Source organism: Tamandua tetradactyla, chromosome X, assembly GCF_023851605.1.
Source record: "Tamandua tetradactyla isolate mTamTet1 chromosome X, mTamTet1.pri, whole genome shotgun sequence".
In the NCBI taxonomy this organism is placed as follows: domain Eukaryota; kingdom Metazoa; phylum Chordata; class Mammalia; order Pilosa; family Myrmecophagidae; genus Tamandua; species Tamandua tetradactyla.
In genome coordinates this window covers 33,311,227-33,455,405 of record NC_135353.1, presented here as the reverse complement: position 1 = coordinate 33,455,405, position 144,179 = coordinate 33,311,227, and the positions used below count along the sequence as shown (strand labels likewise).

At 37.4% G+C, this 144,179-nt stretch overlaps 2 protein-coding genes across 5 annotated transcripts in view; one reads left to right on the top strand and one right to left on the bottom strand.

The window, feature by feature from the left end:
* The window catches only part of RAB33A (RAB33A, member RAS oncogene family), an 11,967-nt gene extending 5,741 nt beyond the window's left edge, over positions 1 to 6,226 (top strand). Inside the window, exon 2 of the mRNA XM_077145278.1 lies at positions 5,682 to 6,226. Coding sequence (XP_077001393.1) covers positions 5,682 to 6,137 — 456 coding nt within the window. The 3' untranslated portion in view covers positions 6,138 to 6,226. The remainder of the gene's footprint in view (positions 1 to 5,681) is intronic.
* A 72,700-nt stretch (positions 6,227 to 78,926) lies between these two features.
* On the bottom strand, positions 78,927 to 142,793 carry ZNF280C (zinc finger protein 280C). Of its 4 annotated transcripts, none has more exons than XM_077145522.1 (20): positions 142,637 to 142,748; positions 138,603 to 138,644; positions 138,419 to 138,480; positions 120,338 to 120,487; positions 119,860 to 119,925; positions 119,622 to 119,758; positions 112,742 to 112,859; positions 110,805 to 110,930; positions 110,555 to 110,664; positions 108,708 to 108,925; positions 104,127 to 104,284; positions 103,388 to 103,488; positions 102,481 to 102,627; positions 93,497 to 93,628; positions 89,243 to 89,808; positions 88,488 to 88,628; positions 83,809 to 83,871; positions 80,853 to 80,971; positions 80,675 to 80,708; positions 78,927 to 80,551 (listed from the first exon to the last, which is right to left on the bottom strand). In XM_077145522.1, exons 3-20 carry the CDS (start codon positions 138,444 to 138,446, stop codon positions 80,536 to 80,538), a joined length of 2,430 nt encoding a protein of 809 aa, XP_077001637.1. In that variant the 5' UTR covers positions 138,447 to 138,480; positions 138,603 to 138,644; positions 142,637 to 142,748; the 3' UTR covers positions 78,927 to 80,535. The 4 variants fall into 4 exon arrangements, with proteins under 4 accessions (XP_077001637.1, XP_077001639.1, XP_077001638.1 ...); XM_077145524.1 differs by having other exon boundaries at positions 120,338 to 120,484; XM_077145523.1 differs by lacking the exon at positions 142,637 to 142,748 and adding an exon at positions 140,635 to 140,655.
* Positions 142,794 to 144,179: the final 1,386 nt, after the last annotated feature.

Here is a 144,179-nt window from a genome sequence, read left to right as displayed (position 1 = left end):
GGCGATGCTTTCGCTCTCTGGCAGGAGCCAGGGCTTTATGAGGATGCTGAGAATAGGAACACAGAACCCCCAGGGAAAATAAGATCGTTTCATGTGTCTGTAGCTTTCTGATGGCTCTGAGACCATGCCACTGCTTCCCCGCTCAGCTCTCACCACAGACAGGAGAGCAAAGAATTTGAGGTGAGGTTTCTAAAGAGCTGGATAGGAGCAGTGACTACAAATTAAATTCTGAGCCTCTAAATAAAAGTTTCAAGGCTTCCTGTACTATTGGAAAGGCAAAGTAGGTCTCCTGCAAAGAGGGCCTTCCCCACAGTTCCGACAACTTGGATGGTACACACAATTAGGAAACCAAAGAAAAGCCAAACAGCCAACCTCCCCAGCCCCCAACACCTCACACACTCCCACCCGTGTTCCTGCTAGTGGCAGGTATTTTTAGAGTCCTGAGCTCATGGTGTTAAAGCATCTGCCACATGCCTGAGGGCTGGTAGGGATTCAGCATCACTCAGAGGCAAGAGGCGAGTTATCCATCACTGTGGGGTGGGGGGCAGCGGATCAGAAGCTGGGTGGTAACAATATTCTTGTGATATACCTGCCTGCTTTTCCGCTGACCTCCATTCATTTCCTGGCCTGCTCGTCTTTTCTTCCTGCTCACAGATAGAAAATGTTTTCTGCCTCAGCTCACAGAAGCAAGTCAGCCTTCTCCTTTTAAAGGATGGGTCGACTCGTGTTTTTCTGTGTAACCAAAGTCAGATGTTTGCTCTGAAATAGCCTTGGCAACTACCTAGGATGTCAGGCTGTTTATATTCTTGGCAGCTCAGTCCAATAACGCCTTGCGATGATGACAGTCGGGATGATGAGTGATCTGATGCAGAAGACAGCTTACAGTTTAGCTAAGGAGATGCAGAGAGCCCTGGTGGAACAAGCAGAGAACAAATAAGCATCTTCTAAGTGGTGCGGTACAAAGTGCAATAGAAATTCCTAAGTAAAGAGAATGGCAGAGAAGCTGGAGAAGGTTGAAGGAAGAAGGTGGAAGCATGAACCAAGCCTTGAACAATGAGTGAGGTTTAGATGGGGCAGTAAGGGGGTAGCCAAGTCGGTAGGGGAAGGGCTGACTAGCATGACCTAGATAACTAGTACAGAGGAGGGAATGAACCAGGTGTAGCCGAGTAGTTTGAAACTAGGTTGGGTGGGGTCAAATCACGGCAAACAAAATTTTCCATTTGATGCCACATGCAGTGGAAGGCGATGGTAATTTCCTGAAGAGGAGGATGACATGCTGATATAAGTAGGAATTTAGGAAGGCTAGTCTAAAAAGCAGTATGTGGGAGGTAGTGGAGTGCAGGCATCCAGGATCCAGGAGACTTTGCTACAAAGCAGGAATGAGGAGAAGAGGGTGTGGCCTACAGACACGAAGATAGATATATGAGAAGGGGCAAATCTAAAGGTCGTGCCAAAGGAACTTGGCAATCATGTCGATAGAGGAGATCAAGGGGAGCCTGGACAATGAAAATTGATGTTCAGAATGATGACTCTGGGGCCCAGTAAGATTTTCACTCTGCAAAGAGATTCAATTATATTTACTAGATTATACTTACTGACTGCTAACTCCAAACAAAGGCTATACTCCGTTTTAAGAGCCATAGTAGTCAATTAGTGGCCCTAATCAAATTTTCTTTGATAACTGAGAATTGTAAAGGGCCTTGGGACCATCATTCTGAGCAGGAATTTCCCTCATCCAAGGCTTTGGCTGTATAAAGGGAAATAGACTGGGTTGAATGTATTGACCCCAGGGTATCCCCCTGGGACTTGTTTCTTTGCATACATTACCGATATCAGCTTCCCCCACCCCGACCTCATAATTTGGCCTCCCTTCCAAATGCTGAGATGCAGAAGAAAAATCCACTGAGCTAAATGAGTTTTTACATATCAATGAGGTAAATATATGGCAATGAGATAGAAATAAATGAAGACTTTGGGCAGTGCAACGGTGGCTCAGTGGCAAAATTCCTGCCTGCCATGCCAGAGACCTGGGTTTGATTTCCAGAAGAAAATAAAAAATGGAGACCTTAAGAATAACTTTGTCTTCTTTGAAAAGTAATGCAGGGCCGGCCATGGTGGCTCAGCAGGCAGAGTTCTTACCTGCCATGCCGGAGACCTGGCTTCAATTCCAGGTGCGTGCCCAAGCAAAAAGTAATGCAAAATAAACAAAACAAAATAATGCATGCTTGCGGTAAAAAATTTGGAAAATATAGAAAGTTATACAAGAAAATAAATATCACCTGCAGTCGCATTGCCTGTAAATAACCATTAATGGCATGGTGTACACATTTCTAGGCTGTTTCGATACATATGTCTGTTCATATTTTTTTTAAATTGGGAACATGGCGTTTGAAAAATTTTGTATCCTGCCTTTTTCATTGATTTGTATTTTGTGAGAATTTTCCTTTATTCTTTGGAAAGATTCATTTTAACAGCTGCATAATATCCCATTGGACGGATACATGCACTTTAGCTACTCCTCTCCTAAATGAACATTTAGGTTGTTTCCTGTTTTTAGCAAAGTATAAATAACACTATGATGAAGATATCTTTACAAAGTTTTTTACTTTTTTTTTTCTTGCATGGGCTGTCTCCACGAATTGAACCCGAGTCTCCAGCATAGGCAGGCTGCCTGCTGAGCCACCATTGCACTGCCCTCTTTACACAGGGTTACCACCTTTCTGCGACTTCTTTCATTTAAAACAATTTTTTTTAATTATTAGAACAGTTGTAGATTTTCAGAGACATCATGCAGAAAGTACAAAATTCCCACCTCTCTCCCCACCCCCCCAACCCTATCCCAGCTGTTTCTTTTGTGCAGATTTCTGGAAGTGGGAGGAGTCAGGCTCTAAAGAGTTTTGAACATTTGTAAGGTTGTGGATGAGATTGCCACATTGCTCTCCAAAAAGGTTGACCAAGGTACATCCCAGTTTTTCTTTTCTTTCTTCTTTTTTTGAATGTAAGATAGCTTTATTAACTACTTAACTATAGCTCATTTTATCATCAACCCGGGCATTAAGAAAATTAGACCAAATTAGATCTTTCCATAATGGGTAGACAAGTTGACTTAACAAAACTTAGCAGTCCCGTAGCCAGTTTACAAGACATCATTTTGGAGGTCTTTCTGTTTAGACATAGATGGAAAATATCTTTTTCAACAGAATTTTGTTGTTCGTACAAAATATTTTTTTAAATACTGTAAATTGTAGTTATGGGGTTTTAGTCAAACAAATTCATGTAGATTCTAGCTGAGAAAATGAAGAAACAAATATCAGTAAATTTAGCTTTGAATGTTACATGTATTATCAGTTGATCCCTTTTCAAATCATATTAATACCACAGCCCAAATATGTAAATATTAACCCAGTAAAAAGAAAAAGGGATAAAATTTATTTGTCCTGGAAGTTCTGAGTCAGGGCAATTTACAGGTATCTGAGAAATTCTTACATTTCTGGGTTGACAGGGTGACCAACAGAGAGAAGGCAGGATTGGAAACGGTCTGCAAATGGAAAATGAACTGTTTGATTATGCCACCCAGCAGGCAAACTGAAAATGTATGGATCAGGTGTATGACATTATCCTTTGTTCAATTTAGCCAGCACTTACTATTTTTAAATTTTTCTCATGTATTTTATTAGTAGCAGCAATAACCAAATATAATTTTTAAGATGTATTCCTTTTCCTTTATTGTGTAACACAATGATCATATAATTATTACTGAATAGCTCTATCATTTTTTTAATTTTATTTTTTTAATACCAAAAAACACAAAGCAAATGTAAACATTACTATTTTGATCATTCCATTCTACATATATAATCAGTAATTCATAGTATCATCACATAGTTGCATATTCATCATCATAATCATTTTTTGGAATATTTACATCTATTCAGAAAAAGAAATAAAATGAAAACAGAACAAAAATTTATACATAGCATACCCCTTACCCCTTCCTTTCATTGATCACTACCATTTCACTCTAAATTTATTTTAACATTTGTTCCCCCTATTATTTATTTTTATTACATATGTTCTATTCATCTGTTGACGAGGTAGATATAAGGAGCATCAGACACAAGGTTTTCACAATCACATAGTCACATTGTGAAAGCTGTATCATTATACAATCATCTTCAGGAAACATGGCTACTGGAGCACATCTCTACATTTTCAGGCAGTTCCCTCCAGCCTCTCTATTACATCTTGAATAGCAAGGTGATATCTACTTAATGTGTAAGAATAACCTCCAGGATAGCCTCTTGACTCTGTTTGAAATCTCTCAGCCATTGACACTTTGTCTCATTTCACTCTTCCCCCTTTTGGTCGAGAAGGTTTTCTCAATCCCTTGATGCTGAGTCTCAGCTCATTCTAGGATTACTGTCCCACGTTGCCCAGAAGGGCTGCACCCCTGGGAGTCATGTCCCATGTAGACTGGGGGAGGGTGGTGAGTTTGCTTGTTGTGTTGGCTGGAGAGGGAGGCCACATCTGGAATAGCTCTATCATTTAAAAAAAATTTTTATTCAAAAAACCAATCAACATGCCCTCACAAAAGCTCTAGAATTAGCAAAAGAAAAACGAGTAAAAAAATAAATAAATAAATAAATAAATAAATAAAAAAAATAAAAAACCAATCAACATACAACACTAACATTCTCAACATACAAACATTCCATACTTGGTATGCAATCAATGGCTCACAGTATCATCACATAGTTGTATATTCATCAGCATGATCATTTCTCAGAACATTTACATCACTCCAGAAAAAGAAATTAAAAGGAAAAAGAAAAACTCATACATACCATACGCCTTACCCTTCCCTCTCATTGACCACTAGTATTTCCCCCTTCCCAATTTATTTTAACATTTGTTCTCCCTATTATTTATTTATTTTTAATCCATAGTTTTTCTCATCTGTCCATACTGTAGATAAAAGAAGCATCAGACCCAATGTCTTCAGAATCACACAGACACATTATAAAAGCTCTATCATTATAGAAATCACCTTCCAGAAACAGGGCTTCTGGAACACAGCTCTATAGTTCCAGGCACTTCCCTCTAGCCTCTCAAATATACCTTAAACTGAAAAGGGGATATCTATATAAAGCATAATGATAACTTCCAAGATAACCTCTCGACTCTGTTTGGACCCTCTCAGCCACTGACACTTTATTTTGTCTCATTCCTCTCTTTCTCCTTTTGGTTGAGAAGGTTTTCTCAATCCCTTGATGCTGAGTCTCAGCTCATTCTAAGATCTCTGTCCCACATTGCCAGGAAGGTCCACACCCCTGGAAGTCATGTCCCACGTAGGGATGGGGAGGGTGGTGAGTTTGCTTCCCATGTTTAGCCAGCACTTATTGAACTTTTAATGTTCCGGGTACTGTTCTCAACCCTGGAAAACATAAAGGTGAGAAAGCCATGGACCCTGTCCTCAGAGAAGCAAGGGCAGAGACAAACCGTTTTTTCCACTAAACACTTTAAAAGAAAAAGTTTGATAAGCCCTGAAACATACTTCTCAGAGATCTATTGCCTGCATCGATGTGGTAGTGTCGTCTTTTGTCAATGCCAGCACAGCACATTTCCTCCTATCCGTTCAGCTTCCTTGGCTGACTCCAGCTACGGGTGTTTGTATCTTCCAGGTCCAGGTGTGGGACACAGCGGGCCAGGAGCGCTTCCGGAAGAGTATGGTGGAACACTACTACCGCAACGTGCACGCGGTGGTCTTTGTGTATGACGTCACCAAGATGACATCCTTCACCAACCTGAAAATGTGGATCCAAGAATGCAATGGGCATGCTGTACCCCCACTAGTCCCGAAAGTGCTTGTGGGCAACAAGTGTGACTTGAGGGAACAGATTCAGGTACCCTCCAACTTAGCCCTGAAATTTGCTGATGCCCACAACATGCTCTTGTTTGAAACATCAGCCAAGGACCCCAGAGAGAGCCAGAACGTGGAGTCAATTTTCATGTGCCTGGCTTGCCGATTGAAGGCCCAGAAATCCCTGCTGTATCGTGATGCAGAGAGGCAGCAAGGGAAGGTACAGAAACTGGAGTTCCCACAGGAAGCCAACAGTAAAACTTCCTGTCCCTGTTGAAACCAAATGGTGTAAATACAACATAAATTATCACTGGAGTTTTTTCTTTCCCTCTTTTTTTTTTTTTCCGTGCCTGCATAAAGCTGACACCTGCTTGTTTCCATACAAATTGATATGAAAATAAAATTTGTATAGATTACCACATGCCCTCATGTCGTGCTTTCCTCCAAGAACACAATTCTGATTGTGATGAGTAGAAGCGGCAACTTGCCCTGCTAGGGTGACATACTCGTGCCCCTACGAGCCTTTCTCTGTCACCTGGGATTTTCATGGCTTGAGTCTCTTCTTCAGGACTAATTCATTTTGTCACTCCGCATCATCAAATGGGCAGAAACACCAGGAGGGCATGAGACACAGGCCAGATATGTTTTTCTAGAGGGGCCAATGCAGTTGATGGGATAGAGAAGCCTTGAGAGGCGATTTTGACTCATCAATGTTTCTGATGGTCCCTAGATATATGTCTTGGATGTCAAGAGTAGACTGCTTTCTCCTTATTTCCAAAAGTTTAAAAATAAAAAGTCTTTTTTTTTTCCACTGCCCTTCCTCAGATGGGGCGGAGTTCAAGCTAAGGAATACCTATTATGCCCCAGATCTTGGCCGGGTGCTATGGAAGATACTTAACAAGTAGAGGAAAGATCTGCTATCTTCAAAGACCTTATATCTAGTTGACGGGAAATAAAAGTTAGATGGCGATATCGTCAAGTATGAGGCCGACAGCACCATGTATTCAATAGCTGGGAAAGTTCGCAGAAAAAAAAAAAAGAACTTATTCTGTACGTCAAACAGATTAAAAGGCTGGGATTGTTAAAGAGGAGGGGAATGGGCAGAAGTGAGGAGGCAGGAATGAATTTGGTGGTTGGGCTGGAGGACGAAGGCGAGTCTGACCCAATGACAGCTCAGCAGCCAGAGCAGGGAGCATTTTCCTCTGGCAGGCATATGCAGGTCTGCCCCCAGACAGCACAGGGCAACCCGCACCAGATGTGCTTCTAACCTAAACAAATAACAGCCTGTCGGGTCCTGCTGGCTTGTGTCAGCAGCACTCTTCCTCCCGCATTGGCCAATACCCTCCTCCCCACTCCACTCTCACCTGACCTGCAGGCTCAGCCCAGCCCCAGTCGGGTTCTCATTATGTGGCTTCTGCCTGGATCCTCATCTTTGGAACCTGCCTAGTACTGCAGTTTGGGCTACGTTTTCTTGCCAGTTGTCCCCATACAATGCTCTGCCCCTGTATCTCACCCCCAAAGGGCTAGGGTCCTGTTGTCAGTTGATGAACGACCTGCTGGAACCCCTATTGCTATACTTCTCTCCTGATGGAATGCCCCAGCAACTTGTGTGGGACTCCAGATGCTGGCTCCTGACTTGCTGTTGAAGCATCTTTTGGCCCCTATGATCCGACTGCAGGGCTGGCCGCCTCTGCATTGATGCAGGTGCCCTTGTCCATCCTCCTGAGTGGATTTCAGTCCAGGTCCTGGCCCTTCTTGGTGTGCCTCTTTCTGCTGTACCACGGCCAAGATATGACAACACGCTGAATCCTCTAACCAGAATTGCCTCTTCTTACACCTGGATTGCTTCTGACACCTCTTAGATGTTCGACAAACATTTCCTGAGCATCTCCTATGCATCACTTTTCTAAGCTCCAGGGATACATAGGGAAGAAAAATAAAATCCAGCTCTCATAAAATTTCAATGTGGGGACACAGACTCTAAATAAGAAATGAAATAAAATCATATGAGATGGTGATAATGACTCTAAAGGCAATGAAACAGGGTGAAGGATAGAAAGTTAAAGAGGGGAGAGGATGACAACGTACTAGATAGAGTGGTTTGAAGAGATAATGTTTGAGCTGAGACCTTAATGAAGAAGGTCTTAATGAAGAAGAGCGATTGAGATCAGTGGGAAGAGAGTCTCAAGCACAGGCAACTAAGAACAACTGAATGAAGGCTAGCTGTGCTGAGAAAAGTGAGCAAAGGAGAGAGTAGTGGGAAATGAGGTAGAGAAGTAGGTAAGGCCAGGTCAAACTTCCCTCTAGGCCAATGCAGTGGGAAACCAGTGGAAGCTTCTACCATCATCTAGATTTGGTAACCTTTGGAAAGATTCAGCAGGCTTGTTGACTTATGTGTTGGTTTGAAAGGATGTATGTCCCCTAGAAAAGCTGTGTTTTAATCAAAATCCCATTTCATAAAGGCTGAATAATCCCTATTCAACACTATGTTTGAAACTGTAATCAGGTCATCTCTCTGGAGATGTGATTTAATCAAGAGTGGTTGTTAAAGTGGATTAGGTGATGACATGTCTCCACCCATTTGGGTGGGTCCTGATAAGTTTCTGGAGTCCTATACAAGAGGAAACATTTTGGAGAATGAAGGAGATTCAGAGAGAGCAAAGCAGAATGACATAGCCACGAGAAGCAGAGTCCACCAGCCCACCACCTTTGGAGATGAAGAAGGAAAATGCCTCCCAGGGAGCTTCATGAAACAGGAAGCCAGGAGAAGAAGCTAGCAGATGACGCCGTGTTTGCCATGTGCCCTTCCAGATGAGAGAGGAACCCTGACTGCGTTCATCATGTGCGTTCCCAGATGAGAGAGAAACTCGAACTGCATTCACCATGTGCCCTTCCACTTGAGAGAGAAACCCTGAACTTCATCAGCCTTCTTGAATCAAGGTTTCTTTTCCTGGATGCCTTAGATTGAACATTTCTATAGACTGGCTTTAACTGGGACATTTTCTCAGCCTTAGAACTGTAAACTAGCAACCTATTAATTCCCCCTTTTTAAAGCATATATATTGCTTTCCAATATATATTGCATTCCAGCAACTAGCAAACTAGAACAACCTGTAAAAGGGAAAATCCTTTACTTTTTCTTAGCTCCTCTGACAGGGATAGATATCTCCTCCTGGGTGGTTGCTGAGTATAGACCGCCTCAGGGCTGCCACTTCCATGCTGGCAGGGGTGTACTTCCAAAACCAGATCTAAAACCTTTCCCCAGACTAGCACCTTTTGGTCCTCCCAAGGCTGTGGCCATTTTGCTGTGAATCGGAGGCATTCACCAATCCCACCCTACCAATCCTGTGCCTCAGCTACGGGATCCTGACTCCCCCCCACAGTGTAAGATTATTCTCCCTGGGGACAGTCAAGGAGTCCTGGGGGGAACAAATGCTAAAATAAATTTAGTTCGAAATGCTAGTGATCAATGAAAGCGAGGGGTAAGGGGTGTGGTAGGTATAATCTTTTTTTCTTTTCTGTGTTCATTTTTTTCTGTTGTCTTTTTATTTCTTTTTCTGAATTGATGCAAGTGTTCTAAGAAATGATGAATATGCAACTATGTGATGATATTGTGAATTACTGATTATATACGTTGATGTTTTATTTGGTTTGTTAAATTTTTTAATTAATAAATAAATTGAAAAAAAAAAAAAGGAACATGGCCACCGGAGCACAGCTCCACATTTGCAGGCAGTTCCCTCCAGCCTCTCCACTACATCTTGACTAAAAAGCTGATATCTATTTAACACATAAGAATAACCTCCAGGATAACCTCTCAACTCTGTTTGGAATCTCTCAGCCATTGACACTTTATTTTGTCTCATTTCTCTCTTCCCCCTTTTGGGTGAGAAGATTTTCTCAATCCCTTGATGCTGAGTTCCAGCGCATTCTAGGATTTCTGTCCCATATTGCCAGGAAGGTCCGCATCCCTGGGAGTCATGTCCCACGTAGACAGGGGAAGGGCAGTGAGTTTGCTTGTCGTGTTGGCTGAGAGAGGCCACATCTGAGCAACAGAAGAGGTTCTCTGGGGGTGACTCTTAGGCCTAATTTTAAGTAGGCTTAGCCTGTCCTTTGTGGGGTTAAGTTTCATTTGAACAAACTCCAAGATTGGAGGCTCGGCCTATAGCTTTGGCTGTCCCCACTCCCTGTGAGAATATCAAGAATTCTCCACTTGGGGAAGTTGAATTTCCCCCTTTCTCACCATTCCCCCAAGGGGACTCTGCAAATACTTTTTTATTCACTGTTCAAATCGCCGTGGGATTTATCGAGGCATCACTCTGGACAAACCTACAAAATCTCATGCCCTACACAGGGTTCCAGGTACTATGGTGTTCGATTAAGCTGTCCTCATAAGTTATATTAGGAAATGCACTAGTCAAAATATAAATTGGCAAGCGCCTCTTAACCACAGACAGCCAAGTGATGGCTGAACCTTAATCTAAACACCTTCACGCTGTGAATGCCACTCTGGACTCAAGACTCGGAGCTTGCTAGGCTAAAAAAAACACATTACGCGGCTGCTGATCGCCCCCTGCTGGTAGAATTCATGAAGTTAGGAACGTGTTTAGCGGTAGGCATTTTCTCCCAGGTACTATTCCCCCGGTTGGAAGCCCGTAACAGAAGGAGCTAAGCCTGGTCCCAGCTTGGGCCACAAGACACCTGGAACTAGAAGGGTTACCCTTATACAATGAAATGGGCTGAGGGTGCACTGAAGCTACCTTCACCAAAACCCTGGGGACTTAATTCTCTTAAGGGAAATCCATGGGCCCTGGAACAACTAGGCTGGCGGCAGGGAGGGAAGGGAGTCATAGACAAGCACCTCACCTTTCTAGGGCGATAGATTTGAATCTGGGTGGGTAAATAGCTCTGGTAGTCCAAGCCACATCATTGGAGGCACAGAGAGATTCCCCTAACTCATGATGCAGTTAAAATTGAATGAGATCCTAGAATGAGCTGGGATTGAGAAAACCTTCTTCTTTTTTTAAAATTAATTAATTAATTAATTTTTTAATTTTTAATTTTTATTTATTTATTTTGTTTATAGAGAAAACCTGCTTGACCGAAAGGGGGAAGAGAGAAATGAGGCAAAATAAAGTGTTAGTGGCTGAGAGATTCCAAACAGAGTCGAGAGGTTATCCTGGAGGTTATTCTTATGCATTAAATAGATATCACCTTTTTAGTTAAGGCTTAACAAGAGAGGCTGGAGGGAACTGCCTGAAAATGTAGAGCTGTGTTCCAGTAGCCATGTTTCTTGAACATGATTGTATAATGATATAGCTTTCGCAATGTGACTGTGTGATTGTGAAAACCTTGTGTCTGATGCTCCTTTTATCTACCTGATGGACAGACGAGTAAAACATATGGATTAAAAATAAATAAATAATAGGGGGAACAAATGTTAAAATAAATTTAGTAGATTGAAATGCTAGTGATCAATGAAAGGGAGGGGTAAGGGGTATGGTATGTATGAATTTTTTCTGTTTTCTTTTTCTGAATTGATGTAAATGTTCTGTGAAATGATCATGATGAATATACAACTATGTGATATTGTGAATTACTGATTATATATGTAAAATGGAATAATCATATGGCAAGAATGTTTGTTTGAATGTTGGTATGTTTAATAAATAAAATAAATTTTTTAAAAAATTTAATGAGAAATGGACCTCATGTCTTGACATGACCCTGTGGTTGGTCCTTAATCCTTTTCCCAGCAAGAAAGTAAGAATTGTGGCCCCCACACTTAACGTACTAGAAGAACTTCAGGTAAAACATAGAAGTAAACCTGGACCTACCTGACCCTTACCCACTGTGCTGGTTTGAAAGGAAGTATGCCCTCTAGAAAAGCCATGTTTTGATCAAAATCCCATTTCCTAAAGGTGGAGTAGTCCCTATTCAATACTGTATGTTTGAAATTGTAATCAGATCATTTCTCTAGATGATGTGATTTGGTCAAGAGTGGTTGTTAGACTGGATAAAGTGACGACATGTCTCCACCCATTTGGGTGGGTCTTGATTGGTTTACTGGAGTCCTATAAAAGAGGAAACATTTTGGAGAATGGGAGATTCAGAGAGAGCAGAGAATGCTGCAGCACCACAAAGGAGAGAGTCCACCAGCCAGCGACCTTTGGAGATGAAGAAGGGAATCGCCTCCCGGGGAGCTTCATGAAACAGGAAGCCAGGAGAGAAGGCTAGCAGATGATGCCATGTTCCAGCTGAGAGAGAAGCCCTGACTGTGTTCGCCATGTGCCTTCTCACTTGAGAGAGAAACCCTGAACTTCATCGGCCTTCTTGAACCAAGGTATCTTTCCCTGGATGCCTTTGATTGGACATTTTTATAGACTTGTAATTGGGACATTTTCTCAGCCTTAGAACTGTGAACTAGCAACTTACTAAATTCCCCTTGTTAAAAGCCATTCCGTTTCTGGTATATTGCATCCTGGCAGCTAGCAAACTAGAACACCCACCAACCGCTGGTTGAAATCCTTGATGCATCAGATAGAGAGGAAGTACCTCAGGTGCTGCCCCACCTACCCTTCCAGGGAGATCATTATATGGGAAAGATAATATCAGACCTAGTCCAGTTTTTGGTCTCTGTACCTCCAACTGAAACACCCACAGTTATTAAAGGCAGCAAACATTTATTCTTTACTATGCATTAAGTACTATATTATGCGCTTAACATGGATTGTCATGCTTAATCTTTTTTTGATATATAAATTCTTTATTTTATTTTATTTATTAAACATACCAACATGCAAATGCAAACATTCTTACCATTCTAAGATCATTCCATTCTACACACATAATGAGTATGTTTTACTCATCTGTTGACAAGGTAGATAAAAGGAGCATCAGACCCAAGGTTTTCACAATCACACAGTCACATTGTGAAAGCTATATCATTATACAATCATCTTCAAGAAATATGGCTACTGGAACACAGCTCTAAATTTTCAGGCAGTTCCTTCCAGTCTCTCTTGTTAAGCCTTAACTACAAAGGTGATATCTATTTAATGCGTAAGAATAACCTCCAGGATAACCTCTTGACTCTGTTTGGAATCTCTCAGCCATTGACACTTTATTTTGTCTCATTTCTCACTTCCCCCTTTCGGTCAAGAAGTTTTTCTCAATCCCTTGATGCTGAGTCCCAGCTCATTCTGGGATTTCTGTCCCACATTGCCAGGAGGGTCCACACCCCTGGGAGTCATGTCCCATGTAGAGAGGGGGAGGGCAGAGCGTTTGCTGGTCCTGTTGGCTGAGAGAGATGCCACATCTGAGCAACAAAAGGGGTTCTCTTGGGGGTGACTCTTAGGCCTAATTTTAAGTAGGCTTAGCCTATCCTTTGCAGGGTTAAGTTTCCTATGAACAAACCCCAAGATTGGGGGCTCAGCCAATTGCTTTGGTTGTCCCCACTGCTTGTGAGAATATCAAGAATTCTCCACTTGGGGAAGTTGAATTTTCCCCCTTTCTCACCATTCCCCCAAGGGGACTTTGCAAATATTTTTTTATTCACTGTTCAAATCACTCTGGGATTTATTGGAGCATCACTCTGGACAAACCTACAAAATCTCATGCCCTACACAGGGTTCCAGGTACTATGGTGTTCAATTAAGCTGTCTACGTAAGTTATATTAGGAAATGCATTAGCCAAAATATAAATCTTGTACCAAATAAACATTTTTTTGCTTTAGTCTCTCATATAAGTTAAAGTTTTAAAATGTTAATTACCATCTATTTTCAACATCCTGCAGTATTGACATTCCTTTGTTCTTCCTCATGCAAAAACATTTTTAAATTTGTACCTTTAGTCACTATCGTTATACACTCTAGGCATTCCTAGATAATACCGTCTCAGTCTTTATCATATATCTTTCCTTCTGATTTCATTTGTGCCCACAGCCCTCCTCCATCTATCATTTTCACATTCAGCTTCATCCAGTGTTCTAAAATCATTGTATTACAGTTAGGACAGTTAGGTAGTATTGTGCTATCCATTTCAAATTTTTTACAATCAGTCCCGTGGCACCGTCTGTATCCCTTCAGTTCCAATTACCCAATATCTACCCTATTCCTATCTCCTGATGGTCTCTGTTACCAAATGAAGTTTTCCAATCGTTCACCAATGTCAGTTTATATCAGTGACCATACGGTATTTGTCCTTTTGTTTTTGGCTAATCTCACTCAGCATAATGTCCTTAAGGTCCATCCATGTTGTTACAAACTTCATAATTTTATTCTGTCTTACAGCTGCATAATATTCCATTGTATGTATATACCACAGCTTGTTTAGCCACTCGTCTGTTGATGGACATTTAGGCTGTTTCCATCTCTTGGCAATTATAAATAATGCTGCTATAAACATTGGTGTGCAAATGTCCGTTTGTGTCCTTGCTCTCATGTCCTCTGAGTAGATACCTAGCAATGGTATTGCTGGGTCATATGGCAATTGTATACTTAGCTTCCTGAGGAACCGCCAAACTGCCTTCCACAGCGGTTGTACCATTTGTCATGCTTAATCTTCACAGTAATCTCTGAGGCATAGAATGATCAAAGCATTGCACCCAGGGTCACACAGCTGCCAAGTGTGAGAGAAAGGTGTAAACCCAGGTCTTTCTAACTGCAGATCTTCAACCACAATGCTGACTTCTCTAGTTCTTCTCTACTTCTCTTAAACCTGAGGAGGAAGTGCTCCTGGGTCTGAGGCTAAGGCCTCCACCTCAGCTTCATTCAGGACCAGGTGGCATTAGTTGATGGGAGCTGGTGTTGGATGCCAGGTTTTGAGCTGTTAAACTAACCCTTTCAAAAAAAATTTTTTTATTGACAAATCTTCACAAATATACAGTCCATATGGCGTACAATCAGTGGCTCACAATATCATCACATAGTTGTGTATTCATCACCATGATAATTTTTTGAACATTTGCATCACTCTGGAAAAAAGAAATAAAAAGAGAAGAGAAAAAACTCATTCATCCCATATCTCTTACCCCTCCCTCTCATTGACAACCAGTACTTCAATCTACCCACTTTCTTTTTTACCCTTTACGCTCCCCCATTATTTATTTTTTATCCTTATCTTTTTTTTTTACACATCTGTCCATACCCTGAATGAAAGGAGCATCAGACACAAGGTTTTCACAATCACACAGTCACACTATAAAAGCTATATCACTATACAATCATCTTCAAGAATCAAGGCTACTGGAACACAGTTCAACAATTTCAGGTATTTCCCTCCAGCCACTCCAATACACCATAAACTAAAAAGGGATATCTATCTAATGCATAAGAATAACGTCCAGGAAAACTCTCATCTCTGTTTGAAATCTCTCAGCCACTGAAACTTTAGTTTGTCCCATTTCTCTCTTGCCCCTTTTGGTCAAGAAGGCTTTCTCAATCCCATGATGCCAGGTCCTGGCCCATCCCCAGCAGCCAAGTCCCATGTTGCCAGGGAGATTTACACCCCTGGGAGTCATGTCCCACATAGCGGGGAGGGCAGTGGGTTCACTGCTGAATTGGCTTAGAGAGAGAGGCCACATCTGAGTAACAAAAGAACTTCTTAGTTTATTGAATTTGAGGTGCTTCTGAGACATCTACATGGGGAGGTCAAAAGGTTACTGGATATAATAATCTAGAGCTCAGGGTTAGCGATATAAATTTGATATAGTTCCTGGTTTTACATAATTGAAACCATGAGTGCAGATAAAACAGTCTAAGAAAAAATGGGAAGAGAAGGGGCATTGGATAAGTAAAATTATGCACACACACAAAATGATATTAATAAAAATTCCTATTTCATTGAATTGTAATTGGGATTAACTAACATCACACATATGAAAGCACATGGCAAACTGTAAGCACCAAATCTGTTAGCTATTACTATTGCAATTGTGTATCTTATAAAAAATGCTCCTAGGGGATCTGTGTACAATTGTTTACCTTCTTGTTTAAAACCATTTAACATGATATAATGGGTATTACTTATTACTTTCAGAATACAAAATCTCTGACAGTTATAACAAAGGATGAACAGCTGCTAATGATATTTTTAAAAAGAGTATTTTAAGAGAACTTTTTGCACCAATTGACAGATGGGAAAAAATGACCTCTAACATCCTTTGCAGTTCTCAATTCCTATGAACAACAACAAAAATAGAGTGAATGTGCACTAGTTGTTTTATTTTTTTTATAGCTCTATGTATTTCAGAACATCTACGGAGATAATGATGTTGCAGGCTTCTGGGTAAGGGCTGCTTATTTGCCTGTGGATCACAAGGCAGCTTTGAATAGTGCAGATTTTCCATTAAAGAATATGCTCAGATTTGACTAAAACTGAGACAGGGAAAACAATGCTTCTGTAATGTGAACCATAGTACCTGATACTTTTCAGAATAACAAGTTATCTCAGTTTTCTCATCTATAAAATGGGGTTGAAAGTCACCTTTATGGATTTTTTAAAGACTTCAATGAGATGGCATGTGTAAAATGTAGTTTGGAGATAATCAATTATATAGCATACCTTATTAAATTCCCCTGATTTAAGGGGCACTAGGAAGCAATGAAAATGGAAGATCAATTAAATTCTTTCCAATTTCCAATTTCCTTTAAAATAATATTTGTTTAATATATCCATGTATGTAGTACTTTTCTTCTTTTATATTATTCAGAACTGAGGTGGCTTGGCAATAAAGTTAGTAAGTGAAGGGCCGGGTTTTCAATTCTGGGATTTTTTTTTGTTGTTGTTATTTTTAAATTTAATTTTTTTATTAATTAAAATTTTTTTTAAATACCAAAAAACACCAAGCAAACGCAAACATTCATAACTTTTGATCATTCCATTCTACATATATAATCAGCAATTCACAATATAATCACATAGTTGCATATTCATCATCATCATGATTTCTTAGAACATTTGCATCTATTCAGAAAAAGAAATAAAAAGAAAACAGAAAAAAATTCATACATACTGTACCCCCACCCCTCCCCCTCACTGATCACCAGCATCTCACTCCAAATTTATCTTAACATTTTCAACTCTGGGATTTTGACTTGACAATTCTCTTTTCAATGTACTTTGCTTAAGACAAACTTGGAAGTCCTAAAAACATTACATAAACTTTTAAAATCATTTCAAATTGTGGCCTTAAGGATGTCTTATTTAATCAATAAAAGACAGGCAACTGGTTTAAATAGTCTGGGTTTTCCAAGCTGATGGTGTATACTGATTCACCAAGGATACTTACGCGCTAAGCATCTGAAGATTTGCTAGATAGAAATATTCCATTCTATTCCCAAACTTTTATCAAGAAGAAGAAATTTGCAGAATTTAAAACTTTACTTCTATGTTAAAATGAATCTCTTCAGGTAGATATATTGGAGAAGACAGAAGAGGGAGAAGATGGAGAAAAGGGGCAAACAGAGAGAAAAGCGCAATTCCATGACTGTCTCTAACTTCTGAGAAAAATAGGCATTTTCTATTCATTTCAACATCTACAAAAGAAAAGGCCACCTTTCTACATCTAAGGACAATTACACATTTTTGAAAAATTAATAGCATTTGGAAGAGGAGTCAAGAGTTAATTCCTGTAAGCATTAATAAAAATGTTTCCTTTAGGAAAAGGGGGAACAGTGAAATGAGATAAAGTGTCAATGACTGAGAGATTCCAAACAGAGTCGAGAGGTTATCCTGGAGGTTATTCTTACGCATTAAATAGATATCACCTTGTTATTCAAGATGTAATGGAGAGGCTGGAGGGAAGTGCCTGAAAATGTAGAGCTGTGTTCCAGTAGCCATGTTTCTTGAACATGATTGTATAATGATATAGCTTTCACAATGTGACTGTGTGATTGTGAAAACCTTGGGTCTGATGCTCCTTTTATCTACCTTATCAACAGATGAGTAAAACATATGGAATAAAAATAAATAATAGGGGGAACAAATGTTAAAATAAATTTAGATTGAAATGCTGGTGATCAATGAAAGGGAGGGGTAAGGGACATGGTATGCATGATATTTTTTCTGTTGTCTTTTTATTTCTTTTTCTGAATTGATGCAAATGTTCTAAGAAATGATCATGATGATGAATATGCAACTATGTAATGATATTGTGAATTACTGATTATATATGTAGAACGGAATGATCAAAATAGGAATGCTTGCGTTTGTTAGGTGTTTTTTGGTATTGGAAAAATAAAATTAAAAAATTAAAAAAAAATTTTCCTTTAAAGGAGGAGTTCTTTGAACTCAAAAGGAATGTTTTCTTCCAAAATAGATAGGATTCTGCTCTCACTTTTGAACAAGGAAGCATTGTTTCATAGTCGTTACACAGGATAAGCCAGAACTACATTCATTTCTGACATTAGAGAATTATCCTATGTGATATTTAGGTCCAAGCATCAGCTTGGCCAGGTGATGGTGCCTAGTTCTGTGGCTGTGGACTCAAATCATTAGCATGTGAAACTCATCTATGGCCAATCACATCTGCAGTCCGCTAATGGGAGTGCGTTCCACAATGAGTTTTATTTAAGTTAATTAGCTGGAGGTTTAAAAGAGAGAGCTCAAAGCAGCACAGCCTAGCAGTTCAGTATACCTCATCTCGGCACTCGCAGCTCAGCCCAGGCATTTGGAGGTGCAGAAAGGAATCGCCCTGGGGAAAGTTGTTGGAACCCAGAAGCTGGGAGAGGAGGCCAGCAGAGACCACCATGTGCCTTCCTGCTGTGAACAAGAAACCCTAAGATGAAAGTTAGCTCTGTCTTGCTCTGAAGAACTGTAAGTTTTTAACTAAATAAATCCCCTTTTATTAAAAGCCATTCCATCTCTGGCATGTTATATTTTGGCAGCTCTGGCAGACTAAAATGTACTATGTGTAATTAAAGCACTGTGATAGAATATCATCCAACCAGAAGTTTGGAGGAATATATTACAAGACCTGGGAGCTATAAGCTAAAGTTACAAATAACCACAGTGCTGATGGAGTTCCCCTAAAACTTTTACCTTACAAATGATCTCAACCCCTCTCAAGCCTATCATTCAGGGGGATTAATCACATTCACAATATTGTGTTACCCTAAACACCATCCATTACTAAAGCTCTCCCATGTCCCCAAAGGGAAACTCTACACCTATTATGTATTAACTCTCCATTCCCTCTGATCTCTATTCCTGGTAACCTGTATTCTACTTTCTATCAGTTTGCACATTCTCTGATATTTTCCTTGCATTTACCATTGCGTTTAAATTAAATATCCTAAATCTATAACGATCTTGTTTGCTTTGCTATCAACTTAATTTCAATAGTATTCATAAACTATGTTCCTCTACCCCTCTGTCCCCACAGCTTTATGTAGTTCTTGTCACAAATTACATATTTTTATACATTGAGTCCCAAGCCAGTGATTTATTATTACGTTTTATGCATTTGACTTTTAGATCCCATAAGAAGTAAAAGGGGCAGTTACAAACCAAAAATATAATAGTACTGGAATTTATATTTCCCCATGTCATTACCCTCATAATATATCTTTATTTCTTCAGATGGCTTCAATATATTTTCTATTGTCCTTTCCTTACCACCTGCAGAACACTATTGGTCTTTTTAAAAAAACATTTTTATTGTGAAATATAACATATATAAAAAAGCAATAAATTTCAAAGTACATTTAACAAGTAGTTATAGAATCGATTTCAATGTTTGGTATGGGTTACAGTTCCACAATTTCAGGTTTTACTTGTGTGTTAGTTAGATTCAATTGTCAGCTTGGCCAGGTGAGCATACCTAGCTTTGTTGCTGCGGACATAAGCCAATGGTACGTGAACCTCATCTGTTGCTAATTGTATCTGCAGTCAGCTAGGAGGCGTGTCTGCTGCAATGAGTGACATTTGACTTAATTGGCTGCTTAAATGAGAGAACGCAGGGTAGCACGGCATAAGCAGCTCGGCATTCCTCATCTCAGCACTTGCAGCTCAGCCCAGGCCTTTGGAGATGCAGAAAGAAGTCACCCCGGGGAAAGTTGTTGGAACCCAGGGGCCTGGAGAGAAGACCAGCAGAGACCGTCCTGTGCCTTCCACGTAAGAAGGAGCCTCAGAGGAAAGTTAGCTGCCTTTCCTCTGAAGAACAAAACAAATCCCCTTTTATTAAAAGCCAATCCGTCTCTGGTGTGTTGCATTCCAGCAGCTAGCAAACTAGAACAACTTGTTAGCTGCTTCAAGACACTGGAGACCAACAGAAATAGCAATATAATGATTCAGCAGTCATACTCATTTGTTAAATCCTGTCTTCTCTGTTATGCTCCTCCTTCTCCATTGATCCTTCTCCCAATCTTTAGAAATAAAATGGTTGTCAACATTATGGAATAGGGGAATACAACTTGTCGATGTTCTTGGGGAGACTGGCACCTCTGGGTTTCAAGACTTATCTGGCTTAGGAACCATCTGAAGGTTTTAGATTTCTGAAAAGTAAACTTAGTGTGTGCCACCTTTGTACTATTTCAGACAGAGCCCTGGCTGTTCTCTAGGGTTAATAGGAATGATGGTGGTTTGGATTTGGCAAACTGTGGCAATTAGCAATATCTAGTTGAAGCGTACATAAGAGTAGCCTCCAGAATAGGTTCTTGACTCTATTTAAACTCGCTTAGCCACTGATACCGTATTCTGTTACATTTCTTTTCCCCCTTTTGGTCAAGAAGCCATTGTTGATACCATAGTGCCAGGGCCAGGCTCATCCCTGGGCATCATGCCCCATGTTGCCAGGGAGACTCACACCTCTGCACCCCTTGCTCCACATACAGGGGAGAGTAAGATTTTCCTTGCAGAGTTGGGCTGAGAGAGAGAGAGAGAGAGAGGCCACATATGAGAAACAAAAGAGGTTCTCTGGAAGTAACTCTTAGGCATAATTACTGGTAGGCTTAGCTTTTCTGCTACAGACGTGAGCTTCATAAGAGCAAGTCTCAAAATCAAGGCCTTGGCCTATTAACTTGTTAGTCCCTAATGTTTGAGAGAGTATTGGGAGTTTCCCCAGTGGGAAAGTTTAATAGTTCCATATTTTTTTATTCAATTCCTCAAGGGTCTTTGCCAATACTTTTTAATTATCTGCTGAACATACTCTGGGATGTATCTGGGTATTACATTAAGCTATACAGGATTACAAGCGCTCATTTCCATTCTGGCTTCCATGTATTTGGGTTGTTTAAATGCTCTATCCACACAGGTTGAGTTAAATTGTGTGCTGTACGAGCCCTTGATCTTGGAATTCACCCCTATGAAACTTATTCCTGTAAGGATAGGCTATGCCTACTTAAAATTATGCCTAAGAGCCACTCCCAGAGAACCTCTTTTGTTGCTCAGATGTGGCCTCTCCTCTAAGCCGAGACATGACTTCTAGGGGTGTAAACTTCCCTGGCAATGTGGGACAGAAATCTCGGGATGAGACGGGACCTGGCATTAAGGGATCGAGAAAACCTTCTTGACCAAAATGGGGAAGAGAGAAATGAGAAAAAGTAAAATGTCAGTGGCTGAGAGATTTTAAACACACTGGAGAGGTTATCCTGGAGGTTATTCTTACGCATTATATAGATATCCCTTTTTAGTGTATGGTGAATTGGAGTGGCTAAAGGGAAGTACCAGAAACACTTGAGCTGTGTTCCAGTCGCCTTGTTTCTTGAAGATGATGGTATATGATATAGCTTTTACAATGTGACTGTGTGATTGTGAAAACCTTATAGCTAATGCTCCTTTTTTCTAGAGTATGGACAGATGAGTAAAAAATGTGGATAAAAAAATAAATAATAGGGTGAACAAAGGTTAAAATAAATTGGGTAGATGGAAATACTAGAGGTCGATGAGAGGGAAGGGTAAGGGGTATGGTATGTATGAGATTTTTCTTTATTTCTTTTTCTGAAGTGATGTAAATGTTCAAAAAAATGATCATGATGATGAATACACAATTATATGATATTGTGAGCCACTGATTATATACCATGTATGGAATGTTTGTTTAGAATGTATGTTGCTTTATCAATAAAAATATATTTTAAAAAAATTGTGTGCTACAGAAAATGTAGGTTTTGAACAAATTAAAGCTCCCTTCCTTTGCTTTCATGCAGAAGGTAAAGGTCTAAAATACAGACACATCATCCTATACCCTATATTCTGATTTACCTTTAATCCCAACCAGATCAGCTTCGTTCATATCTCTACTGAAGCTTGATCTCTTTTTCAGTTTCATTAACAGTTTTTGGGTATAGTAATACTGACTTTCAGAGCTGCAGAACTCCAAATCTGAGCCTTAAGTGTCACACAGGTACCCAAAATTTCATGGAAGTACCAAGTTATACATATATAGCACAGACTCTTAAAATCTAGAAGTAACACTAAAAGCTCAGAAATAACTGTGACTGCTATAAGAGCTTATAATCTAACCCCCAATTTTCTTGTAAGTATTTTCTAAAAGAGACCATACAACATTTGCTGCAGAGCACTCTTTTTTAGCATCTCTTGTAGAGCTGGTCTACTGGTGATGAAAATCTCAGCTTTTTTTTTTTTCCCCGAGAAGATATGGGTTTATATCACAATTATGCATAAAATACGGGATTCCCATACACCACACCAACCCTTAGACCATGCTTTGCTGTGGAACATATAACTGATGACAGCACTTAAAAAAAACATACTATTTTTAACAGTAGTTACCATTGTTACAACTGATGAAAGATGATTAAAATCATACAATTATCTATCATCCATAATTTACATTAGATGAATTTTTCCATATATAATCCTATTATCACCTTGTATTACTATCATACATTCATTATAGTTCGTGAAAGAACATTCTTGTATTTTTAAGTATAGTCCATCATCTACAATAGAGTTTACTCTGTTATTCAGTCCTGTGTTTTATCTTTTAATCTTTATTCTAGTGATACATATGACCTAAAATTTCCCCTTTTAATGACATTCGCCTCCTTAGTTCAGTGCTGTTGATCACACTCACAATAATGTGCTACCATCACCACCATCCATTTTCACAACTTTATCATCAGCCTAAATAGAAATTTGTACAAGTTAAGCATCAATTCCCCATTCTCTAACCCCAATACATCTCCTGTTGACTTAAATGTTGGATTCTGCCTCTATGAGTTTGCTTATTCTAATTATTTCATATCAGTGAGATCATACAATATCTGTCCTTTGGCATTTGGCTTACTTTGCTCAATATAATGTCTTTAAGGTTCATCCACGTAGTCACATGCATTGTCAGGACTTTATTTTTTTATGACTGACTAACATTCTAGTGTGTGTATATACCACATTTTTAATCCATTCATTGGTTGATGTACAGTTGAGTTGCTTCCATCTTTTGGCAATTGTGAGTAACACCTGTGTGAACATCAGTGTGAAAACATCTGTTCAAGTCTCTGCTTTTAATTCTTTTGAGTATACCTAGTGGTGGGATTGCACGGTCATTTGGTAATTCTAAACTTAGCTTCCTGAGGAGAGGCCAAACTGTCTTCCACACTGGCTGCTCCATTTTACGTTCCCACCAGGAATGAGTGTTTCTGTTTCTCCACATCCTCTCCAACGCTTGAAATGTTCTGCTTTTTTAAATGGTAGCCATTCTAGTGGTTGTGAAGTGATATCTCACTGTGGTTCTTGTTTGCTCTTCCTTAATCAGTAGTGATGTCGAGCATCTTCTCATGTGCTTTTTAGTGATTTGTATTTCCTCTTTGGAAAAGTGTCTATTCAAGTCTTTTGCCAATTTTAAAGTTGTTTTTTTTTTGTCTTTTTATTGTTGAGTTGTAGGCTTTTAAAAATAAATGCTGGATACTAAACCCGTATCTGATATGTGGTTTCCAAATATTCTCTCCCATTGAGTAGGTTGTCTTGGAGCTTTTGTGACAAATTCCTTTGATACACAAAAGTTTTCAATTTTGAGGAGGTCCAATGTATTTAATTTTTCTTTCATAGTTTGTGCTTTGGCTATAAAGTCTAAGAAAACATTGCCTACCAAAAACTCTTTAAGATGCTTACCTACATTTCCTTCTAGAAGTTTTATGGTCCTGGTTCTTATATTTAGGCCTTTGATCCATTCTGAGCTGATCTTTATATATGGTATGAGATAGGACCCTCTTTCATTTTTTTTCATATGGATATCTAGTTCTCCCAACTCCTCAATTATTGAGGAGAATATTCTTACATAGTTAAGTAGACTTGGCAGTTCTGTCAAAAATCAATTGGCCTCCCAAATCCACTGAATTGGAACAGAATAGTCTTTTCAATAAATAGGCATGGGAGAACTGGATTTCTTTTCTTTTTTTAAAAATTTTTATTGATGCAATGTACAAGCACATACATTCTTAACATACAAACATTCCTTTTATGGTACACAATCAGTGGCTCACAATATCATCACATAGTTGTATATTCATCACCATGATCATTTTTTATTAATAAAACCAATCAACATACAATATGAACATTCCTTTTTTATCACATAGTTGTATATTCATCATGATCATTTCTTAGAACATTTGCATCAATTCAGAAAAAGAAATAAAAGAAAACAAAAAAATTCCTACATATCACACCCCTTACCCCTCCCTTTCATTGATCACTAGCATTTCAATCTACTAAATTTATTTTAACATTTGTTTCCCCTACTTATTTATTTTTAATCCATACGTTTTACTCATCTGTCCATAAGGTAGATAAAAGGAGCATCAGACACAAGGTTTTCACAACCACACAGTCACACTGAGACAGCCATATCATCATACAACCATCTTCAAGAAACATGGCTATTGGAACACAGCTCTATATTTTCAGGCAGTTCCCTCCAGCCTCTCCAATATACCTTAACTAAAAAGGTGATATCTATTTAATGCATAAGAATAACCTCCAGGATACCTCTTGACTCTGTTTGGAATCTCTCAGCCATTGACACTTTATTTTGTCTCATTTCTCTCTACCCCCTTTCAGTCAAGAAGGTTTTCTCAATCCCTTGATGGTGAGTCCCAGCTCATTCTAGGATTTCTGTCCCACATTGCCAGGAAGGTCCACACCCCGGGAGTCATGTACTACATAAAGAGGGGGAGGGCAGTGAGTTTGCTTGTCACATTGGCTGAAAGAGAGAGGCCACATCTGAGCAACAAAAGAGGTTCTCTTGGGGGTGACTCTTAGGCCTAATTCTAAGCAGACTTAGCCTATCCTTTGCGGGGTTAAGTCTCATATGAACAACCCCCAAGATTGGGGGCCCAGCCTATTGCTTTGGTTGTACCCACTGCTTGTGAGAATATCAAGAATTTTCCACTTGAGAAAGTTGAATTTTCCCCCTTTCTCAACTTTCCCCCAAGGGGACTTTGCAAATACTTTTTTATTCACTGTTCAAATACTTCTAGGATTTATTGAGGCATCACTCTGGACAAACCTACAAAATCTCATGCCCTACTCAAGGTTCCATGTACTTGTGGTGAGAACTGATTTCAATAGCCAAAAGAATGAAAGAGGACCCTTACCTTATACCCTATACAAAAATTAATTCAAAATGTATCAAAGACCTAAATGTAAAAGCCAGTACCATAAAACTTCTAGGGAAAAAAATGTAAGGAAACGTCTTCAAGATCCAGTCATAGGAGACAGCTTCTTAAACTTTACACTGAAAGCACAAGCTGTGAAAGAAAAATAGACAAATGGGAACTCCTTAAGATCAAGAGCTTCTGTGCCTCAAAGGACTTTGTTAAAAACGTGAAGATGCAGCCAACTCAATGCCAGAAAATATTTGGAAACCACACATCGGCTAAAGGCTTGATATGCTGTGTACATAAAGAAATTATACAGCTCAACAACAAAAGAACAAACAACCCAGTTATGAAATGGGCAGAGTAAATGAATAGACACTTTTCTGAAGAGCAAATACAGATGGCTAAAAAGCACATGAAGAGCTGCTTATCTTCATTGGCTACAAGGGAAAGGCAAATTAAGATGACAATGAGATAACACCTTACACCTATAATTTGGTATATACATATGATGGGATATTATGCAGTATTTAGACAAAATGATGTCCCAAAACATATGACAACGTGGATGAAACTTGAGGACATAATGCTGAGTTAAATAAGTCAGACAAAAAAGGACAGATGCTGTATGATTCCATTATTATGACTCTGATAAAGTCACCAGTGTTTTGGAGCAGCTGAGGAAAAATCTGAGATGAGGGCATGGTAGCCCATAACAAACTCTGGGAACTGTTCTGTAGCTGCTTATTGAAGAGTGCTTTGAAAATTATTGCTTTTTTTCTTTCTTTTCTTTGTGCATATACGTTATATTTTACGACAAAAAGAAAATGGTTAAAAAAAAACTATAGGCAGTTATAGTAATATTAGATAAAAATAAATCCTGAAATTAAAAATTTAGAAATATTTACTAACAGAGCTCACTACTATAGCAGAGTTGATATTTGTAACAGCTTTTTACTTGATATTTTGAAAACACACACAGTTTTGATAGTCAATCAACTGGTATTTAAGATAGCATTTATATTTAGAATTTAAGAAACTCTGATATCTGTACCTATAGACTTTTTTTCCTTTCTTGTTTTAATTTTAAACTGGTCTATGAAACATACTGTGCCAACAGGCTTTACGATGACTACTTAGATTTTTTTTAATATGCCTATGGATAAGCTAGCCAAGATATCCATTTTAGGTGGTTAAGATATCCATATGCTAATTGTAAAAATATTTTATCTTCATATTTTCCTGAAATCAGGAAAATATTTAGTAACAGGTCATTACTATAGCAGTGCAGATATTTGTAAGAATTTTCTACTTGATATTTTGAGAGCATTTACAGTCTTGACAGCTGATCAAATGGTATCTAAATATTTAATACTTAGAATTTAAGAACTTTGGTATCTGAATTTGTAGAATTTTTCCTTGTTGCTTTTTTTTTTTTTTTTATTAACGGAAAGGAAAAAAAAAAAAGAAATTAACACAACATTTAGAAATCATACCATTCTACATATGCACTCAGTAATTCTTAACATCATCACATAGATGCATGATCATTGTTTCTTAGTACATTTGCATCGGTTTAGAGGAACTAGCAACACAACAGAAAAAGATATAAAATGTTAATATAAAGAAAAGAAATAAAAGTAGTAATAATAGTAAAAAACAACAACAACAAACAAACCAACAAGCAAACAAAAACAAAAAAACCCTATAGCTCAGATGCAGCTTCATTCAGTATTTTAACATGATTACTTTACAATTAGGTATTATTGTGCTGTCCATTTTTGAGTTTTTGTATCTAGTCCTGTTGCACAGTCTGTATCCCTTCAGCTTCAATTACCCATTGTCTTACCCTGTTTCTAACTCCTGCTGAACTCTGTTACCAATGACATATTTCAAGTTTATTCTCGAATGTCCGTTCACATCAGTGGGACCATACAGTATTTGTCCTTTAGTTTTTGGCTGGATTCACTCAGCATAATATTCTCTAGGTCCATCCATGTTATTACATGGTTCATAAGTTTATCTTGTCTTAAAGCTGCATAATATTCCATCGTATGTATATACCACAGTTTGTTCAGCCACTCTTCCGTTGATGGAGATTTCGGCTGTTTCCATCTCTTTGCAATTGTAAATAACGCTGCTATAAACATCGGTGTGCAAATGTCCGTTTGTGTCTTTGCCCTTAAGTCCTTTGAGTAGATACCTAGCAATGGTATTGCTGGGTCGTATGGCAATTCTATATTCAGCTTTTTGAGGAACCGCCAAACTGTCTTCCACAGTGGTTGCACCCTTTGACATTCCCACCAACAGTGGATAAGTGTGCCTCTTTCTCCGCATCCTCTCCAGCACTTGTCATTTTCTGTTTTGTTGATAATGGCCATTCTGGTGGGTGTGAGATGATATCTCATTGTGGTTTTGATTTGCATTTCTCTAATGGCCAGGGACATTGAGCATCTCTTCATGTGCCTCTTGGCCATCCGTATTTCTTCTTCTGGTAGGTGTCTGTTTAAGTCTTTTTCCCATTTTGTAATTGGGTTGGCTGTCTTTTTGTTGTTGAGTTGAACAATCTCTTTATAAATTCTGGATATTAGACCTTTATCTGATATGTCGTTTCCAAATATTGTCTCCCATTGTGTAGGCTGTCTTTCTACTTTCTTGATGAAGTTCTTTGATGCACAAAAGTGTTTAATTTTGAGGAGCTCCCATTTATTTATTTCCTTCTTCAGTGCTCTTGCTTTAGGTTTAAGGTCCATAAAACCACCTCCAGTTGTAAGATCCATAAGATATCTCCCAACATTTTCCTCTAACTGTTTTATGGTCTTAGACCTAATGTTTAGATCTTTGATCCATTTTGAGTTAACTTTTGTGTAGGGTGTGAGAGATGGGTCTTCTTTCATTCTTTTGCATATGGATATCCAGTTCTCTAGGCACCATTTATTGAAGAGACTGTTCTGTCCCAGGTGAGTTGGCTTGACTGCCTTATCAAAGATCAAATGTCCATAGATGAGAGGGTCTATATCTGAGCACTCTATTCGATTCCATTGGTCAATATATCTATCTTTATGCCAATACCATGCTGTTTTGACCACTGTGGCTTCATAATATGCCTTAAAGTCAGGCAGCGCGAGACCTCCAGCTTCGTTTTTTTTCCTCAAGATGTTTTTAGCAATTCGGGGCACTCTGCCCTTCCAGATAAATTTGCTTATTGGTTTTTCTATTTCTGAAAAATAAGTTGTTGGGATTTTGATTGGTATTGCATTGAATCTGTAAATCAATTTAGGTAGGATTGACATCTTAACTATATTTAGTCTTCCAATCCATGAACACGGTATGCCCTTCCATCTATTTAGGTCTTCTGTGATTTCTTTTAACAGTTTTTTGTAGTTTTCTTTATATAGGTTTTTTGTCTCTTTAGTTAAATTTATTCCTAGGTATTTTATTCTTTTAGTTGCGATTGTAAATGGGATTCGTTTCTTAATTTCCACCTCAGCTTGTTCATTACTAGTGTATAGAAAAGCTACAGATTTTTGAATGTTGATCTTGTAGCCTGCTACTTTGCTGTACTCATTTATTAGCTATAGTAATTTTGTTGTGGATTTTTCTGGGTTTTCTACATATAGTATCATATCGTCTGCAAACAGTGATAGTTTTACTTCTTCCTTTCCAATTTTGATGCCTTGTATTTCTTTTTCTTGCCTAATTGCTCTGGCTAGAACTTCCAACACAATGTTGAATAATAGTGGTGATAGTGGACATCCTTGTCTTGTTCCTGATCTTAGGGGGAAAGTTTTCAATTTTTCCCCATTGAGGATGATATTAGCTGTGGGTTTTTCATATATTCCCTCTATCATTTTAAGGAAGTTCCCTTGTATTCCTATTTTTTGAAGTGTTTTCAGCAGGAAAGGATGTTGAATCTTGTCAAATGCCTTCTCTGCATCAATTGAGATGATCATGTGATTTTTCTGCTTTGATTTGTTGATATGGTGTATTACATTAACTGATTTTCTTATGTTGAACCATCCTTGCATACCTGGGATGAATCCTACTTGGTCATGATGTATAATTCTTTTAATGTGTTGTTGGATACGATTTGCTAGAATTTTATTGAGAATTTTTGCATCTGTATTCATTAGAGAGATTGGTCTGTAGTTTTCTTTTTTTGTAATATCTTTGCCTGGTTTTGGTATGAGGGTGATGTTGGCTTCATAGAATGAATTATGTAGATTTCCCTCCACTTCGATTATGTTGAACAGTTTGAGGAGAGTAGGTACTAATTCTTTCTGGAATGTTTGATAGAATTCACATGTGAAGCCGTCTGGTCCTGGACTTTTCTTTTTAGGGAGCTTTTGAATAACTAATTCAATCTCTTTACTTGTGATTGGTTTGTTGAGGTCGTCTATTTCTTCTTGAGTCAAAGTTGGTTGTTCATGTCTTTCCAGGAACCTGTCCATTTCTTCTAAATTGTTGTATTTATTAGCGTAAAGTTGTTCATAGTATCCTGTTATTACCTCCTTTATTTCTGTGAGGTCAGTAGTTATGTCTCCTCTTTCATTTCTAATCTTATTTATTTGCATCCTCTCTCTTCTTCTTTTTGTCAGTCTTGCTAAGGGCCCATCAATCTTGTTGATTTTCTCATAGAACCAACTTCTGGTCTTATTGATTTTCTCTATTGTTTTCATGTTTTCAATTTCATTTATTTCTGCTCTAATCTTTGTTATTTCTTTCCTTTTGCTTGCTTTGGGATTAGTTTGCTGTTCTTTCTCCAGTTCTTCCAAGTGGACAGTTAATTCCTGCATTTTTTGCCTTTTCTTCTTTTCTGATAAAGGCATTTAGGGCAATAAATTTCCCTCTTAGCACTGCCTTTGCTGCGTCCCATAAGTTTTGATATGTTGTGTCTTCATTTTCATTTGCCTCTAGGTATTTACTAATTTCTCTTGCAATTTCTTCCTTGACCCACTTGTTGTTTAAGAGTGTGTTGTTGAGCCTCCATGTATTTATGAATTTTCTGGCACTCCGCCTATTATTGATTTCCAACTTCATTCCTTTATGATCCGAGAAAGTGTTGTGTATGATTTCAATATTTTTAAATTTGTTAATATTTGCTTTGTGACCCAGCATATGGTCTATCTTTGAGAATGATCCATGAGCACTTGAAAAAAAGGTGTATCCTGCTGTTGTGGGATGTAATGTCCTATAAATGTCTGTTAAGTCAAGCTCATTTATAGTAATATTCAGGTTCTCTATTTCTTTATTGATCCTCTGTGTAGATGTTCTGTCCATTGATGAGAGTGGTGAATTGAAGTCTCCAACTATTATGGTACATGTGTCTATTTCCCTTTTCAGTGTTTGCAGTGTATTCCTCACGTATTTTGGGGCATTCTGGTTCGGTGCGTAAATATTTATGATTGTTATGTCTTCTTGCTTAATTGTTCCTTTTAATAGTATATAGTGTCCTTCTTTGTCTCTTTTAACTGTTTTACATTTGAAGTCTAACTTGTTGGATATTAGTATCGCCACTCCTGCTCTTTTCTGGTTGTTATTTGCATGAAATATCTTTTCCCAACCTTTCACTTTCAACCTATATTTATCTTTGGGTCTAAGATGTGTTTCCTGTAGACAGCATATAGAAGGATCCTGTTTTTTAATCCATTCTGCCAGTCTATGTCTTTTAATTGGGGAATTCAGTCCATTGACATTTAGAGTGATTACTGTTTGGATAATATTTTCCTCTACCATTTTGCCTTTTGTATTATATATATCATATCTGACTTTCCTTCTTTCTACACTTTTCTCCATGTCTCTCTCTTCTGTCTTTTTGTATCTGACTCTAGTGCTTCCTTTAGTATTTCTTGCAGAGCTGGTCTCTTGGTCACAAATTCTCTTAGTGACTTTTTGTCTGAGAATGTTTTAATTTCTCCCTCATTTTTGAAGGACAATTTTGCTGGATATAGGAGTCTTGGCTGGCAGTTTTTCTCTTTTAGTAACTTAACTATATCATCCCACTGTCTTCTAGCTTCCATGGTTTCTGATGAGAAATCTACACATAGTCTTATTGGGTTTCCCTTGTATGTGATGGATTGTTTTTCTCTCGCTGCTTTCAAGATCCTCTCTTTCTCTTTGACCTCTGACATTCTAACTAGTAAGTGTCTTGGGGAACGCCTATTTGTGTCTAATGTCTTTGGGGTGCGCTGCACTTCTTGGATCTGTAATTTTAGGTCTTTCATAAGAGTTGGGAAATTTTCAGTGATAATTTCTTCCATTAGTTTTTCTCCTCCTTTTCCCTTCTCTTCTCCTTCTGGGATACCCACTACACGTATATTTGTGCGGTTCATATTGTCCTTGAGTTCCCTGATACCTTGTTCAAATTTTTCCATTCTTTTCTGGATCCTTATTGCTTTAATTTTAAATTGGTTTATGAAACTTACTGCACAAACACAGGCTTTACAATGATTATATGGATGCTTTATTTGAATATGCTTATGGTTAAGCTAACTAAGATATTCATTTTTGGTGGTTCTAAGTGTATTGTTTTTTCTTTTAAAAAAAATGAAAAAAATCAATTGCCCATAGATATGAAGTTCTACTTCTGAACTGTCAGTTTTATTTCCTTGGTCAGTATATCTATCTTTATGCCAGTACCATTCTGTTTTTTTTTAATTAATTCATTTTTATTTATGTTACATAACCACATACAAACACAAACATTCTTTTTTTATTAATAAAAAAATTAACTAACACAACATTTAGAAATCATTCCATTCTACATATATAATCAGTAATTCTTAATATCATCACATAGTTGCATATTCATCATTTCTTAGAACATTTGCATCGATTTAGAAAAAGAAATAAAAAGACAACAGAAAAAGAAATAAAACGATAATAGAGAAAAAAATGTTATACATACCACACCCCTTACCCCTCGCTTTCATTTACCACTAGCATTTCAAACTAAATTTATTTTAACATTTGTTCCCCCTATTGTTTATTTTTATTCCATATGTTCTACTCTTCTGTTGACAAGATAGATAAAAGGAGCATCAGACACAAGGTTTTCCATTCACAGAGTCACATTGTGACAGCTATATCATTGTTCAATCATCATCAAGAAACATGGCTACTGGAACACAGCTCTACATTTTCAGGCAGTTCCCTCCTGCCTCTCCACTACATCTTGAACAACAAGGTGATATCTACTTAATGCGTAAGAATAACCTCCAGGATAACCTCTCCATTCTGTTTGGAATATCTTAGCCATTGACACTTAGTCTCATTTCACTCTTCCCCCTTTTGGTCGAGAAGGTTCTCTCAATCCCTTGATGTTAATTCTCAGCTCATTCTAGGGTTTTTCTCAGTCCCTTGATGCTGAGTCTCAGCTCATTCCAGGATCTCTATCCCACGTTGCCAGGAGATCATTCTGTTCTTGTTATATAATCAATTATTCACACTATCATCACATAGTTGTATATTCATCATCATGACCATTTCTTAGAACTTCTGCATCTTTCAGAAAAAGCAATAAAGAAAAAAACAGAAAAAAATTCATACATACCATACCCCTTACCCCTCCCCTTCACCAATCACCAGCATTTCTATCTACTAAGTTTATTTTAACATTTGTTCCTCGTATTATTTATTTATTTTTAACCCATAGGTTTTACTTGTCCATCGATAAGGTAGACAAAAGGAGCCTCAGACACAAGGCTCTCACAACCACACAGTCACACTGCGACAGCCATATCATCATACAATCATCTTCAAGAAATATGGCCACTAGAGCACAGCTCCACATTTGTAGGCAGTTCCCTCCAGCCTCTCCACTACATCTTGACTAAAAAGTTGATATCTATTTAATGCGTAAGAATAACCTCCAGGATAACCTCTCAACTCTGTTTGGAATCTCTCAGCCATTGACACTTCATTTTGTCTCATTTCTCTCTTCTCCCTTTTGGGTGAGAAGATTTTCTCAATCCCTTGATGCTGAGTTCCAGCTCATTCTAGGATTTCTGTCCCACATTGCCAGGAAGGTCCACACCCTTGGGAGTCATGTCCTACGTAGAGAGGGGGCAGGCAGTGAGTTTGCTTGCTGTGTGGCTGAGAGACAGAGGCCACATCTGAGCAACAAAAGAGGTTGTCTTGGGGGTGACTCTTAGGCCTAATTTTAAGTGGTTTGACCTATCCTTTGTGTGGTTAAGTTTCATATGAACAAACCCCAAGATTGGAGGCTCGGCCTATTGCTTTGGTTGTCCCACTGCCTGTGAGAATATCAAGAATTCTCTACTTGGGGAAGTTGAATTTTCCTCCTTTCTCACCATTCCCCCAGGGGACTCTGGAAATACTTCCCTATTCACTGTTCAAATTGCTGGTTTATCTGGGCATCACTCTGGGAAAACCTACAAAATATCATGCCCTATGCAAGGTTCCAAGCATTATGGTGTTTGATTAAGCTGTCCACATAAGTTATATTAGGAAATACATGACCACTACAGCCTTGTAATATGCTTTACAGTCAGGAAGTGTGAATCTTCCAACTTTATTTTTCTCCTTTGAGACAGTTTTGGTTATTCAGGGCCCCTTACCCTTCCAAACAAAGTTGACAATTGGCTTTTCTATTTCTGCAAGGTAGAATGTATGAATTTTAATTGGAATTGCATTGAATCTATAAATCAGTTTGGGTAGAATTAACATCTTAATGATATTACTCTTTCAATCCATGAACATGGAATGTCCTTGCATTTATTTAGGTCTTCTTTGATTTCTTTTAGCAATGTTTTGTAGTTTTCTTTGTACAAGTCTTTTATATACTTGGTAAAATTTATTCCTAGGTATTTGATTCTTCTAGTTGCTATTGTACATGGAATTTTGTTCCTCATTTCCTCCTCAGATTGCTCAATACTAGTGTATAGAAACATATTTGTGTGCTTATCTTGTATCCTGCCAGCTTGCTGCACTTGTTTATTAGTTCTAGTGTCTTTGTTGTAGATTTTTCGGGATGTTTTCTATATAGGATTATGTCATCTGCAAATAGCAAAAGTTTTACCTAAATCTTTTCAATGTGGATGCGTTTTAAATTTATGATTATTTTGATTGTGAAATATAACATATACAAAAAAAGCAAAGCAATAAATTTCAAAGTAACAAATAACAAGTAGTTATATAACAGATTTCAAAGTTTGGTATGGGTTACAGTTCCACAATTTTAGGCTTTTCCTTCTAGCTGCTCCAAGACATTGGAGACTAAAAAGAAATATCAATATAATGATTCAATAGTCATACTCATTTGTTGAATCCTATCTTCTCTCATAACCCCTCCTTCTTCTTTGATCTTTCTCCCAATCTTAAGAGGTATTTTGGGCTATGCCCATTCTAACTTCATCATATTGGAAAAGGCTGTCAATAATATGGGATAGGGGGATGGAACAAGTTGATATTCTGGAGAGGCTGGCCCCTCTGGTTTTCAGGACTTATCTGGCCTAGGAACTCATCTAGAGGTTGTAGGTTTCTGGAAAGTAATCAAAGTACGTGGAACTTTTGTAGAATCTCAGATAGAGCCCTGGATGTTCTTTAGGCTTGACAGGAATGTTGTTGGTTGGGGTTTGGCAAACCATGTAGCAATATCAAGCTGAAGCTTGCATAACAGTAGCCTCCAGAGTGGCCTCTTGATTCTATTTGAACTCTCTTAGGCACTAATACCTCATTTTGTTAAATTCTTTTCCCTCATTTGGTCAGGCAGGCATTGTTGATCCCATGGTGCCAGAGCCAGGCACATCTCTGGGAGTCATATCTGAGGTTGCCAGGAAGAATTTCACCCTTGGATGTCATGTCCCATGTTGGGGGGGGGGGTGAGGGTAATGATTTTACTTACTGAGTTGGGCTTAGAGAAAGAGAGGCCAGTGTGGATGCCTTTTATTTCTTTTTCTTAGTTTAATTGCTCTGGCCAGAACTTACAGTACAGTGCTGAATAACAGTGGTGATAGTGGACATCTTTGTCTTCTTCTAGAGCTAAGAGGGAAAGCTTTCAATCTTTTACCATTGAGTGCAAAACAGCTGTGAATTTTTCATATATGCCCTTTATCATGTTGAGGAAGTTTCTTTCTATTCCTATTTTTGAAGTACTTTTATCAAGAAAGATTGCTAGATTTTGTAAAATACTTTTTCTGCATCCATCGAGAACACCAAAGTTTTTCCCCTTTGTTGTATTAATATGGTACATTACATTAATTGATTTTTTTATGTTGAAACACCCTTGCATACCCTGAATAAAACCCACATGCTCATAGTGTATAATTCTTTTGATGTGCTGTTGATATGATTTGAAAATATTTTGTTGAGAATTTTTATATCTATGTTCATAAGAGAAATTGGTCTGTAATTTTCTTGTATCTTTATCTGGCTTTGATATTAGGGTGATGTTGGCCTCATAGAATAAATTAGGTAGTGTTCCCATCTCTTCAATTTTTTGGAAGAGTTTAAGAAATATTGGTATTAATTTTTGGAATGATTGGGAGAATTCACCTGTGAAGTCATCTGCTCCTAAGTTTTTATTTTCTTGGAGGTTTTTGATGACTGATTCAATCTCTTTACTTGTGATTGGTCTGTTTAGCTCTTCTACTTCTTCTTGAGTCAGTGTAGGTTGTTTGTGCGTTACCAGGAATTTGCCTATTTCATCTAGGTTGCTAATTTGTTGGCATGTACTTGTTCATAGTATCTTCTTAGGATCCTTTTTATTTCTGTGGGATCAGTCATAATGTCCCCATTTTTCTGTCTGATTTTTATTTATTTGCATCTTTTCACTCTCTCTCTCTCTTTTTAAATCAGTCTATCTATGGGTTTGTCAATTTTATTGATCTTGTCAAGGAATCAACTTTTGATTTAGTTAATTCTCCATACTGCTTTTATATATATATATTTTTTGCTTTTATATTCTTAATTTCATTTATTTCTGCTCTAGCCTTTGCTATTTCTTTCCTTCTTCTTGCTTTCAGATTTGTTTGCCTTTTCTTTTTTCTAGTTCCTCCAGGTGTGCAGTTAGATCTTTGACCACTGCAGCTTCATAATAAGGCTTAAAGTCAGGTAGCGTGAGACCTCAAACTTCATTTTTTTTCTCAAGATACTTTTAGCTATTCGGGGCACCCTGCCCTTCCAGATGTATTTGGTTATTGGTTTTTCTATTTCTGAAAAGTAAGTTTTTGGGATTTTAATTGGCATTGCATTGAATCTATAAATCAATTTAGGTAGAATTGACATCTTAACTATATTTAATCTTCTAATCCATGAACACAGTATGCCTTTCCACCTATTTAGGTCTTCTGTGATTTCTTTGAACACTTTCTTGTAGTTTTATCTGCATGGGTCTTTTGTCTCTTTAGTTAAATTTATTCCTAAATGTATTATTCTTTTGGCTGCAATTGTAAATGGAATTCTTTTCTTGATATCCCCCTCAGATTGTTCATTACTAGTGTATAGAAACACTACAGATTTTTGAGTGTTGATCTTGTAACCTGACACTTTGCTCTACTCATTTATTAGCTCTAGTAGGTTTGTTGTGGATTTTTCAGGATTTTCAACATACAGTATCATATCATCTGCAAACAGTGAGAGTTTTACTTCTTCCTTTCCAATTTTGATGCCTTGTATCTCTTTTTCTTGTCTAATTGCTCTGGCTAGAACTTCCAACACAATATTGAATAACAGTGGTGATAGTGGAGATCCTTGTCTTGTTCCTGATCTTAGGGGGAAAGTTTTCAGTTTTTCCCCATTGAAGATGATGTTAGCTGTGGGTTTTTCATATATTCCGTTTATCATGTTGAGGAAGTGCCTTCTATTTCTATCCTTTTAAGTGTTTTCAACAGGAAAGGATGTTAAATTTTGTCAAATGCCTTTTCTGCATCAATCGAGATAATCTTGTGGTTTTTCTGCTTTGATTTGTTGATATGGTGTATTACCTTAATTGATTTTCTTATGTTGAACCATCCTTGCATACCTGGGATGAATCCTACTTGGTCATGGTGTATAATTCTTTTAACATGCTGCTGGATTAGATTTGCAAGAATTTTGTTGAGGATTTTTGCATCTATATTCATTAGAGAGATTGGTCTGTAGTTTTCTTTTTTTTTTAATATCTTTGTCTGGCTTTGGTATGAGGGTGAAGTTGGCTTTGTAGGATGAGTTAGGTAGCTTTCCCTCCTCTTCAATTTTTTTGAAGAGTTTGAGCCAGATTGGTGCGAATTCTTTCTTGAATGTTTGGTAGAATTCACATGTGAAGCCATCTGGTCCTGGATTTTTCTTTATGGGGAGCTTCTTAATGACTGATTCAATTTTTTTACTTGTGATTGGTGTGTTGAGGTTGTCTGATTCTTCTCGAGTTAGAGTTGGTTGTTCATGCCTTTCTAGAAAGTTGTCCATTTCATCTACATTGTCAAGATTATTAGCATAAAGTTGTTCATAGTTTCCTGTCATTACTTCCTTTATTTCCATGGGGTCAGTGGTTATGTCTCTTCTTCCATTTCTGATCTTATTTATTTGCATCCCCTCTCTTCTTCTTTTTGTCAATCTTGCTAAGGATCCATCAATCTTATTGATTTTCTAATAGAACCAGCTCTGGTTTTGTTGATTTTTCTCAATTGTTTTCATCTTCTCAATTTCATTTATTTCAGCTCTAATCTTCATTATTTCTTTCTTTTTGCTTGCCTTGAGGTTAGTTTGCTGTTCTTTCTCCACTTCTTCCAAGTGGACAGTTAATTCCTCAATTTTTGCCCTTTCTTCTGTTTTGATATAGGCATTTAGGGCAATAAATTTCCCTCTTAGCACTGCCTTTGCTGCATCCCATAAGTTTTTTGTTTGTTTGTTTTTTATTTTTTTAAATTTATTTATTAATTAAAAAATAAAGAAACAAAATAAAACAATATACATAATCAGTAATTCACAATATCATCATTTAGTTGCATATTCATCATTTCTTAGAACATTTGCATTAATTCAGAAAAATAAATGAAATGAACACAAGAAAGAAAAAAAAAGATTATACCTACCATACCCCTTAACCCTCGCTTTCATTGATCACTACCATTTCTAACTAAATTTATTTTAGCATTTGTTCCCCCTATTATTTATTTTTATTCCATATGTTCTACTTCTTTGTTGACAAGGTAGATAAAAGGAGCATCAGACCCAGGTTTTCACAATCACACAGTCACATTGTGGCAGCTGTATCATTGTTCAATCATCCTCAAGAAACATGGCTACTGGAACACAGCTCTACATTTTCAGGCAGTTCCCTCCAGCCTCTCCATTACATCTTGAATAACAAGGTGGTATCTACTTGATGCATAAGAATAACCTCCAGGATAACCTCTTGACTCTGTTTGGAATCTCTCAATCATTGACACTTTGTCTCATTTCTCCCTTCCCCCTTTTGGTCTGGAAGGTTTTCTCAATCCCTTGATGCTAAGTTAGCACATTCTAGGGTTTTTCTCAATCCCTTGATGCTGAGTCTCTGCTCATTCCAAGATCTCTGTCCCACGTTGCCAGGAAGGTCCACACCCCTGGGAGTCATGTCCCATGTAGACAGGGGGAGGGTGGTGAATTTGCTTGTTGTGTTGGCTGGAGAGAGAGGCCACATCAGAGCAACAGAAGAGGTTCTCTTGGGGATGACTCTTAGGCCTAATTTTAAGAAGGTTTGACCTATCCTTTGCGGGGTTAAGTTTCATATGAACAAACCCCAAGACTGAGGGCTCAGCCTATAGCTTTGGTTGTCCACACTGCTTGTGAGAATATCAAGAATTCAACTTGGGGAAGTTGCATTTCTCCCTGTTCTCACCACTCCCCGAAGGGGGTTTGCAGATACTTTTCCACTCACTGATCATATCACTCTGGGATTCATTGGGGCATCACTCTGGACAAACCAGCAAAATCTCACGTCCTACCTGAGATTCTAAGTACTTATGGCGTTCAGTCAAACTATCTACATAAGTTATATTAGGAAATGCACTAGTCAAAATATAAATTTTGTAACAAATATTTTTTTGCTTTAGTCTCACACAGAACGTGACATTTTAAAATATTAATTACCATCTATTTTCAGTACCCTGCAATAATGACATTCCTTTGTTCTTCCTCATGCAAGAACATTTTTAAAATTGTACCTTGTACATTTCACTATTATTATACACTCGAGGCATTCCTAGATTACACCATCTCAAGCTTTAACATCTATCTTTCTTTCTGATTTCATTTATGTCCCCAGCCCTCCTCCCTCTATCATTCTCACATGCAGCTTCATTCAGTGTTTTAACATAATTATATTACAGTTAGGTAGTATTGTGCTGTCCATTTTTGAGTTTTTGTATCTAGTCCTGTTGCACAGTCTGTATCCCTTCAGCTCCAATTACCCATTATCTTACCCTGTTTCTAACTCCAGATGGTCTCTGTTACCAATGACATATTCCAAGTTTATTCTCGAATGTCGGTTCACATCAGTGGGACCATACAGTATTTGTCCTTTAGTTTTTGGCTAGTCTCACTCAGCATAATGTTCTCTAGGTCCATCCATGTTATTACATGCTTCATAAGTTTATCCTGTCTTAAAGCTGCATAATATTCCATCGTATGTATATACCACAGTTTGTTTAGCCACTCGTCTGTTGTGCACATTTTGGCTGTTTCCATCTACTTGCAATTGTAAATAATGCTGCTATAAACATTGGTGTGCAAATGTCCATATGTGTCTTTGTCCTTAAGTCCTCTGAGTAGATACCTAGCAATGGTATTGCTGGGTCATATGGTAATTCTATATTCAGCTTTTTTTTTTTTTTTTTTTTTTTTAAAGGAAAGACAGAGAGAAGGAAGGAAGGATAGAAGGAAGGAAGGAAGGAAGAAAGGGAAACATCTTTAAACATTTTCTTGTTTTATTGTATTCTGTTTCTCCGTTTTTGTTACATGGGCTGGGGCCGGGAATCGAACCGAGGTCCTCCGGCATAGCAGGCAAGCACTTTGCCCGCTGAGCCACCGCGGCCCGCCCAGTATATTCAGCTTTTTGAGGAATGGCCAAACTGTCTTCCACAGTGGTTGCACCATTTGACATTCCCACCAACAGTGGATAAGTGTGCCTCTTTCTCCACATCTTCTCCAGCACTTGTCATGTTCTGTTTTGTTTTTTTTTTTAGTGGTTTTTTTTTTATTAATTAACGGAAAAAAAGAAATTAACCCAACATTTAGAAATCATATCATTCTACATATGCAATCAGTAATTCTTAACATCATCACATACATTCATGATCATCGTTTCTTAGTACATTTGCATCGGTTTAGAAGAACTAGAAACACAACAGAAAAAGGTATAGAATGTTAATATAGAGAAAAGAAATAAAAGTAATAATAATAGTAAAAAACAAAACAAAACAAAACAAAAAAACCTATAGCTCAGATGCAGCTTCATTCAGTGTTTTAACATGATTACTATACACTTAGGTATTATTGTGCTGTCCATTTTTGAGTTTTTGTATCTAGTCCTGTTGCACAGTCTGTATCCCTTCAGCTCCAATTACCCATTATCTTACCCTGTTTCTAACTCCTGCTGGACTCTGTTACCAATGACATATTTCAAGTTTATTCTCGAATGTCCGTTCACATCAGTGGGACCATACAGTATTTGTCCTTTAGTTTTTGGCTGGACTCACTCAGCATAATGTTCTCTAGATCCATCCATGTTATTACATGCTTCATAAGTTTATCCTGTCTTAAAGCTGTATAATATTCCATTGTATGTATATACCACAGTTTGTTTAGCCATTCTTCTGTTGATGGACATTTTGGCTGTTTCCATCTCTTTGCAATTGTAAATAACGCTGCTATAAACATTAGTGTGCAAATGTCCGTTTGTGTCTTTGCCCTTAAGTCCTTTGAGTAGATACCTAGCAATGGTATTGCTGGGTCGTATGGCAATTCTATATTCAGCTTTTTGAGGAACCACCAAACTGCCTTCCACAGTGGTTGCACCCTTTGACATTCCCACCAACAGTGGATAAGTGTGCCTCTTTCTCCGCATCCTCTCCAGCACTTGTCATTTTCTGTTTTGTTGATAATGGCCATTCTGGTGGGTGTGAGATGATATCTCATTGTGGTTTTGATTTGCATTTCTCTAATGGCCAGGGACATTGAACATCTCTTCATGTGCCTTTTGGCCATTTGTATTTCCTCTTCTGAGAGGTGTTTGTTCAAGTCTTTTGCCCATTTTGTAATTGGGTTGGCTGTCTTTTTGTTGTTGAGTTGAACAATCTCTTTATAAATTCTGGATATTAGACCTTTATCTGATATGTCGTTTCCAAATATTGTCTCCCATTGTTTAGGCTGTCTTTCTACTTTCTTGATGAAGTTCTTTGATGCACAAAAGTGTTTAATTTTGAGGAGCTCCCATTTATTTATTTCTTTCTTCAGTGCTCTTGCTTTAGGTTTAAGGTCCATAAAACCGCCTCCAATTGTAAGTTTCATAAGATATCTCCCTACATTTTCCTCTAACTGTTCTATGGTCTTAGACCTAATGTATAGATCTTTGATCCATTTTGAGTTAACTTTTGTATAGGGTGTGAGATACGGGTCTTCTTTCATTCTTTTGCATATGGATATCCAGTTCTCTAGGCACCATTTATTGAAGAGATTGTTCTGTCCCAGGTGAGTTGGCTTGACTGCCTTATCAAAGATCAAATGTCCATGGATGAGAGGGTCTATATCTGAGCATTCTATTTGATTCCATTGGTCGATATATCTATCTTTATGCCAATACCATGCTGTTTTGACCACTGTGGCTTCATAATATGCCTTAAAGTCCGGCAGCTTGAGACCTCCAGCTTCGTTTTTTTTTCCTCAAGATACTTTTAGCATTTCGGGGCACCCTGCCCTTCCAGATAAATTTGCTTATTGGTTTTTCTATTTCCGAAAAATAAGTCGTTGGGATTTTGATTGGTATTGCGTTGAATCTGTAAATCAGTTTAGGTAGGATTGACATCTTAACTATATTTAGTCTTCCAATCCATGAACACGGTATACCCTTCCATCTGTTTAGGTGTTCTGTGATTTCTTTTAACAGTTTTTTGTAGTTTTAATTGTATAGGTCTTTTGTCTCTTTAGTTAAATTTATTCCTAAGTACTTTATTGTTTTAGTTGCAGTTGTAAATGGAATTTGTTTCTTGATTTCCCCCTCAGCTTGTTCATTGCTAGTGCATAGAAACGCTACAGATATTTGAATGTTGATCTTGTAACCTGCTACTTTACTGTACACATTTATTAGCTCTAATAGTTTTGTTGTGGATTTTTCTGGGTTTTCGACATATAGTATCATATCGTCTGCAAACAGTGATAGTTTTATATCTTCCTTTCCAATTTTGATGCCTTGTATTTCTTTTTCTTGTCTAATTGCTCTGGCTAGAACCTCCAACACGATGTTGAATAATAGTGGTGATAATGGACATTCTTATCTTGTTCCTGATCTTAGGGGGAAAGTTTTCAATTTTTCCCCATTGAGGATGATATTAGCTGTGGGTTTTTCATATATTCCCTTTATCATTTTAAGAAAGTTCCCTTGTATTCCTATCCTTTGAAGTGTTTTCAACAGGAAAGGATGTTGAATCTTGTCAAATGCCTTCTCTGCATCAATTCAGATGATCATATGATTTTTCTGCTTTGATTTGTTGATATGGTGTATTACATTAATTGATTTTCTTATGTTGAACCATCCTTGCATACCTGGGATGAATCCTACTTGGTCATGGTGTATAATTCTTTTAATGTGTTGCTGGATACGATTTGCTAGAATTTTGTTGAGGATTTTTGCATCTATATTCATTAGAGAGATTGGTCTGTAGTTTTCTCTTTTTGTAATTTCTTTGCCTGGTTTTGGTATGAGGGTGATGTTGGCTTCATAGAATGAATTAGGTAGCTTTCCCTCCACTTCGATTTTTTTGAAGAGTTTGAAGAGAGTAGGTACTAATTCTTTCTGGAGTGTTTGGTAGAATTCACATGTGAAGCCGTCTGGTCCTGGACTTTTCTTTTTGGGAAGCTTTTGAATGACTGATTCAATTTCTTTACTTGTGATTGGTTTGTTGAGTTCATCTATTTCTTCTTGAGTCAAAGTTGTTTGTTCATGCCTTTCTAGGAACTTGTCCATTTCATCTACATTGTTGTATTTATTAGCATAAAGTTGTTCATAGTATCCTGTTATTACCTCCTTTATTTCTGTGAGGTCACTGGTTATGTCTCCTCTTCCATTTCTGATCTTATTTATTTGCGTCTTCTCTCTTCTTCTTTTTGTCAATCTTGCTAATCGCCCATCAATCTTTATTGATTTTCTTATAGAACCAACTTCTGGTCTTACTGATTTTCTCTATTGTTTTCATGTTCTCAATTTCATTTATTTCTGCTCTAATCTTTGTTATGTCTTTCCTTTTGCTTGCTTTGGGGACAGTTTGCTCTTCTTTCTCCAGTTCTTCCAAGTGGACAGTTAATTCCTGAATTTTTGCCTTTTCTTCTTTTCTGATATAGGCATTTAAGGCAATAAATTTCCCTCTTAGCATTGCCTTTTCTGCGTCCCATAGGTTTTGATATGTTGTGTTTTCATTTTCATTCGCCTCGAGGTATTTACTAATTTCTCTTGTAATTTCTTCCTTGACCCACTCGTTGTTTAAGAGTGTGTTGTTGAGCCTCCACGTATTTGTGAATTTTCTGGCACTCTGCCTATTATTGATTTCCAGCTTCATTCCTTTATGATCCGAGAAAGTGTTGTGTATGATTTCAATCTTTTTAAATTTGTTGAGACTTGCTTTGTGACCCAGCATATGGTCTATCTTTGAGAATGATCCATGAGCACTTGAGAAAAAGGTGTATCCTGCTGTTGTGGGATGTAATGTCCTATAAATGTCTGTTAAGTCTAGCTCATTTATTGTAATATTCAAATTCTCTGTTTCTTTATTGATCCTCTGTCTAGATGTTCTGTCCATTGATGAGAGTGGTGAATTGAAGTCTCCAACTATTTTGGTAGATGTGTCTATTTCCATTTTCAGTGATTGCAGTGTATTCCTCACGTATTTTGGGGCATTTTGATTCGGTGCATAAATATTTATGATTGTTATGTCTTCTTGTTTAATTGTTCCTTTTATTAGTAGATAGTATCCTTCTTTGTCTCTTTTAACTGTTTTACATTTGAAGTCTAATTTGTTGGATATTAGTATAGCTACTCCTGATCTTTTCTGGTTGTTATTTGCATGAAATATCTTTTCCAAACCTTTCACTTTCAACCTATATTTATCTTTGAGTCTAAGATTTGTTTCCTGTAGACAGCATATAGAAGGATCCTGTTTTTTAATCCATTCTGCCAGTCTATGTCTTTTGATTGTGGAATTCAGTCCATTGACATTTAGTGTTATTACTGTTTGGGTAATACTTTCCTCTACCATTTTGCCTTTTGTATTATATATATCATATCTGATTTTCCTTCTTTATACACTCTTCTCCATACCTCTCTCTTCTGTCTTTTCGTATCTGACTCTAGTGCTCCCTTTAGTATTTCTTGCAGAGCTGGTCTCTTGGTCACAAATTCTCTCAGTGACTTTTTGTCTGAAAATGTTTTAATTTCTCCCTCATTTTTGAAGGACAATTTTGCTGGATATAGAAGTCTTGGTTGGCAGTTTTTCTCTTTTAGTAATTTAAATATATCATCCCACTGTCTTCTAGCTTCCATGGTTTCTGTTGAGAAATCTACACATAGTCTTATTGGGTTTCCCTTGTATGTGATGGATTGTTTTTCTCTTGCTGCTTTCAAGATCCTCTCTTTCTCTTTGACCTCTGACATTCTAACTAGTAAGTGTCTTGGAGAACGTCTACTTGGGTCTATTCTCTTTGGGGTGCGCTGCTCTTCTTGGATCTGTAATTTTAGGTCTTTCATAAGAGTTGGGAAATTTTCAGTGATAATTTCTTCCATTAGTTTTTCTCCTCCTTTTCCCTTCTCTTCTCCTTCTGGGACACCCACAACACATATATGTGTGTGCTTCATACTATCATTCAATTCCCTGAGCCCCTGCTCAAATTTTTACATTCTTTTCCCTATAGTTTCTGTTTCTTTTTGGATTTCAGATGTTCCATCCTCCAGTTCACTTATTCTATCCTCTGTCTCTTTAAATCTACCATTGTAGGTTTCCATTGTTTTTTTCATCTCTTCTACTGTGTTTTTCAATCACATAAGTTCTGTGATTTGTTTTTTCAGGCTTTCCATTTCTTCTTTTTGTTGATCCCATTCCTTCCTCATGTCCTCCCTCAATTTATTGATTTGGTTTTTGAAGAGGTTTTCCATTTCTGTTCGTATATTCAGAATTAGTTGTCTCAGCTCCTGTATCTCATTTGAGCTATTGGTTTGTTCCTTTGACTGGGCCATATCTTCAATTTTCCTGGTGTGATTTGTTATTTTTTGCTGGCGTCTGGGCATTTAATCAGATTTCCCTGAGTGTGGGACCCAGCAGGTTGAAAGACTTTCCTGTGAAGTCTCTGGGCTCTGTTTTTCTTATCCTGCCCAGTATGTGGTGCTTGTCTATCTGCGGGTCCCACCAGCAAAAGATGTTATGGCTCCTTTAACTTTGGAAGACTCTAACTGCTGGGTGTGTGGTGGAGACAGAGGAAAGGTTGTAGGTTGGTTTAAATGGCTTCAAATTGTGAAGTCCTGGGATCTGAATTCCTTGAGAGAGGGATTCCACCTGAGTTGCATTTCACCCATCTTGCGGGGAAGGTTCAGGTGGTAGAGAGCCCTAAAAGCAGCCTGTTTCTGCGTTCCGGGCAGTTGTAACCTATGTAATCCCAGCGCTGAGCCCAGAGGCAACAAAGCCTCCATAGAAACAGCCACAGAAGGCTCTGTTTCGCCCCCTTTCCTCTTTTTCAGTTAGCCCAATCAGCGACTTCCGCCTTGATCAGTTTCACCTGAGCTGAGGGCCTATTTTTAGTAGTCAGAAGTTGTTCCTTAACACCACTATTGGTGTTAGGTTGGGCTCAGTCTCTACTACTGTTGGAGACTCTTTCCTTTCCCTCCAGGAAGTCGCCTGTGGGGGAGGGTCGCCAGCTGCCACGGCTTGGGGAACCACCGCTCCAATGCTCCCAGCTGGCCCGGGAAGCCATGCGTGTGGAAGGGGCTGTGGTCGCCAGCCACTGCGGGTTGGGGGCCCGCTGTTCCGAGGCTACCAGCCGGCCCGGGAAGCTGTGCGTGGGGGAGGGTCGCCGGCCGCCACGGCTTGGGGAACCGCCGATCCAAAGTTCCCAGCCAGCCCAGGCAGCCGCGTGTGTGGAAGGAGCTCTGGTCACCGCGGCTTGGGGAACCCAATCCAAAGCTCCCAGCCGGCCTGGGAAGGAAGGAGGGAGGGGCTCCGGCTGCCAGCCACCGCGGCCCGGGGAAGCGCGCGCCTCTCGGGGACCTCACCACAGTGGAGTCTCTTAGCCAGTCCAGCCGTTCCGGAATGGGGTACGCTGTGTGTCTGGTCTCTGTCGTGGCTTTGGGAGCTGTTCTGTACTGTTTCTAGTTCTTTAGTAGTTGTTCTGGAGGAGGAACTGCTAGATGAGGTGACAGCATCAGTGCTGTCTCCACGACTTGGCCAAGCTGCAGACCTGGTGCCCAGCAGTGTGCTCCGGCCTGGCAGCATCTGTCTAACCCTCCTTTTAACTCTTGTCCCTCACCCCATTATTTACCTCTGCTGTTGCTGTGATAGTGCTGATGGTTTCCTTTTCTTTTCTTATAATTAAAATTACAAAAAGAAATGCAAACATCCTTAATATATGCTCATTCCATTCTACATATATAATCAGTAATTCACAATATCGTCACATAGTTGCATATTAATTATCATGATCATTTCTTAGAACATTTGCATCAGTTCAGAAAAAGAAATAAAAAGACATCAGAAACAGAAACAAAATGATAACAGAGAGAAAAAAGATTATACATACCATACCCCTTACTTGTCGCCTTCATCTATCACTAGAATTTCAAACTAAATTTATTTTAATGTTTGTTCCCCCTATTATTTATTTTTTTAAATTAATTTAAAAAATTAACAAACAAAACAAGATATCATTCCATTCTACATATATAATCAATAATTCTTAATATCATCGCATAGTTGCATATTCATCATTTCTTAGAACATTTACATCGATTTAGAAAAAGAAATAAAAAAACAACAGAAAAAGAAATAAAACGATAATAGAGAAAAAAAAGTTATACATACCATACCCCCTACCCCTCGCTTTCATTTACACTAGCATTTCAAACTAAATTTATTTTAACATTTGTTCCCCCTATTATTTATTTTTATTCCATATGTTCTACTACTCTGTTGATAAGGTAGATAAAAGGAGCACCAGACACCAGGTTTTCACAATCACACAGTCACACTGTGAAAGCTATAACATTATTCAATCATCAAGAAACATGGCTACTGGAGCACAGCCCTATATTTTCAGACAGTTCCCTCCAGCCTCTCCATTACATTTTAGTTAACAAGGTTATATCTACTTAATGCATAAGAATAACCTCCAGGATAACCTCTCCATTCTGTTTGGAATCTCTCAGCCATTGACACTTTGTATCATTTCACTCTTCCCCCTTTGGTCGAGAAAGTTTTCTCAATCCCTTGATGCTGAATCTCAGCTCATTCTGGGATTTCTGTCCCATGTTGCCAGGAAGATCCATACCCCTGGGAGTCATGTCCGATGTAGAGAGGGGGTGGGCAGTGAGTTTGCTTGCTGTGTTGGCTGGAGAGAGAGCCACATCTGAGCAACAAAAGAGGTTCTCCTGGGGGTGACTCTTAGGCATAATTTTAAGTAGGCTTGACCTATCCCCTGTGGGGCTAAGTTTCATATGAACAAACCCCAAGACTGGGGGCTCAGCCTATACCTCTGGTTGCCCACACTGTTTGTGAGAATATCAAGAATTCAAGTTGGGTAAGTTGAGTTTTCCCCATTTCTCACCATCCCCCGAAGGGGACTTTGCAAGTACTTTTTTATTCACTGTTCAAATCACTCTGGGATTTATTGGGGAATCAATCTGGAGAAACCAACAAAATCTCATGTCCTACTCAAGGTTCCATGTACTTATGGTGTTCAATTAAGCTGTCTACATAAGTTATATTAGGAATTGCACTAGTCAAAGTATAAATTTGTACCAAATAAACATTTTTGCTTTAGTCTCACACATAACTTAGAATTTAAAAATATTAATTGCCATCTATTTTCAGCACACTGCAGTAATGACATTCTTTTGTTCTTCCTTATGCAAAACCGTTTTTTAAATTTGTACATTTAGTCACTATGGTTATACACTCTAGGCATTCCTAGATGACACCATCTCAATCTTTATCATCTATCTTTCTTTGTAATTTCATTTATGCCCCAGCCCTCCTCCCTCTATCATTTTCATATGCAGCTTCATTCAGTGTTTTAGCATAATTGTATTACAGTTAGGTAATATTGTGCTGTCCATTTCTGAGTTTTTATATTCAGTCCTGTGGCACAATCTGTATTCCTTCAGCTCCAATTACCCAATATCTTACCCTATTTCTAGCTCCTGATGGTCTCTGTTACCAATGAAATATTCCAAGTTTATTCACTAATGTCAGTTCATATCAGTGAGACCATACAGTATTTGTCCTTTTGTTTCTGGCTAATCACACTCAGCATAATGTCCTTAAGGTCCATTCATGTTGTTACAGACTTCATAACCTTATTCTGTCTTACAGCTGCATAATATTCCATCGTATGTATATGCCACAGTTTGTTTAGCCACCCGTCCATTGATGTACATTTTGGCTGTTTCCATCTCTTGGTAATTGTAAATAATGCTGCTATAAACATTGATGTGCAAATGTCCATTTGTGTCCTTGCTGTCATATCCTTTGAGTAGAGACAACATATAGATGGGTCTTGTTTTTAATCCATTCTGCCAATCTATGCCTTTTGATTGGGGAGTTTAATCCATTAACATTTAGTGTTATTACTGCACAGGTAGTACTTTCTTCTACTATTTTGCCTTCTGGATTTTATATGTCATATCTAATTTTCCTTCTTTTTACCTTTACTCATAGTGTTCATTTCTACATTCTTCTCCACACCTCTCTCTTCTGTCTTTTAGTATCTATCTCTAGTGCCCCCTTTAGTATTTCTTGCAGAACTGGTCTCTTGATCACAAATTCTCTCAGTGATGTTTTGTCTGAAAATGTTTTGTCTGAAAATGTTTTAATTTCTCCCTCATTTTCGAAGGACAATTTTGCTGGATATAGAATTCTTGGTTGGCAGTTTTTCTCTTTTAGTAATTTAAATATATCATCCCATTGTCTTCTTGCCTCCATGGTTTCTGCTGAGAGATCTACACATAGTCTTATTGGGCTTCCCTTGTACATGATGGTTTTCTTTTCTCTTGCTGCTTTCAAGATTCTCTCTTTCTGTTTGACATCTGATATTCTGATTATTAAATGTCTTGGAGTACGTCTATTTGGATCTATTCTCTTTGGGGTACGCTGCACTTCTTGGATCTGTAATTTTAAGTCTTTCATAAGAGTTGGGAAATTTTCAGTGATAATTTCCTCCATTAGTTTTTCTCCTCCTTTTCCCTTCTCCTTCTGGGACACCCACAACACGTATATTCTTGCACTTCATATTGTCTTTCAATTCCCTGAGTCCCTGCTCATATTTTTCCATTTTTTTCCCTATAGTTTCTGTTTCTTGTCGGATTTCAGAAGTTCCACCCTCCAGTTCAGAAATCCTATGTTCTGTCTCTTGAAATCTAGCATTGTAGGTTTCCATTGTTTTTTTCATCTCTTCTACTGTGTCTTTCATTCCCATAAGTTCTGTGATTTGTTTTTTTCAAACATTTGATTTCTTCTTTTTGTTCATTCCTTGTCTTCTTTATATCCTCCCTCAATTCATTGATTTGGTTTTTGATGAGGCTTTCCATGTCTGTTCGTATATTCTGAATTAAATGTTTCAGCTCCTGTATGTCATTTGAATTGTTGGTTTGGTCCTTTGACTAGGCCATATCTTCAATTTTCCTACTGTGATTTGTTATTTTTTGCTGGCATCTGGGCATTTAATTACCTTAATTAGTTTATTCTGGAGATTGCATGCACTTCTTTAACTTAGAGTTTTCTTGCTGGATGAATTTGTTGTCTATCTGTTCTTTGACATTCAATTCAGCTTTTTCTGGACCTCTAGCTTAGGTTTTGTTTAACAGAGGAGAATTTTTCAGTTCTTGTTTTCTTGTTTCTTGCCCTGCTTGAATGGTGCCTCCCCCCCCCCCTTAGAAGGGTCTACTTAGGTATTATAGACCCCAGCCAGATTTTCCCAGACCAAACTGGCCTCTTATCAGGATGAAAGAGTCATCTGTGTTGGTTTTCCCTAAGGGTGAGACCCAACGGGTTGATAGACTTTCCTGTGTAGTCTCTGGACTCTGTTTTTCTTATCCTGCCCAGTATGTGGTGCTTGTCTGCCTGCAGGTCCCACCAGCGTAAGATGATGCGGTACCTTTAACTTTGGCAGACTCTCCCTGCTGCGGGCGTGGTGGAGACAGAGTAGAGGTTGGAGGCTGGTTTTAATGGCTTCAAATTACCAAGCCCTGGTGTCTGAATTCCTTGAGAGAGGGATTCTTCCTGAGTTGGGCTTCACCCCTCTCCTGGGGAAGGCACAGTCTCCAGACAAGGCCCCAAAAGAGCTCATTTCTGTCTATGCCTGGGCCCCTGTTTTATTATAAGCATTTTCTAAAGGTGACCATACCATTATTTTGTTTGTTTCTGCTTATTTTGTCTCACCAAATGTCCCACATGTTCATTCACATTGTTGCATGCCTCACGATGTTGTTCCCTTTTGTAGCAGCACAACCTTCATTCATAAGTGTACACCATTGCTCATCAATCTATTTCTCCATCAGTGCATTTTTCAGCCACCTGCATTCATTGTTCATCATATAGAGGGCCTGAAGTCCACAGTCCATCAACATTCTCAATTTTAGATAATTTCATTGTTCCCAAGAGACAAAAAAATAAAACAACCAATAAACACATCCACACCAAATAGGAAATCTAAACCTCCTCTTTATTCTTGTTCCTCACCCCATTATTTGCCTCTGCTGTTGCTGTGGTAGTGCTCATGGTTTCCTTTTTAACATAGCTCATACCATGCAATACCAGTTTCAGTTTTCCCCCAGTACCCTGGACTTAAACACTCTTTATACAAGAATCATATCTTTGAAGTAATTCTCGTGAGAACTAACTCATATATCTAGTGTGAATCAGTGGGACATGTAGTTCTATATAACCCCTTTCAACTTTATTCATCTTCAATATGGTACTATTACTGCTAGACCCACTAGAGAATCACCTTTGCTCCTATCTATTCCCTTACATTGGAGTTAAACTTCGTTAGCTAAGGGTTTACCCATCTCTAGCTTCTATTTATCTCTGAGTCCCCTGTATTCTATATTATAAGTCTCTGATTATACCTTTATGATGGTCATAAAAGTAGAGTTATACTGTATCTGTTCTTTTGTGTCTGGCTAATTGCACTCAGCATTATGTCCTCAAGGCCCATCCATCTTGTCATGTGCTTCAGGAGGTCATTTTGTCTTACTGTTGCATAATATTCCATCATATATATATATCACATTTTGTTGATCTATTCATTTGTTAATGGGCATTTGCCTTTTTTTCATCTTTTGGTGATTGCGAATAATGCTGCAATGACATCGGTATGCAAATGTCTGTTTGTGTCTTTGCTTTCAGCTCTTCTGGGTATATACCAAGTAGTGATATTGCTGGGTCATAGGGTAACTCAATATTTAGTTTCCTAAGGAACTGCCAAACAGTCTTTAATAGTGGCTGCACCATTATACATTCCCACCAGCAGTTCATAAGTATCCCAGTTTCTCCATATCCTCTCCAAAATTTATAGTTTCCTGTTTGTTTAATAACAGCCATTCTTGTAGGTGTGAGGTGATATCTCATTGTAGTCTGGATCTGCATTTCCCTTATAGCCAATGAAAATGACCATCTCTTCATGTGCTTTTGAGACATCATTATTTGCTCTTCAGAAAAGTGCCTATTCATATCTTTAGCCCATTTTATAATTGTATTGTTTGTTCTTTTGTTGTTGAGTTGCATGAATTCTTTGTATATATTGGAAACCAAACCTTTGTCTGATATGTGATTTCCAAATATTTTCTCCCATTCAGTTGGCTGCCTCTTCACCTTTTTGACAAAGTCTTTGGAGGAGCAGAAGCATTTGATTTTGAGGAATGCTCATTTATATATTGTTTCTTTATTGCTTGTGCTTTGGGTGTAAAGTTTAGGAAACTACCTCCTATTACTAGGTCTTGAAGATGTTTCACTACATTTTCTTCTAGAAGCTTTATGCTTCAATTCTTTCTTTTCTTCTTTTTTTTGAGTTTACTTTCTCTTTAATTACCAATGTTTTGTTTTGTTTCCTTTGCCATGAATACCATCCTCTCATTGTTGAATTCCTGGTCTAGATACTTCTTTCCTCAAAGCCACAGGGTTGATTGTTTTATTTCTTTATTTTTTTTTACTAATTTTTAAAAAATATTACCACAAACACAAACATTCTTAACATATGATCATTCCATTCTACATATATAATCAGTAATTCACACTATCATCACATAGTTGCATATTCATCATCATGATCATTTCTTAGAACATTTGCATCAATTCAGAAAAAGAAATAAAAAGAAAACAGAAAAAAAATTCATACATACCATACCCCTTACCCCTCCCTTTCTTTGATTACTAGCATTTCAATCTACTAAATATATTTAAAAAATTTTCCCCTATTGTTCATTATTTTGAATCCATATGTTTTATTCATCTTTCCATAAGGTAGATAAAAGAAGTATCAGACACAAGGTTTTCACAATCACACAGTCACATTGTGAAAGCTGTATCATTATACAATCATCTTCAAGAAACATGGCTACTGGAACACAGCTCTACATTTTCAGGCAGTTCTCTCCATCCTCTATGTTATAACTTAACTAAAAAGGTGATATCTATTTAATGCATAAGAATAACCTCCAGGATAACCTCTCGACTCTGTTTGGATTCTCTCAGTCATTGGCACTTTACTTTGTCCCATTTCTCTCTTTCCCCTTTCAGTTGAGAAGGTTTTCTCAATCCCTTGGAGCTGAGTCCCAGATCATTCTAGGATTTCTGTCCCACATTGCCAGGAAGGTCCACACCCCTGAGAGTCATGTCCCACATAAAGAGGGAGAGGGCAGTGAGTTCGCCTGTCATGTTGGCTGAGAGAGAGAGGCCTCATCTGAGCAACAAAAGAGGTTCTCTCGGAGGTGACTCTTAGGCCTAATTTTAAGTAGGCTTAGCCTATCCTTTGTGGGGTTAAGTTTCATATGAACAAACCCCAAGATTGGGGGTTCAGCCTATTGCTTTGGTTGTCCCCACTGCTTGTGAGAATATCAAGAATTCTCCACTTGGGGAAGTTGAATTTTCCCCCTTTCTCACCATTTCCCCAAGGGGACTTTGCAAATGCTTTTTTATTCACTGTTCAAATCCTTCTGGGATTTATCAAGGCCTCACTCTGGACAAACCTACAAAATCCCATGTCCTGTTCAAGGTTCCACGTACTTACAGTGTTTAATTAAGCTGTCCACATAAGTTATATTAGGAAATGAACTAGTCAAAATATAGATTTTATACCAAATAAATGTTTTTTGCTTTAGTCTCACACATAAGTTAAAGTTATAAAATATTAATTACCATCCATTTTTCACACCCTGCATTATTGACATTCCTCTGTTCTTACTCATGCAGAAACATTTTAAAATTTGTACCTTTAGTTACTATCATTATACACTCTAGGCATTCTTAGATTATACTATCTCAGTCTTTATCGTGTATCTTTCTTTCTGATTTCATTTGTATCACCAGGCCTCCTCCCTCTATCATTGTCACATTCAGCTTCATTCAGTGTTCTAGCATTGCTGTATTACAGTTAGGTAGTATTGTGCTATCCATTTCTGAATTTTTACAATCAGTCCCCTTGCACCATCTGTATCCCTTCAGTTCCAATTACCCAATATCTACCCTATTTCTATCTCCTGATGACCTCTATTCTTAACTGAAATTCTCCAAGTTCATTCCTTAATGTCAGTTCATATCAGTGAAGCCGTACAGTATTTGTCCTTTTGTTTCTCGCTCATCTCACACAACATAATGTCCTTAAGGTTCATCCACATTGTTACATACTTCATAACTTGATTCTGTCTTACAGCTGCATGATATTCCATCATATGTATATACCACAGCTTGTTTAGCTACTCCTCTGTTGATGGACATTTGGGGTGTTTCCATCTCTTGGCAATTGTAAATAATGCTGCTATAAACATTGGTGTGCAAATGTCCATTTGTGTCTTTGCCCTCATGTCCTCTGAATAGATACCTAGCACTGTTATTGCCCGGTCATATGGCTATTCTATACTTAGCTTCTTGAGGAACCGCCAAACTGCCTTCCACAGTGGTACCATTTGACATTCCCAGCAACAGTGGATAAGTGTGCCTCTTTCTCCACATCCTCTCCAGCACTTGTCGTTTTCTGTTTTATTGATAATGGCCATTCTAGTGGGTGTAAGATCATATCTCATTGTGATTTTGATTTGCATTTCCCTAATAGCCAGGGATGTTGAGCATCTTTTCATGTGCCTTTTGGTCATTTGTATTTCTGCTTCTGAGAAGTGTCTGTTCAAGTCTTTTGCCCATCTTGTAATTGGGTTGTCTGTCTTTTTGTTGTTGAGTTGAACAATCTCTTTATATATTCTGGATACTAGACCTTAATCTGATATATCATGTCCAAATATGTCTCCCAATGTGTAAGCTGTCTTTTTACTTTCTTGATGAAGTTCTTTGATGCACAAAAGTATTTAATTTTGAGGAGTTCCCATTTCTTTCTTTCTTTCTTCAATGCTTGTGCTTTGGGTGTAAGGTCTAGGAAACCGACTCCTATTATAAGCTTTGTAAGATATTTCCCTACGTTTTCTTCTAACAGTTTTATGGTCTTAGATCTAATGTTTAGGTCTTTGATCCATTTTGAGTTAATTTTTGTATCAGGTGTGAGATATGGATCCTCTTTCATTCTTTTGCATGTGGATATTCAGTTCTCTAGGCACTATTTATTGAAGAGACTGTTCTGTCCCAGGTGAGTTGGCATGACTGCCTTATCAAAGATCAATTTTCCATAGCTGAGAGAGTCTATATCTAAACATTCTATTTGATTCCATTGGTCAGTATATCTATCTTTATGCAAGTACCATGCTGTTTTGACCACTGTAACTTTGTAATACGTCTTAAAGTCAGGTAGCGTGAGACCTCCTGTTTCATTTTTCTTTCTCAGGATACTTTTAGCTTTCAGGGCACCCTGCCCTTCCAGATAAATTTGGTTATTGGTTTTTCTATTTCTGAAAAGTAAGTTTTGGGGATTGTAATTTACAGATTTAATGCAATACCAATTTAGGTAGAATTGACATCTTAACTCTATTTAGTCTCCCAATCCATGAACACGGTATGCCTGTCCATTTATTTAGGTCTTCTGTAATTTCTTTTAACAATTTCTTATAGTTTTCTCTGCATGGGTCTTTTGTCTCTTTAGTTAAATTTATTTCTAAATGTTTTATTCTTTTGGCTGCAATTGTAAATGGATTTTTTTTCATGATTTCCCCCTCAGATTGTTCATTACTAGTATATAGAAAAACTACAGATTTTTGAGTGTTGATTTTATAACCTGCCACTTTGCTCTACTCATTTATTAGCTCTAGTAGTTTTGCTGTGGATTTTTCAGGGTTTTCAACATACAGTATCATATCTGCAAACAGTGAGAGTTTTACTTCTTCCTTTCCAATTTTGATGCCTTGTATTTCTTCATCTTGTCTAATTGCTCTGGCTAGAACTTCCAATACAATGTTGAATAACAATGGTGATAGTGGACATCCTTGTCTTGTTCCTGATCTTAAGGGGAAAGTATTCAGTTTTTCCCCATTGAGGATGATCTTAGTTGTGGGTTTTTCATATATTCCCTTTATCATGTTGAGGAAGTGCCCTTCTATTCCTATCTTTTGAAATGTTTTCAACAGGAAAGAATGTTGAATTTTGTCAAAATACCTTTTCTGCATCAATCGAGATGATCATGTGGTTTTTCTTTGATTTGTTGATATGGTGTATTACCTTAATTGATTTTCTTATGTTTTGAACCATCCTTGCATACCTGAGATGAATCCAACGTGCTCATGGTGTATAATTCTTTTAACATGCTGCTGGATTAGATTTGCAAGAATTTTGTTGAGGATTTTTGCATCTATATTCATAAGAGAGATTGTTCTGTAGTTTTCTTTTCTTGTAACATCTTTGTCTGGTTTGGTATGAGAGTGATTTTGGCTTTGTATAATGAGTTAGGTAGCTTTCCCTCCTCTTCCATTTTTTTTTTAAGAGTTTGAGCAGGATTGGTACTACTTCTTTCTTGAATGTTTGGCAGAATTCACATGTGGAGCCATCTGGTGCTGGACTTTTCTTTTTGGGAAACTTCTTAATGACTGATTCAATTTCTTTACTTGTAATTGGTTTGTTGAGGTCGTCTATTTCTCCTCAAGTCAATGTTGGTTGTTTATGCCTTTCTAGGAAGTTGTCCATTTCATTTATATTGTCGAGTTTATTAGCATAAAGTTGTTCATAGTATCCTGTCATTACTTCCTTTATTTCTGTGGGGTCAGTGGTTATGTCTCCTCTTCCATTTTTTATTTTATTGATCTGCATCTTCTCTTTTCTTCTTTTTTGTTAACCTCATCAAGGGTCCATCAATCTTATTGATTTACTTATAGAACTACTTCTGGTTTTGTTGTTTTTCTCTATTGTTTTCATGTTCTCAGTTTCATTTATTTCTGCTCTAATCTTCATTATTTCTTTCCTTTTGCTTACTTTGGGGTTAGTTTGCTGTTCTTTCTCTACTTCTTCCAAGTGGACAGTTAATTCCTTGATTTTTTGTTCTTCTTTTTTGATATAGGCATTTAGGGCAATAAACTTTCCTCTTACCACTGCCTTTGCTGCATCCCATATTTTTTTTGTTTTTAAATTAAAAAAATATGACAACAAAGAAACACAAACATTCTTAATATATAATCATTCTGTTCTACATATATAATCAGTAATTCACAATATCATCACGTGGTTGCATATTCATCATCATGATCATTTCTTAGAACATTTGCATCAATTCAGAAAAAGAAGTAAAAGATAGCATAAAAAGAAATAAAATGAAAACAGAAAAAAATTATACATACCGTACCCCTTAACCCTCCCTTCCATTGATCACTAGCATTTCAAACTAAATTTATTTTAACATTTGTTCCCCTTGTTATTAATTTTATTCCATATGTTCTACTCATCTTTTGACAAGGTAGAAAAAAGGAGCATCAGACACAAGGTTTTCACAATCACACAGTCACACTGTGAAAGCTATATCATTATCATTATACAATCATCATCAAGAAATATGGCTACTGGAACACAGCTCTACATTTTCAGGCAGTTCCCTCCAGCTGCTCCATTTCATCTTGAATAACAAGGTGATATCTACTTAATACATAAGAACAACCTCCAGGATAGTATCTTGACTCTGTTTGGAATCTCTCAGCCACTGACACTTAGTCTTCTTTCAATCTTCCCCCTTTTGGTCAAGAAGTTTTCTCAATCTCTTCATGCTGAGTCTCTGCTCATTCTAGGATTTCTGTCCCACGTTGCCAGGAAGGTCCACACTCCTGGGAGTCATGTCCCATGTAGACAGGGGGAGGGTGGTGAGTTTACTTGATGTGTTGGCTGTAGAGAGAGGCCACATCTGAGCAACAAAAGAGACTCTCTTGGGGGTGACTCTTAGGCCTAATTTTAAGTAGGCTTGACCTATCCTTTGTGGGGTTAAGTTTCATATGAACAAACCCCAAGACTGGGGGCTCAGCCTATAGCTTTGGTTGTCCACACTGCTTGTGAGAATATCAAGAATTCAAGTTGGGGAAGTTGAGTTTTATCCCATTCTCACCATTCCCCAAAGGGGACTTTGCAAATACTTTTCCACTCACAGATCAAATCACTCTGGGATTAATTCGGCATCACTCTGGACAAACCAACAAAATCTCATGTCCTACTCAAGGTTCCATGTACTTAGGTTGTTCAACCACCTATTTACATAAGTTATATTAGGACATGCGCTAGTCAAAATATAAATTTTGTACCAAATAAACATTTTTTCCTTTAGTCTCACACATAAGTTGAAATTTTAAAATATTAATTACCATCAATTTTCAGCACCCTTCAGTAATGACATTCCTTTGTTCTTCCTCATGCAAAAACATTTTTAAAATTTGTACATTTAGTCACTATCATTATGCAGTCTAGGCATTCCTAGATTATACCATCTCAATCTTTATTGTTTATTTATCTTTGTGATTTCATTTATCCCTCCAGCCCTCCACCCTCTATCATTGTCACATTCAGCTTCATTCAGTGTTTAAACAACATAGTTGTATTACAGTTAGGTAGTATTGTGCTCTCCATTTCTGAGCTTTTATATTCAGTCCTGTTGCACAATCTGTATCCCTTCAGCTCCAATTACCCAGTTTCTTACCCTATTTCTATCTCCTGATGGTGTCTGTCACCAACGAAATATTCCAAGTTTGTTCACTAATGTCACTTCATATCAGTGAGACCATACAGTATTTTTCCTTTTGTTTTTGGCAAATCTCACTCAGCATAATGTCCTTAAGTTCCATCCATGTTGTTACATACTTCATAACTTTATTCTGTCTTACAGCTGCATAATATTCCATTGTATGTATATACCACGGTTTGTTTAGCCACCCGTCTGTTGATGTACATTTTGGCTGTTTCCATCTCTTGGTACTTGTAAATAATGCTGCTATAAATATTGGTGTGCAAATGTCCATTTGTGTCCTTGCCCTCATGTCTTTTGAGTAGAGACAGCATATAGATGGATCCCATTCCCTAATCCATTCTGCCAGTCCATGTTCCCCGACTGGGGAGCTTAATCCATCAACAGTGTTATTACTGCATGGGCAGTACCCTCCTCTACCATTTTGCCTTTTGGATTTTATATGTCCTTTCTAATTTTCCTTCTTTTTACCTTTACTCATAGTCTTCATTTCTACACTCTTCTCCACACCTCTTTCTTTTATGTTTTCGTATCTGTTTCTAGTGCTCCCTTTAATATTTCTTGCAGAGCTGGTCTCTTGGTCACAAATTCTCTCAGTGATTTTTTGTCTGAAAATATTTTAATTTCCCCCTCATTTTTGAAGGACAATTTTGCTGGATATAGAATTCTTGGTTGGCAGTTTTTCTCTTTTAGTAATTTAAATATATCATCCCTCTGTCTTCTTGCCTCCATGGTTTCTGCTGAGAAATCTATGCATAGTCTTATTGGGCTTCCCTTGTATGTGATGGATTGCTTTTCTCTTGCTGCTTTCAAGATTCTCTCTTTCTCTTTTACCCCTGACATTCTGATTAGTAGCTGTCTTGGAGTACGTCTATTTGGATATACTCTCTTTGGGGTATGCTATACTTCTTGGATCTGTAATTTTAAGTCTTTCGTAAGAGTTAGATATTTTCAGTGATAATTTCCTCCATTAGTTTTTCTCCTCCTTTTCCCTTCTCTTCTCCTCCTGGAACACCCACAATATGTATATTCATGCACTTCATATTGTCCTTCAGTTCCCTGAGTCCCTACTCATATTTTTCCTTTTTTCCCCCTACATTTTCTTTTTCTTGTCGGATTTCAGATGTTCATCCTCCAGTTCACTAATCCTATGTTCTGCCTCTCAAAATCTACCATTGTAGGTTTCCACTATTTTTTTCATCTCCTCTACTGTGCCTTTCATTCCCATAAGTTCTGTGATTTGTTTTTTCAGACTTTCGATTTCTTCTTTTTGTTCATTCCTTGCCTTCTTTATATCCTCCCTCAATTCATTGATTTGTTTTTTGATGAGGTTTTCCATACTGTTCATATATTCTGAATTAATTATTTCAGCTCCTGTATCTCATTTGAATTGTTGGTTTGTTCCTTTGACTGGGCCATATCTTCAGTTTTCCTAGTGTGATTTCTTATTTTTTGCTGGTGTCTAGGTATTTAATTACCTTAATTAGTTTATTCTGGAGATTGCTTTCACTTCTTTAACCTAGGGTTTTCTTGCTGGATGAATTTGTTGTCTATCTGTTCTTTGACATTCAATTCAGCTTTTTCTGGACCTCTAGCTTAGGTTTTGTTTAACAGAGGAGAAATTTTCAGTTCTTGTTTTCTTGTTTCTTGCCCTGCTTGTGTGGTGCCTTCCCCCCCCCACCCCCCTTAGAAGGGTCTGTGTAGGTATTATAGACCCCAGCCGGATTTTCCCAGACCAAACTGGCCTCTTATCAGGAGGAAAGAGTCACCTGTGTCAGTTTTCCCTGAGGGTGAGACTCGGTATGTTGAAAGACTTTCCTTGAAATCTCTGGACTCTGTTTTTCTTATCCTGCCCAATATGTGGAGCTTGTCTACCTGCAGGTCCCACCAGCATAAGGTGATGTGGTACCTTAAACTTTGGCAGACTCCCTGCTGGGGGCGTGGTGGAGACAGAGGAGAGATTTTAGGCTGGCTTAATGGCTTCAAATGACCAAGCATGGGTGTCTGAGTTCCTTGAGGGAGGTATTCTCCCTGAGTTGGGCTTTACCCCTCCCCTGGGGAAGGCACAGGCTCCAGAGAAGCCCTCAAACAAGCTTGTTTCTGCCTATGCCTGGGGCAGTTGCAGCCTGAGACGCCCTTCTGCTGTATCCAAAGGCAGCCAAGCCTTAGTAGAAACACAGCCACAAAAACTTGGTTCCTTTTTCTTTTTCTGTTTTTCTTTTTCTGTCAGCCATGCCCCCTTGGCCCCAGGGCAAAAATGAGTGACCTCTGCTTTGACCAGGTTCACCTGAGCTGGGGGCCTATTTTTAGTAGTCAGAATTTGTTAATTAATTCCACGATTGGCATTTGGTTGGGCTCAACCCCTACTGCTGGTAAGGTCTCTTTCCTTTCCCCTCTGGGAAGCAGCCTGTGGGGGAGGGGCACTGGGTGCCACAGCTTGGGGAACTCACAGTTCGGGGGGGGGCTCGCAGCTGGTCCAGCTGGTCCAGACTGGGGTATGCTGTGTGTCCAGTCACTGACGTGGCCCTAGGAGCTGTTCTGTACTGTTCCTGGTTATTTAGTAGTTGTTCTGGAGGGCGAACTAAAATGCGCGCATTGCTAAGCTGCCATCTTGATTCCTCCTTGTGCCTGTTTTATAGCTGTTTGTGTGAATGGACTGAGTCCTGGAGCACTTTACTTTAAGCACTTTCAATATGCCATCCCACTGTTTTCTTACCTCCATGGATTCTGATGAAAAAATCAGCACTTAATCTTATTGAGGGTCCTTTACATATGACATGATGCTTCTCTACTGTGGCTTTGAATTTTTCTCTCTTTAGCTTTGGCATTCAACAGTATGCTGTGTCGTGGGTTGTGCTGCTTTGAACTTATTATGTCCCCAAGAAAAGCCATGTTTTAATTCTGATTTAATCTTACAGGAGCAGCCATTTCTTTTAATCCTGATTCAATACTGTAGGTTGGAAATTTTGATTAGATTGTCTTCACAGAGATGTGACACACCCAATTATGGGTGTGACTTTTCAGTAGATGGAGATGTGACTCCACTCATTCAAGGTGGGTCTTGATTAGTTAATGGAATCCTTTAAAAGAGGAAATATTTTGGAGAAATTACAGAAACGACAGAGCCAACAGAAACTTCAGAGCAGAGTTGACACTTGGAGAACAGAGACACAGACGTTTGGAGATGCTTGGAGTCCAGCAGACATTGACATGAGATGTTAGGCAAGCCAGAACCTGGAGAGAGCCAAGGGAAGCCAAGAGATGAAAGCCAGCCCTGGAGAAGCAAAGTGAAGAACCCCCACAGGAACAGAGGCTGGAATCATGGAGCCTAGGAGCAAGGGACTGGTAGATTCCAGCTATATGACTACCCAGCTGACAGAGGTGTTTATGACCCTTCCGCCTTCCTTGAATTAATGTTTCTTTCTCTAGATGCCTTAGTTTGGACATTTTATAGGCTTAGAACTGTAAACTAGTAACTTAATAAATTTCCTTTTTAAAGGCCATTCCAGTTCTGACATATCATATTCTGGCAGCTTACAAACTAAGATATGGGTCTATTTCTATTTTTCTGTTTGGGGTTCATTGAACATCTTAGATATGTATATTCTTGACTTTCATTAGATTTGGGAAATTTTCAGTCATTGTTTCTTTGAATATTCTCTTTTCTGTATCTCTCTTTTTTCTTCTTCTGTGATTCTCACAATGCATATATTGGTACACTTGATGATGTCTCACAGGTTGCCCAGCTTTTTCATTTTTCTTTATTCCTTCCTCTTTCTGCTCTTCAGACTGAATGATTTCAATTCCTTTACCTTCAAGTTCTCTGATTCTTTCTACTTCTAGCTCCAATCTACTGTTGAACCCCTCTGGGGAATTTAAAATTTCTGTTACTGTGGTTTTCAGCTCTGTTTGAGTCCTTTCATCTCTCTATTGTTATTTTCTCTGTGTTTGTTATGGTTAGCTTCATGAGTCAACTTGGCCAGGTGATGGTGCCCAGTTGTCTGGTCAAGCAAGCTGTGGCCGAACCATTACTGCAAAGATATTTCATGGCTGGTTAATAAATCAGAAGGCTGGTTCATTAAATCATCAGCACACTGATTGCATTCGTGGTTGATTACATCTATAGTTGCCCAAGGGGAGTGCTTTCCACAATTAGTGATGTTTAATCGAATCAGTTGAAGGCTTTAAAGGAGAAATCAGAAGAGACAATCTTTCTCTTCACTAATACAGTGTTCATCTATTGTTTTCCTGATTTCCTTTAGTTCTTTGGGCATGTTTTCCTTCAACTGTTTGAACAATCTTTAGGATCAGTTTTTAAAAAAAAATTTTTTTATTAATTAAAAAAATTAGCAACAAACAAAACATTAAAATATCATTCCATTCTACATATATAATCAGTAATTCTTAATATCATCACATAGTTGCATATTCATCATTTCTTAGAACATTTGCATCAATTTAGAAAAAGAAATAAAAAGCCAACAGAAATAAAAACAGAACGATAACAGAGAAAAAAAAGATTATACATACCATACCCCTTACCCCTCGCTTTCATTTACCACTAGCATTTCAAACTAAATTTATTTTAACATTTGTTCCCCCTATTATTTATTTTTATTCCATATGTTTTACTCGTCTGTTGATATGGTAGATAAAAGGAGCATCAGACACAAGGTTTTCACATTCACTGAGTTACATTGTGAAAGCTATATCATTGTTCAATCATCATCAAGAAACATGGCTACTGGAACACAGCTCTACATTTTCAGGCAGTTCCCTCCAGCCTCTCCACTATATATTGAACAACAAGGTGATATCTACTTAATGCGTAAGAACAACGTCCAGAATAACTTCTCGACTCTGTTTGGAATCTCTCAGCCATTGACACTTAGTCTCATTTCACTCTTCCCCCTTTTGGTTGAGAAGGTTCTCTCAATCCCTTGATGTTAATTCTCAGCTCATTCTAGGTTTTTTCTCAGTCCCTTGATGCTGAGTCTCAGCTCATTCCAGGATTTCTGTCCCATGTTGCCAGGAAGGTCCACACCCCTGGGAGTCATGTCCCATGCATCGAGGGGGAGGGTGGTGAGACTGCTCATCATGTTGGCTGGAGGGAGAGGCCACATCTGAGAAACAAAAGAGGCTCTCTTGGGGGTGACTCTTAGGCCTAAGTTTTAAGTAGACTTGACCTATCCTGTGTGGGGTTAAGTTTCATATGAACAAACCCCAAGACTAGGGTCTCAGCCTATAGCTTTGGCTGTCCACACTGCTTGTGAGAATATCAAGAATTCACCTTGGGGAAGTTGAATTTCTCCCCGCTCTCACCATTCCCCAAAGAGGGCTTGCAAATACTTTTCCACTCACTGATCAAATCACCCTGGGATTCAACGGGGCATCACTCTGGACAAACCAACAAAATCTCATGTCCTACCTGAGATTCCAAGTACTTATGACATTCAATCAAACTGTCCACATGAGCTATATTAGGAAATGCTCTAGTCAAAATATAAATTTTGTAACAAATAAACATTTTTTGCTTTAGTCTCACACATAAGGTGACATTTTTAAATATTAATTATCATATATTTTCAGCACCCTGCCATAATGACATTCCTTTATTCTCCCTCATGCAAAAACATTTTTAAAATTTGTACATTTTACATTTTATTATTGTTATACACTCTAGGCATTCCTAGATTATACCATCTCAATCTTTAACATCTATCTTTCTTTCTGATTTCATTTATGTCCCCAGCCCTCCTCCCTCTATCATTCTCACATGCAGCTTCATTCAGTGTTTTAACATAATTATATTACAGTTAGGTAGTATTGTGCTGTCCATTTCTGAGTTTTTGTATCCAGTCCTGTTGCACAGTCTGTATCCCTTCAGCTCCAATTACCCAATAACTTACCCTATTTCTATCTCCTGATGGTCTCTGTTACCAACGACATATTCCAAGTTTATTCACTAATGTCAGTTCATATCAGTGAGACCATACAGTATTTCTCCTTTAGTTTTTGGCTAGTCTCACTCAGCATAATTTTCTGAAGGTCCATCCATGTTGTTACATACTTCATAAGTTTATTCTGTCTTAAAGCTGCGTAATATTCCATCGTATATATATATACCACAGTTTGTTTAGCCACTCGTCTGTTCATGGACATTTTGGCTGTTTCCATCTCTTTGCAATTGTAAATAATGCTGCTATAAACATTGGTGTGCAAGTGTCTGTTTGTGTCTTTGCCCTTAAATCCTCTGAGCAGATACCTAGCAGTGGTATTGCTGGGTCATATGGCAAGTCTATATTCAGCTTTTTGAGGAATCGCCAAACTGCCTTCCACAGAGGTTGCACCATTTGACATTCCCACCAACAGTGAATAAGTGTGCCTCTTTCTCCACATCCTCTCCAGCACTTGTCATGTTCTGTTTTGTTGATAATGGCCATTCTGGTGTGTGTGAGATGATATCTCATTGTGGTTTTGATTTGCATTTCCCTAATAGCCAGGGAAGTTGAGCATCTCTTCATGTGCCTTTTGGCCATTTGTATTTCCTCTTCTGAGAAGTGTCTGTTTAAGTCTTTTGCCCATTTTGTAATTGGATTGGCTGTCTTTTTGTTGTTGAGTTGAACAATCTCTTTATAAATTCTGGATACTAGACCTTTATCTGATATGTCGTTTCCAAATATTGTCTCCCATTGTGTAGGCTGTCTTTTTAATTTCTTGATGAAGTTCTTTGATGCACAAAAGTGTTTAATTTTGAGGAGCTCCCATTTCTTTCTTTCTTTCTTCAGTTCTCTTGCTTTAGGTGTAAGGTCTGTAAAACCGCCTCCAATTATAAGATTTATAAGTTATCTCACTACATTTTCCTCTAACTGTTTTATGGTCTTAGACCTAATGTTTAGATCTTTGATCCATTTTGAGTTAACTTTTGTATAGGGTGTGAGATACGGGTCCTCTTTCATTCTTTTGCATATGGATATCCAGTTCTCTAGGCACCATTTATTGAAGATATTGTTTAGGATCAGTTTTTAAGTCTTTGATATATTCTAGGTCTGGTCCTCCTTATTGATGGTTTCTAAAGCTTTAATCTTCTCCCTTGGTGGGTCATTGATTCTTGTTTTGTTGTATGTTTTGTAACATTTGGTTGAAACCTGGACATTTTGATATTTCAAGGTGTTAGACTGTGAAGCATCTGTTCCTTAGGCTTGTATTCAGCTTGTATTATGACAGAGCTTTTCTTGAATGCCTGGAGCTAACAAAAAAAAAAAGGAAAAAAAATTTCCTAGTCTTTGCAGGTCAACCTGTGTAAGTGCTCTCCTTCAGACCTTATCCATACAATGAGTTTAGACAATAGTTCCATTTCAAAGCATAGGTGTCTCCCAGGTTCTTTCTACCCATACATCTTGCCTTGGATATGCATGTGTGGCCCTAGGAAATCCCCCAGTTACATGGATGCAAATGTCCCCTCTTCCACAGGAAAGTTCCTTCCTAGTTGTGGGCACTGCACTGTACATCTTATTGCTACCAATCCCTTAGTCCAGGCTGCCACAACTTGACTGTTCTCCCAAAGCATTCTGTAGGAGAACTCTCTTAGCTGCTTTCTATGCACAGGGAAAGTTCTGAGATGCTAAGCCTGAGATGAGTGTCCAGGTTCAGTCCCTTGGCTGGCAACCAGAGAGATTGGGCCAGAAATACATGCTCCCAATATGTGTACAAGGGTTACTTTAATCCTTTTAGGGGGTCCACAGTGGAAGTGCAGGCCAGCTCCAGTCCAAGCCAGTGAGATAGGGGAGGGACAAGCTAGGGCACCATGAAATCTTTCTACTTTCTAAGTAACCTTCTTTTTCTTGATTCAGTACTGGCCCTGTTCCTGAAGTTCTTTAACTGTTTTCTAGAACTTTGAGAAAGATGTTTCTGTTATTCTTACTGGTTGTTCAATGCTTCTATGGGTGGAATAGCCTTGAAGCATCTCAATCATATTGATTGGGGCCCTCTGTATTGGTTTTGTATTATTTTTGCAACTGTCTTATAAGTTGCAAAATTTAATTTACTATGCATTGAGGGGAGGAAATCCCAGGGTCAAAGAAATACTCCTAAATTTTCTCTTAGAAAATCATAGCCATAGCACGAAAAGTTCCAATCATTTAACATTAATTTAGCATTTTCTAAGTTTGATCATGGAACCTTTGTTTTGTAGACCACTTATAAATTATGGACATTAGTTCTAACCCTAGATACTTTCTTTGGTAGAAATGAAAGAGTATTACTTTTACAAGAGTACATGCAGCAAGTTAACCATGCCTAGGGGTAATTGGGCACTCAATTTTTTCAAGGTCAAAATAATCCACTTCTGCTATTTGGGATAGTGGTATATGGCATTCTTTTTTTTAATTTAATTTTTTAAACATAACATATAAACACAAACATTCTTACCATATGATCATTCCATTCTTGGTATATAAACAATAACTCACATAATCATCACATAATTGTATATTCATCACCACGATCACCTCTCAGAACATTTGCATCAATCCAGAAAAAGAAATAAAAAGAAAAAGGAAAAAAAATTGTACATACCATACCCCCTCTCCCTCACCAACCACCAACATTTCAATCTACTAAGTTTATTTTAACATTTGTTCCCCCTATTATTAATTTTTAATCCATATGTTTTACTCATCTGTTGATAAGGTAGATAAAAGGACCATCAGACACAAGGTTTTCACAATCGGTATGTGGCATTCTTTTTTTTTTTTTTTTTTTATTAATTAAAAAAAGAATTAACAAAACAATTAGAAATCATTCCAATCTACATGTACAATCAGTAATTCTTAATAACATCACATAGTTGCATATTCATCATTTCTTAGTACATTTGCATCAATTTAGAAAAAGAAATAAAAAGACAACAGAATAAGAATTAAAACAATAATAGAAAGAAAAAAAAACAAAAACAAAAAACCTATACCTCACATGCAGCTTCATTCAGTGTTTTAACATAATTGCATTAAAATTGGGTAGTATTGTGCTGTCCATTTCTGAGTTTTTATATCCAGTCCCGTTGTACAGTCTGTATCCCTTCATCTCCAATTATCCCTTCTCTTTTTTTTTTTTTTAATTAACGGAAAAAAAGAAATTAACCCAATATTTAGAGATCATACCATTCTACACATGCAATCATTAATTCTTAACATCATCACATAGATGCATGATCATCATTTCTTAGTACATTTGCATTGGTTTAGAAGAACTAGCACCATAACTGAAAAAGATATAGAATGTTAATATAGAGAAAAAAATAAAAGTAATAATAGTAAAATCAAAACAAAACAAAACAAAACAAAACAAAAACCTATAGCTCAGATGCAGCTTCATTCAGTGTTTTAACATGATTACTTTACAATTAGGTATTATTGTGCTGTCCATTTTTGAGTTTTTGTATCTAGTCCTGTTGCACAGTCTGTATCCCTTCAGCTTCAATTACCCATTGTCTTACCCTGTTTCTAACTCCTGCTGAACTCTGTTACCAATGACATATTTCAAGTTTATTCTCGAATGTCCGTTCACATCAGTGGGACCATACAGTATTTGTCCTTTAGTTTTTGGCTGGATTCACTCAACATAATATTCTCTAGGTCCATCCATGTTATTACATGGTTCATAAGTTTATCTTGTCTTAAAGCTGCATAATATTCCATCGTATGTATATACCACAGTTTGTTTAGCCACTCTTCTGTTGATGGAGATTTTGGCTGTTTCCATCTCTTTGCAATTGTAAATAATGCTGCTATAAACATTGGTGTGCAAATGTCCGTTTGTGTCTTTGCCCTTAAGTCCTTTGAGTAGATACCTAGCAATGGTATTGCTGGGTCGTATGGCAATTCTATATTCAGCTTTTTGAGGAACCACCAAACTGCCTTCCACAGTGGTTGCACCCTTTGACATTCCCACCAACAGTGGATAAGTGTGCCTCTTTCTCCGCATCCTCTCCAGCACTTGTCATTTTCTGTTTTGTTGATAATGGCCATTCTGGTGGGTGTGAGATGATATCTCATTGTGGTTTTGATTTGCATTTCTCTAATGGCCAGGGACATTGAGCATCTCTTCATGTGCCTCTTGGCCATCCGTATTTCCTCTTCTGAGAGGGGTCTGTGGAAGTCTTTTTCCCATTTTGTAATTGGGTTGGCTGTCTTTTTGTTGTTGAGATGAACAATCTCTTTATAAATTCTGGATACTAGACCTTTATCTGATATATCATTTCCAAATATTGTCTCCCATTGTGAAGGCTGTCTTTCTACTTTCTTGATGAAGTTCTTTGATGCACAAAAGTGTTTAATTTTGAGGAGTTCCCATTTATTTATTTCCTTCTTCAGTGCTCTTGCTTTAGGTTTAAGGTCCATAAAACCGCCTCCAGTTGTAAGATTCATAAGATATCTCCCAACATTTTCCTCTAACTGTTTTATGGTCTTAGACCTAATGTTTAGATCTTTGATCCATTTTGAGTTAACTTTTGTATAGGGTGTGAGAGATGGGTCTTCTTTCATTCTTTTGCATATGGATATCCAGTTCTCTAGGCACCATTTATTGAAGAGACTGCTCTGTCCCAGGTGAGTTGGCTTGACTGCCTTATCAAAGATCAAATGTCCATAGATGAGAGGGTCTATATCTGAGCACTCTATTCGATTCCATTGGTCGATATATCTATCTTTATGCCAATACCATGCTGTTTTGACCACTGTGGCTTCATAATATGCCTTAAAGTCCGGCAGCGTGAGACCTCCAGCTTCGTTTTTTTTCCTCAAGATGTTTTTAGCAATTCGGGGCACCCTGCCCTTCCAGATAAATTTGCTTATTGGTTTTTCTATTTCTGAAAAATAAGTTGTTGGGATTTTGATTGGTATTGCATTGAATCTGTAAATCAATTTAGGTAGGATTGACATCTTAACTATATTTAGTCTTCCAATCCATGAACACGGTATGCCCTTCCATCTATTTAGGTGTTCTGTGATTTCTTTTAGCAGTTTTTTGTAGTTTTCTTTATATAGGTTTTTTGTCTCTTTAGTTAAATTTATTCCTAGGTATTTTATTCTTTTAGTTGCAATTGTAAATGGGATTCGTTTCTTGATTTCCCCCTCAGCTTGTTCATTACTAGTGTATAGAAATGCTACAGATTTTTGAATGTTGATCTTGTAACCTGCTACTTTGCTGTACTCATTTATTAGCTCTAGTAGTTTTGTTGTGGATTTTTCCGGGTTTTCGACGTATAGTATCATATCGTCTGCAAACAGTGATAGTTTTACTTTTTCCTTTCCAATTTTGATGCCTTGTATTTCTTTTTCTTGTCTAATTGCTCTGGCTAGAACCTCCAACACAATGTTGAATAATAGTGGTGATAGTGGACATCCTTGTCTTGTTCCTGATCTTAGGGGGAAAGTTTTCAATTTTTCCCCATTGAGGATGATATTAGCTGTGGGTTTTTCATATATTCCCTCTATCATTTTAAGGAAGTTCCCTTGTATTCCTATCTTTTGAAGTGTTTTCAACAGGAAAGGATGTTGAATCTTGTCAAATGCCTTCTCTGCATCAATTGAGATGATCATGTGATTTTTCTGCTTTGATTTGTTGATATGGTGTATTACATTAATTGATTTTCTTATGTTGAACCATCCTTGCATACCTGGGATGAATCCTACTTGGTCATGATGTATAATTCTTTTAATGTGTTGTTGGATACGATTTGCTAGAATTTTATTGAGGATTTTTGCATCTGTATTCATTAGAGAGATTGGTCTGTAGTTTTCTTTTTTTGTAATATCTTTGCCTGGTTTTGGTATGAGGGTGATGTTGGCTTCATAGAATGAATTAGGTAGTTTTCCCTCCACTTCGATTTTTTTGAAGAGTTTGAAGAGAATTGGTACTAATTCTTTCTGGAACGTTTGGTAGAATTCACATGTGAAGCCATCTGGTCCTGGACTTTTCTTTTTAGGAAGCTTTTGAATGACTAATTCAATTTCTTTACTTGTGATTGGTTTGTTGAGGTCATCTATGTCTTCTTGAGTCAAAGTTGGTTGTTCATGTCTTTCCAGGAACCCGTCCATTTCCTCTAAATTGTTGTATTTATTAGCGTAAAGTTGTTCATAGTATCCTGTTATTACCTCCTTTATTTCTGTGAGGTCAGTAGTTATGTCTCCTCTTCCATTTCTGATCTTATTTATTTGCATCCTCTCTCTTCTTCTTTTTGTCAATCTTGCTAAGGGCCCATCAATCTTATTGATTTTCTCATAGAACCAACTTCTGGCCTTATTGATTTTCTCTATTGTTTTCATGTTTTCAATTTCATTTATTTGTGCTCTAATCTTTGTTATTTCTTTCCTTTTGCTTGCTTTGGGGTTAGCTTGCTGTTCTTTCTCCAGTTCTTCCAAATGGATAGTTAATTCCTGAATTTTTGCCTTTTCTTCTTTTCTGATATAGGCATTTAGAGCAATAAATTTCCCTCTTAGCACTGCCTTTGCTGCGTCCCATAAGTTTTGATATGTTGTGTTTTCATTTTCATTCGCCTCGAGGTATTTGCTAATTTCTCTTGCAATTTCTTCTTTGACCCAGTCATTGTTTAGGAGTGTGTTGTTGAGCCTCCACGTATTTGTGAATTTTCTGGCACTCTGCCTATTATTGATTTCCAACATCATTCCTTTATGGTCCGAGAAAGTGTTGTGTAAGATTTCAATCTTTTTAAATTTGTTAAGACTTGCTTTGTGACCCAGCATATGGTCTATCTTTGAGAATGATCCATGAGCACTTGAGAAAAAGGTGTATCCTGCTGCTGTGGGATGTAATGTCCTATAAATGTCTATTAAGTCTAGTTCATTTATAGTAATATTCAGATTCTCTATTTCTTTGTTGATCCTCTGTCTAGATGTTCTGTCCCTTGATGAGAGTGGTGAGTTGAAGTCTCCAACTATTATGGTATATGAGTCTATTTCCCTTTTCAGTGTTTGCAGTATATTCCTCACGTATTTTGGGGCATTCTGATTCGGTGCGTAAATATTTATGATTGTTATGTCTTCTTGTTTAATTGTTCCTTTTATTAGTAGATAGTGTCCTTCTTTGTCTCTTTTAACTGTTTTACATTTGAAGTCTAATTTGTTGGATATTAGTATAGCCACTCCTGCTCTTTTCTGGTTGTTATTTGCATGAAATATCTTTTCCCAACCTTTCACTTTCAACCTATGTTTATCTTTGGGTCTAAGATGTGTTTCCTGTAGACAGCATATAGAAGGATCCTGTTTTTTAATCCATTCTGCCAATCTATGTCTTTTGATTGGGGAATTCAGTCCATTGACATTTAGTGTTATTACTGTTTGGATAATATTTTCCTCTAACATTTTGCCTTTTGTATTATATATATCATATCTGATTTTCCTTCTTTCTACACTCTTTTCCATATCTCTCTCTTCTGTCTTTTTGTATCTGACTCTAGTGCTCCCTTTAGTATTTCTTGCAGAGCTGGTCTCTTGGTCACAAATTCTTTCAGTGACTTTTTGTCTGAGAATGTTTTAATTTCTCCCTCATTTTTGAAGGATAATTTTGCTGGATATAGGAGTCTTGGTTGGCAGTTTTTCTCTTTTAGTATTTTAAATATATCATCCCACTGTCTTCTAGCTTCCATGGTTTCTGCTGAGAAATCTACACAAAGTCTTATTGGGTTTCCCTTGTATGTAATGGATTGTTTTTCTCTTGCTGCTTTCAAGATCTTCTCTTTCTCTTTGACCTCTGACATTCTAACTAGTAAGTGTCTTGGAGAACGCCTATTTGGGTCTAATCTCTTTGGGGTGCGCTGCACTTCTTGGATCTGTAATTTTAGGTCTTTCATAAGAGTTGGGAAATTTTCAGTGATAATTTCTTCCATTAGTTTTTCTCCTCCTTTTCCCTTCTCTTCTCCTTCTGGGACACCCACAACACGTATATTTGTGCGGTTCATATTGTCCTTGAGTTCCCTGATACCCTGTTCAAATTTTTCCATTCTTTTCCCTATAGTTTCTGTTTCTTTTTGGAATTCAGATGTTCCATCCTCCAAATCACTAATTCTATCTTCTGTCTCTTTAAATCTATCATTGTAGCTATCCATTATTTTTTCTATGTTTGCTACTTTATCCTTCACTTCCATAAGTTCTGCGATTTGTTTTTTCAGTTTTTCTATTTCTTCTTTATGTTCAGCCCATGTCCTCTTCATGTCCTCCCTCAATTTATCGATTTCATTTTTGAAGAGGTTTTCCATTTCTGTTCGTATATTCAGCATTAGTTGTCTCAGCTCTTGTGTCTCATTTGAGCTATTGGTTTGTTCCTTTGACTGAGCCATATTCTCAATCTTTTGAGCGTGGACAGTTATCTTCTGCTGCTGGCGTCTGGGCATTTATTCAGATTTCTCTTGGTGTTGGACCCAGCAAGGTTGTAATATTTTTCTGTGAAATCTCTGGGTTCTGTTTTTCTTATCCTGCCCAGTAGGTGGCGCTCGTGGCACACGTTTGTCTGCGGGTCCCACCAGTAAAAGGTGCTGTGGGACCTGAAACTTTGGAAAACTCTCGCCGTCCTGGGGGTTCGCTAGCCGAAGCGGCTTGAGCCGACCCGGGGTCCGAACGCAGGGAGGGTTGCTGGTCGCCGCAGCCAGGGAAAGAGCCCGTCCGAATTTCCTAGTCGGCCCTGGGCAACACGCGTGGCAGGAGGGCGCCAGCGGCAGCGGCCCGCCCGAGAGAGTGCACGTTCCCCGGGAGTCACGGGGTCACCGTTCTCCGTGGCCTGGGGGTTTCCGATCCAATTCTCTCAGTTGGTCTGGGGGCTGCGCGTGGTGTGGGCGCCAGTCGCCTTGGTTTCAGGGGACCACCTCTCCAATTCTCCCAGCCGGCCCGGGAAGGGGGAAGGGAGTAACTCCGGCCGCTTGCCACCCCGCCCGGTAAGGCCCGCGCGCCTCGGCGATCTCACCCGAGCTGCTTCTCTCAGCCTGCCAGCCGTTCCAGGATGGGGTACGCTGTCTTTTTTATCTCTGTTGTGGCTTTGGGCGCTTTCTGTATCGTTTCTACTCCCCTAGTAGGTGTCCTGGAGAAGAAACTAAGATCCGCGCGTCTTACTAAGCCGCCATCTTCCAGGAAGTCCCCGGTATGTGGCATTCTTAATTCAGTTTCTCATAAGAACAAATTATAACTGATATTTAGGTATAAACAAAATAGAACCATAGAATCCCAGAACTCTGGAACTAGTTAGCACTCACATTTTATAAATAGAACACCTAAGGCTTCAAGGACTGGTATTCCTCTCACATCACTGGCCACCCCTGTCTTCTCTGCTGATCCCTTCTCATCTTCCTAACCTCCTATTGTTTTATGCCCCAGAGCTCAGTCTGTGGATCTTCTACTTTATCTACCTCTATCATATCCCTTGGTGATGTCATATAACTCTATGACTTCAAAAAAAATTAAATATTACTGACAACCTGGACTTTCCCCCTCAACTCCAAGCTCATATCTGAATATCTGTAACATCCCACTTGGATATCTACTAGGCATTACAAACTCAAACATATCCCAAATCAAAGTCCTCATCTTCCTTCCCAAGTCTACTCTTTCGTTAGTCTTCTCCATCTCAATTAATATTAGCACCATCTTTCCAGTTGCTCAGGCTAATACCCATGATGTCTTCCTCAACACTTTGTATTGCTCACACCTCACATCCAAACAACAAATTCTGTTGGTTCAAGCTTCAAGACCTATCCAAAAATTGAACCACTTCTCACCAACTGCTGCTATCCTAAGCAAACCCTTATCATCTCCCACCTGAATTACAGCCTCTTAACTGATCTCCCTGATTTTGCCCACTCCAGTTTATTCTCGAGAGCAGCTAGAGTGAGATTTTTAATATTCTGTGCTTTGTTTTTTAATTGAAGTATATATTCCTCTATTCAAAATGTTCTAGTGGCTTCCTATCTGAGCGAAAGCCAAATCCTTACAATTGCCCATAAGGCCCTATGTTATATGGTCTCTATCACCACTTCTCAGACCCCTTCTCCCCTACAATCCCTCTTCCCCACCCCCCTGCTTATTCCTGTGCAAGCACATGAGTCCTGTTGCTGTTCCTTGAGCCAGGTATGATCCCAATTCAGGGCTTTTTTCATTTCTCATTATGAGGTTAGCTGTATTTTTATTAGGTTAGGCTGAGGATGTTTCCTTCATATTATTTTTTTGAAATGAGATTCATATAAAATAACCATTTCTAAATTGGACAGCTCAGTAGCATTTAATGCATTCGCAATATTGTGCTATCATCACCTCTTTATGGTTCTAAAACGTTTTCGTCCACCCCAAAGGAATCCCTGTACCCATTAAGCAGTTGCTTTCCACTTGCTCCCTCTTCCAAGACCCTAGCAACCACCAACTTGTATTCTGTCTCTATGGATTTACTTATTCTGAATATTTACTACAAGTTGAGTCATGTGATATTTTGTCTGGCTTCTTTCACTTAGCATGCTTTTGAGGTTCATCTAGGTTGCACATGTATCAGTACTTCACTTCTTTTTATGGCTAAATATTCCATTGTATGCATATACTACAATCTGGTGATCCATTAATCCACTGAGAGTCATTTGGGTTGTTTCCACCCTTTGGCTATTGATAACAATGTAGCTATGATGTGCACATGCATGTCTTTGAATACCTGTTTTCAATTCTATGGGGTATATACCTAGAAGCCTGATTGCCAAGTCATATGGTAGTTCTGTTTAACTTTCTGAGGAACTACCAGACTGTTTTCAATAGTGCTGCACCATTTTATGTTCCCACCAGCAATATATGAGGGTTCCAATCTCCCACTACAGGGCTTTTGCACTTGCTGTTCCCTCTCCCTGGAATGCCCCTTTGATAGATAACCAAGTGGCTCACTTTCTCATCTTCAGATCCTTATTCAAATATCTTCTGAATGAGACCTACTCTGACCACATATTTTTTTAAAAATTTTAACAGTTGTTTCCCCTATTGTTTTATTCTGTTTTACTTGTTGATAATGTAGATAAAAGCACCAGACAGGTTTTCACTATCACATAGTCACATTGTGAAAGCTGTATCATTATACAATCATCTTCAAGAAACATGGCTACTGGAACACAGCTCTACATTTTCAGGCAGTTCCCTCCAGCTGCTCCATTTCATCTTGAATAACAAGGTGATATCTACTTAATACATAAGAACAACCTCCAGGATAGTATCTTGACTCTGTTTGGAATCTCTCAGCCACTGACACTTAGTCTCCTTTCAATCTTCCCCCTTTTGGTCAAGAAGTTTTCTCAATCTCTTCATGCTGAGTCTCTGCTCATTCTAGGATTTCTGTCCCACGTTGCCAGGAAGGTCCACACTCCTGGGAGTCATGTCCCATGTAGACAGGGGGAGGGTGGTGAGTTTACTTGATGTGTTGGCTGTAGAGAGAGGCCACATCTGAGCAACAAAAGAGACTCTCTTGGGGGTGACTCTTAGGCCTAATTTTAAGTAGGCTTGACCTATCCTTTGTGGGGTTAAGTTTCATATGAACAAACCCCAAGACTGGGGGCTCAGCCTATAGTTTTGGTTGTCCACACTGCTTGTGAGAATATCAAGAATTCAAGTTGGGGAAGTTGAGTTTTATCCCATTCTCACCATTCCCCAAAGGGGACTTTGCAAATACTTTTCCACTCACAGATCAAATCACTCTGGGATTTATTGGGGCATCACTCTGGACAAACCTACAAAATCTCACGCCCTACTCAAGGTTCCATGTACTTATGGTGTTCAATTAAGCTGTCCACATAAGTTATATTAGGAACTGCACTAGCCAAAATATAAATTTTGTACTAAATATTTTTTGCTTTAGTCTCACACATAAGTTAAAATTTTAAAATATTACCATCTATTTTTAGTACCCTGCAGTAACGGCATTCCTTTGTTCTTCCTCATGCAAAACCATTTTTAAATTTGTACATTTAGTCACTATCATTACACACTCTAGGCATTCTTACATTATATCATCCCAGTCTTTATCGTCTTTCTGATTTCATTTGTGACCACATTTTAAATATCATTCTCCCAATCCCATACTCACTATCCCCCTTCCCTGATGTATTTTATTCCATAGTATTGATCAGTACCTAATATACTATATAATGATCTTATTTTCTAGTGCCTGTCTCCTACCACTGAAATGCAAGCCCCACAGAGGCAGACATTTCAGTTTTTTAAGCACTCAGAACAGTGTTAGGCACATAATAGATGCTCAATAATATTATTTGTTGAATAAACAAATGAGGCCCAAGGTGGTGTCTTGCAAAAGTGTGGGGGGAAAATAGGGGCAAGAATCGAAGTCTCTATAGTTTAGTGGTTATTTTTTGGTCTTAAACCGAGGCTAAACCAATCATAATTTTTATTCAGCTGTAACCAGAAGCACACATACTTGAGATGTGTACTTTTGAATCATGTAAATGTAAACTATTTAGAATAGCCTGAAGGTAGAGGAGGATCAGACTGTCAAAAATCGTTAGCACCAAAACTCAACCAATTGCCTAAATGAGTAAGTTTAGTACAGATGCCTGAACTATTTTATTTAGTCTAAATTTAAAAATGATGCTACAGGATACAGAACTTTAAGAATATTATATTTTAGAAAATGATCTTCACACATATTATAAAAATAGAGCGCTAAAAAACCCAATGTTTACCCCTACCTAAAATATTGCCATAGTAAGAATGTAAAAATAGTAAAATTAAATTAAATTAAAAAAATCTAAATACTAGTATTGCTGAAAATTCCTAGGGTTAACACTGAATAAAAGTTTAAATGACAGTATGAATAACTATAACTTTGGAACTGAATTTTTAGAAAATTACTCCAAGAACATGGAAGTAACCTTGGTTCCCTACACAACCAGAGCATTTATATTCTTTGGACTGCATGCATGCTAGAAGATTAAAGGGCAGCAGCCAAAATGATTAAATTGCAACTTGGATGTTACAGTTTGATTAGAAAGGCTTTCTTGGTCAGAAGTGACCCTTAAGCTTAAGATTGAAAACCAAAGTCCCCATTGGGAATGTGGTTTATATGTGTTCAAACTATGACTAAGGCATAGAAAATATCTGTAAACTGAAAAGAAAATGAATTTTAAAACAAAAGGAGTTATTTCTAGGGAACAGTTTGAAACTTAAAACAAAAAACAGAAAAAGGGTGGATGTCAAAACATCCTAGAGACAGATAAAGAATAGACTATCACCAATTACTTTTAAGAAATAAATCCCTTTGGGAGACTTTGTAAGTCAGTTTGGAAAATGAAAATTGATGCATACATCTTTTGATTATAATTGCAAATAGCATGCTACAAAACAAGTGGTCACTGAAACTGGCTTTCAGTCTAAGTTCAATTCAAGAAGTTCTGGTTTTAAGAGTAAAAAAGCACTAATCATTCAATCATAACTTCAGAGCCTGCTTATCTTCACGGCTATTAAGAACACAAAATGAATTTTGCTACTCTTTAGAAATTGAGACATTGCAAATATAAATGGTGAGCTTTTAATTGTGCTAGAGGAAGAAGTACAAAATGCACTAAGCAGATTGCGCTCTTAGTCTGAGCAGGCTTCCATATAATAAGCAATGCAATACTCCTATTTATATAAAATCTACAACTTTTATATGAAGTTATTTATTAGAAAATAATTCCCGAGGCAATTGAACAATACAAATTTTATTAAAAAAATAAGTAATAACATCAAAACCGGTCAGCAAATCTATATTCAATGTAACCAAAATAAACAAACACCAAATTAAAAAAAATATACATCTATATATATGGGCAAGAAACAAGTGCATTTTTGGTCCCAATATTTTTGAATATATTATCTTTATCCAAATAATGGCTAAGATATTACGCATTTGATGTACAGAAACATAACTTTAAAACTTGTTTTAAGGTCTGCAGAAGTTTTTTTTTGCCAATTCTTTATATCTTTGAACTTACAATCATTAAGATAATGTTAATAACAATAGTCCCAAGATAAGACAGAGGATGTAAAAATGTCTAATGGTCTGAATGATTGCCAAATTAAGAAGCTATCAATAGGAAGCTACATGAAATCTGTAGAGGATTCTAAGGACTCAGAGTTTTTAACAAAACAAACACAAAAGTTTTAAAGAGAAAAGTATAAAATTAGACATAAAATGGACATCAATAAATCTGGAGAAAAATAACATAAAACCAAGCTACCAAAATTAAATTAAATAAAAAAATTTAAAAAATCTGAATACTAGTATTGCTGAAAATTCCTAGGGTTAACACTGAATAAAAGTTTAAATGACAGTACAAATAACTATAACTTTGGAACTGAATTTTTAGTAAATTACTCCAAGAACATGGAAGTAACCTTGGTTCCCTACACAACCAGAGCATTTATATTCCTTGGACTGCATGCATGCTAGAAGATTAAAGGGCAGCAGCCAAAATGATTAAATTGCAACTTGGATGTTGCAGTTTGATTAGAAGGGCTTTCTTGGTCAGAAGTGACCCTTAAGCTTAAAATTGAAAACCAAAGCCCCCATTGGGAAGTTGTGCTCAATTTGGTGGGCCTTGAGGTCATCTCTGGCCAAATCAACATCAGCATTATGGGAGACCAGTCATGTAGGAAGGGACTCTCCCCAAGATCTGATTTCTTGAGGCCATAACTTAGAGGAGGTCTCACAGTCAAATTATTCACATTCCTTGGAAAGAGAGAACAGGCATCAGTTGTGTCCATCGAAGGGGGACACTTTCCAGGAGTACCCTGGACATTTTTTGAAATTTCTGTGTTGCTTCTGCATCTGAAAAATACGAAAAATAGAATAATGACAGACAAGGAATGAAGAATATGACAGCTATCTGACCTAAAAATGTAAGACATAAGAAATTAACTAAGAAAGTAGACAAAACAGACAAAAAAAGATGAACAGCCATATCGTTTGGAATGTAATACTCTGAAGGCAAGTACAGCAGAGAAAAACACAAATTATTTTAAGCAAAGAAAAGACCATAGCAACAAAAGTTATTTTTGGAGAGAGCCAACTGGAGAAAAAAACATATGTTAAGATATGTTAACCTGACACAAAGATAAGGTGGAATAAGAATATAGTGCCATTTGAGAGCTGAAAAGAGCTGAATAATGAGCGCTAGTGTCATGATCTTGGTTGTTTAACTGCCTCCATGTAAGAAAACACTTCGGAACTTTGAACTTAGGAAACTGCTCTTATGTAAGAAAACACTTCAGAACTTTGAACTTAGGAAATTCCAACTTGTCTTGCACCAGGTTGCACGCGCTCCATAGAGCAGGAATCTATTTCAACAAGCAGCTTTAAAAAAAAACAAAAACAAAATACTTTAATATTTTTCATTTCTATTAATGATACATTTAAAAAATGCAACAGTGCTAAAATCCATCAAAGTAAAATGCATTGAATTAAAAAAAAACTTACTCAGAAGTAGATTCAGATGAGGTACTATCAGAAACTGAAATCAGAAGAAAAGTTTTACATTTAAACAGCACATATGATGAGTGGGACTGTAGATATAATGTACAAAGAGCCCATATTGTGGCTGATCAAATATACTAAAATAAATATCAAAAAACTAAAGTAACACATATATACATACCATTCTCTGTTATAACTTGGCAAGTATGAGTTTTACGTTGACTTAAGTGTTTAGCCATCTGATCTAAGCCAGAAGAATCAGTTAGGAAATCACATTTAAGGCAAACTAGAGTCATGCCCCTAAGAAAGAAAAAAACAAAATAGTAAGAAAGAGTTGGTTTTAATCTTTTATGAAAATCCATACCCAAATGCAATAATTAATTTTCCATGTAACAACTCAATTTGATTTTTAGGAATGACTTATTTTCAATGTTGTTATATAAACCTGATATTAATGAAATGGTTCTCTATAAAATGGCATCACCACGTCCAGATTATGCTACCATTTATTTACAGGAAGTATCTGTGCTTTATAAACTGTTATTTTATACAGAATGCTAAAAGCTAGGGGTCAAAAGATCTACAAGTCCAGCCTTGGCTCCTCTGACAATTTCTATAACTATGGCAAGTTACAATATTTCTGTGCTTTTGCCCATCTGCAAAGCAAGGATATAACATTCACTTATCCAATATATATTTACCGAACAAACTTCTGTACATGTACATATAGCATTTTAGGAGGTATTGTGGATACAGTGGTAAACAAAAGGGTACAGTTTGTGCGCTAAGGGAGCTATTTAGTATCTTATCTAATTGAGGATAAAATGAAAGAAAAGAAATGGGAAGTCTTTAAAAATAGATCACATAATGTGCTATTGCTATCATCGGTTTATTAATAAAGAACAAATATACTTTTGAAGTTAATCATATATTTTAAGTATATTACCTCCACAGAAATAAAAACAAGTAGCATAACTTACAGTGCTTCTTCCCTGAGGCTCTGTGTATTTATACCTAGATATCACCCTGGCACATCAAAAATGACCTCATAAAACTGAAATCATGGCTTTCTCCTCAAAAATCAACTCCTGACTAATCTCTCTTATGATGCCATTTCCCCCGATGCTAGTGTTCAAACTTGCAGTTATCTCTGACTCTCTTCTTCCTTAAAACATTTGTTATTTCACATTGTATAATACAAACAATTTATCGAGCACTTGCTCTGTCCCAGGGCGGAGGATTTTAAACACGCCTCATATAAATCTTTACATGATTTTAAACATGCCTCATATAAATCCAAAGGTTCAGTTTCCTACCAAGGTCAGGACCAAGTTTCAAACTGAGCCTTTTGATTCCATGAAGTTATATGAACTTCATGCTCTATCCAAACTTTATCACTAGCCACTCCCCGTGTATGACTTTTATTTTTTCATTTCTGTACCTTTATTAATGCTATTACTTCCAACTAAAATGTCCCTATGCCTCTTCTTATCAGTAGAAACTTCTCTCCCCTTTGAAATCAGTAACACTCAATGCACTTATAACAAACCTCCTTGTATTACTACAATTATTTATGCTCACAGCTTATCTCTCTCCACAACTGTACATTTCTTGAAGGTTGTACCAAGCATTCTTGATCACTGTCATCTTTACAGGACCTGCTACATTATCTGATACACGATAGGTGCACAATGAAAAGCTAAAGAATGAACACTTGATTTCAACAAAATAGTAATTACCAAAAATTATTGTTCTATAGAACTATAAATATGCTAAATCCCATACACAGAAATTGATCAATTTTCAATTTAAATTTGAGAAGTATCCTAGTTTAGAAAAAGCAAAGCAAATCTGTGAAATCATATACTTTATTTAAAAACCAAGCACACAACTGAGTTTGACAACAGTGAGGTAAAAATCAACTTAAAGTCTCTTTTCAGAGACTTATCATTCTTTATAAAAATTCAGTAAAGGCAACATCTGATATAGCTTACTCTTTTCTAATTATTTTACTTCAATAATGTTTCAAAAATAGCACTAACATTTTAAACAGGGAATCAAACTTTTCTCTGCCTGTAAGTTGTTTGTACAATATTCTTGATGGGGCCCACTATCCACATGTCAATTTCAACATATATATTAATTTATTCAACAGACATTTACTGAGTCCCTGCTACTCAGGGCCTGGCAAATGTCTGGCAAAAGTAAATACACAAATCTCACACATTCTAATGAGAAGACAGAGATAATAAACTAAAAAGTAGAATATACAGCATGTCAGATGACCAAAAGTTGATACAAAGAAAAGTAAGAGGGGGAATTTTGAGGGTGGGATACAGAGGGAAAGGATGCTATTTTAAATGGAGTGGTCAAGGAAAGTCTCACTCACTGAAGACTTGAAGGAAGTCAGGAGCTAGTCATGTAGATATCTGGGGAAGAGGAAACTAGGCAGAGGGAATAATAAATTCATAAGTTCTAAGATATGGTATCAACCCCTCTTTTACCTTGTCCATTAACCTAAAGCATCAACACAAGTCTTGTCACTGATATTTCAAACAGTAATGACAACATGAGAAAATAATTAGAGTAAGATAGAGTCAAAGGGATCAGAAGAATGTGGAAACATACTGCTCCCATGGATTATTAAGTGCACGATACAATCAAAGGTAATTATCAATGCTTTTAGAAATATTCATTAATATTTCTTTCTGCAGAGTAAACAAGCTGCATACTACTTTATTTCAACAAGGAAAAAAAAACTAAGAATTGTTGATTTTGAGAATCACAGTGGCTTAACAAATTTACTTCAAAACTGAAGAAGTAAAACAATGACAAAAAACCCTGAAGAAGTGTTAGTCACTTGACCAGGTATCTTAAACATCTTTTAAATATTCTACTTATTTTTGTTCTTATTTTACAATGCAAAAGCATGATGGTTTCCTCTTAATGCCTGACACCCCAAAGTATAGTCAGAAAAAAACAGGCTCTCCCCACTTTGGTCTAAGGATATATTAAACAGAACTCTGTGTTGTCCAGTAGCAATATATATAGATTTCTAAACTAGGTACCCCAACAACAGGTTTAAAGAGCTATTATAATTTTTCAACAGAAAGAATGAAAAAGATCAACTAAGTTACCCGAGACTTCCTGAATGCTTCTTAAAAATACAAAACCGTTTACTTGGATGGTTGCTATGAGAGCTGGAAAGAGAAGAGACAAAAGAGATTTTATTAAACACTAAGTTATTAAGTTTATTAATACATTTCAAGTCTGATTAAAGGTTTCTCAGTTTTAAATAGATCATAATCTAAATGATAAAATCATGTTGTTATCCCTGTTTAATGCAAGATTTTATCTTACATTTCATTTACCTATGTATTTTCTAATGACAGCTATTTCCCCCAAAATATTCTTAGGAGACTAGTACCTAACCATCATAAAAAATAAACAAGAGTTAAAAATATACAGAGCATCAAATTAAATGTTTTCAAACTATTAAGACTTGAAAACAATTTAAAGTATGTGCTAATCATGTATTTTGTTATAATGTAAACTGTTATGAATAATAATTATTTGTCTCTTTCTAGTCTTAAAATGCTTTGCAGAGGGTGGGCCATGGTGGCTCAGCAGGCAGAGTTCTTACCTGCCATGCCAGACACCCAGGTTTGATTCTCAGTGCTTGCCCACACACACACACACACAAAAAATATATATATATTTGCATATATATATATTTATATATATATATATATAAATATATATATATATTTGCAGAGGGGGGAGAATCTGAATGATCCTGGATGAAAAAACTTGTGCTAAATGCCACTGCTAACCATCTGTAAAATCAAACATTTAAGAGTCCTTTGCAATTACTAGGAGAGCTTTGAAAGAAAGCAAACCAAAGGAAGCTAAAGCTCATGAGTTAAAACAAAGCCTCTTCTAAGTACAGAATGTAAAACCACCAGCCAAACTTTGCAGTCAATGGTAATAGCTTTTACATCGCCCTTTAAACGGATGAGGAAAGCTTTCCTGTATTAGATAGTCAGGCAGGATTAGCCAGAATTAGCCTAGCACAGTATTATTAAAAGTGCGGTCCATGGATTGTCAGCATTGACACAGCCTGGGAACTTACTGGAGATGCAAAGTCTCAGGCCCTACCACAAACCTACTGAATCAATCTCAGGAAGTGGGGCCCAGGAATCTGTTTTAACAAGCTTTTCAGGTTATTCCTAACTCAATCTAAAGTTTGAGAGACACTACCTCTATCTTGCACTGACAGACTCAAACTAGCTAGCACACCAGGTTAACGGTTACCCTCAGACACAAGATAACCACCACCAGAACAGAGCATGTATGGGTGGGGAAAGAAACAGAGTATTTCTGATAGTTATTTTTTCCAATCTAGACATATATACTATAAATTTTAAGACTATATCCCAAGAATTCTTTTTTTTTTTTTTTTACTTTAGAAGAGAGCTTTAGGGAGTTGAAAGGCCTTCAAGTTATATACAAAATTTTATCTGTTTTTGAAAACAAACAAAACACATGTTTTTCCTCAGAGGAATAAATTTTCCTCAGAGGAATGAAAGATTTACTAGATTCCTCTCAAAATGTGAAAAAAAACCTAAGTTTTTTAAAAAGTGAGATTTAAAAGGTCTTTCTTCTCCCCATCAAACTGGCAGACTGTTTTTGGTTTATTAATCCATTTAGTAAGAGGAAAGAAAAATCTACATTTTAGGGTCTTTTTGATAGCTTTCACTTCCTCCTGTTGACAACCAACACCCTATTAAACTACTGGTAATTTAAAATTTGTTGTGGCTTGAATCCAGTTCTAATTTTGAGTTCACTATCTATGAAAATAAATTTAAATTGCCTCTTTGATTCTCTATATTTAATACATAAATTCCTTACTTGATAGTTTTATGTATATAGGAACACAAATTTAAGAATATAGCAACTCACAAAAAAGAGAAACTACCCGGCAAAGAGTAGAAGCCAGCTAACAATTAGGAGTCCATTTCAAGTTAAGTTCCTACTGCTTCACTCTAAGTAGAGAAAAGAGCAAATGCAACGATACAGAATATTGGTATTTTACAATTATACAAAATACTGGTATTTTCAAGAAAGTAAAAATAATTTATATAGTGAAGTGTGCATGTGTGAAGATGTTGAAAAAGTAGTTAGGAATCATATATCGTAAATCTTATATTGTCTAGAAACTTTGAACTTCATCCTTTCAATGCCAGGAAGTCAAAGAATTTTAGATCAAAGGATGCTAAACCTCACCAGATTACGCCTATTTTAGCAGCAGCAGAAAGGAAGAATTGGAAAATGGGGAAAAATTGTAGAAAGGGACATCTATTATAATGCTATTGCAATTTTCCTGTTCTTTTCATGACTGCTATTTAGTGTCAATAAATCTATATGAAATATATAAGAAACTCAAGCAGATCGTGTAAAAAATTCAGTACCCTGTCCTGTCCAGTGTATAGAAATAGACTTTTATTTCAGTTTTCTTTTTCCTTGTTTCTTATTTAAAGATTTTACCCTTTTCTCATCTATGCTCTTTTAATTTATTTACCACACATTAAACTATGTAAGTATATTTCCCTACTAGATTGTGAAACATTAAAGGCAAGAACTTTATCCTCAATACACCTAAATAACAGCAGCTTAATAGCTATCATTACTTGAATATCTCATGTGTAAGACATTCTATGAAGCAATTTAAGTCCACTTTCTTTGATAATCACAATAATGTTTCCTTTCAAAAGAGGGAACAATTTATCAATTCTGGGGGATGGGAGTCTTCACAGATGGGTTGGGGCAAGTATGAGACCAGAGGGAATACCAATTAAGAGGCTACAGAGTTGGTATGGGGATAAAGGTACTCAACCTCTAGACAAAATGAAATTTCTACATGTATGGAGTTCAATCCTATGGCAAGAGTCCATACTGGGTGGCAGTGAGGGTGTACCATTCAGGGGGAGGTAGCTAAGGCAAGTGAAGTAAAAGTACAAATGGAGTATAGGAAAAGCAAAGGTACATATCAGACCCTTAGAAGAATAGTAATGGAAAGTTTCAGTTCCAAATGAGGTTAATAATGTGTAAGAGCTCAGTGAGGATGAGGACAATGCAGTGCAAGGTTGGGGCTCACAGGAAATTAGGAAAAGGGTATGAAGGGAGTCTTGGACCAATCAGGAATGTTTGGGATAGAGTGGGGTTAGAAAGTTAGGAAGCCTATGGAAAACGGGATGGGGAGGGGGGCACAGAATTAAAGCCCCCTTCCACGTGTCTGGCATGGAATAAGAGGCCAGCATTCCTCCCAGCAGTATACTGAGGGAAGGATCAGAAAGAGAATGTAATGAAAAAGAGAACTGGTCAAAAATGAAGAAGAAAAATGGTGGTAACAATTTAATAGAAGTTGAGATGAGTTTTAAAACTGAGTGATCAACAATGTCAAATATACTGAGGAAGTCACAGAGGAGTAAGAATGAAAAATAGTGAATACATTTAATGATTAGGACATGACAGATAACCTTTAAAGACACAGTTTTAGCTGATAAGTAGGGGTGACACTCAAATTACAAAGGGTAAAGAATGACAAGCTAAAAAAGAATACTGTTTAAAAAATGTTAATGGTAAAAGAAAACCAGAAAGTAAGTAGGCAGTAAAGGCAAATCTCTCATTCCCCCCACCCCCCAAATACCTGAAAATGCTTGTAAACAGAAAAATGTGGTAGAGATCTAGAGATGAAATGAAATAAGGGATAGGGTTAACTTTGAAAAGGTGTCACATTTTTTTTTTCTGAGATTAATGTTTGGATGAAGGTTACAGGAAAAAAATATTGAGGTAGAAAAATGTAAAAAGGTTAATTTTGGGAAAAACAAAAAAGATGACCTGTGAGTAATTAGTAGGCAAGATTAATAACTGAGAGACAAGAATAAAATCTTGAAGATGGCAATAAAGGTTTAAACAGATGTCATAGATAAAACAAAAGAAATATTTTAAAAAATAAAAGACAAAATCAAAGTTAAAGATCATGAATTCAGAGCTGACTGAAGCAAGCAGTTTGGTAGTCTAGGAATGAGCATAGAGAAAGATTAAAAAGGATAAGAGGTTCAGAAAAACTAGCAAGGTGAGTATGACTTAGGATGAAAAGGATTTTAGGACAAAAACAAAGCAGCATTTAAAACAGATGACCTTCAAGGTGAGGTTGAACCTGCTGAAGTGGAAAGAGGGTTCAAGGCTCTAAAAGCCAAGGGGTATGAGAATTCAAAATGACTGAACAGTGTGTATGATGAGGTTAAAATGAGCTGGTGATAAGAAAGGGGGTACCCTAAGTTAGAGATGTGAAATAGGTGTGAAGTTTTGGCACGGGAAGAAGCTGAAGTTCTGGCACTGAAGAAGTCAATGCAGTATGAGGTCAGACTAATTAAGAGGGAGAAAAAAAACCCCCTTTGAGCCAGGTACTGAAACACCTGGGGTGAATCTTTAAAAAACAAACAAATAAAAAACATCCTGAAGAACAAATAAGCCCCTTCTTATGAGGTACAAATTAAAATAACGTGGGTTCTGAAGCCTTCTCTAGCATAGAGTACACGGGAGATGCTCAAATAATACAAATTAAATTGATGAATAAAATGAAATTCCAAAAGTAGCATCATGACTGGAATATCCCTAATGTCTCTCACTTCACTAAATGAACGCAGATGGGAAAGACAGCAAGCAAGAGAGGGGGAATGCCCCAATAGTGCTCTTAATATCAATGACAAACCTAGAGTCTCATTAAGTGAGATTTACATGTTTAACTCACCTCATCATATGATTTACAAAGGCTTTGCTACAGTTCGAGTTGTATTTGCAAGAATTACAGCGGACAAATGTAGAAAAGTGGCTTGCAAAATCTTTTATTTTGGAACGACACTCAATGCACTTGTGAACTCCCCAACAATACCTTAAGGAGACAGGAAAAAATGATAAAAATATATTTTAAAACAAAAACTATTAGACAAAGGCTTTTTAAAAAAATTTTTTTTACCGAGAAAAGTCTTCACACATATGCTTTCTACACATGGTACACAATCAGTGGCTCATAATATCATCACACAGTTGATATTCATCACCATGATCATTTTTTAGAACAGAGAAAGGCTTTTAAAATGTTTAATTGAAGCCAAGAGGTTTAAATTAATATTGTTAAATAGACTTATATTTTGAAAATTTGCTGCAGAGTAACAGGCTAGAATAACTATAAAATGACCAATATCAGTTAATGCTCACCTTGGGAAAAAAAAGATCAAATTATCCAATTTAAGTATCATAAGATATAAGCAGAAGATATAAAATTAGTGTATTAGATGAAAATTACAGAATAAACACAATAATTCAAGTTCTGCTCAGAAGTTGTAAAAAAAATACCTTTTTATTATTTGCTTGGCCTTTATTGTTAGATAAGTTATATTACACAAATGGGCAAGAGAATTCTGTGATATGGTAAATTTATATTAAAATAGGCTTTCAATATTTAAGATTAAATTAGTATTATATATCAGAAATTAAAGATATTACCTTAAGTTCTTCAAAGCTGTACTGATTTGATTTTTTCTGTTGCGTTGTTTCTTTTGCTTGTAATAGGTTTTCGATTTACATTTAGATCTACCAGCATTTGACTTATTTGCATTAGGTTTACTTGCAGTGGGTGTAGTTGCATGAGGTTTACCTGCATTACGTTTACTTGCAGTGGGTGTAGTCGCATGAGGTTTATTTGCATGAGGTTTACTGGCAGTGGATGTAGTTGCATGAGGTTTACTTGTTTTAGATTTGCCAGCAGTGGATTTAGCTGTATGAGGTTTACCAGCAGTGGATGTAGCTGCATGAGGTTTACCAGCAGTGTATGTACTTGCATGAGGTTTACCAGCAGTGTATGTACTTGCATGAGGTTTACCAGCAGTGGATGTACTTGCATGAGGTTTACTTGTCTTAGATTTACTTGCATTAGATTTTGTGGAATTTTTAGCAATGATATTTTTAGACTTTGGAGGTGAGACCTGAAGGGTGGAAGTGCTTGGAGTACTAGTGGAAGGTGTAGTTGATGATTTTGATTGAAGAGGTCCAATTGAAGCTCGAATAGTAACCTATAATGGTAGTACAAGTTTTTAGAAAATTAATCATCGCGTCAATATTAAAAACATGACTCATCTGATTTTTGACAAGAGTGCTGTGCCACATTGAATCTGTTGTGTAACCCAGAAAAGCCATGTCCTTTAATCCTCATTCAATATTGCAGGGTGGGAGCTTTTTGATCGTCCATGGAGATGTGACCCACCCAATTGCGGGAGGTAACTTTTGATTAGATGGTTTCCATTGAGATATGTCTCTACCTATTCAAGGAGGGGTTTGTTTACTGGAGACCTTTAAGAGGGAACTATTTTGGAAAGAGCTATGAGAGCCCACCCAGCCAGAGACCTTTGGAGATGAAAAAGGAAAATGCCCCCGGAGGGAGCTTCATGAAACAAGAAGCCTGGAGAGAAAGCTAGTAGACACCACTATGTTTGCCATGTGCCTTTCCAGTTGAGAGAGAAACCCTGAACATTACTGGCCTTTTTGAACCAAGGTCGCTTTCCCTGGATGCCTTAGATTGGACATTTTCACAGCTTTGTTTTAATTTGGACATTTTCAAAGCCTTAGAACATGTAAACTTGCAACTTAATAAATTCCTCTTTAAAGCCATTCCGTTTCTGGTATATCGCATTCTGGCAGCTTGCAAACTAGAAAAGTGCCAAAACAATTCAATGAGGGTAGTAAAAAAAAGTCTTTTCAATAAATGGTGCTGGAACAACTGGATGATATGCAAAAGAATGAATATGGACCCCTACTTCTTATCATATATAAAAATTAATTCAAAATGGAGTAAAGACCAAATTGTAAGTGATAAAACTATAAGACTCATAAGCAAACTTGGATTAGGCAATGTTTTCTTAGATTTGACAACTAAAGCACAAGGACTAATAGGAAAAAAAGATAAATTGGGCTTAATCAAAATGAAAAAACTTTGTGTTTCAAAGAACATCATTAAGAAAGTGAAAAAGAATCTGCAGAATGAAAAATTATTTGCAAATCAATTCCTGTAGAACTCATAACTCAATAAAAAGACAACTCACCCAATTAAAAAGTGAACAAAGGATCTAAATAGGTATTTCTTCAGAGATATTACAAATGGCCAATAAGCACAAGAAAATATGTTCAACATCATTAGTCATCAAGGAAATGCAAATCAAAACCCTAATGCATTTATTAGGATGGCCATAATAAAAAAGACAGATAATAACAAGTGTTGACAAAGATGTGGAAAAATTAGAACCCCCATTCATTGCTGCTAATAATATAAAATAGTATAGTCACTTTGGAAAACAGTTTGGCAGTTCTTCAAAAAGTTAAACATAGAGTTACTATATGATCCAGTAATTCCAACCGTAGGTATATACCCAAAATAAATGAAAACCCATGACCATGTAAAAAAGTTGCACATGAATGTTCATGAAAGCATTATTCAAAAAGTGGAAACAACCCGAATGTCCGTCAGCTCATGGATGGATAAAAATTTGGTATATCCATATAGTAGAATATTATTTGACCATACACAGAATGAACTGAAATATGTTACAATATGAACCTTGAAAACCCACTAACTGAAGGAAGTCAGCCTCTCAAAGCCACATATTGTATAATTCCATTTATATGAAATACCCAAGATAGACAAATCCATAGAGAGATAAAGTAGATTAATCGCTGCCAGGGATTAGTGGAAGGGGAAATGGGGAGTGACTGCTAATGGTCTAAAACTGATTGTAATGATGTTTGCACAACTCTTTTGATATGCTAAAAATAATTTATTTGTACATATTAAAGGAATGAATTATATGACATGTTAATTATAGCTCAATAAAGCTGTTATAAAAAATTACCGCAATACAAGAAGCTAAACATCATTATTTTGAAAATAGCCAAGTATGAACTATAATCAGATCTTTCATTTATTCTAAACGGGCAGGCCAATCAAATGAAATTTACCTTCATATTTATTTACTGTTGTAATATTATAGTTTGTATTGATAGCAGTTATACATCACACATATTAATGGATAATTAAGAGTTAATGCAAATTATATGACTATCAATAGAGCACATACCATGGCTATTTTCATGCTCTGATATAACTAAAAAACTTTCACAAGTAGAGAGGTCAAAATTAAATCACAAAGTCAGAATAATAAACAGATCTCCAATAAATGTGATCTATTCTCTCTAGGGGCTCACTGGGCAGGATTTATGCATCCAAAGGTTATGGGGCAGAGGGTGGGGAGGTTCCATCAATTTATCATACAGCATGGAGAATTTAATAACATTCAGAATTTCCTTAAAGGGAATATGAAATTTATCATATATTCATAAAAAATGTTTGATTATATCTATTGGTTGCTAATGGAAAACAGTTACCTACCAACATTTTCTTTAATTATTATATTATATATCCCCACCCCCATACCTGAAGAACAGCCTATGAGGAAGTCCAATGAAATACATGCTGTTATCATGCAAAAAGCATTGGACCAGGAGTCAAAAGACCTGAGGTTAAATTTCAGTACTACCTGTTGCTAGCCTTGTGACCTTGAGTAAGTAACTTATCCTCTCTAAGCCTCTTTATCTATAATATGGGGATAATACCTGCCTTCCCTACTTCACCGAATTGCTACACGGGTTAAATAATAGAATATTATGAAAAAACACACTGAAAGATAAATTCTAACATGTCAAAAAATCCACTTAATACCACTACCATTACTGTTATCATTAAGGGAATAGAGGAGATTACGTTAGTATTCTTTCGCATGTTTATTCCGAGCATAGAATGAAATGATTCGCACAGAAAGATATTGGATCACTTCTCTCCCTCTACGTCTTCAGAACATGGCTTTCCCATTATCTTAGCTAATTCAAATAGCAGTCATACCCACTTTCAATGTTAAGATCTCAAAGCCAAATATAAATGCTTGGAATTATTTCACTTTGGATTATCCATGCCTTTGTTTCTCTCCTCGGGAGCTAATATTTAAGATGTGACTTTATATATAGAAAAGTCAGAGAAAACAAGGCAAACAGTGAAAAGGAAATTGCAATCATCAGTATGCAGTCAAACATGTATTTGCTCGTTTAAAACAGCAAGGCTATCCAGGAGGAGAACTTGCTTCTCTGAGAGTAGACTCAGTAATATCAACTTCAACAAACATCTGAGAACTATGGCATTCAAGGCACTATGCCAGATGATGGGGACAAGAAGATAAATAAATGTAATTCGTGATCTTAAACACATTATATAATTTAGCAGCTGAAAGAGATATATATGCTATCAACTGGAAGAGCCCTCAAACAGACTATATAATATTGAAATAACTCACTGGCACAGACTACAGTTAATCTAGTTGCACTTGGTACAAAAGAACACTGCTCCAATAAACCCCATGCCAAATGAACTCAAAACAATGGTTAGAAGTTCTTCTTTCCAAGCATAAGAATGATAAAACAAAGTCATAAAAATTAGAAGTTAATTTTTAATATTATTTTCAATAGATAAAAGCAGACAGGACATTATTATTATTTTTTTATTTTTATTTATATTTTTAAATGGGCAGGCACCCGGAATTGATCCTGGGTCTCCAGCATGGCAGACAAGAACTCTGCCAGTGAGCCACCGAGGCCGGCCCAGACAGGACATTATTTCTATTATCATACAAAATATTAAAATACAACATATTTAAAACTCACTTTTGTTCCAGGAGGCAATCCTTCTAGTGCTTTAGGCTTTATAAATGTCCGATGCTGTATCTTGTGTTCCACTTTCTCCTTGCATGTCAAAAATTGTAATCTGCATTTTGAACAACGATGTATTCCTTTTTTCTGTTAACAGATTTAAAATAATTTCACCACTGCAAACCTGGGGCGTGAAACTGCTCTTAATACTGACACCTAAGTAATTACAACCCAATATTTTACCATTTCCCACCATAAATAATATCAAAATATTATTTTATTTTTTAAAAGTACTTCTTACATTAGTATTTGGTGATACAAATACTAATACAGATACAAAAAGTATGTTATTATCTAGGCTTCCAATGTGAAAATTCTATCAATTAGGTTCCAACGACAAAAGTTCTATATCAATTGTAACTCTTTTTTTAAAATATATTTTTACTTGATAAAACAACATACAAACACAAGCATTCTTAACATACAAACATTCCATTCATGGTGAATAAATAATGGCTCACAGTATTGTCACACAGTTGTATATTTATCACCATGATCATTTTTGAGAACATTCGCATCACTCCAGAAAAAGAAATAAAAATAAAGGAAAAACTCATACATACCACACTCCTTACCCCTTTCCGATGACCACTAGTATTTCGATCTACCCAATATATTTTAACCTTTGTTCCCATTGTTTACTTTTTCATCCATATTTTTTTACTTATCTGCCCATACCCTAGATAAATGGAGCATAAGACACAAGATTTTCACAATCACACAGTCACACAGTAAAAGCTATATCGGTATACAATCTATATCATTATAAAAGCTATATCATTATACAGTCTTCAAGAAACATAGCTACTGGAACACAGTTCTACAGTTTCAGGTACTTCCCTTTAGACACTCAAATACACCAGAAACTAAAAAGGGATATTTATATAATGCATAAGAATAACCTCCAGGATGACCTCTCAATCCTGTTTGAACTCTCTCAGCCATTGTCACTTTATTTTTTCTCACTTCTCTCTTCCCCCTTTCGGTCAAGAAGGTTTTCTCAATCCCTTGATGCTGGGTCGCAGCTCATCCAGGGATTTCTGTCCCATGTTGCCAGGGAGATTTACATCCCTGGGAGTCACGTCACATGTGGGGAGGGGAGGGCAGTGGGCTCACTTGCCGCATTGGCTTAGAGAGAGAGAGAGAGGCCACACCTGAGCAACAAAAGAGGCTGGTGGGGGGTGGTGACTCTCAGGCCTAATTTTAAGTAGGCTTAGCCTATCCTTTGAAGGGATAAGTTGCATATGAACAAACCCCAAGATTGAGGGCTCGGCCTATTGATTTGGTCATCCCCACTACTTGCAAAAGTATCAGAAATTTTCCATATGGGGAAGTGGAATCTTTCCCCCTTTCCCCCCATTCCCCTAAGGGGTCTTTGCAAATATGTCTTTATTCACTGTTCAAATCACTGTGGGATTTATCAGGGCATCACATTAACCTGGACAAATCAACAAAATCTCAGGTCCTATTCCAGATTTCCTGTAATTATGGTGTTCAACTAAACTGATCTTACAAGTTAAAATTAGGAAATGCACTACCCAAAATATAAATTTTGCAATTGTAGCTCTTTTAATTAGAGATATGAAGGGATAAACTATTCAAACACCTGATACTGTGAAAGCAAACTATACTACATTTTTATACTTGAGAAAAGTAAATTCTTTAAAATTTTTGTTATATCCATTTATTTCAAAAGTTGGTGAAATAAGTTGAAATTTCTAAAACCAAACAAATCTAACCAGATACTCGCAAGGAAAGGTATGTTATAGAAATGGTTGTATAAAGCAGAGCTGTCCCCTAAAGCTTTCTGCAATGATAGAAATACTCTATAGCTGTGCTGTCCAATATAGGAGTCACCTGAAATGTGGCCAGTGCAGCTGAGGAACTGAATTTCTAATTCTAATTAATTTAAATTTAAATAGAAATATGTGGCTAGTGGCTCTGATATTGGACAGTGTGGGAATAAATGCATAAATCAGAATTAATGCCAATATACTATTTGAGAACGTCTTGAATCCCTCCCCAAACCCAGTCCCATTAATATCTTACAAATGGGAAATAGGACCCAAGAAAAATCTAAGTCACTTGCTCATAACTGGTTACTGATTGTTCCAGTGTTTTTTTTTAAATTTTTTGGATGTATGGTCTCAGAATCAAACTCAGGTCTACTGCATGGAAGGTAAGCATTTTAGCACTGAACCACCTGTGTACCCACCAGTGTTCTTTTTACCACATATTACCAATTGCGATCTTTAGGTACATGCTGTCATTAATTTAAACAAATATTGTATATTTATATGGAAATTTTAAACAACATATAAATACAAAATAATGCTTTTTCTAAAGCTGTTTCTCTACAGATTCATCACTATTTCCACATAGAACAGAAACAATCCTTAACAAAAATCAGATGAGGTAATACATATGAAAGTATCTACTTGCAGTTTCTGGTGCAAGTAGGTACCTGATAATAAAAGTTATTTTCAAAGCTCAAAATGATACATAAATATAATGCATCTGTATTACTATCCTATTTCATCTTAAGACTATTTTAGAAGTGTGGTGCATTGGATCACAGGGGCAACATAAAGTCAACTACATGTGTGCAAAAGAGTGGGAGGGGGAGAATCCAGCCACAAAACAGACAATAAAACAAGACAGAAAGTTCTCCAGAGCAAGTTCCCAGAAACCTTTTTTTCTACCTATACCTCATTCAATTCCATAGCTGTATTACCATATATCCAATGGTCTACTTGATGTCTAAAAGGAATTTCAAATCAACATGGACAAAACTGAACTCTAAATCTCCCACTCCAGGGGCCAATATGGAGGCTTAGCAAGGTGTGGGAATTAGTTGGTCCTCCTGAGCAGCTAATAAATAGCCAGGAATAGTACAGAACAACTGCTGGGGCCATGTTAGTGACCGGACACACAGCGTACACCAGTCTGGATAAGCTGGACCAGCTGCGAGCCCACCCAGAACCGTGAGTTCCCCAAGACATAGGGGCTGGTGCCCCTCCCCCACAGGCTGCTTCCCAGAGGGAAAGGAAAGAGACTTTACCAGCAGCAGGGGCTGAGTGCAACCAAACGCCAATTGTGGAATTAATTAACAAAGTCTCACTACTAAAAATAGCCCCCCAGCTCAGCTGAACCTCGAGTAAAAGCAGAGGTTGCTGGTTTTTGCCCCCGCGCAGAGGGGGCAGGGCTGACAGAAAAAGAAAAAGAACAACAAAAAACAGAGGTTTTTTTGGATTTGAAAAGTCTGGGCCCTGAAGGAAAGGAGGAGGCACATAGGACCTGGAGATACACAGAACAACGTACCCACTTAAGCTCTTGATTGGCAAACCTGAGGAATGGGGGTCCTGCTCTGAAAAAGATTTTCTCTCTCATTTTGGTGGCTGTGTTTTTACCGTTTGACTGCTCTTTGGATACAGCTGCCCCAGACATAGGCAGAATTAAGCTTGTTTGAGTGTTTGTCTGGAGCTTATGCCTTCCCCAGGAGAGGGGGTGGAACCTCTCCCTCAAGGATTTCAGACCCCAGGGCTTGGAAAAGTGAAGCGATTAAAGCCAGCCTACAACCTCTCTTCTGTCTCCATCACGCCCCCAGCAGTGAGAGTCTGCTGAAGTTAAAGGTATCACATCACCTTATGCTGGTGGGACCTGCAGGCATAAAAGCCACATTATGGGCAGGATAGGAAAAACGCAAAGTCCAGAGACTTCATAGGAAAGCCTTTTAATCTGCTGGGTTTCACCCTCAGGGAAAACTGACACAGGTGACTCTTTCCTCCTGACAAAAGGCCAGTTTGGTCTGGGAAAATCTGGCTGGGGTCTATAATACCTAAGCAGATCCTCCTAAGGAGGGGGGGGAAAAGGCACCATTCAGGCAGGGCGAGAAACAAGAAAACAAGAACTGAAAAATTCTGATCTGTTAAACAAAACTTAAGCTAGAGGTCCAGAATAAGCTGAACTGAAGGGCAAAGAACAGGTAGATAACAAAGTCATCCAGCAAGAAAATCCTAGGTAAAAAAAGTGAAAACAATCTCCAGAATAAACCAATTAAGGTAATTAAATGCCTAGACACCAGCAAAAAATAATAAATCATACTCAGAAAATTGAAGCTATAGTCCAGTCAAAGCAACAAACCAACAATTCAAATGAGAACAGGAGTTGAAACAATTAATTCAGAATGTTCAAACAGACATGGAAAACCTCATCAAAAATCAAATCAGTGAATTGAGGGAAGATATAAAGAAGGCAAGGAATGAACAAAAAGAAGAAATCGAAAGTCTGAAAAAACCAATCACAGAATTTATGGGAATGAAAGTAGAAGAGGTAAAAAAAAAGTAGAAGACATGAAAAAACAATGGAAACTTACAATGTCAGATTTCAAGAGGCAGTAGATAGGATTAGTGAACCGGAGGACGGGACATCTGAAATCCAACAAGCAAAAGAAAATATAGGAAAAAGAATGGAAAAATATGAGCAGGGAGACTCAGGGAAATGAATGACAACATGAAGCACATGTTCAAATGTAAAACAGTTAAAAGAGACAAAGAAGGACACTATGTATTAATAAATCTCCCACTCCTCTCCTGGGAAGAAAAAATAAAAAACAAAACACCGAAAACTTGTCTCACTATTCACTTTCTAAAAACTAAATATTATTCGTTGAGTGCCTACTAATGCTAGGGACACCATTGTTTGCATCTCAATATATGGGGACACCATTGTTGCAGCTACTAAGGACAAAAAATGTTGGTTGCTCTGAACTCCTTCCTCACACTCCACACATCTACTCCACCAATAAAACCTGTCTGATCTACCTTAAAAAACAAAACAAAACAAAACAAAAAAAACACATATAAAGAGTACATGGGTGGTTCAGTAGTAGAATGCTCACCTTCCATGCAGGAGGATCCAGGTTCGATCCCCAGACCATGTACCCCTCCGCCCATCCCCCCAAAAGTATAGTCTTTCTACTTCTCATTACCTCAACTACTGCTACAATACTATAGTCTTCAAGCCACTCACCTGGACTACTGCAATAGACTGTCTTCTCCCTGTTTTCACACTTTCCTTGCTATGATCTAGTCTTCCCATAGCTGCCAGAGTGATCTTAAAACACTGCAGATCTTTCACTTGCTAAAACCCTCCAATGGCTTTCTACAACACTCTGGCTTTTATTCTGTTGCTACAACCTCATCTTCTACTAGTCTTACTTGTTTACTTTCTCCAACCACATTGACCTCCTTGCTATTTCTTGAAACTGTTACACATACACTCACCTGCTTACTGTTTCCTCTGCCTGGAACACTCTTTCTCAGATACTCACATGGTTTAATCCCTTATTTCCTCTAACAGAAACCACTCCTCTAGTTCCCGGCACTTCTTACCCTCTTATATTTTCCTTCCATGGTACTTACCAAGAGTTGGCATATATATATATTCAAACACACATACACACACCTTTTCTCCACAAAAATGCAAATTTTATTTCCGTACCCTTAATATATGTGAAACAGTCCCTAGCATAAAGTAGGCACTCAACAAATAATATTTATTTTTAAAAAAAGTGAATAGTGAGGCAGATAGCAAGAGACTGGCACAGAGCATGCACATGAGTAGCAGGCACAATTTAACCAGTTCAAAGTATATGGCATTCTATTATTGCTCAGAGTCCTGAGATGGAATCAATAATCTACTATTTCCTTAGCTGGGTATTTCTTATGCATGTATGCTCACAATGTGCTAAACGTGATAACACATTATAGTTTTTTAATAACATATGATCAATCAAAGAAACAGTGATCTGTTTCAAGGGTAGGGGAAAATTACATTGAACTTTGTGACAAGCATATTATATTGTTTGGATGATTTGAGAGATTTTCAAGGCTGATTCAGACTATTCTTAATTTCTGCCTATAGACCTAATGCAGGCATGAAATATGAATCTGCGGTAAAAGCCTGGGCTCTGAAGTCAACTTCTGGCTCTGCAATTCATCAGATAATGTGACACCAGGCAAGTTATTTACTTTCTCTAAAGCTTTGTTTATCATCCATAAAATGGAAATAATAATATATCAGCTTTGATGATAAACCAAAAAACGCATATAAAGCACCAGTGGCTGTCATGTGGTAGGTAATTAGCATAGTTACTGCTTATTGTTATTAAGATTCCAATGAGCATATTTAACATACTTGAAATCTTTTATCCTTTCTTAAAAATAGTTCTAACTGGATTGTTTGTTCTAAAGTTTTTTGAGATATAATATAGTCTATAACTTGTTAATGAACGAGTTATAATGAGTGCTGAATCATTATGTTGATATTTCTTTTTATCTCTAGTACCTTAGAGTAGCTAGAAGTTAAACCTAAAATTGTGAAATTGTAACCTATACCAAATTTTAAAATTTGCTCTGCAAATACTTGTTATAATGTACTTCGAAATTTATTGTTTTGTATATATGTTATCTTTCACAATAAAAAAAAGTTAAAAATAGAACAAGTTACAATTGAAGACTTCAAAGAAAATAAAGTGAGCCATAGATTCAACAGTTCTTATAGTCTAATATCTAACTGACACAGTCACTTCGATGACAAGATTATAATCCTGCTCAGCTATGTTTTTTTTTTAATTTTTTTTTGTGAATAATTATGCAAACTGTGAATACCCTAAAGGGTACCTAATGATCCTTCTTATTAATACACTGTTTCCTCCTTACTGCTGGCTACCTACCTTACCTCCTAGATACTCCAAACTTACAAAAATAAATTGGGAAGCCATGGTGGTCAATGGTATCCAAGACCACTTCCCAGGTGTGATGATTCGCTAGAAAGACTTAAGGGCTTAGAAACTGTTATATTTACATACAGCTATAATTTCTTAGAGTGAAAGGATACAGAGCAGGATTAATAAAGGAAAAAAAAGTGTACTGGGTGGAGTGTGGAAGGTATCAGGCATAAGCTTCTAGAGCCCTTTCCCAATGGAATTGCAAAGGACAGGCTAAATCAATCCCCCAGCAACTCACTGTAGCAGCATGTGTGAAATGATTTTGCCAAGGAAAATCTTGAGTCTAAGAGCCCAGGGTTTTTATGAGGGTCAGCTACCAAATCTTTAGACCCCAGAAGAAAAGCAGGCATTCACCATAAATCATACCGTTTGCACAAATCATCTAGACAAGCTGGTACAACAGGGATCAAGGCTCCAGGGATGTAAATCACTCTTATCAATTAACAACATAGGAAAAATTTCAAGAGCTCAATACCCAGGAGTTAGCCAAGAGCCAATTATGCAAGCAGGCCCTTCTGAAAATGTGCAAAATTTGAGCAATTCAGACCTGCTGGATTAACTCTTCTAAACACATGGCAAATAAAGACATACAACTCAAGGTATGAAAACTGACTACAGATCATTTGGACTACTTAAGAGATACATCCCACATAGTGAGGCCACTCATTCCTTTCTACCTTTCTAAGCATGTATCTTTCTTCCCACATCTGTATCTTACTCTAGAGATTAGTAAGCATAGAATTATGTTAAAAGCCTCATAATGAAACAGCCAGACTACTGCTTTATATCTACCTCATTCTCCTTTTCAAAATTAAAGACTAGAAGATGAAGTGTAGAACACCAAGAATAGTATGTTTCAAACCCCGTTTCTCACAAAATGTTAATAGGTATTGTACAAATAAAGGATTTGATGGCCAAACAGATTTGGGGAATAATACATACTATACCCCTTCTTGGTGATTTACAATGTCCATTAGTATACTAAAAGCATTGAGAAGTCCTGTTTTAAAAATAAACAACAACAAAATACTTTAATTTTATAAATCCAGCCATACACTAAATTTATTTTACCAGGAACAATTTTTGAGGGGAATACCTATTAACATCTGGAGGAACACTGCTAGGGAAACACTCAAGTAGAAATATCTTACTAGATATTCAAGGGTAAAGTGGCATACCGGGATAAAAAGGAACAATACTGGTACCACCCCCGTCATAGCAAAGGTGATCCTCAAAATTCTTTTACGATCTTTCCCAATTAAGAAACACAAGGTGATTCATGATATTCAATGACTAGAATGATAGCAATATTGGTATCAATGCTGAGGAAACTGGCCACGACAATGCAATCAATATTAAGAAAATGTAATAAGCTGACAAGTGAGAAGGCAAAACTTAACTACAAGGTCAGATTTAGTGTATCTATTGATTTCTGACTTTGGCAGAGAAAACACGCTTATGTCATCAAAGATTTCAGCTGAAACAGGATGGTCTAATTATTTTGTGAAAAGAACCAGTAAGTATAAAATTAATATTCAAGGGAAAGGGTGCAAGCAGTAATACTGGCATCTCTGAAACTATGTAGCAGAACTAGCAAAAGTCATTCAGGAAAGAAGTTAAAATCTAAATATGATTCACATATCTAGTAGTAAGTGTCCTTGCTATTTCCTTTGTCACTGGCTGCTATAAAAACACCTCTGGGTCACCGATGACAACTGTATATCTTCTCAATAAACAGTGGCTAGAAAGTAGAAATAAAGTTTGAAGAGAAAGAGGAGAACAGAAGATTATAAATTCCTCAATCTTATTTTCCTCAGTTCAAACTTTTCCTTTTCCCTCCTTACAACTACCTTCAAAACTGTTCACTTTCCCACCACTCTTTAAGACTATGAAATGCCCAATCTCATCTTTTCCTTTTCCCCTCTACTCTAGGGCTCCTATTTCTAGATCGCTTTCAGAATGTTCACTATTTATGAGCCCTTTCATCATCAGAAAGCAGGCAAGGACAAGAAACAGAGGTTTCACAAGTAATGGAACATTTGAAAAAACTTTGCTTTACTTCCAGAATAAATCTAACCAGTGTTATCAATCTTTTCTTAAGAAAATATGAACAAATAAGAACTGGTAAAAGAGAACTGGTAAATCTCACCTGATGCTTCATGTAATGATTCATGTAAGGTGTTGCCATTTTACTAACTTTGAGGCAAAACGGACATAACAAGTTCTTAGTGTTTTCATGGGATGTTCTAAAATGAATTTCTACATCAGAAAATGTTGATGATCTATACTGGCAAACCTAGAAATATAAACAAAGTTTAGTTTAAGTTGAACATTTATAATAGATAGGCAGTAACAAAGTATTACTAAGTCATTTGTTTAGAAGAACATTATATGCACTAGTACTGATTCAGCTCTGCTGCCTATACAACTGCGACTCCTGTTATTGCAAACAATACAGATAATCGTTGAGACAGAAACGTTATGCCTTAAAGTTTAGGGATATATTCCAAAAAATAACTGGATCCCTTTCTTCATTTCAACCCTCTATTATCCTGACTTCAATTTTCAAGCTCTTATATTTCTTGTCCCATAAAGACTTTCCTGCTATATAAAACAGGGTATTTTCTTCTTTGGATATTAAATGGCATGTAAGCTATGCCAGCAGAAATTTATCTTTATCTTTCTTTGCTATTATTGGGAGCCACTTCAAATTCTGGTAAAATACTGGTCACAAAGCATTTAGTTGGGTTCTCTATAACTTAACAGCATACCCTATTTCTCTGGCATGTCTACATTCTTCTCTATGTGGTAAGGTAAGTCTATATGTCTTCCTTTTCCAGCAGGGCTCTTGTCTATACAGGGGTCAGCAAACTACGGCTCACAGGCCAAATCCAACTTGCCACTGCCACATATAATGCAAGAGTTGACACATACAATTCCACTAATGAATTTATTTATTTAGCGGGCTTCAGTTTAGTAACTAAAAAAAACAGTACTATTTCGTGACACATGAAAATTAAACAAACACCTAAGTACACAATAAAATGTGTGTGTACCTGGCAAATATATGGCATTTCACCGGGTTTATGAGTGTCCTTCATATGTTGTAAAAGAATATGTTCTGATTCAAATGATAATTCACAGATTTTACAAATGGCTGAAAGTGGAAAAAAAGACATTACACCATTTTAAGGATATACAGAAATAAGTAACTCATTTTGTATATCTATGAGAACAGCAATAACAGTAATAATAGTACTAACAGTGGTCACGGTGGTTTTAACAATTCTATAGTTGTTGACACTGTAGCACTGTTCTAAGCACTTAATTCTCAAAATATCATTGAGGAAAGTACTATCACTCCCATTTTTTTCAGATAAGAAACCAGAGGCATAGAAAGATTAAATAACTTGCCTGAGCTCTCACTGGCAAGAGGCAGAACTGGGATGTGAACTCAAGCTCTGTGATTTTAACTACCATTGTAGTTGTTTTTATTAAAGTTTAAATCAAAGCCATTACTATCATATTTGGAAACCATGGAATCTAAATTTTCTAATTTAGCGCCCTAAATACAATGCATGAATTATGCCAAGGAGTTTCCACTAATATTTACAAGACAGACCTCAATATTAATATTTAATTTTATCTAAATGCTTATGAAAGTTAAAAAGTGTTATTTTCAATTTTGCCCTCAAATTACAAAGTTTATTCTTATTTTTATTTTCCTATCAGAAAATTTAAGGTTTCCTTGTCAAAATCAAGAATATTCAGTACTTAAATGAAATTGTAACTTACTAGAAAATTCATGGGGTGTGTGTGTACTTTCAATGTGACACTGCAGCTGGAATGGTGTGGGATACTGACGGTAGCAATGCTGGCAGGTAGTGTGGTTTTCCCAGCTCTCACTGTTCTGTTTCTCAAGTTCCAAATGGTGTTTCATGTGGTTCATAAACCTATAAATGATAACAGGTACAAAAATTCAGATTTAAAACAAACAAAAAAATCCCACAAATATCTAGACCTAAATTAAAAAAAAAATACAGTTGCAATGTTCAAATTAAAATTTCTACCTCAATCAAGACGTAGAGTGAGATACTTCAAAGGTCTGTCCCTGAACAGAAGCTTTGACCAGCAAGAACTGTTAGAAACACCTTTCTCAAAATTTCAGAAAATAGAACTGCAGTAACAGGGCGAGTATCAAGTTTAAAAAAAAAAAAGGCAACTTAAAAAGATCTCCTGGCGCCCTTGCTGGCCCCTCCCCTATGCCCTCACTGGCTCCACAAAGAGCTAGCACATGCTTCCAATGAAGGTCCCTGGTTCTAGTTCCAGAGGGAGCAGAGTAACCCTCATGCATATACTAGGAGCATGTATTTTGGGCCCAATCTGTCTGCTGAAGGACTGAACCAGAACACTGATCATGGGCTCTCCATCCCAGAGCTTGTCCTGTGTATAGAAGGTAGCTCACAGAGCTCTCCTACAGAAGGCTGTCGGAGATCACTCAACATGCAGTTGCCTGGGGCAAAGATTGCTGGCTGTGGGACATTTAAGTGCAATGCCTGGAACCTTGAGGAAACATTGTTTCCTAAGGAAGAGGGAACATTTATATCCATGTAAATGGGAGAATTTCTAAGGTTTGCACCCGATGATTTTGCCTAGCTATTTTCTAAACTCACTGTAAAACTAAGCTCTGAAGGGGAGACTTGCAAAAGTCAATTTCTGCAGAGACTGAGACGGATGTTTTCTTTTCTTCCTTATTTCTGTGAGCTGGCATTCAAAAAATCTGTCAAAACACTAACTGAGGGCAGTGTGACGGTGGTTCAGTGGCAGAATTCTCACCTGCCATGCCGGAGACCCGGGTTCATTTCCCGGTGCCTGCCCATGCAAGAAACAAACACACACAAAAAAACACTACCTGAATATAAGCTTAAGGAAAAAATGCCTGGGAGTGTAAATCACAGTGATAACACATCAAAAAACAAAACAAAAAAACACATAGCAATGCCCGAAGCAAGGTAGAAGGGTAAAGTATTGAAAATCATCACCAAGGAGAACCAGACTTGGGACGTACCAAGACAAAGACTTTAAAAAAATGCTCTTAAATATACTCAAAGAGCTAAAGGAAAATATGGATAAAGAACTAAGGATATTAGGAAAACAAGAGGTGAATACAGAAGAGAACATCAACAGAGAACTGGAAATTATGAAAAAGAATCAAACAGAGTTGAAGATCCCAGTAACAGAAATTTAAAATTCCCTAGAGTGGTTCAACAGTATGTTGGAGTTGGAAGAAGAAAGAATCAATGAACTTAATGAAGTGAACAGAGCCTGAGGAACCTATGGAACACCATCAAGTTTACCAATATACACACTGGGAGTACCAGGAGAAGAAGGGCAGAGAGAGAGAAAAGAAAATCTCTAAGGCCTTAAAGCCCTCTAGATAAGTGTGTACTTTATAATCACTTTCATTAAATGGCTCAGTAAAAATTTGCTTTTCTTCTTTGTTTTAAAACATGCAACGAGGTAAATGAACCTTGGGGACATTGTGTGGTGCAAAATAAGCCAGAAACGAAAGAACAAATATTGTATGGTCTCTCGTAGAAAAATACTTTTAAGAAAATTGGGGTCTAGATTGCAAGCTCTTATAGCAGTAACATTTATTCCTGAGTTTTCAGTGTTATTTCTAAATCCTGAGATGCTGTGCTATATATGTATATAGCCAGGTATCTCCCTGGAACTTTGGGTACCTGTGTGACATCTAAGGCTCAGAGTCAGAGTTCTGCAACTCTGAAAGTCAGCATTGCTACATATAACAGCCATTCAAGGAACTGAAAAAGCATCAGGCTTCAGCTACAGATATGAAGAATGAAGCCAATCTGGTCTGGACTAAGATAAATCAGAATACAAGGGTAAGGATGGCATTGTGTGTATTCAGTCTGAACTTCACCTACTGTATGATACCAAAGAAAAAGAGGTTTATTTTAGTTCAAAACCTAAATTTTCTGTAGCAGATGATCTAACTCAGTTGTCAGCATAGCTCACTTAAACAACCCAAACACATGAGGCCCAGAATGGGAATGAGGACTTGCAATTCTGTACAGCTTAATGTAATGCCCAGATACATCCCAGAGTATATTGAGCAGCTAATTAAAAAGTAATTGGCAAAGTCCCTTGAGGGATGGAAGAAAAAAATATGCAACTATTAAACTTTAGCACCTGGGAAACCCCTGATACTGTCTCAAATATTACAGATCCCCAAGTCAAGAGGCCAAGCCCTTGATCTTAAGGCTTACTCTTGTGAAGTTTATTTCTATAGCAGACAAGCTAAGCCTACTTATAGCTATGCCTAAGAGTTACTTCTGGAGCACCTCTTTTGTTACTCAAATGCAGCCTCTCTCTTTAAGCCCAACTCTGCAAGTAAAATCATTACCGTCCCCCCTAAGTGGTACATGACCATCCAGGGGCAAAATGATCCATGGTTCTCTGGCACCACCGTGGGATCGACAACACCTTCCTGACCAAAAGGGCTAAAAGAAATGTAACAAATAAGGCATCAGTGGCTAAAAGAGTTCAAATAGAGCTGAGAGGCTATTCTGGAGGCTACTCTTATGTGAGATTCAGCTAGATAATGCAAACTGCCATGGTTCACCAAACTCTAACCAACACCATTCCTGTTAACCCTAAAGAACACCTAGGGCTCTCTGAGATTCTACATTAAGATTACTTTCCAGAAACCTATCACCTCCAGATGTTCCTAGGCCAGAGAAGTCCTGAAACCCAGAAGGACCAGCTCCTCCAAAAACATCAACTAGTTCCATCCTGCTGTCCCATATTATCAACACCCCTTTCCAACATGAAAAAGTTTGAATGGGCATAGCCCAAACACCCATAAAGATTGGAAGAAGGATCAAAGCATAAGGAGGAGTTATATAAGAGAAGTTAGGATTTAACAAATGAGTATGACTACTAAATCTAATACATTGATATTTCATTTTAGTCTCCAGTGTCCTGGAATAGCTAAAAGGAAAAACCTTAAATTGTGGAACTGTAACCCATACTAAACGTTGAAATCTGTTCTATAACTACTTTTAAAATGTACTTTGAAATTTATTGCTTTTTTGTATATATGCTATATTACACAATAAAAGTTTCTTAAAAAAGATACATATATACACACAACACATATACATGTACATGAACGCACATAAAAAGCACATATATATATATACCTCACCTAAGCCAAGTACACTGATATCTACAACTTTGAAAAATACCTAAAAAAACTAGATGATTTTATGATTGAACAGATACATGATAAAATACAGTAAATGTTAATAGTAGAATTCAGGCAGTAAATACACAGGTGTTGACTTAAAATTTTTCAGTTTTGCTGAATGCTTGAAAATTTTTATATAAAATGTTAAAAAACAACACATAAATATAAGGCTATATAAACCAATGAAAAATAATCAATTATGTCTTGTTACTTTCTTCTTGTTATGATCTCTCTGAGGATGATAGCTATATAATATGCCATATAACTCAAAGCTTGCAAAGAACAGATTTCTAAAATTTAAAGCATACATTCATAAAATCTTAAAAACATCCACTGGAAATTAAATCTCTATTTTAAAATATGTTAAGTTTAAAAATTAAAGTCATAGATATGTTTCCTAGAATGGGCACTTTTCTTAAGAGCAAGAAAAAAATCACTTTCTCTGCAAGGTAAATGTAAATTATAAATAGGATTTTAAATATCTGAGTATTAAAACTAGTATGGAGAAGTCAAACTGGATAAAGTGGTTCTCATGATAAGAAAAGTATGATTCAAAAACAGCTATTAAATAAAAAATTCTTATGAAAAAACCTAGTGCAATGATAATATAGGGTAAAGAAGAGGTAATTCACCCATTAGTTAAAATAAATTTTGTCCTTTTATAAGCTATCTGAAGGAAATACAACTAAGTGGACCTAAGATTCACTTTATAAGGAAGATTCACTTAATATAAAATATAAGGAAGGACAAAGGCTTTCTAACAAGACAACCTGTTTTTGTTCTAAGAAGAAAATGTTAAAATATCTTGTCTAGAATGGCTGGAAATGTTAGGTTGTATACATAGTGATAAATTAAAATTTTTTAAAAACCCATGGAACTGCACTGACCAAAAGCGAACCCTAAGTGAAACCATGAACTATAGCTAATAGTACAATTATGAAAATGTGCTTATACCAATTGTTACCAATGCACCTCACCAAGTTGTTAATAATAGGATAGTACATGGGAACCCTGTATTTCGTGCATGATTGCTCTGTAAACCCATAACTTCTCTAATAAAAAAGAATTTGCAGCATTCCAATGAAATAAAAATATTTACATACCTAATATTATTTTTAAGAACTTTCAAGCAACTGAAGCATTTAAAGGTTGTGTAAGTCTTCTGTTCTTCCTCAACATTTCCTTCATGTCTTCCATAATAAAAATCACTAACTAACATGATCAACTTTCCTTTCTCTGCACCAGTATCTTTATTTTCAGTATTTGAAACTTCTGTTTTAATCATGTCCAAGAAGTTATTTATCTTGTCAGGACAACAACGCTGAAAGAGGAAAATATATAAGCCTTATTTATATCTCTTTATAAAATTAGATGCCAAAAAAGGATACTGTGTCTACAACTAGGGCCAGATAATGTAAAGTTATGCTTGGCGTTGTATCTTGAAAAATATTCACCAAAATGTTGGCTTTCTTCTTTTTACATTCTAAAAAATTCAATCAACAAACACCTATTATCTTAGACAAAGTATTTTCAAAAAAATTAAAAACCTTAAGATTAGAGATTGCTATACCTTTTCTAATAATAATTTGTTCCTTAACAAAAACTCAATGATTTTCATATCTGTTTTAAGATATAGTTTAAAGGGAAAGGTAGTTCTAAAGGCCATTATGTATATGTTTAATTATCAAATAATATAGCATTTCCAGTAAATCCTGGTTGGAATTGGATTGAGCATAGCCAATTGCCATTTCCAAGACTAAAATTGCTAGAAAATGTAGAGGACACAAAGAGAGAAGCATCCATTCCATCCTGAAAACCTCAGCATTTTCTCTCTAGAATGACTAAATATCTGAAGGCGAAATTACTTTGTGAGTGAAATCAACACCTCACATAAACCGATCCTAATATGGAATACGCACTTGCAGAGGATACTTTTTTTTTTTTTTTTTTAAAACATAAAACCAAAACACAGTCTAGTTATCAGAGGCCACATTCTGGGAGGTAAATAGTAGTGATAAACCAACCAAATACAGCTCTGTCCAAGAATAAAATGAATGTATTTGGAAATTTAGGACTCGCTGTTTTTCCTACCTTTTTAAAATGCTGAATTTCAATATAAATTTGCCAATCTTTGCAATAGTGAGCATTAACTTTTCTAGTTATTTTTTTGACTTGCACACTTCTCCTTCCTTTCTTATCATATAATCTACATCACCTCTTTTTTCCTTGACTCCCTTCTCCCTTCCTGCCATTTAATACTGGGCATGCAAAATTACACACTATCTTTACACCGACACATTAGGACACTGTAATATCTACTAAAATATTTTAAGGAGTTTTACCTAAACCTCATACTTCATTAAATACTTTGAAAATTATCAGAAAGCTAATTTCAAAGCTTCCTATACCAACATAAAGCTAGAATTATAACAATTATACAAACTATAATCTGGACTGAGTTAAAACTAATTTCATATGAAATACTCCACCATTATTAGGAATTTATGCCTGTGTTAAAAATTTAAAGGTAAAACTCAGACTTCCGCTGAGTAGAGTACCATGGACAAAAAAAAAAAACAGGATTTTTGAGTTATATGTAAGATTAAGCCTAATAAAACGCCTATTTTACAGGAAGTTTGGAGGATGGCTTGATCTAGTAAATACAGTATTCCAATTAATACATTATTTCATTTAAGATTAGAATGCAATATGCATAGATTATGGTGTATATGAATTAACTTTGAAAATCTGATGACTGAGATTTTTAAAGTCTTGTACAAAGATAATCATTATAAATGTAACTTTTTACTCAGATTACACAGAAATACCAAAAAGGAGAAGATTTCTTATCCAAATATCTGGACAAACTAGCATTTACTGTATATTCATTAGTAATTATTTGGGGGATTAATAAACAGCTTTTTAATATTAAATTTGGAAAATGTTTTACCTTCATGTGATATTTCAAAGGATCCAGAAGATTGAACTGAACATTGCACTTTGGACAAGCTCTTAGAAAAGGTGTTCCAGTTTTACATTGAGGTGGTGAGGTATTTGTACCTAAAATAAATTAAGGACTTATGATTCAAATTCGCCTTATTAAATCTTAAACAACCACTAATAGTTTTTAAATTCAACATCAATTCTAAAATTTATGCATAAAAACAATTTATTTTTTATATACCAAATCTCGTATTTACCTTTTGTTTGCACATCCTGGGGAGATGGCACTGAAGAGTTATCTAAAGTCTTTGGCTTTTTTGGATTAACACTGTTTGCTTCAGAAGTAGAAGGACGTTTTAATGCAGATGAACTTTGATCAGTACCTACAACAATTTAAACAGTGGGCAAGATAATTGTAAATACTTTAGTATAGGATATTGTTCATAACTGCTACAAAAGTGGCCTTATTCAGTATTACACTAGTGCATTAGTGAGCTCCTCTGTCAAATCTGTTTAATTCTTTTAGATAACATAGAAATGATTGTTTTTCATCTTCAAAGCACATGATTACTGATAGGTGTACTACAGGCACTTAGGACAGATTTTGTAATCCCATTAACATTCTTCTGGGATGCTTAGGTTATGTGAACAACCAATGAGTGCTGTTATTCTGGACTAGACAAATGATGACATAACAGGTTGGATAGTACAAATAAACTGTTTAAATATATATAAATACATATTTTAAGCAAGAAGTTAAAATAAAATCATTCTGAGTTTAACATTCTGATTCTTTAACCTATTTCTCTGTTGCCTTTGGCTTGTGCTATTACCTAACCTTCAGTTTTTATCTGTGCCACTAAAAATTCTATTCTCATTCTTTAAGGTCAAGCTTAAATCCAACCTTCTTTCCAAGAACATTTTTTCATGATCACCCTACTAGGAGTCAATCAAGCTTCTTAACACATAGCAATACTATCATTCATAATTGTCATTCTATCAACTCATTACTGTCAAGTACTTTAAAGCTTATAATACATTTTTACTTATCATTTATCTCACTTGGCCTTAAAAAAAGGCCCTGAGATTAGAGTAAGCATTAAAATGATATTCCCTAATGGCCAATTCCAGGTCTGGAGAATCAATGTATTATGAGACACATAAAAGTCTCTGTTTTAATATTGTAAGAAAATCAAGATGTAAAGAGGTTAGGTGACTTGATAAAGGCTGCAAAAATTTTTAGAATAGAGGCTTGAACCTTTATCAATTCTAACTTTATTTACCATTCAGGGAAAAGTCCCACTCTCTACAGTATAAAAACTTAGAGGCAAAGTAGAAATCATTGTCTTTTCCCCCTAGAAGTGTCAAGAATTCAGACTCTCTATGAATAGAACTCATATGTTCTTTGTAAATCATACTTAAGACAACTATTTCATCTCCCTATTCTCTTGGTTCTTGACTATTTTACTAACTAGATAAGCAACACCTAAACGGGTGAATAACAAATCAAGTATTATCAAAACGGGAAAACATTTTTGGCACTCACATTGCTATAAATTTTTTTGTTTTGGTTCGGCAGATATTGCATACTGATTTGATGGCAAATTTAAAAATTCAAAAATCCTTATGTACCTCTATTTAATGGAATATATTAAAATATAGAAATAGTGGTTACTCTGATCACAGGGAATTTTTCAACTAGATAAAATTCCATCATAGCACAGGTTAATGAAGAACTTCATTATGGTTTACAATTAAATAACTAACTTCTTCAAATGGAAAATTTATTCCTTCAATGGGCATTGAGTGAATATTTACTATGTGCAAATTACTACTTTTTTGGTATTGCCATTTTATAGTAGCATTCCATAATAATATTTAATTATTATATCTACATCATTATTAGGATAGAAACTATAACCATACAATTGTGTTCCTACTAATGGCCTTCAGACATCAGGGGCCTTTCCTGACTCACAGAAATTACTTTAAGGTTTCTCTGCCTAGAGCCAGTTCTAAGTAAGAATGAGCTCAATTTTACCCAAGAAAGACATTCAAGAAATATTAGCTCTATTTCATCTTACAAAATCTGTAAATTTAACATGAAGTTATGGGCTTCAAAACAAAGTCAATTCCATATGCATATTCATGAAGTTTCTATTTATAATTTCTATGAAAATGTGCTAAAACAAACCTTCTATAGTAACTGTTGTTGCCTCTTGAGACTGTGATAATGCTGTTTCCTCGGTCAAGTCAAATAGTAAGTCTGAAGAATCATCTGATTCCATGTGTGATGAATTTTTTGTATAATCCTTTAAAAAATATTTCATAGGAAAAATACTGCATTTACTCAACAGTGTTATAATTATTTTATTTCATAAACTTTTATAAAGGTTAGTAACTTTTATAAAGGCCAATACTACAAAGATATCCACAATGACTCAATTACTAGTAGGTTATAAAATGTAAAATTATTACTCCCTGCCTGCCAAAATTAACATCTCTTGAAACTGAAAGCAAGCTATTACTTAGAGCTGGCTTATTCCTGAAAAGCTAATTAAAAAATGCTGGTCCAACTTTTTCATGATAAAAGAAACATATAGATCCACTGTAGATTAATTAGGTATTGACACACTTTAGAGGGCTACTAAAAATGCAGCATATAAATAAAAAAAGCAAATAACAGAACCTCAGTATAATTCTTGGACAAAAGCAAAGAGAAAAATAGAAGAACATACTAATATGAATACTAAAACTAAAAGCATCTATAAGTCTAAAAACCGCACACTCAAAATGTCAGGGCAAACAAACTGGGAATTAATTTGCAGTATTGTACATCAGGATTAAGTGTGAATTTCACAACACCACATGGAATGGGTTTTGGAATCACCTTTATTGAAGAAATTTATGTCAGGGGTCAGAAAGAGAAAGAATAGTCATCTTTCACTCCTCTCATGATCCCACAGAAACCTGTGCAGGGCCAGGCAATTTCCCATCTTAGAGGACAACATGAAAGCAGCTTAGGGGAAACAAACAAGACTACTTGTAGTCCAAGAGAAATTTCAGCCCTTTCATCAGCAGAGAGGGTAGTCCCAGCTAGCAAGAAGATCTCAAGAAAAGAGTGGGCTGAAAAGCATGAGATAAACCATAACGTGATCAAGTATAAGGTAGAATAATTTAGGAAAATGGATACAAAATTTACTATATAAATAAATATACAGATGATTATATATTATAAAATAATTATAAGTATGAGATGATCAATAGTATGATTAAATGTAAGAAAATACAATATAGGGATATATACTCCAGTACTATCATATGTTAAATATATATATAAATTATACCGTAATCTATTTATTAAAAACAGTCACTGTGACGAGTATGCGCGCAGAGTGACTTTTGGACCATTCCATGTGTCATAATATACAAGCAAATTTTAAGATTAAGATGCAAGATAAAAAAATCAAAAGGGAAAAAAGTCTAAAAAAACAAAAAACAAAACCAAAACAAACAAGCAAAGAACCTGAGGCATTGCACTGCATAAATTAAATACAAACGACCAATACACCACAAAAAACTTTTTCCCAACTTATTTGTCAAACAAATGCAAATAACAATGAGATACAATTTTTAGCTACTGAATTGGCATTGCTTTAGAAATATCTTTATAAAATAAAAATAACTGGCCAGTATGCTTCAAAACATCAAGACCATGAAGCACAAAGAAAGACTGATCTGAACAGACTAATTAACAACTAAATACAAGGTAGGATCCTGGATAGGATCCTGGAAGAGAAAAATAACAATGGAAAATCTGGTGAAATTAGAACATCTGCAGTTTAGTTAATATATTGCGTCAGTGTTAATTTCCTGATTCTATTAACTAAGATGTTTTGATACGCAAGACACTGAGAAACTGGGAGATGGTTATATGGGAATTTTGTGTATATTTGAAATTTTTCTGTAATCTAAAATTCGTTTGAAATCAAAAGTTAAAATTAAGGGTGGGCCACGGTGGCTCAGCAGGCAGAGTTCTCACCTGCCATGCCGGAAACCCGGGTTTGATTCCCCGTGCCTGCCCAAGCAAAAAAAGTTAAAATTAAAAAGCAATGATAATATTCACTATTGACAAAGTAGAAGTTATATTCTGGAACAACTTTTCTACAAGAAAATATTGGCAATATCCATCAAGGATTTTAAGTTCATATCACTTATCCAATTATCTTCCTTCTAAGAATTTATGGTAAGAAAATGAAAATGTTTCATGAGGAATTATTTATAATAGCAAAAAACTTAAATCCTGTATGTCCAACAATGGAGAAATGGTTAAATAAGTTAAATGACAGACTATCATGCAACATATTTTTAAGAAATACTCAATGCAAAGATGTTCAATGAGAAAAGAGGAATATGTATCTGTATGAAATACAGTCCTGACCAACATACTCTACATACCATACTGACCATCAGCTGAAAACAAAATCAAAATATTATATGCAGTCTTCTCTGTTTTTTCTAACATCTTCCCCAAAATACCCATAATTTTTACAATGGGAATATTAGGGTTTTGCTTGGTGTTTTGTGTTTACAAATGGAGAGAATTCAGTTTTAAGAATTTTATTTTGCTACTAAGTATTCTATTATATGGATTTATTAAAAAGTTATAGAGACAGATACTGATGTGACAAACTATTAGTAGAATCTCAGGCATAATAGGCAGATAGATTCTACCTCTGAATTTAAAATCAGTAATATCTTATGACTTAATTGTAACCAAGCACACTCTAACTTCAAGGTAAACAGTTTCTCCAAAAATTTATACTTAAAAATGAAAAATATTCACTTGCAATTTCCAGAACAGTTCTTTAACAGAAGCTCCTTCAAACAGTACTGCTCTGTTAAATAATTTCCTAGGTGACAACTCTGTTCAATTAAGTGCCCTGATTTCAGAGACTAGATGTTATATAACAAATAACCTGTTAAAATAATTCTCCAGTTGGGCATTTTTTATGACTCATAAAATAGTTCAGAAAGACCAGACCGGGATTCAGAAGGCCTGTCCATTTATTTAACTATTAACCTTGGGGCAGTCACTTCTGAGCTTCAAGTTTCCAACTGAAATAATGGCCACCAAATTATTGTGCATTTAAAATGTACTTGATCCTTTTATGGTACGTGTATTGTATCAAGTAGTTGTGACAACAGTGCTAATAAAGACCTAGTATTATTTCCCATTTTTAAATAGGTAAACTAAGACTAAGTGTGGTTAAGTAAGGTTCCTAATACAACTCAGTTTGTTATTAATGATGGAGCTGGGATTAGAAACCAGGTCTGCCTGATTTCATACACTGTGCCCTGAAGCTATACTACACTTACTTTAAAAGGATAACAACTATCTCTCTGCCTACTTGAGTCATTGAGATAAAGAGATTTTACATGAAAAAGATTTTAAAATATGAAATAAAATGGAAAAAATATAATTTATTAGCAACAATGTGCTCCAAAATTCAGAAAAAATTTCCTTAAATAGGATTCTCAATTCATTCAATAATCTGTATCTGTTACTCTTGACCTGGGCTGCACATTAGTGTCACCTGGAGAGTTTCTAAATGTGTCATGCCCAGGCCCCACTCCAGAACAATTGACAAAATCTATTTTTTTAAAAGCTCCCTAGGATTGGGAACCACTGATCGATGAGTTTTGATGTTGAAAACCTATACCTACAACTTGGCAGGTGAACTCACTGCCCTCCCCACGTGGGACATGACTCCCAGGGGTGTAAATCTCCCTGGCAACATGGGACCTGACTCCTGGGAATGAGCTGGGACCTGGAATCATGGGAATGAGAAAGACTTCTTGACCAAAAAGGGGAAGAGAGAAATGAAACAAAATAAAATTTTAGTAGCAGAGAGATGTCAGAGTCAAGAGGTTAACCTGAAGGTTATTATTATGCATTACAGAGATATCCTTTTTTAGCTTATGATATTTTGGAGTGGCTAGAGGGAAGTACCTGAAACTGCTGAGCTGTGTTCCAGTAGCCTTTATTATTGATGATGCCCGCATAACTATATAGCCTTTACAATGTGACTGTGTGATTGTGAGAACCTTGTACCTGATGTTCCTTTTATCCAGGCTATGGACAGATGAATAAAAAATATGGATAAAAAATAAATAATAGGGGGAGATAAGAGTAAAAACTGGATAGACAGAAACTTTGTGGGTCAACAAGAGGGAGGGGTAAAGATGTATGTGTTCTTTTTTCTTTGTTTTATTTCTTTATCTGGAGTGATACAAATGTTCTAAAAATGATCATGGTGAAGAAAACACAACCATGTGATGATATTGTGAGCCACTGATTGTATAACATGGTTAGACTGTATGTCTGTTTATATTTCTCAATAACAACATAAAAAAACCCCAACAAATCTATGCCCACAGAAACAAAAAATATTCCGACCTTGAATGATCTCTTTCTTTCTCCAGTGGTTCAATATAGGAAAGATTTTCATTTATCAAACTTTAAAAAAAATTTTTAGATTTTTATTGATAAACAACAAACACAAACATTCTTAACATACACACATTCCATACATGGTGTACACTCAATGGCTCACAATACATTACATAGTTGCATATTCATCACGATGTTCATTTCTTAGAATATCTGCATCACTCCAGAAAAGGAAATAAAAAGAAAAAAAAACTCATGCATACCATATCCCATATCTCACCTTCATTGACCACTAGTATCACCATCTACCCAATATATTTATCTTATTTTTTTAAATACCTAAAAACATGTAACAAATGCAAACATTCCTCTTTTGATCATTCTGTTCTACATATATAATCAGTAATTCACAATATCATCACATAGTTGCATATTCATCATCATGATCATTTTTTGGAACATTTGCATCTATTCAGAAAAAGAAATAAAACGAAAACAGAAAAAAAATTTATACATACCATACCCCTTACCCCTCCCTTTCATTGATCACTAGCATTTCAAACTAAATTTATTTTAACATTTGTTCCCCCATTATTTATTTTTATTTACCCAATATATTTTAACCTTTGTTCCCCCTATTATTTGTTTATATATTTTTAATCCATATTTTTTACTCATCTGTCCATACCCCAGAGAAAGGGAGCATCAGACATAAGATTTTCACAATCACAGTCCCATTATAAACATATCAAAGTCTTTTTAAATAATGAAGCTTTCCTTTCCTATTTTTCCTCCAAATGCCATATACCTTATGAGAGCATGAGAAAACACGAGAAATTTAATTTGATTCCAGCTAAAATAATTTTTGCATTTTGGGCACCTGTCATTTTACTTCAAGTCCACCTATTATGTTTTTTTAAACATTAGAAATAGCTCATGGACACTTACTAGGTTTCAGAGCCAATGCTCTGGGTGAAGGCTCTCATTTTAGAAATAAAGAAAATGAGGCCTAGAGAGGTGTGACAATGCTCTAGTTAGGAACAAAGGGAGAATTGGCATTTGTCTTTTGTTTTTAGACAAGATTTCTTTAACTGCTAGTCCAGGCCTCATATTGTTATTGAATATTGTTTCAGAATGCATATACAATTTTTCCCAAATTCTAATTTTTGCATGAAAACTCAAATTTTATCACTGGCAAAAAACACTATCAGTTTCTTTCCCTGAAGTGACTTTGTACATTTTTGAGGTAATGCCCGCCAAGTATGCAAGACTAAATAACTGTATGTGTGTGAGACAGACTCTAATGTGGTCCCCCCCCCATAGTTCAATCCAGGTATTTACCCTCTTTGTGTGATTCCTTCCCCTTGCATGTAAGCAGGATGTGTGATTGCTTGTAACTAATAGAATATGGCAAAGGTGAACAATGCACCTTTGATTGTGCGTAGATTATGTTACACAGCCCATCTTACTAAAGATGTGCTCTTCCTTGCTGGCTTTGAGGAAACACCAGCCATATTAGGAAAGCCCATATGGCAAGGAACTGAGTGAGGGTAGCCTCAAGGTGAAACCACCAAGGAACTGAGGCCCTTGGACCAATGACCCACAAAGAACTAAATGCTGTCAACAACCACGTGAGCTTGGAAGCAGAGCCTTCCCCAGTAAACTTCAAATGATACTACAACCCTGGCTGATATCTTGATTGCTGCCTTGTGAGACCCTGAAGTGGAAGACCCAGTTAAAACTATGCCTTGACTCCTGACCCATAGAAACTGAGATAATTAGCATCTATTGCTTTAAGCTGCTAAATTTGTGGTAATACTGTCATGCAACAATAAGTAACACCCCCAGAGTTTAAAAAATATATAATCATATTCATCCATCCATATATGTATAAATGTACAGACTTTTAAAAAATGGAAAAATTGCTCTAGAGCCATGGTTCTCCAAATGTGGTTTGGGAACCCTTGAGGGGATCCCTAAGACTCTTTCAGAGGTCCATGAAGTTAAAACTGTTATAATAACTCGAAGACATTTGCCTTTGGTGCAGGTGATGCAAAAGCAATGGTGGGTAAAATTGCTGGCATCTTAGTATGAATCAAGGCTGCAGCACCAAATGCTACTAGTAGTTTTTGTATTAGCGACCACTAAGTAGTCACGATAAAAAAAAATCAGTTTCACTTAAGAATATCCTTGAAGTAGTAAAGCAAACGTAAATGTCTTTGAAAATGTGTGAGGAAATGGGTAGTATGCATAAAGTATGTCTGTATCTGTATCTGAAATATGCTTTTCCTGAGGAAAAGCACTTGGTGATTGATTTGGGAGCTGAACTAATCACTTTTTGTAATGGAGTGGCATTTTTACTCAGGTTTAGATAGCATGGTTTTCAATACCACGCCTATTTAATTTAAGCATGTTACCTGATTTATTAACAGTTTGAGTACTTAGTTCTGGCAGTTATTACTTTGGATATTGTTTGAACTATCATAAAGATGGCACTATTTTCCAATGCTCATTATGCTTCTAGCCAGTAATGGCTAGCTATGACAGTCCAGAATTCTAGCTAGTTATTATACTATCCAATGTATCCCTGAGCTAACTCTGTAGTTTCAGAAACACTTACAGGTTTAGACAGGTTCTGAACAATAATGGTACTATGTGAAGATTTAGATTCATGATGAAATCTAGGTGAGGCAGCCACCGGATTTGATGTTGGATTCGTGGGTTGTTGACTTGCCGGCTTGGATGCATCAGGAGTACCTGTATTTTAAAATTATACAATATATTGAATATATTTCTATATAATCAATTGCATAAAAATATTTTACCTTAAAATTAAAAATAGCACAATAATATTGTACCTTGACTGAGTGTCTCATTCTTTATTCCCTTTGAAGATGAGCTGGAGTTACCTCTGTTCAAGATATCTATAAAAATTATACTCATTTTAAAATTCAGTGTTGAAATGAAATACATATTAAGATAATAGAAAAAACTTTCCAAAAATATATCCATACACAACCTATAACTGAAGTATATTTTTTGTCCTCAATAGTAACAGGTTTATATATAGATTTGGGTTCCTGTGACTCGAAATCAACCCTTTCTCAACACCCATGTTTCATTCACACACCTAAAAACCTGGAAGTTTCATTATGAGCAAGCTGATTAAATAATCTGCACCATTCCTCCTGAGTTAGAACGTTTTCATTCAGAAATTCAAAATAAGTATTTACTCAAGTCATTAAAGAGCTACTCCTCTAGTACTTTTTGGTGACTGTAGTCTACCCAACACAAGGTTTTTTACTTTTTACCCTACTTCTGGAGGTAAATGCTTACTTGAAATGGCTGGTTTTGAACTTGATATCTCTCCAACAAAGATCAGTTCATCATCGTCTTCATCTTCAATTTCTTCTGCTTTCTTCTGCCATGGTTCCAGCTCTTCTTCTTCACATTCCATAAAGAGTTCTGCCATTTTTGAATTACCTACTTTTCAAAAGGTGAGAAGCAAACCTTATTTTCAAAAAGAAAAAAATAATAATCCTAATAGCAGTAACTGAACTGATATTTGTAGTCAGTATATGGTAGCAACAACAGGAAACTCAGACGTCACTCTCTAAAACCAGAATGAATAAAATCTAGCTAGCTAGCTAACTAGTGGATAAGTGAAGTTATTTACAATTGCCAATAAATTTTAGGAACATTCAAATCGTACCAAAGTGTGTTTCAGTAGTATGGTTGGAATATTATTGTAACTATAAAAAAAACTCATCTAACAGATATCTGAACAACAACAAAAAAACTACATTAATAAAAGGCAGATAAACTAAGAATAAGAAGCAAGAGATGAAAGACACGTGAAAGAACAAAGCAGTAAAACAGAGTAAAAGATCTTAGAGAAAACAGATATCATACAGGTGTCAGGAAAAAATATGAGAAAAATAAATATGAGATTTTGTTGGTTTGTCCAGAGTGATTTCATCAGTTAATAACAAGTATTTGTTAGAAAATCAATTTCAAAGGTACAATATTCATCTAATAAAAGTCCTAGAAAAGAAACAGCCAAAATGTCCATTAACAGACGAGTGGCTAAACGAACTGTGGTATATACATATGATGGAATATTATGCAGCCGTAAGACAGAATAAAGTTATGAAGTATGTAACAACATGGATGAATCTTAAGGACATTATGCTGACTGAGATTAGCCAGAAACAAAAGGACAAATACTGTATGGTCTCACTGATATGAACTGACATTAGTGAATAAACTCGGAGAATTTCACTGGTAACAGAGACCATTAGGAGATAGAAATAGGGTAAGATATTGGGTAACTGGAGCTGAAGGGATACAGATTGTGCAACAGGACCGAATGTAAAAACCCAGAAATGGACAGTACCATACTACCTGTCATGCAATTATGTTAAAACACTGAATGAAGCTGAATGTGAGAATGATAGAGGGAGGAAGGCTCAGGGCACAAATGAAACCAGAAAGTTAGATGATAAAGACTGAGATGGTATTATCTAGGAATACCCAGAGTGTATAATGATAGTGACTAAATGTCCAAATTTTAAAAATGTTTTTGCGTGAGGAAGAACAAAGGAATGTCATTACTGCAGTGTGTTGAAAATAGAGGGTAATTAATAGTTTAAAATTTCAACTTATGTGTGAGACTAAAGCAAAAAATGTTTATTTGGTACAAAATTTATATTTTGATTAGTGCATTTCCTAATATAACTTATGTAGACACCTTAACTGAACGCCATAAGTACATGGAACCTTGAGTAGGACATGAGATTTTGTTGGTTTGTCCAGAGTGATTTCATCAGTTAATAACAAGTATTTGCAAAGTCCCCTTCCAGGAATGGTGAGAAAGGGGGAAAATCCAACTTCCCCAAGTTGAATTCTTGATATTCTCACAAGCAGTGCAGACAACCAAAGCTATAGGCTAAGCCCCCAGTCTTGGGGTTTGTTCATATGAAACTTACTCTACAAAGGATAGGTCAAGCCTACTTAAAATTAGACCTAAGAGTCACCCCCAAGAGAGACTCTTTTGTTGCTCAGATGTGGTCTCTCTCTCCAGCCAACACAACAAGCAATCTCACCACCCTCCCGTCTACGTGGGACATGACTCCCAGGAGTGTGGACCTTCCTGGCAACGTGGGACAGAAATCCTAGAATGAGCTGAGACTCAGCATCAAGGGATTAAGAAAACCTTCTCGGCCAAAAGGGGTAAGAGTGAAATGAGACAAAGTGGCAATGGCTGAGAGATTCCAAACAGAGTCGAGAGGTTATCCTGGAGGTTATTCTTATGCATTAAGTAGATACCACCTTGTTATTCAAGATGTAATGGAGAGGCTGGAGGGAACTGCCTGAAAATGTAGAGCTGTGTTCCAGTAGCCACGTTTCTTGAAGACGATTGTATAATGACATAGCATTCACAACGTGACTGTGTGATTGTGAAAATCTTGTGTCTGAGGCTCCTTTTATCTACCTTATCAACAGATGAGTAGAACATATGGAATAAAAATAATGGGGGAACAAATGTTACAATAAATTTAGTTTCAAATGCTAAAAAAAAGTCCTAGAAAAGAGAGAAAAAGGAGAGGGAAGGTTATCAAAGGAATAATACAAGAAAACTCCCCAGTTCTAGACAACATAAATATCCATACTGAAAGGGACCACCAGCACACAGGAAAAAAACTACACCGGAGGACAACTATCATGGTCAACTTCATGTCTCAACTTGGCTAAGTGGTGGTACCTGTTTGTCTGGTTGGGCAAATGCTGGCCCATCTCTTGCAATGAGGACATTTCATAGAATTAGATCATGATCACGTCAGCTGCATCCACAGCTGATTTCATTTGTAATCAGCCAAGGGGAGTGTTTTCTGCAATGGGTGATACTTAATCTAATCACTGGGAGCCTTTTAAGAAGGATTCAAAAGAGACAGGCTCTCTTCCTGCTTCAGCTGGTGAGCCTCTCCTGTGGAGTTCGTCCAGACCCTCCATTGGAATTGCTGGCTTCACAGCTTGCCCTGCGATTCTGGACTCTGCATTCCCGCGGTCATGAGAGACACTTTTATAAATTTTATGTTTGCGAGTGTTCCCTGTTGATTCTGTTTCTCTAGAGAACCCTAACATACACTTGGTACCAGGAATGGTTCTTAAACAGAATCTTAAAAATGGGTTTTTATGAATGGTTTTCTACTCTGACTGGACTCAAAGGCACTAAGGACTCTGATTCCTATAATCAGAATGACACTCCCAATCCACGGAGTGAGTTGGCAAAAGAGATAGTCAAAATATCACCATTTGATTCTCCTAATGCTTCACTTGTACGAAGCCAGGCTCTGGGGGATAATGTTTTTGACACCTTTACAAAGTTTTGTGGAAATAAGAGGCATAGAGATGTTGGCTGGTTGTTGGTAGATACACTGGCTACATTAAGGAGTGAAAGGGATGGGCTTAAGGCTTCAAACGAGAAGCTTAAGCACCGTCTGACAGATGTAGACATTTCTATGGGTATCCTGAAGGAAAATCTTATTTCCTGTAGCCGTAGACTTCAGATCTCTGAAAATCAGACTCAGAATTTTATTCATTAGAGTAGCAACTTTACAACGTAAACTGAAATCTCAATGTTGCATGGTGTCTGCCGTTAAAGTGAGGGCACTGATTGGAAAGGAGTGGGACCCTGAAAAATGGGATGATGACATGGATTGATAATGATGTCGGTAAGGTTGAAACCCTACGTCATGCTGAGTCTTCTCTAGATAACCCTGTAATACCCTGCCCTGAGGACATAGCCACCTCACCTCCTCCTGAAGGGATTAGCCCTAGAGTGATTCATCCTGTTTCACCAGACTAAACTGCAAATGAAGGCCCTGAAGCAAATGGCTTGGAAGGTATTTCTAATTTCTGTCATGACCCACCCCACCACCCCTCATTTCTTCCAGACCTATAACTAGACTAAAGTCCCTACAGGCCCCTAAAGGTGAGGTACAATGTACCACACATGAGGAGGTACGTTATACTCCTAAAGAACTGTGTGAGTTTTCCAATTTATATAGACAGAAATCAGGGGAATGTGCGTGGCAATGGATTTTAAGGTTATGGGATAATGGTGGGAGGAATATAAGGCTGGATCAGGCTGAATTTATTGATAAGGGCCCACTAAGCAGAGATTCTGCATTCAGTGTTATAGCTCGAGGGGTTAGGAAAGGCATTAACAGTTTGTTTGGATGGTTGGTTGAAACATGGATCAAAAGGTGGCTGACATTACCTGAGGCTGAAATGCCAGAACTGCCCTGGTATAATGTAGATGAGGGGATGCAGAGGTTTAGAGAGATTGGAATGTTAGAGTGGATTTATCATGCAAAGCCTGCTCTTACACCCCAGGAATGTCTGGAGGATGCACCTTTTACCAGAACAGTGAGAAATAAATTTGTGAGACTAGCGCCATCATCCCTGAAGAGCTCTGTAGTTGCACTTCTCTGTAGGTCAGATATTACTGTAGGAACTGCTGTCACTAAGCTGGAATCCTTAAACACAATGGGGATGACGGGATCCAGAGTTGGCAGAAGCCAGGTGGCAGCACTTAATTGCCAAAGACAGGGTAGACGTAGCTATTATAATAAACAGCAAACTCAAAGTAGGAGTCAAAATTATATGACTCGCAGAGATTTGTGGCATTGGCTAGTAAATCATGGGGTACCTAGAAATACAATAGAAGGGCAGTCTACTAAATTCTTGTTCGAGCTGTATAAACAAAAGTGTTCTAGGTCAAGTGACAGAAGTCTAACCTGAATTACAAAAACACAGAATTACGGCCCCTTAATCAATTTCCAGACTTGAGACAGTTTACAGACCCAGACCCCTTGAATGAAGGGAAGGCCAGGTCCCTTTGGGGGAGAACCCTGTTACACTGCCACAGATTTATACTGTTAATCTTCCTCCAAGCCTTCCCCCAGGAGGCCAACCATCTTTGTGCATTGGAGAAAAGGAAATGATCAGATATTTCGGGGATTGTTAGACACTGGCTCAGAAGTGACATTAATTCCAGGGGACCCAAAACATCACTCCTGTCCACCAGTCAGAGTGGGGGCTTATGGAGGCCAGGTGATCAATGGAGTTTTAGCTCAGGTCCATCTCACAGTGGGTCCTGTGGGCCCCTGGACCCATTCTGTAGTTATTTCCCCAGTTCCAGAATGTATAATTGGTGTAGACATATTAAGCAACAGGCAGAATCCCCACATTGGCTCTAACTCGTGCAGTGAGGGCTGTTATGGTGGGAAAGGCCAAGTTGAAGCGACTAGAACTTCCCCTACCTAGCAAAACAGTAAATCAGAAGCAATACCGGATTCCTAGAGGGATTGCAGAGATTACTGTTACTCTTAAGGACTTGAAGAATGCAGGGGTGGTGATTCCCACCACATCCCCATTCAGCTCTCCTATTTGGACTGTGCAGAAAACAGATGGGTCTTGGAGGATGACAGTGGACTATCGTAAGCTCAACCAGGTGGTAACTCCAATTGCAGCTGCTGTTCCAGATGTGGTATCACTGCTTGAGCAAATTAATACATCCCCTGGTACCTGGTATGCAGCTATTGATGTGGCAAATGCAGTTTTCTCAATAGCTATTAGTAAAGACCACCAGAAACAGTTTGCTTTCAGCTGGCAAAGTCAGCAATATACTTTCACTGTCCTACTTCAGGGGTATATCAACTCTCCAGCCCTATATCATAATCTTGTCTGCAGGGACCTTGATCGTTTTTCCCTTCCACAAGACATCACACTGGTCCATTATATTGATATCACGTTGATCAGACCTAGTGAGCAAGAAGTAGCAATTACTCTAGACTTACTGGTAAGGCATTTGTGTGTGAGAGGATGGGAGATAAATTCCACAAAAATACAGGGGACTTCCACTTCAGTGAAATTTCTAGGTGTCCAGTGGTGTGGGGCATATTGAGATATTCCTTCTAAGGTGAAAGATAAGTTGCTGCATCTGGCCCCTCCTACAACCAAAAAAGAGGCACAATGCCTAGTTGGTCTCTTTGGATTTTGGTGACAACATATTCCTCATTTGGGTGTGCTATTCGGGCCCAATTATTGAGTGACCAGAAAAGCTGCTTATTTTGAGTGGGGATTTGAACAAGAGGAGGCTCTGTGACAGGCCCAGGCTGTTGTACAAGCTGCTTTGCCACTTGGGCCGTATGATCCAGGAGATCCAATGGTGCTAGAAGTGTCAGTGGCAAACAGAGATGATGTCTGGAGCCTTTGGCAGGCCCCTATAGGAGAATCACAATGCAGACTCTTAGGATTTAGGAGCAAAGCCTTACCATCTGCTGCATTTTGAGAAACAGCTTGTGGCCTGCTACTGGGCCTTTGTAGAGACTGAACGCTTAACCATGGGCCACCAAGTTACTATGAGACCCAAGTTGCCTATCATGAACTAGGTTTTGTCTGACCCACCAAGCCATCAAGTTGGGCGCACAGCAGCACTCTATTGTAAAATGGAAATGTTATATATGAGATAGGGCCAGAGCAGGTCCTGAAGGCACAAGTAAGTTACATGAAGAAGCGGCCCAAATTCCCATGGTCTCCACTCCTGCCACATTACCTTCTCTTTCCCAGACGAGAGCTATGGCCTCTTGGGGAGTTCCTTGCAGTGAACTGACTGAGGAAGAGAAAACTTGGGCCTGGTTTACAGATGGTTCAGCACGATATGCAGATACCACCCAAAAGTGGAGAGCTGCAGCACTACAAATCCTTTCTGGGGTGTCCTTGAAGGACAGTAGTGAGGGGAAATCCTTGCAGTGGGTAGAACTTCGAGCAGTGTACCTGGTTGTTCATTTTGCTTGGAAGGAGAAGTGGCCAGAGGTGTGTTTGTATACTGACTCATGGGCTGTTGCTAATGGTTTTGGCTGGATGGTCAGGGACTTGGAAAAACCATAATTGGAAAATTGGTGACAAAGAGGTCTGGGGAAGAAGTATGTGGATGGACCTTTTTGAGTGGGCTAAAAACATGAAGATATTTGTGTCCCATGTGAATGTACACCAGAGGGTGACTTCAGCAGAGGAAGGTTTTAATAATCAAGTGGATAAGATGACCCGTTCTGTGGATACCAGTCAACCTCTTTCCCCAGCAACTTCTGTCATTGCCCCATGGTCTCATGAACAAAGTGGTCATGGTGGTAGGGATGGAGGTTATGCATGGGCTCAGCAACATGGACTTCTACTCACCAAGGCTGACTTGGCTCCAGCCACTGCTAAGTGCATAATCTGCCAGTAACAGAGACCCACACTCAGCCCCCGATATGGTACCATTCCCGGAGGTAACCAGCCAGCCACATGGTGACAGGTTGATTACATTGGACCACTCCCTTCATGGAAGGGGCAGTGATTTGTTCTAACTGGAATAGACACATATTCTGGATATGGGTTTGCTTTCCCTGCATGCAATGCTTCTGCCAAAACTACCATCTGTGGGCTTACAGAATGCCTTATCCATGGTCGTGGTATTCCACATAGCATTGCTTCTGATCAAGGAACACACTTCACAGCAAATGAAGTGCGGGAATGGGCACATGCTCATGGAATTCTCTGGTCTTACCATGTTTCCCATCATTCAGAAGCAGCTGGATTGATAGAATGGTGGAATGGCCTTTTGAAAACTCAATTAAGGTGCCAACTAGGTGGTGATACCTTGAAAGGCTGGGGTAATGTTCTTAAGGAAGCTGTCTGTATATGATCTGAATCAGTGTCCGCTGTATGGTGCTGCTCCTCCCATAGCCAGGATCCATGGGTCCAGAAACCAATGGGTGGAAATGGGAGTGGCACCACTCACTATTACTCCTAGTGATCCACTAGGAAAATTTCTGCTTCCTGTCCCTGCGACCCTGAGCTCTGCTGGTCTACAGGGTTTAGTTCCAAAAGGGGGAGTGCTTCCACCAGGAGAATCAACAATGATTCCACTGAACTGGAATCTGAGACTGCCACCTGGTCACTTTGGGCTACTCATACCCTTGGATCAACAAGCCAAGAAGGGGATTGCATTATTGTCTGGGATGACTGACCCTGACTATCAGGGGGAAACAGGACTGCAACTATACACATGGAGGTAAAGAAGAGTTTTCTTAGAATATAGAAGATCCCCTAGGGCGTCTCTTAGTACTACTATGCCCTGTGATTAAAGTCAATGGAAAACTGCAACAACCCAATCCAGGCAGGACTGTCAATGGGTCTGAAACTTCAGGAATGAAGGTTTGGGTCACCCCACCAGGGTAAGAACCACGGGCAGCTGAAGTGCTTGCTGAGGGTAAAGGGAACATGGAATGCGGAGTGGAAGAAGGTAGTGATAAATATGAACTATGACCACGTGATCAGTTACAGAAATGAGGACTGTGATGCTATTTCGTTCCTGTTATACTATTTAAGTTGTAAGATATCAAGTTTAAGAATGAATATTACCCAAGGACTTGTACCCTATTCTGGAGAGAGTTACTTTGTTTCTAGTTATATGCAGTACAGTTGAGTATTATTAGGTAAAGAAAAAAATGTGCATTTTAATGTTTTTTATTTAGAAATTAGGTATGGTTTAAGGTGATATATATATAGCTGCCAAGTTGACAAGGGGTGGACTGTCATGGTCAGCATCATGTGTCAACTTGGCCAAGTGGTGTTACCTGTTTGTCTGGTTGGGCAAGTGCTGGCCTATCTCTTGCAATGAGGACATTTCATAGAATTAGATCATGATCACGTCAGCTGCATCCACAGCTGATTTCATTTGTAATCAGAATGCTGGAGAAAGATCCTAAACTCTGCCACAGAGGAAAAAAAAAGGGGTGAGGGGGTAAGGAGGAAAGGAGGGAAGGGGAAAGGAAGAGAGAAATGAAAGTAGAGTAACACTTTCAAAATTCTTAGTAAAAATTATTTTCAACCTAGAATTCTACACCCAGCCAAGCTTTCAGGGTAAAATAAAACCAACAACATCACACAAGGTTTACTTGCCAGTCACCCTTTCTGAGGAAGCTACTACAGAATTCACTGAATTATGAGACAATCAAGGAGGAAAACACAGGATGAAGAAAATATGGCATTCAATAGAATACAAAGACAAAGGAGAGTTCTAGGACAATAGCTGTTCAGGAGGCCTAGAGAACAACTAGTCATAGTACAGCAGAAGAACGTAACTCCTAGGAGGAATGTCTCTAGGAGACAAAAAAAATTAAAAAAATTAAATTGTTAGACTACCTGACAAGTTGACAAGCTTTATTACCCAGAAAATTGAATTAAGGGGCTACAGAAGGGTGTGGGAAGACTTGAGTACAGATTTTAATAAATCTTAGCAAAAAAAAAAAGAGAAAACAGGAAATGTATCCACAGCATATTAATATCACAGTTACCATGCTCATTAGTAACAATATTCATTATGGTCACCATGAAAAATTCAGATATGATTTAAACAAAAATTGAGATATAACTATATTGGGAGATGCTTGGAGGGAGGGTAAGTGTAAAAAAGCTAAAATTCTCATTTTCCTTGATAGAAAATCAATAGATAATGGCTAAAATGATGTTTCAAAGAGATAGTGTATGCACGCGTATCTAAAAACATAGAAATATGGAAGTAATTAAACACGTACATCTGCACACACATTTTTGGCACCCTTCAAGAAACTAGTTATGCAAATTAAAGCCTTTTCAGATTGTTAGATATTTTTATATGTGCATTGTCTTGGTTAAAAATAATAGGTATTGGGGGGTGCAAGGGAAGTTCAGTGGTAGAATGCTTGCCTGCCATGCGGGAGACCCAGGTTCGATTCCCAGTCCATGTACTTCCCAAAAAACAAACAACAACAACAAAAAACTAAACAAAAATTCAACAAATGATGCTGCAATAACGGGATACTCACATGGAAAAATAATGAAATGTGACCCCCACCATACAGTATACAAAAACAAAAAATAATAGGTATTGGGGACACACGGGTAAGTTTAGTGGTAGAATTCTTGCCTGCCATGCAGGAGACCTGGGTTTGATTTCTGGCCTATGCACCTCCCGAAAAACAACAAGGAAGCAAAGAAAGAAAAAACAAACAAAAATTCAGCATATAGTGTAGCAATAACGGGATACTCACATGGAAAAAGAATGAAATATGACTCCCGGCCATACAACATACAAAAAAAAAAAGGTATTGAGGGAGGACTTAAGCTAAAGTGATGTATACAAGTGGTATTGGATATATGAAGTGAGATGGTGGAGGGGGTGGGCAACTAAAAAACCAAACCAAAACAAAAAACTCCAAAAAATTCCAGGATTCTGACTTAGACAAGATCCTTAATTTATCCTTCTTCTTCTTTTTTTTTTTCTACATGGGCAGGCACCAGGAATCAAACCCAGGTCTCCGGCATGGCAGGCAAAAAACTCTGCCTGCTAAGCCACTTTGGCCCGCCCCTTAATTTATCTTTTAAATGCAATAATTTTTATTAGTAATTTTACTCTATTAAAACAATGCCAAGTCTATTTTTGTCTCAAAATTAAGACAACGCTGTCATGATCTTAAAAGGTACTAATCGAAAACAGTGCTTTGGGGATGGCATACAAAAGGAACACCTTTTTGGCATTTTGGTATTTTTGGAAAATGTGGTGCCATGCTTTTTAAAAAATAACTTAATTCTCTGTCTATAAAAGTATGTCACAAATCATTTCTTGGCATAATGCCGTTTAATGTTTAGTAGTCTACCCACCAAACCAAACCAAACAAAGCAACCTTTCCCACTTTCCAAATGAAACCAATATTATGAACTGATTGACCCCTTTCATTTTCAACTATTCTTTAAAAAATTATATAGAGGAGGGGTAAGGGGTATGGGGATACATGAATTTTTTATTTTTTGTTTTATTTCTTTTTCTGGAGTGATGCAAATATGTTCTAAAAATGTTCATAGTGATGAATACACAATTATGTGATAACATTGTGTGCCATTGATTATACACCATGTACGGACTATATGTGTGTAAAGATTTGTCAATAAAAATGTTTTTAAAAATTATACAGAAAACTGGACTTCCGGAGAAGATGGCGGCTCAGTAAGACGCGCGGGTCTTGGTTCCTCCTCCAGAACAGCTACTAGGGAGGTGGAAACGATACAGGACAGCTCCCGGAGCCATGACACAGACCAAGAGGACAGCGTACCCCATTCTGGAACGGCTGACTGGCTGGGAGAACCCGCTCCGGTGAGATCGCCGAGGGGCGCGGGCTTCCCCGGGCCAGGGCGGCAGGCGGCCGGAGTCCCTCCCCCACTCCTTCCCGGGCCGGCTGGGTGAATTGGACAGGCGGTCCCCTCAGGCTGCGGTGGCTGGCGCCACCCCCCCCCAAACGCGTGGCCCCCCGGACCAGCTGGGAGAATTGGATCGGAGATCCCCAAGCCGCGGAGAATGGCGACCGGGGTCCCTTCCAAATACGTGGCTTCCCGGTTTGGCTGGGAATGGTGGATAGGTACTCCCCCAAGCCGCGACGGCTGGCGCCCCACCGCCACGCTTGGCGCCCCGGGCCGGCTGGGAAACTTGGACAGGCGCTCCCCCAAGCCGCGGAGGCCGGTGACCCCCCACCATGCTTGGTGCCCCAGGCTGGCTGGGAAATTTGGATGGGCGCTCCCCCAAGCCACGGAGGCCGGTGACCCTCCCCGTATGCGGATCCCCGGGCCGGCTGGGAGATTCAGATTGGCACTACCCCAAGCCGCTTCGGCAGGCGACCCCCCCCCACAGCGAGAGTTTTCCAAAGTTAAAGGAGCCACAGCATCTTTTACTGGTGGGACCCGCAGACAGATGAACACCACGAGCGCCACCTACTGGGCAGGATAAGAAAAACAGAGCCCAGAGATTTCACAGAAAAATCTTTCAACCTGCTGGGTCTCACACCCAGGGAAATCTGATTAAATGCCCAGACACCAGCAGACGATAACGGATCACGCTCAGAAAATTGAAGATATGGCCCAGTCAAAGGAACAAACCAACAGTTCAAATGAGATACAGGAGCTGAGACAACTAATGCTGAATATACAAACAGAAATGGAAAACCTCTTCAAAAACCAAATCGATAAATTGAGGGAGGACATGAAGAAGACACGGGCTGAACAAAAAGAAGAAATAGAAAAACTGAAAAAACAAATCGCAGAACTTATGGGAGTGAAGGACAAAGTATAAAAGATGGAAAAAACAATGGATACCTACAATGGTAGATTTCAAGAGACAGAAGATAGAATTAGTGAATTGGAGGATGGAACATCTGAATTCCAAAAAGAAACAGAAACTATAGGGAAAAGAATGGAAAAATTTGAACAGGGTATCAGGGAACTCAAGGACAATATGAACCGCACAAATATACATATTGTGGGTGTCCCAGAAGGAGAAGAGAAGGGAAAAGGAGGAGAAAAACTAATGGAAGAAATTATCACTGAAAATTTCCCAACTCTTATGAAAGACCTAAAACTACAGATCCAAGAAGTGCAGCGCACCCCAAAGAGAATAGACCCAAATAGGCGTTCTCCAAGACACTTACTAGTTAGAATGTCAGAGGTCAAAGAGAAAGAGAGGATCTTGAAAGTAGCAAGAGAAAAACAATCCATCACATACAAGGGAAACCCAATAAGACTATGTGTAAATTTCTCAGCAGAAACCATGGAAGCTAGAAGACAGTGGGATGATATATTTAAATTACTAAAATAGAAAAACTGCCAACCAAGACTTCTATATCCAGCAAAATTGTCCTTCAAAAATGAGGGAGAAATTAAAACATTCTCAGACAAAAAGTCACTGAGAGAATTTGTGACCAAGAGACCAGCTCTGCAAGAAATACTAAAGGGAGCACTAGAGTCAGATACGAAAAGACAGAAGAGAGAGGTATGGAGAAGAGTGTAGAAAGAAGGAAAGTCAGATATGATATATATAATACAAAAGGCAAAATGGTAGAGAAAAATATTATCCAAACAGTAATAACACTAAATGTCAATGGACTGAATTCCCCAATCAAAAGACATAGACTGGCAGAATGGATTAAAAAACAGGATCCTTCTATATGCTGTCTACAGGAAACAAATCTTAAACTCAAAGATAAATATAGGTTGAAAGTGAAAGGTTGGGAAAAGATATTTCATGCAAATAACAACCAGAAAAGATCAGGAGTAGCTATACTAATATCCAACAAATTAGACTTCAAATGTAAAACAGTTAAAAGAGACAAAGAAGGATACTATCTACTAATAAAAGGAACAATTAAACAAGAAGACATAACAATCATAAATATTTACGCACCGAACCAGAATGCCCCAAAATACGTGAGGAATACACTGCAAACACTGAAAAGGGAAATAGACTCATATACCATAATAGTTGGAGACTTCAATTCACCACTCTCATCAATGGACAGAACATCTAGACAGAGGATCAATAAAGAAATAGAGAATCTGAATATTACTATAAATGAGCTAGACTTAACAGACATTTATAGGACATTACATCCCACAACAGCAGGATACACCTTTTTCTCAAGTGCTCACGGATCATTCTCAAAGATAGACCATATGCTGGGTCACAAAGCAAGTCTTAACAAATTCAAAAAGATTGAAATCATACACAACACTTTCTCGGATCATAAAGGAATGAAGTTGGAAATCAATAATAGGCGGAGTGCCAGAAAATTCACAAATAACGTGGAGGCTCAACAACACACTCTTAAACAAGGAGTGGGGCAAGGAAGAAATTGCACGAGAAATTAGTAAATATCTTGAGGCGAATGAAAACGAAAACACAACATATCAAAACCTATGGGATACAGCAAAGGCAGTGCTAAGAGGGAAATGTATTGCCCTAAATGCCTATATCAGAAAAGAAGAAAAGGCAAAAATTCAGGAATTAACTGTCCACTTGGAAGAACTGGAGAAAGAACAGCAAACTAACCCGAAAGCAACCAAAAGGAAAGAAATAACAAAGATTAGAGCACAAATAAATGAAACTGAAAACAGGAAAACAATAGAGAAAATCAATAAGACCAGAAGTTGGTTCTATGAGAAAATCAATAAGATTGATGGGCCCTTAGGAAGATTGACAAAAAGAAGAAGAGAGAGGATGCAAATAAATAAGATCAGAAATGGAAGAGGAGACATAACCACTGACCTCACAGAAATAAAGGAGGCAATAACAGGATACTATGAACAACTTTAGGCTAATAAATACAACAATTTAGATGAAATGGTCGGGTTCCTGGAAAGGCATGAACAACCAACTTTGACTCAAGAAGAAATAGATGACCTCAACAAACCAATCACAAGTAAAGAAATTGAATCAGTCATTCAAAAGCTTCCCAAAAAGAAAAGTCCAGGACCAGACGGCTTCACATGTGAATTCTATGAAACATTCCAGAAAGAATTAGTACCAACTCTCCTCAAACTCTTCAAAAAAATCAAAGTGGAGGGAAAGCTACCTAATTCATTCTATGAAGCCAACATCACCCTCATACCAAAACCAGGCAAAGATATTACAAAAAAAGAAAACTACAGACCAATCTCTCTAATGAATATAGATGCAAAAATCCTCAATAAAATTCTAGAAAATCGTATCCAACAACACATTAAAAGAATTATACATCATGACCAAGTAGGATTCATCCCAGGTATGCAAGGATGGTTCAACATAAGAAAATCAATTAATGTAATACACCACATCAACAAATCAAAGCAGAAAAATCACATGATCATCTCAATTGATGCAGAGAAGGCATTTGACAAGATTCAACATCCTTTCCTGTTGAAAACACTTCAAAAGATAGGAATACAAGGGAACTTCCTTAAAATGATAGAGGGAATATATGAAAAACCCACAGCTAATATCATCCTCAATGGGGAAAAATTGAAAACTTTCCCCCTAAGATCAGGAACAAGACAAGGATGTCCATTATCACCACTATTATTCAACATCGTGCTGGAGGTTCTAGCCAGAGCAATTAGACAAGAAAAAGAAATAGAAGGCATCAAAATTGGAAAGGAAGAAGTAAAACTATCACTGTTTGCAGACGATATGATACTATACGTCGAAAACCCGGAAAAATCCACAACTAAATTACTAGAGCTAATAAATGAGTACAGCTAAGTAGCAGGTTACAAGATCAACATTCAAAAATCTGTAGCATTTCTATACGCTAGTAATGAACAAGCTGAGGAGGAAATCAAGAAACGAATCCCATTTACAATCGCAACTAAAAGAATAAAATACCTAGGAATAAATTTAACTAAAGAGACAAAAAACCTATACAAAGAAAACTACAAAAAACTGTTAAATCACAGAACACCTAAATAGATGGAAGGGCATACCGTGTTCATGGATTGGAAGACTAAATATAGTTAAGATGTCAATCCTACCTAAATTGATTTACAGATTCAATGCAATACCAATCAAAATCCCAACAACTTATTTTTCAGAAATAGAAAAACCAATAAGCAAATTTATCTGGAAGGGCAGGGTGCCCCGAATTGCTAAAAGTATCTTGGGGAAAAAAAAACGAAGCTGGAGGTCTCACGCTGCCAGACTTTAAGGCATATTATGAAGCCACAGTGGTCAAAACAGCATGGTACTGGCATAAAGACAGATATATCGACCAATGGAATCGAATAGAGTGCTCAGATATAGACCCTCTCATCTATGGACATTTGATCTTTGATAAGGCAGTCAAGCCAACTCACCTGGGACAGAACAGTCTCTTCAATAAATGGTGCCTAGAGAACTGGATATCCATATGCAAAAGAATGAAAGAAGACCCATATCTCACACCCTATACAAAAGTTAACTCAAAATGGATCAAAGATCTAAACATTAGGTCTAAGACCATAAAACAGTTCAAGGAAAATGTAGGGAGAAATCTTATGAAACTTACAACTGGAGGCAGTTTTATGGACCTTAAACCTAAAGCAAGAGCACTGAAGAAATAAATAAATGGGAGCTCCTCAAAATTAAACACTTTTGTGCATCAAAGAACTTCATCAAGAAAGTAGAAAGACAGCCTACACAATGGGAGACAATATTTGGAAACGACATATCAGATAAAGGTCTAGTATCCAGAATTTATAAAGAGATTGTCCAACTCAACAACAAAAAGGCAGCCAACCCAATCACAAAATGGGAAAAAGACTTGAACAGACACCTCTCAGAAGAGGAAATACAAATGGCCAAAAGGCACATGAAGAGATGCTCAATGTCCCTGGCCATTAGAGAAATGCAAATCAAAACCACAATGAGGTATCATCTCACACCCACCAGAATGGCCATTATCAACAAAACAGAAAATGACAAGTGCTGGAGAGGATGTGGAGAAAGAGGCACATTTATCCACTGTTGGTGGGAATGTCAAATGGTGCAACCACTGTGGAAGGCAGTTTGGCGGTTCCTCAAAAAACTGAATATAGAATTGCCATACGACCCAGCAATACCATTGCTAGGTATCTACTCAAAGGACTTAAGGGCAAAGACACAAACGGACATTTGCACACCAATGTTTATAGCAGCGTTATTTACAATTGCAAAGAGATGGAAACAGCCAAAATGTCCATCAACAGACGAGTGGCTAAACAAACTGTGGTACATACATACGATGGAATATTATGCAGCTTTAAGACAGAATAAACTTATGAAGCATGTAATAACATGGATGGACCTAGAGAACATTATGCTGAGTGAGTCTAGCCAAAATCTAAAGGACAAATACTGTATGGTCCCACTGATGTGAACCGACATTCGAGAATAAACTTGGAATGTCATTGGTAACAGAGACCATCAGGAGTTAGAAACAGGGTAAGATAATGGGTAATTGGAGCGGAAGGGATACAGACTGTGCAACAGGACTAGATACAAAAACTCAAAAATGGACAGCACAATAATACCTAATTGTAAAGTAATCATGTTAAAACACTGAATGAAGCTGCATCTGAGCTATAGGTTTTTTTTTGTTTGTCTGTTTGTTTGTTTGTGTCTTTTTTCTTTTTCTTTTTTTTTACTATTATTATCATTGTTATTTTCTTCTCTATATTAACATTCTATATCTTTTTCTGTTGTTTTGCTAGTTCTTTTCCTAAATCGATGCAAATGTACTAAGAAATGATGATCATGCATCTATGTGATGATGTTAAGAATTACTGATTGCATATGTAGAATGGAATAAATGTTGTGTTAATTTCTTTTTTTTCTTAATAATAAAAAAAATACAGAAAACTCCAAGTCAAATAATTAAAAATCCTAATTATAACTGGCAATTCATAGAACATTTGCATATTCCGAATACTTTAAACCACCTTCTTCACTGTGTCCCTCAAAGTCACCACTGTACTGCTTCTTTCACTTAGCATATCCTTTCTCCTCACCTTATCGACCTCATTTCAATATAGTGTTGTACAATACAGAGCATGGATTTGACAGCAAATTGAATAGTTCAAATTTTCATTGCACCATTTCTAATCATGTGACTAGAGAAATTACTGGAGCCTATTTTCCTCACCTATAGTATGACTATAATACCTACCTAATAGAAGTGTTAATATAGATTCAGGAAAATGTCTTATGAAGTACCTAACTTCAAGCAGACACACAACAAAATATCAGTTCTTTGTCCCTTTACAACTCTTGGTTCAATTATAACTTCCTCAAATAAAAACATCAGGAATAATTAAGATAAATACGATCAGAGGTGTTTATCTCTACCCTTTTACTGCACTGTGAGTCATGTCATGTATATCATCTCAAACTGAACAATATTTCTTCCTATGTTTTAACTGTATAAGTCCAATTCCAAAGTAAGCTTCTTGAGAGTGAAAAATATATTTTCTTCTTTTTGTGTTTCCTCCTACATACAGTAGGCACTTAACATATGCTAATCTAAGAGCTAGGAAACGAGGCAGAAGTCAAGGAATACCTAATTTTTAAAAATGGGGAGACCCATGTATACTGACGATAAAACTATAGTTTATATCCATGTTGGTATAGATTTTCCTTGTGCTTTTAACTAATTACTGCCATTGGTCAATATATTCAAACATATACTACTGAGTGAAAATTTTTAAAAGACACATAATAGCATATGTAGTATGATCTTATTTTGAAGTAATTTTTTGTTGATGTACCAGAAAGTATGATTAGATATATCAAACTGATAGTTCTTTCAGAGGATGAAGAGGAAACACTTCATTTCTACTTTACTGATATTTTTATTGTTTTTTTAAACGATGAAAATGTGTTCCTTTAATGATTTAAGGTATTTTTTGTTTATAAGAAAATGCGTTCAATTCTGTCCCTCTCATATCTTCTCTTGAAGCAAAGTTGTCAGTACAAAAGCCACAAATACTAATATCAATTGAGGAAGCAATACTTACTTTTTGGTTGAAGGTTGTCGTCGTCCATCAAGTTGCAGAGTTGACTTTCTTTAAATTGTCACCTAAGTACCAACACATGACATCAGTCAATTTTATGAGTCATTTCAAGTAGCACCAAATATTGAAACATGAAACTTAGAATTTAGAAATCCGTGGGTCTAATTTAGATCTTCAGCAAACTCACCATGGGACCAAAAGGTAGCAAACTAGGTCTCAGTTTTCCTTCCTATAAAATAAAGATACTATTAGGGTATATTTTTGTTAAATTAAATGTACACACATTTAATTTAAACTTCTACAAAAAGCTTGCTTTTTAAGTATAATAGGCTTTGATATACATGTAATTAACTTTCCATAATTAACTGTAAGACAACATGTTATAATAAATTTTTAGTTTATATTTTTCTGGTTTCTTATCAAATCTAACAGAAAAGGACTAGAAAATTAGTTGGATATATTTCATCATAAATTAATTCATTAAAAAAATAACTACCGATTGCCTTCTGTGCACACAGTAACGTGCTAACTTTTAGGGCGAAAACAAAGGTGAATAGACATGGTCCTTGCCTTCAGAAGTTTATAGAGTTTAGTCTACAGTTCTTTGGGCTTTTAAAAGTTGTTACAGTACATCTTTTTAAGAAAAACATTTAAATTGCTTTTTTAAAACAGGAATTTGTATTCCAGATTTTTCATGTACACACAAAAGCCATATATTTTACAAAATAAATACACTTTGCAAAAACTATTTCAGCTATAAAATAAAAAATATCAAAAATTAGACATCACAAATTTAAATTAGGACACACAGAGCTAATTCAATCTTCACATTTGTCTTTATCCTCACATAGGCAAAAGCATGTCTTTTTTCCAATTCCAAATCATTTGGACTCAATTAGTCCAAAGAAACAAAATTATTAAACTCCATGAGAAGTTACTGGTATTCATGTTTGGATTATTATTGCTAGAGGCTCTAGTGAATTTTGGGTTTAAGTAAATTTCCCTAGTTCTGTGGTCTAACATTCAAATCTCTTTAATTCAGTTATATGAATAGTTATGGCCTATTCCTAAATTAAAATTAGTGTTATGCTTATGTCACGTAGATAAATACACGAGAATTTTTGTTCAGTAGTGAGGACCTACTGCTACCAAAAATACAGAATATTTTTTGGAATCACAATTGCATAGCTTATAAGACTCATTATATAACACTTATACTAATTGATCATATAAGGTAATTTTTGGCACAACCATCCTAAAAGTAATACTAAATTTAAAAACAGCCTATTAAATCATATCCACTACCTATGGCAATGGCTTTTGAGGCTCACACCAGCCACCAAGGAGCTTCAATTAATGTATGCATAAACAATGGAAAAGTCAGAAATCCTCAGAAGCCATTAGAACCACAACTTCAGTCTGAAATTCCGTTTTCCATTAAGGGAGCCACTAGACACATGCAGCTATTTAAATTTAAATTCATAAAAATAAAAAAAAATTCAGCTCCTCAGTCACACTAGCCACATTTCAAGTGTTCAAAAGAGGTTAATGGCTAGTGGCTACTTTATTGGATAGTGCAGTTAAAGACTATTTCAAATGGATAATACTGGCCTTATAAATTACTCCCATGTTTAGCTGCAGTTTAATAAATAAATTAAACAAATTTTCATGGATTCCTTCAGAGTCTCAGCCACTGGAACCCTTCAAAATGATCACCACAAAAACCCTCAAGTCACCACTTCAGAGTTTTGGTGGCAAGGCAAGAATTTTATGAGGGATTAAAGCAGCTGTCAGAGAAGTGGACTACCCAGCAGAGACAGGCAGTGGGGATCTTAGAGCTCTTATAATAGCAACTCCAGAGGTCTCTAGGTTTGGCTCCAAAATAGGCAGAAGAGGAAAAGACCTTGCCACACTGAGCTACTGATTCAAGTAAAGATACCATGCCCATATTTAATATACTGTTCCTTAGAGGAAGAAATTAATTCAAACTAACTGACCCATGAAAGACCTTTTGGAACACGAGCCATTCTTTTTTTTTTTTTTTGAGACTCCGTGTATAAAAAATATTATTACTTGGTTAGAATGCCTGCCTTCCATGCGGGAGACTGGGGTTGAAACCCGGACCATGCACCACCACCCCACCCCACCCCCGCAAATATATATATTATTACTATTTTGAAAAATTTGGTTTCAGCTTTATATATTTAAGATCCAGTTACCTTTAAAAATATTTCATTCTATTAAAAACCCTTTTAAAAATGAATAGATTAAAATGTTAAATGTCAATGACTAGGATGACTGAAATTTAAAAGACAGTTAAATTTTGGCAAGGATGTGGAGAAAATGGAACCCTCATATGCTGACAGAGGGAATCTAAAATGGTGAAGCTGCTTTGGACAATTAAATATAGTTACCATATGACCCTACCATTTCACACCTAGATACATACCAAGAAAAATCGAAAACTTATCTCCACTCAAAAAACTGTCCATGAATGTGCACAGCAGCATATAGATAATAGCCATAAAGTGGAAAACCAAATGGTCATTAATTGATGAATAAACAAAATGTGATATATCCATACAATGGAATACTATTCAGCCATAAACAGGCTGCTACATGCTACACAATATTGATGAACCTTGAGAACTTTATCCTAAATGAAAGAGGCCAGAAAAAACGAACACATATTTTATCATTTACATGAAATGTCCAGAAAAGGCAAATATCAAATATATAGAGTCAGAAATTATAGTGGTGGTTGCCTAGGGCTAGAGGTTTGGAGGGAAAAAGGGAGTGAGTACTAATGGGTAAGGGGTTTTCTTTTGAGGGTGATGAAAATGTTTCAAAATTGAGTGATGGCTGCACAACTCTGTGAATATACTAAAAACCACCGAATACTATACTTTAGATGGGTGAATTGTAAGTGAATTACATCTCAACAAAGCTGTTGAAAAATAAGCTGGTAGGATATAAAACTAGGAGTAATGGAGTTGCTCCTAGCGGAGTGGAGAAAGACTGCCTAAGAAGCCAACAAAGAGAAAAACAAAGCCACAAGATTTCTGGGGTAGGGAGAGAAGGTGCGTAGGGGTAATGAAACATTCAAGTCCTGATACAATTTAAGCACCCAAAGTAGTCACGCTTGAAGCAAATCATACACCAAGGCTTTTCAGTTAAGAGGCAAATAATCGTTCATTTTTGAACGCAAGGTCCAAACCCGAAAACAATAAAGCCAAAATTTTAGGTTCACAGATATTTTTTAAAACTAACAAATCTTTGCAAACAAAGAAGGTCTCCCGTGCTTGCAAAAGCTCGTTCACTTTGACATTTTTCCTCAGATTTCTCCTTAAAAGCATTAAAACTTAAGTTCAGAGGAACTCCCTCCATCTCTAGAGTAGACTAAAACCTCAGAATGAGATTTTTCCATCACATTAAGTAAAACCTGCAAATCTCACTGTTAGAAAATTGTCTATCCAACTCCGCGTTTCTCCTCAGGGTTCTTCTCTAGACAATAACGGGATGAAGCACGATATCTAGGATGGAGTGGGGAAATCCCTCTGGCAAGAACGACGGCTCAACGTGGAACGAATGGTCCCCCAGGTCGGGGAAACCTGGGCAAAGGAAGGGCCCCGATGCCTCACAAAGTTCGGAACCCCCTCTGGTCTGAAGAGATTTGGGATGGGCGGGTCTCCGTCAAATATCAGCATCAAATGTACAAAAGACGGAAAGAAAAGTCAAACCCAAGCTGGGTACAGAAAGCGCAAAGGCCCGGTGAGGCGAGGTGAGATGAGATGAAGTGAGGTGAGGTGAGGTGAGGTGAGATGAGATGTGGTGAGGTGAGGTGAGGTGAGGGAGGTGAGGTGAGGTGAGGCGAGGCGAGGCGAGGCGAGGCGAGGTGAGGCGAGGCGAGGCGAGGCGAAGCGAGGCGTGGGCAGCGGCCCGCGCGACCCCGGCCCACGCTGGCCGCCGAGCGGCCACGGTGCTACGATCCCTCCCCCGCTCGGACCGGCGCAAGATGGAGGCCCACCCGTCGCCGCACCGCGAATCCGGTCCCCTCCCCCGCACTCTGGGCGCTCCCGACCACCGGCGCTGGAATCAAGACTCTGAACCCGTCGGAAAGCGGGGCGGTGGCGGCTGCCTTCACATTGATGCGGTTCGCGGCCACGCCGGAGAGCCGCTGCCAATTTCCGCGCCGCGCAGGCGGGGGCGCAGGCCGCTTACCGTGAGCAGAACAGATCCGCCTGACCTGGACCTCAGGGGAGGAGGAGAAAGAGGAGGAGGAGAGGGAGGAGCGCGAAAACGTACGGCGGCGGCCGCGGCAGCAACAGCAGCAACTGCGCCAGCAGCGGCTCCCGGCGCGGAATGAGCGCCTCCGCGGAGGGAAATGGTATATAAGTCGGCGCGCTGCCTCATGGGTAGACTCCGGCCCGCCCCTGCACATCCGGGTTCCTTTTCTAACCGACGCCGTGGGCCCCGGGCGGGGGCGGGGGCGGGGGCGGGGGCGGGGGCGCGGGCTCTGGCATGTGCACCTCCTCACAGACCCTCGAAGGCAGCGGCGCTACAGCCCTGGACCGCGATCCGCGCGTAAGGGACCCGCACCGCTGCAGGGTCCGACCCTAGGTTGCGGTTTCGAAATCGGAGGCTGCTTTCCATCTCCATATCTGACTGATATGGAAAAGTGACTTATGGGTCCTCCCTGTGTGTAACAGCTAGAGGCACTATTTTAAAAAAAACACAAAAACCTGTACCTGAGCATGAAGACATAACCCAAATAAGTAAAAGGAATAAAGTCAGGTTACTTAAATAATTCGTTAATTTAACCAAATTTGTTTTAGACACCCTGGTTGGTTTGCATCTCATTCCTAATTACCATAGGGATGCCTATAATAATTTTTAAAATGTCAAAGAAAAATACTTGCCAAGATATTGCCTGCATAAACATTTTCTAAACATTGTGTTCTGGAATATAATTTCCTTTCCCAATTTTCCTCATAAAGTCTATGCCACTATTGGTCCGGCTATCAGAAGTTACCCAGACTTGAAATCTTGCCTCGATCCATCGTTACTGCACACGTAAGTCCAGTCAGCCACTGAACCTTGCCAATTCTTCCTTTTTGAGCTAAGTTCTTCTTTCTCGTCGTCTAGATGAGCCCCTGGCTCTTTTTTTCAGGTATTTATCATTGCAATAACCTCCCTATTGAGTACCATTCTCAGATTTATTTTCCCAAAACTGCCACTCGTATCACCCCTAGAGAAAGGTAGTCTGTATGGGAACGGAGTGGTCTATTCAATTTCCCTTTTGCTTCTGATTCAGAAAATAAGCTTTACTGGAAAACAGAGAGAATAATCAAAATAACAAACACAGAAAAATAAAAGTTCCAAAATCTTGGAGGATTCATCGACTGTCCCGACTTCTGGACTGGCTGATAAAGTCCACGCGGCCCCTCTTTTGGCGCCAGCGGCAAGTTTAAAGCTCGCAAATCTCTGTCCCACCCGCGCCTTGTCCTATGCCATAGGCGGGAAATTTAAAATTTTGCAACTGTTGCAGCCCACTTGCCTCTACTTTGGGCATGCGGGAAAGTTACAAGGCAAATCTCCAGCCCCTGCGGAGGAACTTTTCCTTAGACACTCTAAAACCCAACTAGTTCGCTCTGCCTGACCGAAGCCAACCCGGATCTGTTTGTGCCTACCCTGCTCTCCCTAGGAGTTCCTTCTATGACAAAATTTCACTCATGGTCTTTTGGTGTGTGGACTGCCCCAAGTC

What these genes read in the sequence shown, in the direction of transcription:
- ZNF280C (XM_077145522.1), bottom strand. Translation starts at nt 138,446, where the DNA reads ATGGACGACGACAACCTTCAACCAAAAA. An exon ending in AAATGCCATATATTTGCCAG is followed by an intron (nt 102,628 to 103,387) that starts GTACACACACAT and finishes TTATATTTCTAG; the next exon opens with GTTTGCCAGTATAGATCATC. An exon ending in ACAGCTTTGAAGAACTTAAG is followed by an intron (nt 88,629 to 89,242) that starts GTAATATCTTTA and finishes TGTCTCCTTAAG; the next exon opens with GTATTGTTGGGGAGTTCACA.